Genomic DNA, 113277 nt, shown 5'->3' with positions numbered 1-113277 from the left:
CTTCTTTATCCATCTCCACTCCAGAACACTTGCACCACTTCAAAGACTTGTGTGTGCATGCTAAGTCGCTTCAGTCATGTCAAGTTCTTTGTGACCCTATGGACTGTAGCCCATGAGGCTCCTGTGTCCATGGGATCCTCCAGGCAAGGATACTGGAGTGAGTTGCCATGCCCTCCTCCAGGGGATTTTTGCCCACCCAGGAATTGAACCCCTGTCTCTTAACATCTCCTGCAATGGCAGGCAGGTTCTTTACCACTAATGCCAGCTGGCAAGCTCTGAAATGCTCTCAAAGGAACTAAAAACTGAATCTGAGAAGCAGTTGGTGGAAATGTACCTTTCCTATTGATTGAAGTGGATTACCAAAGTGGCTCCATCTTCTGTGATCACCTAGGAGTTTTCTTCACTTGGTTCTCTGTGTGCTAGGCCTGTGCTGGATGCTGGGAATACAAAGAACAAGATAGAGCTGGCCCCCGCCCTCATGAAGCTTGCATTTCAGTAGGAGACATAAATCAAGCAAAAAGGCAAAAACACTGAAGATGGTGGTGAAAATTTTAGGAAGCACACTGAGGGTGAAATAGCAACATCTGGGGATGAGAAGTCGCTCAGGAAGAGTTTCCTTTGGCAGTGGGGTTTGAGCTGTGCAGCCTGTGAGGATCCTGATCAGGGTCAAACCCATGCCACCTGCAGTGGAAGCACAGAGTCTTGATCACTGGGCCACCAGCAAAGCCCCTGGGAAAGGAGATGGGACCCTGAAGCATGAGAAGGGCAGCGACATGAAGAGTGGGCAGAAGGATGTCTCAGTCAAAAGGAACAACTTGTACACAGATCTCAGGAAGAAAGAGCTTGGAGGCTTTGAGGAAATAAAGGCAGACCAGTGTGAGAGGAACCTCGGGGCTCCTGGGAGGGAGGGCAGACTCAGGATGGTGCAGGTCCTTGGAGGTCACAGTGGGGCCCAGAGAAAACTGACCCTAACCATGGGCCCCGAGGTGTTTTCAGTGGGGGAGCATCTTAAGCGGTATTGTACATTTCTTTGGGCTCTTGTGCAGAGAATAGATTAGAGGGGGCGGGAGTGGAGGCTGTGGTAGATGGGAGGTGATGGGGGTCCTGGCAAAGGTGCCAGCAGCAGAGGTGTTGCTGTTTAGTCGTTAAGTCGTGTCTGACTCTTTGCAACCCTAAGGACTGTAGCCCACCAGGCTCCTCTGTCCATGGGATTCTCCAGACAAGAATACTGGAGTGGGTTGCCATGCTCTCATCCAGGGGATCTTCCCGACCCAGGGATTGAACCTGCGTTTCTTCCATGCCCTGCATTAGGAGGTGCCATCTTTACCACTAGCACCACCTGGGAAGCCCATAGAATAAGATAAAATCTCCTTAATGGGATGTGAGCAGCCCCCTAGGGCCTGGCCCTGCCCCACCTCTCAAGCTTTATCTCTTATCACTTTCTCCACTTTACCCCAGTTTTCTTTCTGTTCTCTGGATGAGCAAGGCTCTGTCCACTTCTGGGCCTTGCTTCCACTCTCTCCCACTACCTGCGTATTGGACACGTTCCCTTTGCCCTTTAAGATCTCTTTCGATCTGCTCCATCCACTCCATGCCTGAATGGCCGAAGCTCTTGTGGGCTGCATCAAGAGTCTTGTGGAATCCATCAAGTCTTCTGGACTCCCTTCATCCCCCTTGCTTTCTGTTGGTCCACTGAGGGAAGCAGGAAGTTGGGGGCAGGAGACAAGTGAAGGTGGGTATCTATCTCACAGCTCCATCCCTCCCAGATCGTGGGAGCCCACCGCTCCTCTTGGCCCTCTCCTATGGCTGGGCTCTCTTTCTCTGTGTTCTAGCAACCATTCCACACCTCACCACCTTAGGTTTGAGGATAGCTGAGGCTCTCTACTGTTTCTAGCCCCAGAGTGCCTCACTGACCCTTGTTGGTTTCCCTTCTCCTTATAAATCACCTCTTGATTAAACTCATTTTGGCCAATCTGTCCAAGTGTCCATGGGTGACCAGTAATATCTCAGTGCCACCTGGAGTTCTTGGTTGCAAACCACAGAAATGGCTCTGAACAATGGGCAAGACCAGAGGGCTCACAAATACTCTCTTGGGGGACTTCCCTGAGGGTCCAGTGGTTAAGACTCCACGCTTCCGACACAGGGGGTGCAAGTTCAGTCCGTGGTCAGGGAACTAAGATCCCATATGGTTCGTGGTCAAGAAATAAAAGCAAAAAACGATTCCTCCCTTTGAATGGTCAATTAGTACTCTTGTTTTATTTATTTTTAATTAAATTGAGCTACAACTTACAGTAAAAGTCATCCCTTTTAGGTGCAGAGTCATGTGAATTTTGACAAACATACACAATCACAGAACCACCCCCACAATCGAAACAAAAAATGCTTTCACAGTCAGTCCCCTCATCCTGCTCCCAGCCCATGGCAATCACTGGCTTGTTTTCTGTTTCTGTGTCTTGTCTTTGCCAGAATGTCATATAAATGATGTAACACAGTACGTTGTCTTCTGTATCTGACCCAGCGCTTTTGAGATCCATCCACATTGTTGCTGCCTGTACCAGTAATTTGTTCCTTTTTATTACTGAGTATGGGCTCCCCAGGTGTCTCAGTGGTAAAGAATCCACCTGCCAATTTGATCCCTGGGTCAGGAAGATCCCCTGGAGAAGGAAATGACAACCCACTCCAGTATTTTCGCCTGGGAAATCTCATGGACAGAGGATCCTAGTAGGCTATAGTCCATGGGGTCGCAAAGAGTCGGACACAACGGAGTGACTAAACAATTGCTGAGTACTAGTCCATTGTAGCGATGAACCACAGATGATGGACATTTGGTTTGTTTCCAGGTTTTGGTGATTATGAATGAAACTGTTACATGAATTACTCAGTCTTTTGTGTGGATCTATGTCTTCATTTCTCCTGAGTAAATTCTAAAAATGGGATTATTGAGTTATACAGTAATTGTATATTTAACTTTATTTTTTTATTTTTTGGCCACACCAGGGATCGAAGCTGTGCCCCTGTATTTGAAATACTGAGTCTTAACCACTGGACCACCAGGGAAATCCCTAGAATTAACTTTATAAGAAAATACAAACGCTCCCCATCTTCACTAGTATTTGGCATCATTACGCTTTTGTTTTTGACCTATCCTAATATGAAAAAGTTGGCTGAAAGCTCAACATTCAGAAAACGAAGATCATGGCATCCCATCACTTCATGGGAAATAGATGGGGAAACAGTGGAAACAGTGTCAGACTTTATTTTGGGGGGCTCCAAAATCACTGCAGATGGTGATTGCAGCCATGAAATTAAAAGACGCTTACTCCTTGGAAGGAAAGTTATGACCAACCTAGACAGCATATTGAAAAGCAGAGACATTACTTTGCCAACAAAGGTCTGTCTAGTCATGGCTATGGTTTTTCCAGTGGTCATGTATGGATGTGAGTGTTGGACTGTGAAGAAAGCTGAGCGCAGAAGAATTGATGCTTTTGAACTGTGGTGTTGGAGAAGACTCTTGAGAGTCCCTTAGACTGCAAGGAGATCCAACCAGTCCATTCTAGAGGAGATCAGTCCTGGGTGTTCATTGGAAGGACTGATGCTGGGGCTGAGACTCCAATACTTTGGCCACCTGATGCAAAGAGTTGACTCATTGGAAAAGACCCTGATGCTGGGAGGGATTGGGGGCAGGAGGAGAAGGGGATGACAGAGGATGAGATGGCTGGATGGTATCACCGACTTGATAGACATGAGTTTGAGTGAACTCCGGGAATTGGTGATGGACAGGGTGGCCTGGCGTGCTGCAATTCATGGGGTCACAAAGAGTCGGACACAACTGAGCGACTGAACTGAACTGAATAGGTACGTAGCAGTAACTGTATTGTGGTTTCAGTTTACATCTCCTTAGTGAATAAGGCAATGGCACCCCACTCCAGCACTCTTGCCTGGAAAATCCCATGGATGGAGGAGCCTGGTAGGCTGCAGTCCATTGGGTCGCTGAGGGTCGGACATGACTGAGCGACTTCACTTTCACTTTTCACTTTCATGCATTGGAGGAGGAAATGGCAACCCCCTCCAGTGTTCTTGCCTGGAGAATCCCAGGGACGGGGGAGCCTGGTGGGCTGCCATCTATGGGGTCGCACAGAGTCGGACACGACTGAAGTGATGCAGCAGCAACAGCAGCAATGAATAAGATTCAGATTTTTAAATGTCACACTGGCCTGGACTGGGAATGGGTGATTTGTAGAGTGGACTGGATTTTTTTTTTTTTAATGCCAAATAAAGGTACTATTCATTTGTTATCTTGAAGTGATTATAAAAGCCATGGAGCCTGTCCAAGATTTCATCCAGAGGAGGGAAAACCCACCTCAGGAGCAAGCACAGAGCTCTCCCGTCCAGTCTGCTCATTCAGTGCTGTGGGGACACCCTTGTCCCCCTCCTTGCTACCCCACCCCTGTCCTACCCTGCCTTTATGCCTAGACAGTGCACCCCACATTTTTTACCCTTGGAATTCCAATTTAAGCTAAATGTCACCTCCTTTTGAAGCAGCTAGGATTTCTAGAAGCTTCCAGACATAGCCTGCAAGGCGATATTGTTGAAAAAATGCGGCCTCTTTTGGGGCCAGAGCTGGATTTACTTTTTTGGCTTTGTTCCTTACCAGTTGTGTGACTTTGGGCAGCTTAACTGCTTTGAGCCTCAGTTTTCCCTAGGGTAAAGTGGGTATAATACCTACTTCAGAGGTAGGTTTTCTGTTGTGTAAGAGGTTGTCACTGTTTATTATTATTATTAATTTGCCTCTATCCTGGTCTCACTGGGCTGAACCATGGCTAATCTGTTCCTTTTTTGTCTTTCTAGCTAACTGCTCTTAAATAGCAGACCCTGTGCCTTAAGCCTCCTCGGCCCCCCGGCCCTGACACCGTGTTGATAAATCCTAGTCCCTAAACGTATCTGTTGAAATGGATGACTCTAAGAGGATTCTCAGGGAAGGCAAGTGGCCAGAAAGGAATGGTGGGACTCAGAAGGGACCCCTCGCTGTCACCAGGCCGCGGAGCCCGATGAGACAGGTCAGAAAAAGGGGAACCAAAGGAGCGGATGCCCAGAATGCCCCAGAAGGCCGGGAGATGGACAAGAAAGATGCTGGAGAGGACCGGCTTTGAAATTGTTGGCCTAGTGATGGAGTGGGGACCGAGGGTGAGGATGGGGGGCAGGGGACGGAGGCTGGGAGGGTTGCGGGCCCGGGGGGTGGGGGTGGCGCTGAGTGTAAATGGGAGAGACCGAGGGGGATAACGCTTCCACGCAGAAGGAACCCGATCCAGCTGAGAAGGGGCTGGGGGTGGATCCGCGGGCCAGACCCCGGGTCGGCGCAGGGAACGCGGCGCGGGAGCAGCAGGTGCGGGGGGCGGGGCTCGGCGGGGCGGGGCCCAGGGGGGCGGGGCCGACGACGGCGGGCGGGCGGGGCGCGCGGCTAGGCTCCTGCGAGAGCCGCGGGGGCAGCGGGGCTGGAGCTGGATACCGAGCCGGAGCCCGGGCGGGAGTCGGGGCCGGGGCCAGGCCGGAACGGGCTCCAACGAAATGGGGTCGGCCGACTCCAAGCTGAACTTCCGAAAGGCGGTGATCCAGCTCACCACCAAGACGCAGGTGCGCCCGGGGCCCCGGCCTTCCCACCCACCTGCCGGGGTGGGGGCAGGGCAGGGCTTTCGGGGTTGGGGGAACGGCTGCAAGAACTTGGCTTTCCGGGGGCTGGGGGGACCAGCTGGCCAGGAGGGTGACGCCGCAGCCAGGAAAGAGCGAGACTCCTGGGCCTGTACCCCAGGGCTCCATCCCTTAGTCCCCCACCCCCAGCCTTCTCTCCCGAGAACATTCCTATTTCCCGCAGCTGCTGCTGCCACCTTAGGCTGACGTGTGCCTACTCCCCAGGCCGGCGTCGCCGCTGTCCGCCCCGCTGTCGGCCCCCTCATCGCCCCTCCAGCCCCGCAATCTCCAGCCTCTCCCCACCCCCACCCCCCCAAACACCTCCTTTTCTCCTCCCTGCCCCTCGGTGTCGACGATCCGGGAGGCACAGACCCGCTTGACTCAGTGCAAACAAAGCCGGCGGTTGCCTTCCCGGATCGGGAAACAGCTGGTGCACGGTGGCGGCCTCGCTGGGCCGGGTCGATGCCCATGGCCAGAGAAGGCCTAGGTGTTGATGGGAACACGCAGAGTAGCAGGCAGCGCTGCAGCCTGGCCAGGGGAGCTGTTCCCAGGCCCATGGAGTCCAGATTCCCAGCTGGGGACCACTGCTCCAGGGGCTCCCCTTTCCAGGCCCTGCGGTGCAGGTGGCTGTGTTTGCCGTAACCCGTGTTCTCTGGGGCAGGGTTAAGAACCGTCCAGGCTGCCCCTGGACTAGGTACTGTGGGGCCTGGGGGTACCTGTCCAGGCTTGCACAGACCCCTGAGCCTACAAGTGGCACCGAGGCCAACTCCTTGCCCCCAGCACAAGGGCTGGCCCCAGCAAGGCTATCTCCCTGCCCACCCCTCTCTTCTCACTCCTTGAGCCAGGCCACTCTGGCCAAAGAGATGCCCATCTCTGCCTCCCCAGGTCCACTTTCGAGGGAGTCAGGACCTGCTGCCAGCCGGGGATTTCCTTCTACCTGCACCCCTAGGGCTCTCTCATGCTCCCGGCAAGTAGAGTAGGTTCAAGGGAGCCATTTCCCCCACAGCCAGCTGGTCGCAGCTCCAGGGGCCAGAACTCTGGTCCCACACTCTCTGGTTCCCACAGGAGACAGGTCAGGAGCCTGGCACACACCCAGGGCCTCTGAAGGGTCCAGCCCCAGCTGAGAGGCATTTGATAGAAACCAGGCCTTGCTAATCACCCCTGCCCCTAAGGCTCCTGGCTGTTTCTGGCATTTGGCATTCTTGGCCTGTGGGGCTTCTAGATCTGAAGGTGGCAGGTGGTCCCGCCTCTCGGTGGGGGGCCACAGGGAGAGGAGGGGAGGGAGGCCTCCGTGTTTACCTGCCTGGGGAGGGAAACGCCTTGTTGGAGGAAACCACCTTGTCGCTATGGGCTCGGCAGCCAGGGTCTCTGCCAGGCCAGTAGGACCGGCTCAGCTGGGTCCCACAGGATTCCTACAGGCTCGGGCCCCCTCCCCAAATTACACTGGGCCTCCATCCTTCCCTGGCTGTGGCCCTATGACAGGGTGGACTGAGCAGCTGGGGACAGTGAGCTGACGTGGGACAGAGCTGGAGCCAGACACCAGCCTGAGTCTCTTTTGGGAGAGCCTTGGGGCCCTGCAGCTGGGAGGGGACCTGGGCTGCCTGGAGGGAGAGACCCTCAGAGCCTGAAGCCACGGACCTTGTGCAGTGACCTGGCTCAGACAGCTCGGGAGTCAGGGCCAAACCCCAGATGGTCCCCAGACACCTTGCCACGGTGTCCCCAAGGAGATTCAGGCCAGTTGTCCCCAGGGTGTCCTCTTGTCCCAGGGCCTCTGTGATCACAGGGTTTTGCAGACAAGCCAACCTAGCACCTTTTCCCCGTGGCCTGGGCCCAAGCTGGTTGGCTTTCCCGGCCTTCCTGCGCTGTATCCTGTTTTCTTCCTGCCTCCGGCTGGGCCCGACCCCAGTCCTGAAGCCGGCAGCTTTGGCTGTGTTTCAAGCCTTTCCCGGTGTGGGTGGAGCCCTCGAGGGGCATATTCCTGGATCTGGGACCCTCTCCTAGATCCTGTCCTTTTGGAGATTCTCTGTCATAGGCCAGAGGATACTTGGTGGGTCCATGTTCACACGTGTGCACACGTATGAGTGTGCGAATGCCGTGGTGATTCAGTACAGGTCACCCTTGGCAGGCTAGACCACTGCTGGTCCTTCCCTTCTCCCCCACAGAGAGGTCCAGCAGCTGCAGCTGGTCCTCCAGGCTGGTGGGCATCTGGCCTGAGCAGGTCCCGGCAAAGCTATGCTAAGAATATCTGGTTTCCCTCCAGGGTAGCTCAGTCCCTGTGCCCTTGGCAGCACGGGCCTGCTCACCTCCACCAAAAATACTCTTTTTAAAGAAACTAGCTTGGATTTTAGAAGCTTCTCTGTGTTAGGTGGGGCTGGAATAACTGAGGCAGGGTCTAAGCTATGTTCCCTCCCCACTCAAAAGTTTCAGCGAACCTGGCCAGTACCTATGGCATCAAGCTAGCCTCCCCTGCTCTGGTAACGGCCACCAAACTGAAGGATCGGAGCCACAGCTGGGACCTGGAGAAGAGGTCCAAGTTGGGGATGGGGGAGGTGAAATCATTAGTCCTGAAGTTCAAGGCCAGGTCCCAGAGCTGGGACTTCCCTCTGCTTCAGAGCTGGGCTGCCCTGGGTCCTCTCAAGTTCCCCACTAAGACTCTCTCCTCATTCTTAATTCAGTCCCCAGGTGACACTTGCCTGATCAACTAGGTCAGAGGTCAAGTGCACTCGATGAGTTTCTGCCCATTTAAGCTTAAAGGGTAGTGGCTACATGGGAGGGGGGGAAAAATGGCTTCCCAGAGGTACTCTCAGATGGGAGGTGGGCAGGGGCCATGCATGTTTTCCGGGAGGCTCCTTCCCCACTTCCACCCGACCACCCACACTGGGGGTGTGCTTCCCTGGACCCCAGAGAGGGTTGGAGGGCATGAGGACAAGCCAGCCGCAGCCCCAGGGCACAGCTTTGGTCTTTGCTCCTCTCCCCCAGCTAACTTGCTCTACCAGTTCTGGGACCCAGGCTGTCCTGGTGCCAGGCCAGCCCTGAAGGCTGTGGCCACAGCCTGCCCTGTTCTTCACTGGGAGGCCTTGTTGGGGAGTGGGCTGGGGTAAACTGGACCCTGGGGAGGCTTGTACCCAGCCTTGTGCTCAGCTCTGCCCGGTGAAGGGGCTGAAGGGAATCTCTGGGACTGATTACAGCTTTTAGCTGGACAAATACTGGCTGAGCATCTGCCATATGCCTCAAGTGCACGGTCCCGGGAGAAGGGCTGGAGGAGGAATGGAGCCTCCAGGCAAGAGTGGAATCAGGCCCGTGATGAGTGACTGTGGCAGGTGGGGAGCAGGTTTTCAAGGTGGGATCGAGCCCACTGGTAGAAACTCTGGGAGACTTCTTGAAAGAAGTGGCTTTAGAGAACAGAATTTTTAAAGTATTTTTTTATTTGGCTTCACTGCACAGCACGTGGGATTTTAGTTCCCTGACTTGATCCCCAGGGATCAAACCTGCCCCCTCTGCATTGGAAGTGTGGAGTTTTAACCACTGGATCTCCAAGGAAGTCCCAACAGAATTTTTTTTTTTTTAAGTAAGATTCACATTGTTTCCTGATAATAAGAGTGATGCGTATTACCTGCCGATTTGTGGTAGAGTAGCCCTTTATCGTGGAGAAGGCAATGGCAACCTACTCCAGTACTCTTGCCTGGAAAATCCCATAGATGGAGGAGCCCGGTAGGCTGCAGTCCATGGGGTCACAAAGAGTCGGACAGTACTGAGTGACTTCACTTTCACTTTTCACTTTAATGCATTGGAGAAGGAAATGGCAACCCACTCCAGTGTTCTTGCCTGGAGAATCCCAGGGACGGGGGAGCCTGGTGGGAGGCCGTCTATGGGGTCGCACAGAGTCGGACACGACTGAAGTCACTTAGTAGCAGTAGCAGTAGTAACCCTTTCTCGGCTCTTTGAGAGAAGGCAAAAGTCTGATTTGATTGGAGCAGCCTGGGTAGGTCTCTTGTAGGAAGTACTATTCAAAAGGCTAAGAGGACCTTGGTTGACCCTCAAACAGATGAACATTCAAAAGAAAAAAATAGCAATACGTCCATGTACAGAAAAAATGTATAAGAAACAAACAAAAAAGCCACCCCGCAAGATAATTGCTACTGCCACTTTTTCATTTTCTTCCAGGCTTTTATTCCTCTATAATTTTACAAAAAATCATGATCATCCTATATTTACTTTATGTCTTCTCTTTTTCACATAACATTGTACCACGAGCATTTTCCATTCATTCGTATTCTTTGAAGACATGATTCTGATGGCTGCATAATATTGTATTGTATGACTATGTCTTAATTATTTTTTTGGCTGAGTGGTATGCAGGATCTTAGTTCCCTGACCAAAGACTGACCCCATCCCCCCTGTAGTGGAAGTACAGAGTCCTAACGACTAGACTTCCAGGTCATTTCCTGAGGAGGACATGATAACACACTCCAGTATTCTTGCTTGGAGAATTCGGTGGACAGAGTAGCCTGGCGGGCTATAGTCCATAGGGCTGTAAAGAGTCAGACATGAGCGAAGTGACTTAGTAGCAGCAGCAGCAACTTTTTAAGCATTCCCCAATTGTTGGCTATTTAGGTTGATTCCAACGTTTCACTTTTCACATCAGCTCTTCAGTAAACATTCTCACACCTGCATGTCTCAGGTCATTGCCTTAGGAAAGACTTCTAGGGTTCATGATTTAAATTGGGTGTTCATATGGCTGACTATATGACTTAAAAGGCATAAGTGTGCTGAAGGCACGTTGCCTCAGTACGTCCGGTCGGGCTTTGGACAGTGTTGGGTGGGGTGGGCATGCGGGGAAGAGGGGCTGGTCTGTGCAAGGGCAACCAGAAAATATGGCCAGGCTGTGTTGCTGGGATCGTGAATACAAGTATTCCTGTGCACACATCCATGTACACGCGTGTGTTTGTTGTGTGTCCGTGTGCGTGTCTGTGTGCCCAGGTGTGTGCTTGTAGGTGTTTAGGTGTGATCTTGGCTGACTGTCCGGCCGAGGTCTGGACTTGGCAGGCAGCGGGGAGCCCTAAGTGTCTTGGTTGAGGGAGCAATGCCTTCGGCGCTGTGCTTTGAAAGCTGGTTGGGGGCAGTGTGGAGGAGGGATTGAGGGGGTAGATTTGGAAGGGGGGCCCTGGCAAGAGTGGCCGTGGTGGGTACCGAGAAGAGCGGATGTGGTCAGAGAGCCGTGGGTGGCTCCTTTAGATTCGGCACTAGTTGGGTGTCCCGGGTGAGGGTGGAGGCTGGGGTTTAGGGGCAGCCTGAGTGACTGGCAGTCAGCGCATGCCCCTTGGCTTCTTCCCAGGGGAGGGGGCACAGCCTGGCTCTGGTTCCTGGGCACGTGACTTAGGGGTGTAGCCTGGGGAGGCCCCCAAGTGGGGAGGATCTACCAAAGGGGGATGGTGAGTTACTGGGGGGTCACAAGTCTCTTAGGGACTGGGTTGGGCTGTGCCTACTGAACTCAGTGCCAGCCGATCCCTGACCATCTGTGTCAAGTGTCCCCAGCCTGCCTGTGTCAACCAGGGCTCATGGCCACTGAAGGATGTCTCCATGGGGGGAAGACTCCTGGGCACCAGCAGGAGTGGAGGAGGGGGCGTCCCTTTCTGGGGCTCCCTTGGTCACAGAGTTGGGCACACTGTGGGCCTGCTGGCAAGAGATCATGCGACTCTGGACACTTGGTCCCCCCACAGCCCGTGGAAGCCACCGATGATGCCTTCTGGGACCAGTTCTGGGCGGACACAGCCACCTCGGTGCAGGATGTCTTTGCGCTGGTGCCAGCAGCGGAGATCCGGGCGGTGCGAGAGGAGTCACCCTCCAACCTAGCCACCCTGTGCTACAAGGTGAGGGGTGCCCAGCCCCTCGCTGTCACCGCCCCCCGAGCCATTTCCCACAATCCCAGGGAGGCTGGAGCTGGCCCAGCCCTGTGGTCCAACAGGGCTGGCACCCAGGACATCCCCACCCAGTCGCGGTGGCCCCAAGGCTTCACCCACTTCTCCCCTGGGGCTGGGCTCTGGGGGGTGGGCACTTGCCGCAAGTCAGCTCGTCTAGCTCACCTTGTGTGGTTGGTGGGCTTCCCTGGTGGCTCAGTGATAAAGAATCCACCTGCCAATGCAGGAGACAATGCAATTTGATCTTCTGGGTCAGGAAGATCCGCTGGAGAAGGAAATGGCAATCCACTCTAATATTCTTGCCTGGGAAGTCCCATGAACAGAGGAGCCTGGCGGGCTACAGTCCATGGGGTTGCAAAGAGTCAGACACGACTGAGCGACCGAGCATGAGAGCAAGTGCGGTTGGTCCTCAATGTTGCCATTTTACAGATGAGAAAACTGAGTCTGGTCACTTAGCAAGGTCTCAGCCAGTGAGTGGTGGGCTGGTCTCACTCCCAGATGCTCCAGGCTGCCCCCTGGCCCATGTCCTGTCCCCCCGGGGTTGGCTGACCCTGTCTGGAGAGGTGGCCCTGCAGGTTGGCTACACTCCCCCTCCCCCTCTGAAGCCCGGGGTGCCCAGCCTGACCCCAGGTGCCAGGGCTTCATCCCCTCGCCCCCCGCCTCTCTGCCCACCTCTGCAGGCAGTCGAGAAGCTGGTGCAGGGAGCCGAGAGCGGCTGCCACTCAGAGAAGGAGAGGCAGATCGTGCTGAACTGCAGCCGCCTGCTCACTCGCGTGCTGCCCTACATCTTCGAGGACCCTGACTGGAGGGGCTTCTTCTGGTCCACAGTGCCTGGGGCCGGTCGAGGAGGGGTCTGTGGGCCTGGACAGGACTTTGGGGGGCGGGGGGAGGTGGGGCTGTGAGGACAGGGGAAGAAAGCTGTAGGGCCGGCCACCTTCCTCCAAACCTCTTCTGGGGTTTGGGAGGGGCCGGGGGAGGGGGTCAACTCCTCCTTGAGTCCTGGGTTTCTCCCCTGTGGGGGTCCCTGCCCCTGCAGCTGGACAGAGATGGGGGCAGGGCAGCTGGGCCCTCCCCCCACTTACCTCACTCCCTCCCTGGGGTTCTGTCCAGGCAACTAGGGGTACACAGTGTTGGGTGGGTGGACCCAGTGATTCTCAGCAGGGCTGAGGCTCTTGAGTTTAGGGGGCTCACCTGGCCCCTCCCAGTCAGGGGGGAGGCCTCCTGACTGCTCCCAGGCCCTGCTCCCCACTGTCCCCCTTCTGCCTTGGGAGGTTTGGGGGTGATTAAGGGTCCACTTCCTGTTCCTCCCCCCCCCACTTCCTCTCTCCCTCCACCATGGGTGCCTGCCTGGGCCAACCCTGTCCTCCACCACTCCCCAAGTCCTGGGACCGCCTCTCCTCGGCAGCCACGACTGAGGGGCCTCTGGGGGCCGTGTCCCAAGCAGGGAGAGGATGACGACGAGAACGCCCGGCCCCTGGCTGAGTCCCTGCTCCTGGCCATCGCTGACCTGCTCTTCTGCCCAGACTTCACGGTGCAGAGCCACCGGAGGAGCACTGTGGTGAGAGCCCCAGCCCCCTCCCCTGGCCCAGGAGGGCCCTGGTCCCAGGTCACGGCCGGTTGAAGTTCCCTGGGGCAGGGACTGCCCTGGGAGGGCCAGGCTGCCTGGCACGCATGGTCCCAGGAGGGGGTGGCGGCTGGCACGGCTGGAGGGGAGCCAGCTGGTGTGGGCCCTGCCCTCTGTATCCGGGAGGCAGGGCACAAGCACCCATTGTCTTGGCCTGGGCCGCGGTGGGGGGTGGGGCTGGCGCACTGGAGGCCTGGCCCCTCACTTCCGGAGGGCAGTGGACTGACCTTGAAGGTTGTCCATCCTGCATGCCCACACACCATCAGGGGCCCCCAATTCTGCTCTGCTCACTCCCTGTCTCTCTTCCTGTCTCACATTGGACTGAGCAAGCACCAGACTGAAGGAAAATGAGCTTTCCTAGCACCTGGTGTGCTTTGAGGGTCTGTCTTTAGGAGAGATGAGGGTCTTTGCCCCCCCCCCCACCAAGGAAAGTAGGGGTCTAATCTCTCCCTAACACTGTCCCCAGGACTCAGCGGAGGACATTCACTCCCTGGACAGCTGTGAATACATCTGGGAGGCTGGCGTGGGCTTTGCTCACTCTCCCCAGCCCAACTACATCCATGACATGAATCGGTAAGCTGGTTCAGGCTGGACCCCAGGCCTGGCCCCTGCACAGCTCAGAGAGGGAGCCATGTGTGGGGGTCTTCCAAGGAGACCCTTGGCTTCTCTGGTGGCTAAGGGGTAAAGAATCCTCCTGCAATGCAGGACACCTGGGTTTGATCCCTGAGTCTGGAAGATCCCCTGGAGAAGCGAATGGCAACCCACTCCAGTATTCTTGCCTGGAGAATCCCATGGACAGAGGAACCTGGAGGGTACAGTCCATGGGATCGCAAAGAGTCAGGCAAGACTTAGGGACTAAGCAGTAACAGAGGACACCCTGCTCGCTCGTGACCCAGCTTCAGCGTCACAAGGATTAGACAGAGTCACTTCTTTTCATGGACCTGAACGAGAGCTGGGCGGGGTGGCATGCGCTCCTTCAGGGGAACTGGGAACCTCAGGGTAGGCTCTCTCCTGTCCTCTTTGCCCAAGGATGGAGCTGCTGAAACTGCTGCTGACTTGCTTCTCCGAGGCCATGTACCTGCCCCCAGCTCCGGACAGCAGCAGCATCAATCCATGGGTGCAGTTTTTTTGTTCCACAGAAAACAGGTGAGGGGCCCCTGGCCTGCCTTTCGATTTCCCCACCTCCCGCTTGTAGGCAGCCCGGCACTGAGGCCATTTGCTGGCGAATGTGTCTTATTTGAGGAGGCACGCTGCCCCCTGGTGGTGATGACCTATAACAACAGCCGCACCTTAACACCAGCGCGGTCCCTGTTGGGGGCCCTGGGTGAAGGGTGCCTGGGTCCTCCATCTAGAAGGTTCTCCGTCTAGAAGAAGGATAATGCAAACCACATATGCAGTTTAGACATTTCTAGTAGCAGCATCTAAAACGTTAAAAAGAAACAGGTGAAGTTAATTTTAATTATGTATTTCTTTTAACCCAGTATGTCTGAAACATCAGTATTTGAGGTGTAATCACTAAACAAAGTTATTGAAATGTTTTGCATTCACTTTTCATCTGGTGTGTAGTTTACATTTATGGCACATCTCCCTTTGGACCAGCCACATGTTAAGCTGTCCGTAGCTACATGTAGCTTGTGTTAGTTTATTTACTTTTGGCCATGCTGTGTGGCCTTGCAGGATCTTAGCTCCTCGACCAGGGCTTGAACCGAGGCCCATGGCAGTGGCCGAGTCCTACCCAGGGACCTTCCTGGGCAGCGCTGTTTACATGGCGGGTGGGCGGGGGTGTGCTGAATACTCTGGAGAATGGGGAAGCTTGGCCCACGTTGGGGCACTTAAGGGCTCTGGGAGCGTATGAGTTCATGGAGGTGCCACATGGCAGGACTGCATTCTTACAGCAGGTCCGAATGCCCCAGCTGTGCAGCTCCTCTTGTGCCCGGGGCTGTACTGGCAACATGGGGTTAGTGCCCCTAAGTGTCGAGGTTCACCCTCTTCCAGACTCTGACTCCCACATGACACGCTCCGTCTTCAGGTTTTGCAGCCCCTCCGCCCAGCCTCACCCCGGCACAACCCCCAGAAGTAGAGAGAGTCCAGGTGGCTCCCCCACCAGGCACAGCGGGAAGCTGGCCAGGGATTTCTTCCTCCCCAGTCTTATCAGGCAAACGGCCACCTTTGCCACTTGATGAACCTCCCTGGGGCTCAGTTTCCTCATCTGTAAGATGAGGAGCTTGACCTCTGACACCTCACAAGCCTCTGAATGGAGGCCTTCTGTGGCCTGGGAGCTGGGGAATGGGGCGGGTGCTTTGCTTCCTGCCTTCCCTGTGGGCCTCCAGCGCTTCTCCGAGGCCCCGAGGGAGGGTACCTGCCCTGCAGAAACCTCAGAGGCATATCCTTTATACATTTATCCAAGCCCATAGATTATACAGCGTCGAGAATTCTCCAGTGGTCCAGAGGTTAGGACTTTACACTTCTACTGCAGAGGGTGCATGTTTGAGCCCTGGTGGAAATAAGATTCCACAGCCCCCCCCCCAAAAAAAGAGAAATGAACCCTGATGTAAACTGTGGACTTTGGTTGACAGTGATGTGTTGATGTCGGCTCATCAGTTGTAACAAATGTGCCACCCTGGTGGGGGATGCAGATGGTGGTGGAGACCGTGTGTGTGTCGGGGTAGGCAATCTATGGAAAATCTCTGCCTTCCCCTCAGTTTTACTATGAACCTAAAACTGCTCTAAAAAAATAAAGTAGTTTTTAGGGACTTCCCGGGAAGTCCAGTGGTTAAGACTCTGCACTTCCAGTGCAGGGGGTTGAAGGCTTATCCCTGGTTGGGGAACTAAGATCCCAGCTGTAGCGTGTGGAGCAGTCACAAAAATATATATTAAAAAACTTTTTGGGGGGAAAAAACCCACAATAGGCTTCAACCCCTGGGGGTGAAAAATCTAAGGGGTGTGGACATGATACTCTACAAAGAGCCCCTCAGGACTGGCCATCCCTGTCTTGGTAATGAACTCCTTCTGGCCCCCAACCATCCCTGCCGGGGTCCCAGATACAGCCAAGGAGGGGAATGAGCTCCTGGGGCTGCTCCCTAGTCCCCAGACCACAGCCTGGCACTGAGACAGTCGGGGATGAGGGTTCTTCTTGGCGGATGTACCCACCTGGCCACAGCCGCGAGTGGACGGTGGGTGGAGTCCCTGAAGCCCCCTCCTCTCCTGCGCAGACATGCCCTGCCCCTGTTCACCTCGCTCCTGAACACCGTGTGTGCCTATGACCCTGTGGGCTACGGGATCCCCTATAACCACCTGCTCTTCTCCGACTACCGGGAACCCCTGGTGGAGGAAGCGGCCCAGGTGCTCATCGTCACCTTGGACCACGACAGTGCCACCAGCGCCAGCCCCACCGTGGATGGCACCACCACGGGCACCGCCATGGACGATGCCGACGTGAGCATGGGAGAGGGCGGGCTGCCGGGTGGCGCCCCCTCCAGCAGCCCGGGCAAGGGATGCCCGGTGGGCACTTCGTGGGGGTGTCTCGGGTCAGAGGGGGCACTGCCATCTAGGCCTGGGGTAGGGCGGGGGTGGGGGGTGAGGGCACCTGCTGAGCCCCGGCTCCACCCTCCGCAGCCTCCAGGGCCCGAGAACCTGTTTGTGAACTACCTGTCCCGCATCCATCGAGAGGAGGTGAGTTGAACGATGCTCTTGCTCTGGCGTTTTTTTTTTTTTTTTTTGTAAGTAACTTTTTGGCTGCGCCGGGCCTCCCTCGCTGTGCTCAGGCTTTCTCTGCTTGCATGAGCAGCGGCCACTGTTTGTTGCGATGCACCGGCTTCTCACTGCCGTGGCTTTTCTTGCTATGGAGAGTGGGCTCTGGGCTCGCCGGGTTCAGCAGCTGCCGCACACAGACCCAGTGGCGGCGGTCCACCGGCTTATTTGCTCCGTGGCTTTTGGGATCTTCCCAGACCAGGGGTCGAACCCATGTTCCCTGATTTGGTAGGTGGATTCCCATCCACTGTACCACCAGGGAAGTCCTCCTGTGGGTTCTTGACGCCCACTCCCCACAAAGGTTATGACCTTGCAGGGGGTGAGAGGATGCAGATAAGATTGGGAGTAGGGAGAGTCCTGACCCCTACCTGAAGGAACCACGGTCCCGGTGGACTTGGGGTTGGACCGCAAGGGTCTTGAGCCTCAGAAAAGGGCTGATGGCCTCAACTCGGGGAGGGTAGCCGGAAAGACTTGCGGGAGGAGGTGGCTCTGATGGTGGGTTTGGTAGGGGAATTACAGTGGATAGAAAGGCCAGTCAGACCCGGGTTTGTGTGTCTTGTGACCTTGGGGGAGGTTGTTGTGCCCCGGGACTCGAAGCTCTGCAGCTGTGACGTGGGGGCAGGAACCGCCTCCTTGCCTTGTAGTGAGGATGGGCTGAGCGCACTGTCCAGGGAACAGGTGCTCAGTGATGGACAGCTTTTCTAGAATAGACTGTTCCTCACGTGTGACAGGGTGCTGGGAAGGGGCAGGAGGATTGCAGCTGTCCACAGGAGTCAAGGTGGGCAGGAGTCCAGTGTATAGATGGGGAGCCTGTCGTCTGGTGGAGGAGTAAGCTCTCTAGACCTGCCCTGGACCCAGCTTCTGAGGGGCTACCCCCAGGGCAGCTGTTGATGATGCTGGAACCTGGGCCCCTCTGGCTCTGACGGCAGGAATCAGGCTCTGGGTGGGGTGGGAGTGGGGGGAGAGGAGGCATTTGTGGGGGGCCTGGCCAGGAAGCCGGGACTGCAGGGAGCCAGACTGGACAGGTCCCTGCCCATACCCCACCCAGGACTTCCAGTTCATCCTCAAGGGCATAGCCCGGCTGCTCTCCAACCCCCTGCTCCAGACCTACCTGCCCAACTCGACCAAGAAGATCCAGTTCCATCAGGAGTTGCTGGTCCTCTTCTGGAAGCTCTGTGACTTCAATAAGGTGGGCCGGCCCCTCTGGCAGTGCAGGGGCACGGGCTGGCCGGCAGCAGTCCACCCCTGGGATGCGGAGGGCATCTAGGGAGACTTCTGGGAGGGGCGGGGCAGAGCTGCCCCTCTCCTGACCTGCCCACCCGTCTCCGCTCCCCCGCCAGAAATTCCTCTTCTTTGTGCTGAAGAGCAGTGATGTCCTAGACATCCTGGTTCCCATCCTCTACTTCCTCAACGATGCTCGAGCGGATCAGTGTAAGGCTGGGGTGGGCTCGGGATCCCTGGGGGGGTGCTCCTGGCCGAGGGGCAGCTGCGGTCAGCCTGTCCTGCCCCCTAGCAGCTCGGGCCCTGTGCCCTGACCTCCTGGGAAGGGCTTCTCCCCCCACCTCCACCCCAAGATGGGTCCCTGCCCTGGACTCCCTTCCTCGCCGCCCCACCCAGCGAGGTGACCCTCCCACGCCTCGCGCCGCAGCTCGGGTGGGCCTGATGCACATCGGTGTCTTCATCCTGCTGCTTCTGAGCGGGGAGCGGAACTTCGGGGTGCGGCTGAACAAGCCCTACTCCGTGCGCGTGCCCATGGACATCCCGGTCTTCACCGGCACCCACGCCGACCTGCTTATAGTGGTAAGTCGGGGGGGACCTGGAAGTCTGGGGTGACGTGCCCTCGGACGAGACTGGAGGCGGCGGGGGCCCCGTGGCTGACCCCCTGCTCCCCGCATAGGTTTTCCACAAGATCATCACCAGCGGGCACCAGCGGCTGCAGCCCCTCTTCGACTGTCTGCTCACCATTGTGGTCAACGGTAGGGCGCGGACCAGGGCGCGCCTTTCCCACGATCACCACCAGGGGGCGCCCGGCCACAGGCTGACCTGCCACGGGCTCCCTGGTTCAAACCTGCTGGGTCCAATAGAAATACTAACATAAGGGCATCTAAGTGCCTACAGGGCTTCCCAGGTGACCCAGAGGTAAAGAGCCCACCTGCCAATGCAGGAAACGCAGGAGACTCGGGTTTGATCCCAGGGTTGGGAAGATCCCCTGCAGAAGGGAATGGCAAGCCACTCCAGTACTCTTGCCTGGAGAATCCCATGGACAAAGGAGCCTGGCGGGCTACAGTCCCTGGGGTCTCAAGGAGTTGGACACAACTGAGCACAAGACACAGAAACAACAGACAAAGTACCTACTGGTCAATTTTCTTTCTTCCCTCCTTCTCTCTCTCTTTCATTTTTACCCCTTTTTTCTTAATTTTTTGACTGCTCTGTGGCATCCTATTTCCTCAACCAGGGCTCAAAACTGGGCCTTCCATCACTGGCTCCATCCCACAGATCTTACCTGAGAATGCATTTGTGAACAAGATAGCCACTGACCCTGCCCCATCCCAATGAGGGAGAAAGATACGAGGCAAGATCGGTCTATGACAGATCGGTCTGTGAAGTCAAGCCGTGTGCAGCCTTGCATCTCTGACTCCCCCTTCACAGGCTGTGCAGAAAATCCGTATATAGTTATATGTGGAATATCAGCTTGATATTCTACAAATTTAAAAAAAAATTTTTTTTGTTTTGGCTGTACTACATGGCTTGCAAGATCTTAGTTTCCCAACCAGGGATGGGACCTAGGCTCCCTGCAGTGGGAGCTCAGAGTCCAAACCATTGGGCCACCAGGGAATTCCCAGCTTGGTATTCTAGAAAGATGTAAAGATCCTGAGTTTGTATCCCTGCCCATCACTTTATAACTGGGCAATTCTTGGCAAGTTTATGAACCTCTCTGAACCTCAGTTTTCTCATCTGCAAAATGGGAATGGTCTCCTTATCTACCTCCCTCTCAGGTTCGAGGAGGAATGGGGGAGATGGAGTGTGTGAGTGGCTTTGTAAACATGGCTGTCCACAGGGGCGGAGCCCAGGTGGACCCCTGGGGCTCTGAGGAGGCATGGCCAGTGCGGCCTTGGCCTCTGGGGCTCAGTCTTCCTGATTTTGGCGGGGACTTCCCAGACAGGGGGCAGGGAGGGTGTGGGAGCGGGAGCACTGTGTCCCTCCCAGGCCCTGGGTGTGCAGGCCTGGTTGGTGGGGCCCTGGAAGTAAGCCGACCGCTCCCCTGTAGTGTCGCCCTACCTCAAGAGCCTGTCCATGGTGGCTGCCAACAAGCTGTTGCACCTGCTGGAGGCCTTCTCCACCACCTGGTTCCTCTTCTCCGCCGCGCAGAACCACCACCTGGTCTTCTTCCTCCTGGAAGTCTTCAACAACATCATTCAGTACCAGTTTGATGGTGAGGCGCCGGCCCAAGCCCCCGGCCCGGCCTTGGTGACGGGGGATCCGGGGTGGGCAGTGGGCGAGGACTCCTTCCCATCTGAGGAGGACACAGCCCTCCGGCCCCCAGTTTGTTTGTCCTGCATGCATTTATTGAGTGCCTGCTGTATACCAAGGCCTGGGCCCGGTGAGGGGATTCAGTGGGAAACCAAGCAGAGTGCCTCCTGCCCCGTGGAGCTCGCAGCTGGGGAGGGAGGCATGGAGGGGGACTCTAAACAGATGGTCACCCAGACAAACAGGTCATCTTAAGTCTGATGGGAGGGAAGTTCAGGGTGTCACGGGCCTGCTGGGTGTCAGAGATGCTGGGCTGCCTGGTGTCAGTTAGGGCTTTGCCACTTAGCTCTTAGGGGAGGAGGAGAAGGGGGTGACAGAGGATGAGATGGCTGGATGGCATCATGACTCAATGAACACGAGTTTGAGCAAACTCCAGATGATGAAGGACAGGGAAGCCTGGCATGCTGCAGTCCATGGGGTCACAAAGAGTTGGACACAACTTAGCAACTGAACAACAACAATGGATACATTTTTGATGATATCTGGTAATCAGACATTTTGTTAAGTGCTAGACTGATGGAGCGGAGAAGGCAATGGCACCCCACTCCAGTACTCTTGGCTGGTGAATCCCATGGACGGAGGAGCCTGGTAGGATGCAGTCCATGGGGTCGCTAAGAGTCGGGCACGACTGAGAAACCTCACTTTCACTTTTCACTTTCATGCATTGGAGAAGGAAATGGCAACCCACTCCAGTGCTCTTGCCTGGAGAATCCCAGGGATAGAGAAGCCTAGTGGGCTGCTGTCTATGGGGTCGCACAGAGTCGGACACGACTGAAGCGACTTAGCAGCAGCAGCAGCAGACTGATGGAGATCAATAGGATGCATTCTCATCCTCAAAAAGCTCTGTGTTTAGAGGAGGCAGACATGTACACATGTAACTAAAATGCAGCCTTTTTTGCTATAATGTGGTGGTTTAGTCGCCAAGTCACATCCAACTCCTGTGACCCCATGGACTGTAGCCTGCCAGGCTCCTCTGTCCATGGGATTCACCAGGCAAGAATACTGGAGTGGGTTGCCATTTCCTTCTCCATTTTCTATAATAAAATTATATGTATTGGGGGTTAATATATGCACACTACTGAATATAAAATAGTTAAGCAGCAAGGACCTATAGTATAGCTTAGGATTGTTGTTTAGTTGCTAACTCGTGTCCCTGATTCTGGGAAAGATTGAGAGCAGGAAGAGAAGGGGGCAACAGAGGATGAGATGGTTGGATGGCATCTCCGACTCAATGGACATGAGTTTGAGCAAGCTCTGGGAGATGGTGAAGGACAGGGAAGCCAGGCGTGCTGCAGTCTACGGGGTCCCAAAGAGTCGGACACGACTGATCGACAACAACGAACACTGAGCTCTGTGACTGTGTGCACATCAGCTCCCTGAGCCTCAGTTTCTTCATCTGTAAGATGATCATAATAATAGTACTAAGAGTCCCTATCTCAGAGGGTGTTGGGAAGACTAAGTGAAATAATCCAAGAAAGTCACTTGCCTGTGACTTAAATATTAACAGTTGTTATCATTTCCAGAATAAGTAATGTTTGCACTAATTGATCGGGGATGAAGGGCTTGCCAGGTGACTCAGATGGTAAAGAATCCACCTGCCAGCGCAGGAAACCTGGGTTTGCTCCCTGGGTCAGGAAGATCCCCTGGAGAAGGGAATGGCAACCCACTCCAGTATTCTTGCCTGGAGAATCCCAGGGACAGAGTCCATGGGGTCACAAGAGAGTCGAACACGACTGAATGACTGACACTAACTCATCAGGGATGAATGGGGTGGGAACAGTAGAAAAACACAGAGGGGCACAGTCTACACACAGACGCTGGGGCGAGATGTGGCCGTAGGAGTGGGGCGGGGCAGTTCGCGTCGGGGGACCCTGGCGGGTGGGAAGCTGCGAGGCCCGGGGCGGGGCGGGGCGGGACCGCAGGGCACTGAAGGCCCGGAAAGTACTCCTGTCTCCCTCAGAGCCAAGGGTGTTCAGCGTGGGCATGCGCCATATGGTCCTTCCTCCCGGTGACCTGGCTTGGGAGACCGTCAAAATATTGAACAGCTGGCTTAGTGGAACCCTGACATGCTGGGCCCACCCAGCTTTGCCAGGTGTTGCCCCTTCATGCTGGGTGGTGAGAGGGTCCCCCGGGTACCAGGGAGGGGCAGGGGTGAACTCAGCCCAGAAGCTCTTTTGCTGACAGGTGGCATCCTGGAGTCACCTCAGCCCATCCCCCACCCCCAGCACCAACCCTGTCCACACTCCCCATCTTCTGTGCTCTTTGCTGTCGCCTCCCCCTCGGGTAGACACCCCTCTCGTCCTCCAAGCTCTCTCCACCCCAGGAAGCCGCTCTGGTGGAGGGTATGGCAAGGGGGCCTCGCTGAGACACCCCCCTCCCCTCCCACAGGCAACTCCAACCTGGTCTACGCCATCATCCGGAAGCGCAGCGTCTTCCACCAGCTGGCCAACCTGCCCACTGACCCGCCGGCCATCCACAAGGCGCTGCAGCGGCGCCGCCGGCCGCCGGAACCCTTGTCCCGCGCGGGCTCGCAGGAAGGCGCTTCCATGGAGGGGTCCCGCCCCGCCGTGCCCGCTGAGCCGGGCACCCTCAAGACCAGCCTGGTGGCCACCCCAGGTCCAGTGCTGACGGCTGGCAGGGGCTGTGGAAAGTGACAGCAAGGGTCGGGGTGGAGGTGTTGGGGGAGCCCGGGAGGGCTAGCTGGGTGAGGGGACCGGGCCTCCCTGCTGGACAGGGTGGGGAGTCAGACACAGCATCTGTAAAGTGGAGGGAAGCTGGGGACTCGTGGGGCGGGGCTGTGCAGAGGTGTTCGAGGAGGGGCACTGGGGCAGGAGTCCTCACTGCCCCCTGTCCCCAATCCCCAGGCATTGACAAGCTGACGGAGAAATCCCAGGTGTCGGAGGATGGCACTCTGCGGTCTCTGGAGTCTGCGCCCCAGCAGAGCTCGGCAGAGGACAGCCCAGCCACGGAGGTGGGCCCCGGGGAACTCCGGGCGGGGGGTGAGGCTGGGCGTTTTCCTTTCCTCCTTGGTCTCTGAAATGCAGGCCAGGCCAGGGCACCCTGGGGTCCCCTGCTGCAGGGGGCTGGGCACCTGGTGCTCAGGGCATCTGGGTTGGCACTCTGACTCTCTGCCGCGGGGGTGGGGGGCTGTCTTTCACAGACCCCTCCCTCGTTTATTGGTCATGGGCTCAAGCCCTTGGCCTTCAGCCTCCTCATCCATCAGCCTTATCAAGGCTGGGCCGGCCTTTACCCCGTCTGCCCAGTCAGCCCCTGGCCCTAAACCTGTCACCAGGCTGGGCTGGGTCGGGCAGGGCCTGGGGCCCAGGGCAAAGGGTGCTGGGCTGGGCCATCCCCTCCTTTGGGAGAGGGTCCCCTCCTCCCAGCATGGGCCAGGGCAGAGACCTCCTTGCCCTCTGGGTCCCAGGCTGTGGGAGGGACGCTTCGAGGACCTGATGGGCTGCCCTCCCCCTGCCATCCATACCCTCTCCCACCATCCCTCACTTTCGTTCCTTCTCGGGGACCAGGAGCCCAGCCAGGCTTGGCGGGAGCAGCGGCGACTCTCCAGTGCATCGGCCAGTGGGCAGTGGAGCCCGACGTCGGAGTGGGTGAGGGTGGGGCAGATGCAATAAGGTGTGTGGGGAGGGGTGCAGTCGGGGGCTCCTGGCTCAGGAAGCCTTGGCTTGGATGGGAATGCGTCCAATTCCAGGAACTGGCCTGGGGTCAGGTTTAGGGTCAGTCCTGTCTCGTGACCTTGGCCTCTCTGGCTTGGTTGCTTCCTCTGTCTACACTGTCCAGAGTTGGTTCCCCAGCAGGGTTAAGGTACGGCTGTCCACAGCCCTTTCTCAATAAATCACCCTTTCCAGTTTCCTTCTTTGCATCACTTGCTTACTCCCTAGCTTGTTTCCTGACCTCACCACTAATTGTGTTTGCACGGGGATACTAAATGTCCCAGCCTCATCACTCTATCATGAGGATCAAAGGCATGGTACGCGCGGTACACACTCCATGAGAGGCCGCAGCCCCCGCACGGATAGCAGTCACTATTCACAGGCCCTGCCCGGTTGCCAGGCCCTTGCTGTGATGAGCCAGGGTGCTTTCTGCCTTGGGGGGCTCCTGGTTCCAGGCCAGGGGTCGAGTCTGTGCCAGAGCCTCTGGGGGACTGCTTTGCCAGCTGGGAACCCTGGTTCCTCCCCCAGATCCTCTCCTGGAAGTCGAAGCTGCCGCTGCAAACCATCATGAGGCTGCTGCAGGTGCTGGTTCCCCAGGTGGAGAAGATCTGCATTGACAAGTGAGGCTGGGGGCATGGCTGGGCGGGTGGGCTCTGGGGGCCAGCCCAGGCCGGGGCTGGGGCTGGGAGCATGGGTGAGCCCCTTGCTCCCCTTGACCTTCAGAGTGGGCACAGTGGAGATTCCCATCTCGCTGGCAGGGGCCTGACGGACGAGTCGGAGATCCTGCGGTTCCTGCAGCATGGCACCCTGGTGGGGCTGCTGCCCGTGCCCCACCCCATCCTCATCCGCAAGTACCAGGCCAACTCGGGCACGGCCATGTGGTTCCGCACCTACATGTGGGGCGTCATCTACCTGAGGTGGGCTCCTCGGGGTTTCTGGGGGTCTGCTGTCCCCCCTGAGGGTCAGCCTCAGCTAGTGGGGTTGATGTCAAGACTGTCCACCAGGGTGGTCTTGTCTGGTGGGGGCGGGCACACACTGCCTGGGGTGGTGGGAGGAGGACAGCCAGTTCCTCCCCAGTCTTTTCCTTGAGGCCGCCCGGCCCCCAGGTGACCGTCGACCCGCTCCGCAGGAATGTGGACCCACCTGTCTGGTACGACACAGACGTGAAGCTGTTTGAGATCCAGCGAGTGTGAAGATGGAAGCCTGCAAGGGGCAGGGGCCAGGGGAGGGCGGGGACCCGGGGTCCCCAGTGCTGACCCCCGATCCCCTGTTCTGAGCTTTAAATGACCCCAATCAGGGCTGGGCGCTTGAGTGGCCGAGTCCTGGGCGGCAGGCCCCAGAGGCCCCCTGTGGCTGGGTTGGTGGGGACCCGCCCTGCCCCTCGCCTGCAGGCTGGACTCGCCGGAACTTTCTCTCTCCAGGGCTGCAGCCCCCGCCCCACGCCCAGAGCTCCCACCTCTCTCTGGCTGCCCTTCAGGACCCGTTTCTAAGCTGACCCTCAGTGCCCGCCTGGCTCCTGGGCTGCCCAGTCCTGGAGGGCACCAGGCTGCTGTGTCCTAATGGGCTGCCCACAAGGAAGTCTTGGGCCATCGTTCCTGGAGGCTCCTGCAAGGGTGGGGGGAGCCTTTCCAGGCCTCCTACCCCGAAACCACCTGGTCCAGGCCCCGCCTGCTGCCAGGAGCCCGGGAAGAAGGGAGGCCAGGATGCTCACGGAGGGGACTGGGGATAGACGGACGCCAGGAGCCAGACTGGAGGACCCCACGCGTGTTAGGGTCTGGAGTGGGGGGTTGAGTGTCTCCTGTTGTATTTTTCCAGGTCAAGGGATGTAGCCTGCCTGGCTCTTACACAGAAATGGGGGTGAGGGGATGGGGGTGGAGAAGCCGCCGTTCAGCCCTCCCTCCCCTTTCCCACTGCCTGGATGTTTCGGGGAGGAGGGACTGGGAGGCCACTCGTCCCTCCTCCTGGTTCTGGCCTCTTGGTCTCCCTCACCCTGCCTGTGTCTGTACAATCTTTGCTCTGTACAATCGGCCTCTTTACATAATAAAACCCCCCTCTCCAGGCCCTGCACCCTTGTGCTTGGAGGGGAGACAGGGGCTTCAGTCCATGGCTCTTGTTTTCAGGGATGCTAGGGCTTCGCCTGCCAGAGTCAGGCCCAGAGGGCCCTTGGCACACGACCAGCATCCTTCATTTTCTTGGGTGAGGAAGTGGAGGGTTGGGCTTCCCTTGCTGTGGTGCCCTCAGAGAAAGAGCTCGCACAGGAGAGGCGAAGGGTCTGCCTCCCAACCTCCTGTATGGCCCCTAGGGGCTTTGCTGGCCACTCTGGGGATCCCTGGGACTCTAGCCCTGTGCTCACCAGCACCCAGCTTTGCGGGGTACAAGCCGGCCGGCAGGGGCGGAGCTGCCCTCCCCAGGCCCCACCCCAGGCCTCACCCTGGGCACAGCTCACTGTTTGCACTGGGCTCAGGGAGATGGATGGTCTAGGAGTGCCCGCCCTCCCCGCCCAAAGACTCAGAGGACCCAGCAGCTGGGGAAAGTCCCCCAGGGCTGTGTTCTGGGGAAGACAGGGTCTGGCGAGGGGTGGGAGGATGTGGAAGCCCCAGCCTCTCTCTTCCCCTCTCCTGCTGTGGATCAGACAAGGGGAGGACCAGACAAAGGGTTTAGACCCCTCCTGGCCCAGAAGTAGGACTGTTCCAGCCCCATAGCCCCGCCCAGGAGGACTATCCCTTCCCACTGTATGTGGGGCAGCAGCTCTGTCCCCAGGAACAAATGCCACGAAGCCCGAATGGAATCGATCAAACAAACAGGGTTTATATGGCAGCGGGAGAGAGGGCTGTTGAACCCTGCCTGGCAGCTAATTAAGAAGCTCATTAGGAGACAGGGCGTGTAGGGAGACAAGGGCAGGGCGGCCTGCCGAGCCACGAGCTTCCAGATGTCCTGGGCTGAGCTTGGGCCAGGCAGGAGGCCGAGCCCCTAAGCCTGGCTGGGGAGGGGCTGCACCTCTGCAAACTCCCAGCACAGGGCTGTCCCAGAGGGTAGCTGTGAGGACTTCCTCCTGGGCTGCGCTGACGCGGTGAGCAGCGGGCAGGCTGTGCTCCGTCCTGGGTGTGGGCTTCAGCAGCTCAGTGTCCAGGCCCCGCTCTTGGTCTGGGCCTGGGGACAGTGACACTACCCCTCAATGAGCTTCCAGGGCAGAGCGGGCTTTGGGGGTGCCAGGCTGGTCTAGGTGCCCCTGGAATGGGGCATCTGGGTGCCATTCTCCCTGGCCCTGGCACTTTGGGGGTCTGCAGGGCGTGGGTTCCTCGGGCACCCTCAGGCCCCCAGGTAGACCTCCACCAAACCCCCCACAGAATGCATGCGGTAGAAGACCCCCAGAGGCAGGCCAAAGTTGACGATGGTGAACCACGTCCGGTAGCCATAGAAGTCCTTTTCCAGCCCGTTCTCAAACTCTGGGTGGATGCCGAAAGCAGGCATCATCCATAGCTGGGAAGGAGAGGAGGGTGCTGAGTGAGGGGCTCTCCCATCCCCCACGGCCCTCGGCTCAGGAGAAGCAGGTCCCCTGAACCTGCGGCTCCTCCACGTCTCCTCCTCCTCAGGATATCACAGCCAGCCCCTCTGCCCTTATATCTCCCTCCCCCTCAAGGCCTTGAGCCCCCTCCTCAGCTTGCCTGGGGCCAGCCAGCCTGAGTTCCAGCTGAGACCCCCGGCTGCCACTCCCACGGGACAACCTGCTCCATCAAGCGGGGATCCCCCTGGCCTCGATCTGCATCCCTCTTTTCTGCTCTGGGTCCATTCTTCCGCTGTCAGGACTCTGCCCACTCCACTCTGACCCTGCCTTCTGTCCAAATTCTGCTCATTTCCCAAGGCCCAGACCAAACTTTCACGAAGCCTTCCTTGGCCACTTGGGTCCACAGTTCCTTCTCTGAGCTCCTACCTCCCTTTCGGGCCAATGTATTATTTATGCTCTGCCTGGAGCAGAGGTTTGGCCGTCGGAGGTGTTGGCAGCACAGCCAGTACCAGCATGGGCTCAAACAACCTGGAGTTGTCCCGGGACTGCGCCTTGCAGACTCTGGGAATATGGGCAGGTCAAACAGCCTAAGCCTCAGTCTGCTCATCTGTTAAATGGGGACAGCAATAGTGCCTGCTTTGTGTGTTAGTGTGACGATTCAGCGAGATGCAGGGAAAGGTGGATGAGACTTGGCAGCCACCAGGCATTGAGTGTTACTGTTAAGGCCTTCCCCTAGAGGTTCTGTAGAAAAACAGGCACTTTCTGATCTCTTCCTTTGACTGAATTCAGTGGATGATTAAATATTTGATAACTCTCTAACTGGTCCCCCTGCATGTCCCCAACTAAGCAGTGAGCTCCCCTGGGGAGAAATCCTACACGCATTTATAAAGAGCACTTAGCTACAGGCTTGGCACCTTTGTCCATGCCAGGTACCTTGCAGGGAGCTGGGGGGCACTCTCAAGCAGCATCAAGCTCATTGGAAAGAGGCCTGTGTCCTTGGCAATCAAAGGACAAGCCAGTCGCCCTGGGGACTGTCAACATGCCATGAATGCACCTTGATCCATTCCTTCCTGAATGAGGCTCGCTGGGGCTGTCTCACCAGCTCCACCCCGCACGTCTCCCGGCCCCCGCACTCACTGTGATATTGCAGAGGATGAGGAAGAGTGAGATCTCCTTGAGGGCTCGCCGCTTCCAGTTGAGGTGGCTGTAAGAGTGGATGTAGGCCAGCGAGGCCTGCCGCAGGTCCTGGCCCAGCTCCAGCAGGGAGCCCCTGCGGGGCAGCTCAGCCTCCCACTTCCCGGCCAGGCTCTCAGGAGTCACCTCCCAGAGCGGGCGGCGGTGCAGGCCCTCGATGATGAACAGGTTCTGGGCCATATGCTGGAGGATGAGTAGCAGCGAGTAGGCCAGGATGAGGCAGTTGAGCAGCTCGTGGGGACGGGTGGCCACAATGGCCACGATGGAGAAGTAGGAGATGCCCATTTGGCCCAGAGCCGCGCCCATCAGTAGCACCACGTCCAGGCTGCGGGTGGGGTTCTTGAGCGTGTCCAGCTCTCGCTCCTCTAGCCCGTGGATGGCCGTGCCCGCCAGGCACGCCAGGCTCATAGCAGGCAGCGCGGCCACGTAGAAGGCGTAGTAGACGGTGAAGTACTGGCGCGCGATGGCCGGGCCACTTGCTTGGATCTGGAAGAGCACAAAGACGCACACGCCTGCCACCAGCACCAGCAGGCCCAGCAGCGGCCCGAAGATGGCCCCGTGCAAGTGGAAGGACGGGGCGCCGGGGGGGGGGGCCTGCGGCGGGTGCCAGGCGGCGGCCCACGTTCCTCCACATGACGAAGAGCACGGTGCAGCAGATGAGGCAGTACTCGGTGCTGAAGGGGTAGAGCATCAGGTAGCCCTTCCGGAAGACCTCGCACATGGTGACATTGAGGCACAGACAGGTGTTGGTGCCGTTGCCTGGGAGGGGGCAGGGCGGGAAGGGACAGAGGCTCAGGTGGGCCTTGCTTGGGGGAAACCAGAGGCACGAATCAATCCCGTTCACCTCCTGGAGTGTGGCCGAGGTGGAAGAGACCCAGCCACCCATTTTGCAGACGTGGAAACTGAGGCCCAGAGAGAGAAATCGGAAATCACAGAATGGGTGGTGGCGCTGCATGTAAGAATCTGCTCGCCAATGCAGGGGACACAGGTTCTGTCCCTGGTACGGGGAGATTCCACGTGCCTCGGAACGACTAAGCTCATGCTCCACAACTACTGAGCCTGTGTGTGCCACAAGAGAAGCCACTGCACGCCACAATGAAGAGTAACCCCCACTCGCAGCAACTAGAGAAAGCCCTCACAAAGCAACAGAGACCCAGCGTGACAAAACACACACACACACACACACACACACACACACAGCAGAAATAACAGGGTGGTCATTTCTATTTTTTTTTTTTTTTTTTTTGTGGAGCCTTAGCTCCCCAGCCAGGGATCGAACCCCTGCAGGGGAAGCGTGGTGTCTTAACCAGTGGACCTCCAGGGGAGTCCCCAGAATGATCATTTCTTGACAAAAGGATTCTAGACCTCAGGGGCCAAGCTTAGATAAAGCATTTGACATGTGATATCTTCAGGGCCAAAGCTCTACGGATGACTTGCTGAGCACGAGGGGAACCCTGTAACTTTACACTGAGAGGCTCTGGCTGCTACACCTGGTCGGTCAACAGCATCCACCGTGCAGTGATCAGACATCTTTCCTGTGATGAGGTGCCCTGCAAAGACACAGCATCCCTGGTGGAATGCTGTTGTCCAGAATGCTCCTCCTGAATCTAATCAACACTTCAGTCCACACTTTCCATTTCTAGGAAAAGCAGGGTAGAGGGGAACAAGTCAAATGCCACCATGAGGGAGCAACCAGACCAATCTCAATGTCATTAGGGAAAAAGAGACGTAACTGAGCCATCAACTGTATTGCATGTTTGAACAAACCATCTGCAAATGACATTTCTTAGGCTGATTGGACAAAGTCAAATATAGATTTATCCATATAAATGGGGATGATGTTAAGGAAGTTAGCAATTATAATAGCATTTTGCTAATGTAGGGAAATATATTATTTTAAAGGCTTGCATACTGAAATGTTTTGAGATGAAATGACAGGATTTCTATAAGATAAGTAAGTCACCAAAAATATTGGAATAAATATGGCAAAGTGTTAAAAATGATTACATCTAGGTTATGGGTATGTCCTGTTGTACTCATCTAGATGTCTGAATTGTTTAATCATAAAAGAATCCATGATGTCACTTGCCAAAAATTCTCTTTGCATAGCTCTTCTGAAGAATGGATCTGGAGCATAAAGAATGCCACAGTATCCAGGCGTGCCAAGATTTATGCAATGGGTGTGTGAGTGCATGAGTGTGCTGAGAAGGCGTGGCTGTACACAAGTCAACATGGCGATGGCACCTGAGGGGGGGTTGTATACACACACACAGGTGTGGCTGAATCCCACAGACAGCAATGCTCCTTCCCATGTAGGTTTATAGGACATGGCCTCTAAGCGCACCCTGTATAGGTGGGGTACTGCGTACATGGGAGAATGCAGGGCGTTCTTTCTGCCCAGAAACATTCTGTTCCTCCTGATAGCTGACATGTCCAGGTGCCTACAAGTTTGTTAGGAAGACATTCCTTTCAGTCGTAAAGGCTTCTCCGTTTCTTGCAAGTAAAATGAAGATACCAGGGGTGGAGGGCACACCTGGACTTATCAGTGGGTTAGTGGTCAGCTCACTGATAGCTAGATGGTGCCCGGAGAGGGCTTGCAGAGCATTAGAACCTGGTGGGGCAGGCCCAGAATGCAGGCAAAAGTCAGTACCCCTGGCAAAAGTCAGTTTTTGTTGAGTCTTGATCTGGGCTCTAGAGTTTGCTCCCAACTGTACAGAGTCACTGAGCCTCACTCGTTTGAGGAAGTGTGATTCATGCATGTGAATGTGTGCACATTCAGAGATGGGGGGTGGTCACGGTCTCCTCTTACCTGAGAGCTTTTTCATGAGGGCGCTGAGCTCGGCCTCGATCTCATGGTGCATGGAATCGTTGGAGACGGCCAGAAGCCACAGCAGCAGATTCGTGCCCAGTGTCAGCATCAGGCCACACCTGGAGGAGGTGCTACACTCTGCCCACACAGCCTGGCCAGCGCCCTGGGTACCGCGCGTTCACCATCACTGCCTTTGGGGGGACCGCTCTCACCCAAAGCCAGATCCCACCTGCCGTTAGAACTTCAGGAGGGGTGGCCCTAGGGGCTCCCCGGGACCCAACCAATCCATAGTCCCAGGGCCACCCTGCCCAGGGAAGCTGTGGGGGGCTGGTGTGGGTGGGGGACGGGGGTGCCCCAGGAGTTGTTGCAAGGAGAGAAGGGGCCCACATCTCACCTAGTGAAGTTGGTCTGGATCTGAACGCAGTCCTTGCAGTGTTTCCAGAGCACCCACGTCTGAAAGAGAACAGGCTTTGAGCCCGGAGAGTTGGGGTGGGGTGGAGGTGGGTGGTGGGTCCATGGTGTGTGTGCACCAGTGGCTCGTGTGTATTTACAATGGAAGAGTGAGGACACCTGGCTTGGATTCCTGGCTCCACTGTTTCCTTGCTGTGTGGTCTTGGACCAGTGGCAAAACATCTCTGAGCCTCAGTCTCCTCGTCTCTAAAATGGGACTAAAGTGGGAACGCCTGGGCCTCTCTGGTGGCTCAGTGGTAAAGAATCTGCCTGCCAGGGCAGGAGACTCTTGTTTTAATCCCCGATCTGGGCAGATCCCACATGCCTTGGAGCAGCTAAGCCGGTGCACCCCAGCTCCTGAGCCTGCGCTCTAGAGCCCAGGAGCCGCAACTACTGAAGCCCACGTGCCCTAGAGTCCGTGCCCCACAACAAGAGAAGCCCACCCACCATAGCCGGAGAGTAGCCCCTGCTCCCTGTAGCTAGAGAAAAGCCCATGCAGTAAGGAAGACCCTCCACAGCCAAAAATAAATAAAATTATTAAAAAAAAAAAAAAAAAAAAAGAAGAGTAGCTCTGCGGACTTCCCTTGTGGTCCGGTGGTTAAGACTCTCTACTTTCACTGCGGTGGGCACCGGTTCCCTCTGTGGTCAGGGAACTAAGATCCCACATGCCACACGACCAAATAAAAAATAAATTGTATTAAAAAAAAAAAAAAAAAAAGCTCTGTATATCCGGGTAGGGGTGTAGATTTAGGTATGTTCTGGCAGATGTATCTATAGGTGTCTGCGTTTCAGTGACTCCGTGCGCAGCGCTGATGCTGACACTCGTGGGTGGCGTGGTTGTGGGCGCAGGGGGCATGTCGGGGCTGGGGGTGGGCGTGGTGTGCGTGTGCACCTCCTCTGGGCCGTGTAGACGTTTGCTGATGCGGTTGTTTCTAGGCATAGGGTGCGGAGTGGGGGTGGGCGAGGCCAGTCACCTGGACGCTGATGAAGACGACCTCGATGGCGGGGAAGACCAGCTCCAGCTGCGACTTGCAGCGGATGTGGCTCACGTCGTAGCCCACGCGGAAGACGTTGAGGCAGACGGTGCAGCTGCCGAAGAGCACCAGGGAACCTGGCCGGGCCGGGGGTGGGGCCATTGGCACCTCCAGGAGCGGGCACCCTTCCGCCCCCGGCCTCTGCACCCACCTCCACTCCCCCACCCCCGCTCCGGGCGCCCAGACACTCACCCCGCACCCACACGGGCCCCGCGTGCGGGTCCCGGTGGAGCACGGCGTGCGGCTGCCGGGTGGTCCCTGCGGTGTAGTAGAGGAGCCAGAGGGCGGACAGGACCTTCAGCGTGGCCAGCAGGATCCACACGTCCCCCAGCGTGACGGCCACGTTGTTGAAGACCATGCTGCAGATGAAGGCTCCGCCCAGGAGCACCACGTTGAGCGCCAGGAGCCCCGAGAAGAGCTGCCCAGCTTTCTGGGCCTGCCGGTCCCGCCGCAGCAGCAGCGAGAAGTGCCGCGCCAGCCAGGACCTCTCGACTGGCGAGGCAGGGGCCCTGGTCTGCTCGAACCCCAAGGCCACTTGGTTCTCCTTAGCCGGAGCCTCTCCAGTCGCCTGAGCCTCTGGAGTGGCCATGGGTGGAGCCTCAGTAGGGGCTGGGGAGGGAGACAGGGTTCTGGTTGGCTGCCGAGCTGTCCTGGGCTCCGTTCCACTCTTGCCTCTCATTGCTGTGTGACCTAGGGTAAGCCAAGCAACCTCTCTGATCGGGACATTGGAAATCATAGCAGCTACCCCATCTACCTTACAGGACCAGAGAAGGTTCAAAGAGACCAGCCCTCTGTGTTCCACATAAAATTAGGGGTTATTTAAAGGGGCTTGAGGACCACTTCTCCCCCACCCCACCCCTGTCTTCCTGCCTCAGTATTTGATCTTAAGGTGGAATAGTGGCATCCAGCAAGGGAGCCAAGGGCATCTGCACAGTGCTTGGCCGCCGGCCATTTCCAAGGCTGTGACTTTCCACCCTGAAAGGCTGTGCGTGCCCTGTCTTCTGGAAAGAGTTTCACTCCTGAAGTCAGGGAGAGCAAAGTTGGTGTCCCCTCTTATTCTGACTCTGATCAGTTAGATCGTGGTTGCCTAGGGTGTTGTGTTGAGAAGGATCCCGCGGCTGAGTGTGTGCTTGGGCTTTCCCATCCTTAGGAAAGAATGCTGTGATCTGAAATACTGCTCTATTATGGGTGCTATATACCCATTCCAGTGTTCTTGCCTGGAGAATCCCAGGGATGGGGGAGCCTGGTGGGCTGCTGTCTATGGGGTCGCAGAGTTGGACATGACTGAAGCGACTTAGCAGCAGCAGCAGCAGCATGGGTGCTATATGGAGAAGGAAATGGCAACCCACTCCGGTATTCTTGCCTGGAGAGCCTCATGGATAGAGGAGCCTGGAGGGTCCGTGGGCTCACAAAGAGTTGGACACGACTTACAACTGAACAGCAACAAAAAAAATGGTTGTATATAAAATTACTTTGAAAAGCTCTAGAAGACACCCATCGAGTTCATGATAGTTGCTTCTGGGGAAAGGAGGAGAACACGGGCACTGGGAGGAGTGGCTAATGTCCTAGTTTTTTGCCTTTTTTTTTTAAACATTACTTTTGTAAAGTTATTTTTATTATTTTGTGATCGCACTGTGCTGCATATGGGACCCTAGTTCCCCAGCCAGGGATCAAACCTGTGCCTCCTGCAGTGAAAGCACGGAGTCCTAACCACTGGACCGCCAGGGAAGTCCTAAAGTTTTTATTATTTCCTAAAATTAATTTTAAAGCACATTAAAGGCTTAAGGAAACAAGTTCCGAGACTAATTTGCAGTGTCTACCATGACCACGGGACATCCTGGGGTCAGCACAAATGCTATGGCCCTTGACTCTTTTTTTTTGGCCTTGCTGTGAGGCTTGTGGGATTTTAGTTCCGCAATCAGGGATTGAACCTGTGCTCTTGGCAGTGAAAGCACAGAGTCCTATCTACTGGATGACCAGGGAATTCTCATGCCCTTGACTTTGATAGAACTGAATTCCATCTGTACCCTCCCTGGACGCCTCAGTGTCTCAGGAGTGCACAGCTCAACGCGGGGAATTCCATCCCTGACTCTTCTCTTTCCCTGAATGTCTCCTGCTACTTTTTCAGCTTCCACAAGCTTTCACTTGGGCCTGCTTCCTTTGTTGGGCTTCCCAGGTAGCTCAGTGGTAAAGAATCCGCCTGCCAATGTAGGAGATACGAGTTCAATCCCTGGGTCGGGAAGATTCACAGAGAAGGAAATGGCAATCCACTCCTGTATTCTTGCCTGGGAAATCCCATGGACAGAGGAGCCTGGAGGGCTACAGTCCACGGGGCTGTGAAAGAGTGACATGACTGAGGGACTAAACAGCAATAACAAACCCCTTTTTCCCCCTTGCTTGGACCCAGATCTTGGGTCACCCCCATACCTGCAGCTCAGGGTCTCTTCCTGAAGTCTAGCACCCTCCCGCCATGGGCCCTTTGGGTTCACGTAGAGCTGCAGGGAGAGCAGGGATGCCCCACTGGTCACAGATGCTGTCCCGGTGAGAAGGTTCCTTCCCCGCCCCTCCCATGCCAGGCGCTCTGCCTGCTGCTACCCTGCACCCCTGGTGCTTTGGGCTCAGGGTCCTAAGCACTCACCATCCCCATTCTCCAGGCTGCCAGAGGCCTGATTTCTAATTCACCGTCTCAGAGCAGCATCACCATCCCTACATCTCCCAGAAGGAACCACGTGTCCACCTCACCTGTCCCCTCACCCCTGTGTATTCCAGCTCACAGACAGCTCTGAGATTTTCTTGACCTCAACCACTACCCTGGTTCATGGCTCCCTCCTAAACTAGTCTCCCTACCCACTGTGTCTCTCCCCTACTGTGATCCCTGCAAAGGCAACCAACTGCCCTCAGTGTAGAGGCCATACTGCCTAGCATGGCCTGCATGGCCTTTCAAAATGAAGCAAGGGGGATGTCTCTGACAGTCCTGGGGCTAAGATTCCGTGCTCACAATGCAGGGAGCTCGGGTTAGATCCCTGGTCAGGGAATTATGAATAGATCCCACATGCTGCAACTAGGAATCTCAGTGCAGCCAAATAAACTAATATTTTAAATTAAAAAGAAAAGAAACGAGGCAGTGTATGTTTAGCATGGGCTTGGACTGTGCAAAGTGGTTAGGGGAGGGCAGCTGCTGTTGCTTCCTGGTCTGGCCTTGACCGCCCTCTCCAGCACTGTTCTCAGACCCTCCCCCTTGCCCATGGGCCATGCCATCCTGCTGCCTAGTTCCTAGAATCTTCTGCTTTTGTTCACCTCCCTGTCTTTCCCACACCCCCCCCCTTTACCCATCATACCCACCCCCTCACCCTTTGGCTAAACTGCAGGGTATTCTTCAGGACTCAGTGGAGTCCCACCACTTCAAGGAATCCTCCCCAGAACCCCCTCACCTAAGGCTGTCCCTCACCTAAGGGTGTCCCTCTAGATACCTGCCCCGCACCCATGCTTGAGGCTGGAGCATCTTTGGCCATACTCTGTTTTAATTAGCTGTACTCTGCTCTGTCTCTCTCTTTGGACTCTGAGCTTTAGACTCTCCCTCTATGGAATCAACAGAAGACCCTCAGCATATTTGGCTTTCATATGCAGCCTCAGTACTTCCCTGGTGGTCCAGTGGTTAAGAACTTACCTTCTAATGCAGGGGATGCAAGGTTGGTTTGTGGTTGGGGAGCTAAGATCCCACAGAGCTAGTAGCTCAGTTATGTCTGACTCTTCGCAATCCCTGGACTATAGCCTGCTAGATTCCACTGTCCATGGAATGACTCCACTGTCCATAGAATTATCCAGGCAAGAACTGTGGAGTGGGTCAACTCAGTTTAGTCACTCAGTCATGTCTGACTCTTTGCAACCCCATGGACTGCAGCACACCAGGCTTCCTTGTCCATCAACAACTGGAGTGGGTAGCCATTCCCTTCTCCAGGGGATCTTCCCAACCGAGGGATTGAACTCAGGTCTCCTGCATTGCAGGCAGATTCTTTACCACCTGAGCCACCAGGGAAGCTCAAGATTCTACAGGCTGAGCGGCAAATAAGCCCATGAGCTAAACTAGAGAAGCCCCCATACACCATAACGAGGAGCCCGCACAGTCAAAATAAAAATAATAAAATGAAATGCAGCCGCTTCAGGCCCCTATTCTCCCCTGTGCAACGTGCCCAATATTTATACCTCCTAAGGTCCTCTTCTGGGGCAGATAGAATAACAAAACTTGGTACTCTTTTAAAGATCCCACCAGTGATTTTGTATCCTTTTCCCAGTCCTTCTTGTCATTCCTGCTCCAATTCACCCTCCTCCTTGTCCAGCCCTCTTATCACACTCCAGGCATATGCCCACCACAGGCCCAGCCAGAGGACTCCCCGTTTCTCTTGCCGTCTCCCCCACCATCACTCCTCCAGCCTGCTGTTCCTTCCATCTCTTGTGCTGTCCTCCCCCAGTCTTGCCCACTGTCACCATCCAGCTTAAACACCTCTCCTGGGAAGACTTCTCCCTTTGCCCAAGCGTCTATCAAGAGTGGGTGTGTACTGCTCTGGGTGTGCCTGGTGGGCAGAGGCCAGGTCCTGCTTATCTCAGACCCCACCCTACCCCTAAATTTGTCACAGGTAGGACATTGAACCAATGTTTGCTGACTGCCTCTGGCATTTTCTTGGGAACTTTCAGCACCAGAGCCGTGGACAGAGACCCTTAGGCATCAAACCCTTGACTTTCCAGAAGATCTTTATCTTTTCCCCCAAGACTCCCCCGCCCAGGTTGAGCAAGCCTGAAGCTCACAGGGACACCTCCTTGCTCCTTTCCTCCCAAACCTGACTGCCCCATCTCGCCTTCCCAGAATCTGCACCAAGGCTGGAGGACCGCCAGAATCCGGAACTTACTACCAGGGTGATTCTTGGACAAGCTCCCTAGAATCTCTGCGCTTCGGTTTCCTCATCTGCACACACACACAATTATGAAATAGTACCTGCTACATAGTAGATGTTCAATAAAGATTTCTTGAATGAGTAAACGAAGGAATTAATGCATGAAACCTACCTGATGGAGTTCTCTCAAAAGTAAACGATTTAACACATGCAAATACCTATAGAGCCATGCCTGGCACACAGAATGATCTGAGTGTTAGGCTATTTACGCACTTCCTCCCTGTTCTGTCCGGTCTGAGAGGAGCCCCAAGGGTCAGGGTTATTGGTGAATTTGGAGGTGGCAGTTTTGATTGGACTGTAGACCTAGACAGGACGCTGGAGGAGGAAGTCCTATCCTCTAGGGTCCTCGCCTTGACTATCTACCCCGCCCCCATCCCCAGGGGCCAACCCTGCATCAGCAGCTAGAGGGAGCCCTCAAAGTGGCGGAGTGGGTCCTTCCCCCGGGAGAGGGTGCCGGGGTGGGCAAGCTGGGGTCGCGGGAAGTGGGTGGGGGCGCCCGGACTGACAAAGAGAAATCCACCACCCTCTGACACGCCCTTCGGCCCGACGCCAGTCCGAGGGAGGGCCCAGACACCAAACTGGTTTGTGGGTCTTGATTAGAGGCAGTGATGAAAGCTGCGGAGCCGTCGGCGCGCGGCGCCCGGCCGGTTCCGAAAGAGGCTGCTGAGCACCGGCGGGGGGAGCTTCGGCATTTCTTTCCGAGCCACTGGAGGGACTGCGAGGCCTCGGACAGCCGCCACACGTCTGCCTTGGACTGGGCGTGCGGGCAACCTCAGCCGTCCGGGCGTTTCTCTTCCTCCCGGCTTCGGCTGTGCGCGCTCGGACGCGGCTATGGCAAGGCGAGCTCTGTGCGCCCCCAGCCAGCGAAAAGGAGATGGGGCGCGGAGCCGAGGTTGGGGTCGCGATCAGAGAGCGGCTGGAGTTCAGGTCCCCAGGGATTGGCTTCCTTCCCGCCCCAGTCCTTGCAGCCGCCGGTCTCTGAACCTCACTTTGGGAGCGCAGTAGGTGTGTGTCGAGGGTGGGCTCGCCTGGAATGCTCCTCCAGGGGTCCGAGGGCGCTCCGGGCCCTAACGGCGCCGCGGGGGAGCCTTACCTGAGGCCTGGGCAGGCATTGCCGCCGGCTGGCTCCCGTCTGTCCAGATGAGGCCCCCGCGCGGGGACCAAGGCCCCCGACGCCCTGCCCCCGCGGGACTGCGCAGCTGCGGCCTCTCGGGCTCCGCGGCCCATTGATTTTTCTGTTGACTTTGGGGCTCTCGTTAATCCTTCATTAATTACCCCGCCGGTGGCTCCCCGGACGGTTCAGCCAATAGCGAGGCGGCTGGACCGGAGGGCGGGGCCGGAGGCGGTGCAGACGCGCGGCGCAGGGGTGGGGTGGGGTGCAATGTCTTTAGGCCAAAGTAGAGGCCTTGCGGGGTTCAGGCCACACTTTCCTCTGGTGGCCCAGCAGGGAATGAGCCGTCCTCCATAGATCTGGGGTCGCTCCCCGCCCCTCACCTCCCTGTACCCCACCTAGCACCAGCCTTGCCACACCCTCTCGCCCCCTAAGTCGAACGTGAACTTGGGGTGGAAAAGACCTGGTTCCGACAGGGCAGGGGGCGCCCCCTCTGGCCCTCCTCAGCTCTCCCTGGAGCCTGGCGTCCTGCCCATCGAGTTCTTCTGGCGGAGTCCTGGCAGGTTTTTCTACAAAGTCCCCTGTGCGTCCGACCCTGTTGCTCCCACTCTCCCCTCTAAATGCCGTCTCCTCCCACCCCAGGCCCCATCCCAACCTCTCCCCCTTCTCCTGACTCCGCTAACTGCTGGCGCCTCCTTTGCCATCTCTCTTTGCACCATCTGACTTTTTCAGTCTCTCCTTCTCTATCTCCCCCTCCCTCCTTTTTGGGATCAAATCATTTTATAGGGGGGCTTCCAGAGAGGGTTGAAGGGCTGGGAGAACAATGAGATTGCATGTCCTCTGCCCCACCCGGGTGTCCCCACTTCACAGTCACCCCCATCTCTATATCTTTCGTAGAGTAGAAGCCAGAGGGCTTTGGAGAGGAGCCTCAGGGACCGCAGGAGGGGCAGGTGGTGGGTGAGGGGAGGCCCTGATGGGGTGGGCTGTGCCACCCAACCCCTGTTAAGCTAGGACAGCCAGGTTATAAACTGGGTGATATCAGCGTGTGTTATAAACGTGAGTTCCTGAAATGTTTTATTTGAGGGAGAAACAAATGCTCTGATGCTTGAAAGAAAAGTTTGAAAATTATTATTCTTAGTAGAAAAGTGCTGGCTTCCTTTTGCTGTGGGACTGTGGGCAAGTCACTATACTTCTGGGCCTCAGGTTTCTTCTTTGTAAAATGGTAGTTGGATTAGTCAGTCCTTCCCAACCTTTCACGTGTCATGGAACACATTAAAAAAATGTCTATGTCACTTGAGGATAAAGAGAAGAGAGAGGTGGAAGCCTGGGGACTCCACCCAGCTGCTCCCAGCCACCCAGGTACTAGTCTGTAACTCAGACTTGGCTTGCCCACAGAGAAGCCTGAGACCTCAACATCTCCAGGGGTCCTTGCGGCTTTGACCCCAAGACCCCCCTCCTGCAATCATCTTAGAGGTGAGCGCTGAGACAAGAAGTGGGGAGCCAGGTGGCCTAGGGCAGCATCAGGTTTATTGTTTCCAGCTCCAGGCGGCAGCATTGGCCAGGACACGGGGCTGGGGTAGGGGTGGAACCAAAGCCAAGGCTGCTTCCAGACCTTGTCTGGTCCTAGAAAGGGGTGCAGCAAGGGTTCCTCCTCCCCCAGCGGCCCCACCCCCAGGCTCATGCTGGGGTGAGTGTGCATGTCCTGATAGTGATCTAAAAACTCATCCTGGAAAAATAACTCTTGTGAAAATGCCACTCTGGGGCCAGTGTGGGGACGGGAATGGAGAGTACGAGGCACAGTGACTGCCAGCCTGGGGTTCATTCCTGGGGGTCTCTGGGTGGGTGCACGAGCCGAGCTCCTCCCCTCGAGGTCCCGAGCGGGGCTTCAGGACATCACGTAGACCTCCAGCAGGCTGGAGACAGCGTGCATGCGGTAGAAGATGCCGAAAGGCAGGCAGATGTTGACGATGGCTGCCCAGAGGGAGTAGCCGTAGAAGTCCACCTCCACGGTGTTGCTGAAGTGAGGGCGGGCCCCAAAGGCAGGCATGATCCACAGCTGTGGGGAGAGAGGAGGGTCAGGACCTGGCCTGGGCAGGGGGCTGCGGGTCACTCTGTGGGCGGGGGGCAGGATGGGGGTCCCAGCCCTCTGGTTTTGTGGCTATCGAGGGCTGGGTGTTGCTGAGCGGGGGGCTGCAGCCCCTTGGGCAGAGCCTGGCACTCATGAGGGAACTCAGTAAATGTGCCCAACTGAGCTTGCCCACCCCCAGGCTGAGGCTCCACCCTCAGGATGGTCCACTTGTGGGATGGGGAGAGAGGAGGAGAGGTTTCAGTAGGTGACATGAGAATTTGGAATAAATGGTTAAACCAGAAGCTGTCTCCTGGAGAGATGCCAGTGGGTGAGGGTGGTAGAAGCAGACAGGCCCCAGGCAGGGGGGCCAGGATCCTGCCAGAAGGCTTCCCCACCCCAGCTCTCTATGAGCTCCGCTCTCCAGTTTCACCCTCCACTCCCCACTCCCTTCCCAGGTGTGGGAGGAGGTTGAAGCTGGAATCCTGCTTCATCTCTTGCTGTGAACCCAGACGGTTCAGGCATGGGGCGTGAGGCAAAGAGAAAAAGCTTCTGAGCTAGGCTGGACCCTCTCCAATCACATCCGTAGGCACATCACAGCCCAAATCCGAGCCTGCCTCTGTCCTGTAAAATGGAGTTGGAGATGACACTCTAAGCGCTGATCCAGACTCAGATACCTGGAGCAAAAGCAGCCTCCCAAGTGACTCTTAACCTGTAGGCTCGGCCTCAGGAGAAAGTGAGGGAGTGGCCAGGGCTGGAGGAGGTTTCGGTCCTTACTGCTTCTACTGTTACGTCAGAGATTGATGACTACTCTTTTTTAAAAACAAAATAAGTTATTTGTGCTTATGTGCATGCTCAGTCATGTCCAACTCTTTGCGACCCCCCATGGACTGTAGCCCGCCAGGCTCCTCTGTCCATGGGACTTCCCAGGCAAGATACTGGACTGGGTTGCCATTTCCTGGTCCAGGGGGTCTTCCCAAACCAGGGATCGAACCTCCTGCATCTCCTGCATTGGTAGGCAGATTCTTCACCACTGCACCACCTGAAAAGCCCTAGGTTACCAGTAGGAGGGGCAATATTCAAAGTGGGGACTTTGCCAAGAATGCACCTCAGTTTTCATGTAGACCCCCACTGGAATGCAATCCCTCTGGAGATGTGTTCTATATTGGGGTATACCCGTATTCCCATCTATTTAAGGCTGTTTTCTATATTAGAGGTATTTTTCTGTTAGAGGTTACAGCTAAAAGGACTATCTTTATATTGAGCAACACTTCACTGAGGTGTGCCCTCTGTTTGGGATGTATTCACAGGGGAACATGTTTCTCTGTTAGAGATTTCCCTTCCAGGGGTTCTTTCTATGCTGGGGCCTTTCTCTATTGGGTTGGAGCTATACACTAGGAGTATTTTTCTATGAGGATGCACCTTCAGGAAGCGTGTTCTCCTACAGAATGCATATTTATATTGGGTGAAGCCTGACTATATACAGAGGAGTTTTCTTTTGGCTCAGATGGTAAAGAATCTGTCTGCAGTGCAGGAGACCGGCGTTCGATCCCTGGGTTGGGAAGATCCTCTGGAGGAAGGCATGGCAACCCACTCCAGTATTCTTGCCTGGAGAATCCCATGGACAGCCTGGCAGATCACAGGAGTTGGACATGACTAAGTGACTAACACTTTCTCTTTCTCTTAGAAAGAGGTTGGCACCTCCCTGGAGGTCCAGTGGTTAAGACTCTGCCCTCCAAGGAAGCGGGTGTGGATTTGATCCCTGGCTGGGGAATGAAGATCCCACATGCTGAGCCAGTGCAGCCAAAAAAAAAAAAAAATTTAAATAAATAAAATAAAAAAATAAGAAAGGGGCTTTGCGGACTCGCTGGGGAGGGGGTGGCTGCTGTGGGTGCTCCTCTCCCGGCCAGCCCGCCACTGCACTCTGCTGACAGACCACTCACACGTACACTGGTCCCTGCCACTTCCTGTTGCTGCTCTGATTATTCTAAGAAGTAGGCTGGTCACAAGTTCCCAGGAGCAGTCACACCTCCCATCTGGGAGCGAGGCCCCCCCCCACCCCGCCCCAGCTCCCTCTCACCTCCTCCCAGCCCCATGTCAGCATTCCCTGGGACCCTACCAGCTCTATCCGCAGCCTCGAGGCCAGAATGCTGCCATCTCATTCTCTCTGTATGCCCTGAGATGCTGTCTGCCCCGGGGCAGCTCTCAACCTTCCCTGAGCCTGCTTCTTTCCTCGAGAGGCATAGGATGCTTCCAAGGAGATGGGAGCAAGACAGAGAAGGCCAGGTGAAGAAACCATAAAAAGAGCATTTTCCCTTGGCTTTCTCCTCCCCAGAGCCCACCCCCGTCCCCGCCTGGGTACTCACGATGATGTTGCAGAGCAGGAGAAACAGGGAAATGTCCTTCAAGCACCGGCGTCTCCAGTGGCTTCTGGGGGCCACTATGACGCTCGCAGCCTCCTGAGGTCCTGCTGGGCTGGGGCCAACCAGCCTGGGGGTGGGTGGGCAGGCGGGCAAGGCGTGGAGGGCATCCAGGTTGGCAAAGGTCAGGCCATGGCAGGGCTCCTTGGGGGGCGTGTCGTGAGGCTCAGCGCCAGGGGGGCCCCGGTGGAGGCTCTCAATGATGAAGACGTTCTGGAAGGTGTGCTGGGCAATCATGAGCAGAGCGTGGGCTAGGTTGAGCCCCGCCAGCAGGTCCCTGGGGGTGCCCGCCACCACAGCCACGATGGAGTAGTAGGAGATGGCATACTGGCCCAGGGCGGCGCCCATCAGCAGGGCCACATCCAGAGTGCGCGTAGGGTTTTTGTGCTGGTCCATGGCCCGGCGGTCGAAGCGGTAGATGACCGAGCCACTCAGGCTGACCAAGGTCATGAGCCCTAGACAGACGATGTTGAAGCTGTAGTAGGTGACCAGGGCCTGCTGGGTGCGGCCCTGCTCCCCGCTCACTTGCACCTCGTAGATGATGAACACGGCCAGCCCCACCACGAAGAGCATCAGGCCCAGGACCGGGCCAGCGAAGAAGGTCTCCCGGAAGAGGCTGACGGGGGACGGGGCGTGGCTGTGGCCGGGGGTGGAGGAGGCGAGCAGCCTGCCCACATTCTTCCACATGACGTAGAGCATGGTGGAGGCGAAGAGGCTGTACTCGATGTTGAAGGGGTACAGGTAGAAGTAGCCCTGCTGGAAGATCTGGCAGAGCGCCGTGTTGCAGGAGCAGTCTCCCCCGACCGCGCTGCTCGCACGCTCCACTGTGGAGAGATGGCATGCGGCGGCACTGCCCTCCTGCCTTCCCGGAGGCGCCCCATCGGAAGAGCCTCACCCTCGGACCGTGACCTTTGGAAGGGCAGGCTTTTGAGCTGCCACCACCGTACCCCAAATACCTACACAGGGCCTGGCACGTTCATTCATGCCACAAGTACTTACTGAGCACCCACTGTGTGCCAGAGACCGTGGGGCACGTCCCTGAACAATATCCAGGGCTCAATCAACAACAACAAAAAATCTGGGGGACTTTCCTGATGCTCTAGCGGTGAAGAAGCTGCCTTCCAATGCAGGTCCAATCCCTGGTCGGAGAATTAAGATCTCACATGCTGCGAGGCAGCTAAGTCCAGAGGGCCACAGCTAGAGAACCCGTGTGCTCTAGAGCCTGTGTGCTGCCGTAAGAAGCCCTGGTGAGCTGCAGCTAGCGAAAGCCTGTGTGCTGGAACAGACCCAGCGCAGGCAAAATAAAAGTAAATAAATATATAAGTAAATAAAGTTAAAACAAAAATCTCAACTGCAGAACTGCCTGCTTCATCCCATCCCATTCCTGCAGAAACACACTCCCAAACCTTCCCCACCAGTCATGACTTGCTCAAGACAGGCAAGGCTCTGGTCCTAACAGAAGGTGGCCCCCTTGGCAACCCCTAAACTCGAAGCTTCCTCGCCTCTCTCTCCAGCATCTGCCTCAGCCAGAAAGCACCTGCTGTGCCCAGGTCTTGACCAGGACCTTCTGTCACTTCTGTTTGTACCGTACTGATGGGAATCTTGTTCCACATCCAGAGTGTACTCTGCTGTGTAGGATACCTCGGGCCTTGGCAGACATCTCTTTTGATCCCCAGAACTATCTCAGCTGGTTTTGCAGAGAAAGGAACCGAGGCTCACTGAGGGCAAGTGGCTTGTGATGGCGGAGTTGATACAAATGCTGTGACTCTCACCCCCGAGGCAGGTACCTCGCCGGGCGCCTCTCTGTACCCCTGCAGTCCCAGCATTTTAGGTCATCCACCTCCCCGGGCTGGTTTCAACCATCCGCAGGAGCCCTCTGTATGTGGAGGGCAGCCCCTGTCTGCCCTGCTGGCCTGGGATCTCCTGGATCCACATTTTCCACTCCGGGACCCTGCCATGCAGGGTGTGCGTGTGACTCCAGGTCCGAGCAGGTTTGGTCATCTAGTCTGATCCTGGCAGTGGGGAGCCCTAAAGAAGTCCAGAGAACCAGGACTGGGGGACTGTGGGCCTGTTCTTCACCATAGCATACTGTGTATTCAGTCGCATCCAACCCTATTGACCGTAGCCCCTCAGTCTCCTGTCCAGGGGATTCTCCAGGCAAGAATACTGGAGTGGGTGGCCATTTCTGTCTCCAGGGGATCCTTCTGATGAATCAAAGCAAAGATGGGTCTTAATGCTAGTTCTCCGTTGTCAAGCTCTGTGACCTTGGGCAAGCTACTTAACCTCTCTATGCCTTAGTCTCTGCATCTGTAAAATGGGAATACTAATAGTACCCATCTCATAGGGAGGTTGCAAGGGTTAAGCAAGATGGTGTTTAAGACACTTAGCACAGCGCCTGACGTATAGCGCTCCATGAATGGTCACCATCATCATTACGGTTATTATTTCTGCCTTCTCCTCCTTGCCAGACACTCTGTTCTGATTCTGCGCTTCCACCACTGAGCCGCCCTGCCTCCCATCTGCTCTCTCCAGCTTGCTCAGCCGTGCCCTTTGTCTCTGGAGCCCGAATCACTCCTCTGGTGGCATGGAGACCTGGACAGTGGGACCAAGGCTGTACCATCCAGGATGAAAAGATGTCCCTTTTGGCCTGGATGGGAGGAGAGTTTGGAGGAGAATGGATACACGTCTATGCATGGCTGCGTCCCTTTGCTGTCCACCTGAAACTGCCACAGCATAGTCTGTTAATCGGCTGTGTGCGTGTGTGCTCAGTGGCTTCAGCTGTGTCAGATTCTTTGCGACCCTAGGGACTGTAGCCCAGGCTCCTCTGTCCATGGGACTCCCCTGGCAAGAGTACTGGAGTGGGTTGCCATGCCCTCCTCCAGGGGATCTTCCCAACCTGGGGATCGATCCCAAGTCTCCTGCATCTTCTGCATTGGCAGGTGGATTCTTTACCCACTGGACCCCCTGGGAAGCCCTAATTGGTTTTACCCCAATACAAAAGAAAAGGTTTTAAAAAAAAGAAAAAAAGATCTCCCCATACTCTTCCTCCTGGGTCACCCACATCTAGACTTCTTCAGAGGCATAGCCTGGAGCAGGAGGGGGCCTCTAGCCTCCTCCTGTGCCTCCATGCCCTCTACAGGTCCACAGAGCACCCAGCCCAAGGCCTGGCCACCAAGGGGCCAGGGTTAATCCGGAGTGGGCACTCACGGTCCAGAGCAAGGCGGGTATGGCTGGTGTTGCTGTGAGAACTGCTGTGGGAGTGAGACTGGTGCACGGATTCATCCACCACGGCTGCCATCCAGATGGCCAGGTTGGTGGTGAGTGTGAACATGAGACCACACCTGTTTGGGAATGGAGAGCAGAAGTTACTGAGAGTCTTTGGCTCATGTTGGGTCCCCAGCAAGGTGGAGAGCTGGGGCTATCCTGGGAGATGGTGCTGAGAAGCAAGAAAGCAGGCAAGCCCCCATGTGAGCAGAGAAGATGAGTTTGGAGGGAAGACAGCCTGGCTGAGATGCCTCCCGAGAGAGCTGGGGGTGTCCAAGGGCCACTCTGCTTCCTCCTCTAAGGGAGAGGACATTTGTCCATGACACACATCATCCTACTGAGTACCCCCCAGCCCCACAGCACAGGCTGGTGGAAGCCGGGCTTACAAAGCGAGAGGGCCTCGACTGAAGACCCATCTGGGGGCAGAAAGAGGACCCATGCCCCAGGCTGGGAAGTGCCCATCTCATGCCAGGTGAGCTGAGCACATGGGCATGGGCACTGGACCACGGGCGTGGAGCAGGCACTCACCGAGTCAGATCCAGGTGGGTGTGAACACAGTCTTTGGCGGAGACCCAGAGAAAGTAAGTCTGTGTTGAGAGAGAGTGGTGGTGTCATCTACTCGGCAGGTGGGCTCACCCTGGGAGCAGCCAGGCCCACGCCTGGCACTATGTCCGCCCTGCTTCAGGAACTCTCCGACTGCATGATCACTTTTATTTCAGCTTTACAGTGTGAGATGCAAGGTTTCTCTCTTTCTATTCTGTGGGGCAATCAGTACCAAATACTTCTCTGGTCTTTAAAAGTTTGCAAAATGTCACCAGTAAATTCTCTGTCTCTGTTTTCTGTTCCTTCGCAGGGTGGAGAGAGTGGAGTTTTGAGCCCAGTTATTTATTCCTGGGTGCAGGGTCAGCCTCAGGTTAGGTCTTGTTCCAGGTAAAAAGAATCTCGGGGCTTCTCCACTCCACTTTAGGCAGCATCCCTCCACCCCATCCTCATCCTGTCGCCCTGCAGGTCCTCCCCGTCACCTTGATGCCCACAAATCCTTGCTCTGGTGTTTATCAGTGTTGTTGCTGTTTAGTTGCCAAGCCATGTCCGACTCTTTGTGACCCCATAGACTGTAGCCTGCCAGGCTCCTCTGTCCATGGGCTTTCCCAAGCAAGAATACTGGCGTGAGTTGCCATTTCCTTCTCCAGGGTTATTGATGTTGGGGTAGCTTTATTTTCCATTTTGCCTGAGTGTTCTTTAAAGTCATAAAATGTAAAATTAAAACTATATAAATGCCAAGGTCATAAGTGTGTTAAAGTGTGGAAGCCTGGGCAGCGTGGACGATGCTTCAAGAGAGGGAACCATGCATGTGGTCATTCTGGGCTGAGGTCTGTGCTCAAACCAGCCCTGCCTCAGCTCGGTCAGATCTCTCCAGGGCTTATTTATGCAACAAATAAAAACTTGAATTTGTTTGAAGAATCCCATGTACAGGATACCCTATTTTCTGAACAAATTCAGAATACAGGGGACATGGCTGAGGCCAAACTGGCCATGCCCACGGCAGGACCCTGAGCTGAGACCTATGTCCTCTATGAGCCGCCAAGGAGGGCAGGGCAGTTCTAGCGACAGAGCAGCAGCCTCAGGTGATGCCTCCTAGGTGTTAACTACCGGCACCACTTAGGTTGAAATGAAATCGCAGGGCCCTGAAGCAGACACTCACATTTGGATATTACTTCATTACCAGGCGCTTCCAGATTTATGGACTCGTGATCTTCACTACCGTCCTATCCCCGCCTTAATTAATTGCTCAGTGTAAAAGAGGAGTGGACCTCAGACCTCCTGACCCCAGGCCTTGGCTCCTTGCCACCACACTCAAGGACACTCCTCCCACCCACCTGGACAATGACAAACACAGCCTGGGTGAGAGGGTACAGGATCTTGATGGCTGACTGGCACTCAAAGAAACTGGAGTAGTAGCCGGTCTTGAAGACATCCATGACGAGAGTGCAGATCCCAAACAGCACCAGCCCGCCTGGGAATGAGGGGTGGGGGTGGATCAGAGAGGCAGGAGAGAGGGATTGTAGATTTGAGGACGGATGGCTAAGTAATGGGATGACGGGGTGGATCCATGGATGAATGGGGTAGGTGAGAGGATGGATGGATGGATGGATGGATAGCTAGGTGGACAGGTCGATGATGAATGAGTGGGTGGAAGGATGAGTATGTGATTGACTGAGTGGATGGATGGATGTCCGATTGAGCCCCCACCTCTGTGTCTGCATGGATAAGAGAAAGGGCCCTAGATAGGCTCTTTCAACTGCAACAATAATCTGTTCTGCGCTCTCCATCAAAGTCTCTTCCGTGATCACCTTCTTTCAATCTTTAGACAGGGCAGTGAAGTTCCTTTCCAGCCCTCTCCGCATCCCTTTTCCAGGACTCTCCCTTCCTCTTCTCCCCTAACCGCAGCCCACCTCATCCTCAGGCACGTCTAGTCCTGGGCAGTGCTGGAGAGGGGGGCGGCGCGGGGAGGCACACTTCTCAACAGTCTACCTCCAAGGGCCCCCAGAGGTTCCTGCGAGAGCTCCCCAGTCTCCCGCTCCCACCCTGGCCCGCCCCGCCGCCCCCCCCCACCCCGCCCCCGCACCTCGGAGCCAGATGGGGCCTGCGTGCGCGTCCCGGTAGGGGACGCCGTCGGGGCAGCGCGCGGTGCCCAGGAGGTAGAAGAGGATCCAGACCATGGCCAGCAGCAGCATGGTGGTGAGCAGCGCGAACACGTCGGTGTCGTACACCGCCACCTTGTTGAAGGCGCCGCCGCTGATGAGCGTGCAGGCGAGCAGCAGCACGTTCACCGCCAGCAGCACCGACAGCAGGCGGCCGCCCTTCTTCCAGACCTCGCGAGGCACCGGCCGCGGTGCCGGCGGGCTCTCCTTGGGGTCCGAGGGCAGCTCCGTGGACATGGCAGGGCCACTGGAGGAGGTTGGAGGGGTCACTGTGGTGGGGAGCAGACAGGACCCAGGTCAGCCTCGAGGGCTCTCCCTGCTGCATCTTATCCCTATATTTGGGGACCGGGGTTGGGGGAGCTCCTCGCCTGCGCAGAGGGTGGGGGCTGCGGGTGGTGAAGGATGCGCGCGCGGAAGCGGGAGAGAGAAGCCGACCCTGCGGGTCTCGCGCTCGAAGGGGAGGGAAGGAGAGGCGGCTGCGGCCCCGTCGGACCCCGTCCAAGGTCCCCCACCCCCCAGGTGCGTCGGCTGGCTAGCCCCCAGGGGCACCCACCTGACTGGGCCGGGAGCCCGCGCTGAGCTGGGGGTCAGGGGGCGGCGAGCGCGTCCTCTCTCTGACGCCGGGCTGGACGGGCGTTTTATACCGGGGAGGGCAGGGTGATTTACAGCCGCGGGAGCTCAGCTCCATAAACCTCTCAGTCTCACTCACATGATCCATCTTTTTTCCGGGCTGAATTTAGGGAAGAGCGTGCGGGAGCCAGATAAGGTGAGATTTATATTTACCTGTTAAGAGGCGCCCCCTCCCCCGCCGCCCTGTCACCTCGGCGCAGCCCGGCTCGGGCGCGGCCCCGCAGTGCGGCACCCAGAGGACACCCCGCCCCCGGCGCCCACCGCGCCCTGGCGTCCCGCGATCCCGACACCCAGAGCCCCGAAAGCCGACGCTCAACAGACGCCCCAAGGGCTCGCGGGCACCCCGACGCGCCCCCTGCCCCGGCGGCCCTTACCTTCGTGCTCCTCTATTGCCTCCCCAAGATCGGGACCCTAATGCCCCTTCCCCTCCCCCCTCTCCCCCCCCACTCCCCCCCCCCTCCCCTGGCACCCTCAGCAGGACTCCAAGTCCGGTCTTCCTCTAGCGCTTCCCGCATCCCTGCTCCGGCGGATGCTGCGAGGGCGCACTTGGGTATCAAGTCCCTGGCCAGTCTTCCAGCGCCCTCTACTGGACAGAGCGGGCAGGGGGCGGCCTGGACAGCTGAGTGCGGATCGCTGACCGTCTGGCGGTCGGTCCTCCTAACCTTCTTGGACCCTCTGTCCAGGGGGCGGGGGGTCAGGACAGCCCTCAGACATCCCTCCCCAGTCCTTGGCCCGTTCCCTCGACGGGTAGCGACATCGGGGGCCGCCGCGCCTGGGCTCTCTTGAGGACAGACCTCGAACTGCCCCCAGACTGGGCCTCCCGGGGCGGGACGCTGGGGTGACCCTCTGGCAGAGGGGCCGGTCCTGTGGGCTCAGGGGCAGGGTCATCTCCGTGCACTCGGCAGCAGGGAGTTTAGGACCCAGGGGCAGCGCGGGGCGGCCTTCCTGGCGGCGGGCGGTCTTCCCCGCACCCTCCACGCCGGGTGCGCGGCTCAGATGTCGGAGTAGCGGCGGCTCTGGAGCGCTCCGTCCTTGGTCTGCGGCGGCAGGGGCTGGCGGCCCCGGCCCCTGCCCGGCCCCCTCCCCTAGCCCCATGCCTCAGCTCTAACCCCGCCTCCCTCCCCCGCGGGGGGCACGTCCCCGTGTCCCCGGCCCGCCCCGTCCAAGTCAGGCGCCATGAACGACCAGTACCACCGAGCGGCTCGGGACGGCTACCTGGAACTCCTCAAGGAGGCCACCAGGAAGGAGCTGAACGCCCCCGACGAGGATGGCATGACCCCCACCCTCTGGGCTGCTTACCACGGCAACCTGGAGTCGCTGCGCCTCATTGTGAGCCGAGGGTGAGTGCCTGCCGCCCAGGCCCCTTAGGGGAGGGCAAGAGCCTCAGGGCCCATCTGGAGCCCCTAAGATCACCTCCCGTCCAATTCTATGGCATATTCCCCCCACCTCGTCTGAGTCACCTTCTTCCCTAGGACAAGGCCCTAAGGTGGGACCTGGGAGACTGGCAGTTGTGGGAGGTGCAGACAAGCCGAGGCCTGTGACATTTGTGACCTGGATGTGGGACTGAGAGAGGAGGGGGCCTGGGGTGGGGGAGGGGGCTTCAGAGTGAGGAGAAAGTGGGAGGGGCCACCTGGGTGGGTAGTGCCAGGACGCCAGAGCAAAGGGCATGAGAGGGTGGGGGAGAAGGAGCAGAAACCTCACAAGTGGGGCTGCCAAAGGAGCCCCTCCCCACTGCCCACCCCCACCCCCCAGCCGGGGGCCCAAGGAGTCTTCCCCACCAGCGCCCACAGCCCCCACACACTGTTCTCACACGGCTCGCTCCCTGCTCACTCTCGGGATTTATGGGCACTGCCCGCAGGACCAAATGCCACTCGGTTCAGCCACCCCATTAACTAGCTCCCTCTGTCCCCCTCCCCCACACGGGCTCCCTCACCCTCCCTTTGGAGTTGTGCGGGGGCAGGGGGGTGGGGGGACACGAGTGGGCATTGCATCCAAGTGTCAGGGCCAGGGAAGGGGTTTGGAAGTAGCAGTTGAGGGATGCGGTGCCCAGGGCTATTTACTTGGGCTCCCTGGGGCTGCCCGACCCTGTGAACCACTTGCCAGCCCCAGTGGTTTAATAAAGAGAAGCCAGGTTGACCCGGACACCAGGGCGGCCTGGATGGGGCAAAGGGAGGCCAGAGATGCCCCTGGAGGGTTAACATGAACATCTCAGGGCCTGGGAAATCATGGTGCAGGCAAAGGGGCCCAGCTGGCTTGGTGCCAGGCCCTGGCGTGCGGTTGGAGCATGGGGTGAGCGGGGAGCCCCCCCTTTGCCCTCCCTCCACGGCTGCTCCCCAGGCCCCAGCAGCAGATGACAGCAGCCCCCAAGACTAGGAGCTGAGCCACGTTCCAAGAGGCCAGGACTGGCCCCTGTCCACGCCAAGAGGGTACAGTGATCCTGCTTGCCCCTTGGAGAAATTCATGGGAAGAGGGGACAAAGGGGGCCCCCTGAGTGCACAAAGCCCTCCAGCTCCTCCGGAGGGCAAGGGCTGGTGCTTGATGGGGTGTGGGCCTGTTGCCCAGCAACTCATTCCCACATGCAGGACCTGAAGACCAGCAGTGGCAATGAGGAGGGGGCTGCCGGGTAGGAGGAGGAGGGTCACACAATGAAGCGATTCTTCCTCCAGCCCTGCGGGGTGGCCTCCTCATTAGCTTGGGGCAGAGGGCCTGAGCTAGGCCCTTGAGGGAGGGGCGAGCATGGAGGAGGGGAAACAGTCTGGCATGGAGGGGCTGCGTGGGTCCCCCTGACAGGCCCAAGCCAGCCTGCCTCCTGGGGCTCGTGAAGATGCGGTGGCCCCAGGACTGGACGGCAGCTGGGCCCAGGTGGCAGGATGCCTGCCCCCTCCCCTCCGGTCCTGGCTGCCCCCACGCTCCCCTCCTGGCCCAGGCCAAGACCCAACACCTGCTCTCACACGCGGGCTTGCCAGGCCTGGCCCTGCTCCCTGCAGACGTGGCCGGTCCTGGGGACACACAGGCACCCAATCACCCACTTCCGGGGGCTCAAGCCCAGCACACCCCACTAGTACACCACTCCTGTACTGGCAGCCGCTTTCCCCACGCCTGCAGAGAGACCCGCACTCGGCCCTGGCCCACCACCTCTCTGGGCCAGCTCCCCGCTGGGCACCATGAATAATTCACTCCTTTCTCTCGGGGCATCAAATATTTATCCCCCGAGATTCCCAGCCCGCGGTGCTCTTGGGGGAAGGCCCGGCCCTGGCCCCGCCTTCTCCGTCGCCCCACCCTCTGCGAGCCTGGGCCACCTTGAACCCCTGGCTCACTCTAGGCGCCTGGAGTGGCTCCGGGCTGCGGGTCTCGGGTGTCCTGGAGTCGGAGAAGTCATCTCAGGCCGTGGAGTCCCTCTGGGGTGCCTCGGGGGGAGCTCAACCAGGCCGGCCGCCTCCCCCGCCTGCAGCTGCTGTCTGCCGACTGTCGGCCTGAGTTTGCGATGGCTCCTCACCCCTCCCCGCGTGTCGTCCCGCAGGGGTGACCCGGACAAGTGCGACATCTGGGGCAACACGCCCCTGCACTTGGCGGCCTCCAATGGCCACCTGCACTGCCTCTCCTTCCTGGTGTCCTTCGGGGCCAACATCTGGTGCCTGGACAACGACTACCACACGCCGCTGGACATGGCCGCCATGAAGGGCCACATGGAGTGCGTGCGCTACCTGGACTCCATCGCGGCCAAGCAGAGCGGCCTCAGCCCCAAGCTGGTGGGCAAGCTGAAGGACAAGGCCTTCCGTGAGGCGGAGCGGCGCATCCGCGAGTGCGCCAAGCTGCAGCGCAAGCACCACGAGCGCATGGAGCGGCGCTACCGGCGCGAGCTGGCCGAGCGCTCCGACTCGCTCAGCTTCTCCAGCCTCACGTCCAGCACCCTGAGCGGCCGGCTGCAGCATCTGGCGCTCGCCGGCCACCTGCCGTACTCGCAGGCCACCCTGCACGGCACCGCCAAGGCGGGCAAGACCAAGATCCAGCGGAAGCTGGAGCGGCGCAAGCAGGGCGGTGAGGGCACCTTCAAGATCTCCGAGGATGGACGCAAAAGCGTGCGCTCGCTCTCTGGCCTGCAGCTGGGCAGCGACGTGATGTTCGTGCGCCAGGGCACCTACGCCAACCCCAAGGAGTGGGGCCGCGCCCCGCTCCGGGACATGTTCCTCTCCGACGAGGACAGCGTCTCCCGTGCCACGCTGGCGGCCGAGCCTGCGCACTCGGAGGTCAGCACCGACTCCGGCCACGACTCCCTGTTTACCCGCCCCGGCCTGGGCACCATGGTGTTCCGCAGGAACTACCTGAGCAGCGGGCTGCACGGCCTGGGCCGCGAGGACGCGGCACTAGACGGCGCGGGCCCGCCGCGGGGGCGGCTGCAGAGCTCCCCCAGCCTCGACGACGACAGCCTGGGCAGTGCCAACAGCCTGCAGGACCGCAGCTGCGGGGAGGAGCTGCCCTGGGACGAGCTGGACTTGGGCCTGGATGAGGACCTGGAGCCCGAGACCAGCCCGCTGGAAACGTTCCTGGCCTCCCTACACATGGAGGACTTCACCTCCCTCCTGCGGCAGGAGAAGATAGACCTGGAGGCGCTCATGCTCTGCTCGGACCTCGACCTCCGCAGCATCAGCGTGCCCCTGGGGCCCCGCAAGAAGATCCTGGGCGCCGTGCGGAGGCGGAGGCAGGCGCTGGAGCGCCCGCCGGCCCTGGAGGACACCGAGCTGTGAGTGCACAGCGCCTCGGCAGGGATGGGAAGAGAGGGCTTGTGTGTAACCCCCTGGGGTGGGTGGATCTGCCGTTTGGGGAGGAGGGGGGGTAGGTAATAACCAGGTGGTATCAATTACAAGAGGCCCCACTTATTTACCGGGGCTTCCCTGGTGGCTCAGATGGTAAAGAATCTGCCTGCAATGCAGGAGACCTGGGTTCAATCCCTTGGAGGGGAGGATCCCCTGGAGAAGGGCATGGCCACCCACTCCAGTATTCTTGCCTGGAGAATTCCATGGACAGAGGAACCCGGCAGACTATAGTCCCTGGGATCCCAAAGAGTCCCACGCGACTGAGCAACTAACACTTTCCACTTGAAGAAGTTGAAGTTGAGTCACTAAGTTGTGTCCGACTCTTGCGACCCCGTGGACTGTAGCCCACCAGGCTCCTCTGTCCTTGGGATTTCCCAGGCAAGAATACTGGAGTGGGTTGCCATTTCCTTCTCCAGAGGATCTTCCCGACCTAAGGATCAAACTCTGGTCTCCTGCGTTGCAGGCAGATTCTTTACCAACTGAGCCATCAGGGAAACCACTTATTTACCCCCAATTCTGACAAAGAAGCTGCCAGTTTACATTGCTGATGTCAAATGCATCTCAATTTTGAAGATGTCAAAATGGAGGAAAATGGGTGTCTTCCTACGGATGACACAGTGGCAATCACAGCCAGGCTGTTTTGAGCGCTGCCATCTCCTGGGTACTAGAGATGCCCTTGTGCAAGTTCTCTCAGTTAATCCTCCCCAGCTCTCACGTGAAGGGGCTGTGTCATCCCCATCTGACAGGTGAGCAAGTGGAGGTTCGGAGGGTTAGAGTAGCTCGCCGGAGGTCCTTTTGCTGCTGAGTGGAGAGTCGGGCTTGATCCCTGTGGCTCTAGAGCCTAGGGACAGGGTGACTCCCATGGGATAGAGGCTATGGCAGTCAGTCACCTCTCCAGATGCCCAAACCCTCAAGGCAGATATTTTACCTGCTGGTCCCTGAACACTGAAACCAGGAACATGAGCAAATGCTCCCATCAGGGCCAACAGCAGCCTTGAGGGCGGAGTTGTCACCTTCAAAAAGCCACAAGGGAGCCGAGGGCCTCCGTCTCACTGGCAGCATCGTCTCACTGGCAGCATCGTTGGCCCGCCTGGCCCTGACTCTCCGTCGTGATGTCCCACAAACCCAGCAAACACTGCCGCCCCCTTTTGGTCTCTCTGGCCTTTACGCTGCACAGCTGGGCACAGCTGGTGGCGGGGTGGGGAAAGGCGTCTGGTTTAGAGTTTAGGGGATGGGAGGGCACCCTGAGGCCACTCTTTGCATCCCTGACCATCAGCCTGCCCAGGGAAGGTAAGTCGGCAAAATAGTTGGTCTTGGCTTAAAATAGTGCCTCCAAAGATTCTTAGCTCAGGTCTGTTTCTGTCTGTTTCTCCACAGGTAACAGGGGGCTCCTCTCCCCAGACCAAAATGAGTTGCAAGTTGCCACAACCCACAGGGGGACCACGAGGTCCTCACAGTTGCCAGCCCTGCAGCTCCCCGGCCCCTTCCCCGGAGCAAGGACTGTGTGGGTCATCTCTCTTGAACTCCTGTCCACACTCTGCAGTGGAGGGTATGGCCTGCAGGCACCTGGAAGGCCAAGAGAGTGACCCAGAACATCAATTCTGAGGGGTTTCAGGGTCCCTAAGCCACATCTATTTGAGTGGCTTTAAAAGACGTGCATTTGTGGAAGGCCATCCCCAGTGCCCTTTAGAGCTGCATGGAAGTGTGTGTGGGGGGATGGGGGCACCTATCTCGGGGACCATGGTCCATCCTCACCCCTCCTCCGAGGGTCCTGTCATCTTGCTCAGTCTGCAGACTCACCTGCTACCTTTTTGTGAAGGAAGGGTTTGGGCTGCCTCCCCTCCCCACATACACCTCAGGGAGGCGGTTTCCAGCTAGACTCTTCAGCCAAATGCCTGAGCTTAGTCCCCTGCCTGTCACTGAGCATGGCTAGCCCCTGTCCTTCTACCGGCCATGCTGGGGGTGGGGGGTTGGAGCGCCAGGCTGGGCTGGGGTGGGGTGACTGGTGCCCTTCTGGCATAGCCCGGTGCGGGGTCCAGCCTGACTTGGCCCTCCCCACCCTGACCTTCTCCACTCACTCTATCCTTGGATGTGCAGCCTGGTTACCCAACCTGTTACCCCCTGCCTAAGACCCCAGAGGGTCAGGGCCATAGATCCAAGGTGCTAGAGCAACTGGCTGCAGTATTATGGCCCGGCGGGGATGCTCTGCACTGGGCAAAGGCATCTGCCAACTGGTTCAGAGTCCCCCAGGCCCAGGAGGGCAGAGACTGGTTGTAGCCAGGTGTCCAGCCAAGTGTGGGCAAGGCCTGCAAGGTGGACCCTGGGAGCCTGGGGATGTGGAGAGTCTAAGCTCTGATTGTCCCCAGACTCCCAGGGCTCTGTGTCAGGAGGTTGGTTGGTGGATGTCGCTCAAGCTCTGGAAGCCGCTGGGGGCCTCTCTGGTTCTGCATGGGTAGCAGGTGAGGGAGAGCTTAGCTAGAGTCCCTGACCTGTCATGCTGGTGAGGTCGGTGGAAAGGCCAGCCTCGGAGGGTCCTCAGACCAGGTCCTGAGTGTGGGAGAGTCACTAAAGCCCACACACAGGGGGCACATATACCCCCATGAGGATGTGTCCTTGCTCTCTGTCGACAATGGTCCCCCCGTCTCTGATCTTCAGCTTGGGATGCGGCTCCTACTGGGGGGGGGCATTGCCACAGCCCCCAGCTGCTCCTTCCTGGGGCCCCTTGGCTGGGGCAGGGGTGAGAGAACCCCCACAGAACACCACAGGCCTCGCTGTGGTGTGTCTGTGTTTGAGGATGGCCCCCAGGCACACACATGCTCCAAGATGGGAGTGTAATGGAGAAGGCCCCTGTTCCTACACTGAAGGCTTGGCTGCCCTGAGCCCACCTCAGTCTTTCTGCCTGGTCTCTGGGTCTGCGGCCACCCTTATGTGCCGATGCAACTTTCCCGGAGTGCTGGGAGCTGCCTTCCTCTCCAGTTCCCTGTCCACGGATGGCTTCAGCGTCCCCCCAGTCCTCCCAGTGCTGGGGTGGGGCAGGTTCCCCAATTCCCATCACTGTATGAAGTGCCCCTCCGGCAGGCTCATTATAATTTTTGTAGAAAACATTCTGCGTTTTTGACTGTGTCTTGTTTTACTCATGTGGGGGTGGGACACGGGTGGGTGAAGAGAGCAAGAGGGTGGAGGCAGAAGAAGGACTTTTTGTATCTATGAGGACTTGGTCCTCTTCCTTGGAGGGGAGGGGGTCCTGGGATAGATGGTAGGGCAGCCCCCACACATCTCTGCAGAGCCTCCCTCATCCCAAGTCTTCATCTTGCTCTCTCTGGACCTAGGATTTAGAGCTGATGGAGAGAGGGGGTTCAGAGAGCCCCCCAACAGCTGAGTGAGGAGGATCTTTAGGCCCAGCCCACCCCAGCCTCCAGTGGGGTCTCCATTTCCCTCATCATCCCCAGGAAACTCGTGGGGCAGTCCTATTTAGGATGTCCTTTCTCCCAGGGGTAAGGCTTGCCCTGAAGCTGCAGGACAATGGGCTCTGTTTTCTCAGTCAAGTCTGGGAAAGGGCCCTGGAGGCATTTTGTTTCTTTCTCTAAGGTTGCTGGGCCCAGTGCTGCTGCCAGGGGCAGTTCAAGACAGCCTCCTCCCTCCAGGATCATCAGAAAGGTTTATAGGACATCAGAGCCACAAGATTGCCTAGCAAGCGTCTAGAGGTTCTAGGCCACCTCCCTCCACTTTACAGATGGGAAACCTGAGGCCTACCGAGGAGACCCAGGCCTCCTGATTGCTGCCAGGCCTTCCTCACCCCCCATCACCCCCATCCCCACCCCCACCTTGGTTGCCAAGGGGACCAATTAAGATGCAGAGACGCGAGATGCCGCCCTCGGGTGCTCCTCGGCGTTCCGCCACCTCGCGACCCCTACTGGCGGTCCTGGTCACTGCACCTACCTCACCAAAGACCCGCCTCCTAGCGCCGCCGGTCCAGGGACGGACATAGGGGTGAGAAAGCCAGAAGACGAGACGGAACAGACCCGAGCTTCGGCGTGGAGACTAGACTAACCGGAAGCAGTGGGGGCTGGGGTCCCCACGGGTGGAAGCCTGCGGTGCAGCAGCTGGTGTGGCTCCAGGAGGCCTAAGGGGACTATAAACACAGTGAAGGGGGGTTTTATACAGTAGGGATTCACCTTTCGCTACTCATTCCCCTTAAAATTTAGATCTAGGTTAGGGAAATTCTAAAATGCTAAACTAATCAATGATTCTTAGCTTTGGGGGATTCGAATCTGGTGCCAGAATGGACACTTGCCCTGGAAAAATGCATATTGAACACGTTTACACTCACACACAACTTTCCTCCTGATTCCAGGCAGCTCCTGTAGCCGGCAGAGGTCCAGGGACCCCAGTTTACGAAACCTTAGGGTTTCCGTGGTGGCTCAGTGGTGAAGAAGTCACCTGCCAATGCTGGAGACATGGGTTCCATCCCTGGGTCAGGAAAATCCCACATGCCTCAGAGCAACTAAGCCCGTGTGCCACGACTACTGAGCCTGTGTTCTGAAGCCTGGGAACCACAACTCCTGAGCCCACACACGCAAAAGCTCGTGCTCAGCAACAAGAGAAGCCACCGCAATGAGAAATCCAGCACCGCAACGAAGAGTGGCCCCCGCTCATCACAACTAGAGAAAAGCCCTTGCAGGGACAAAGACCCAGTGCAGCCAAAAATAAATACATAAATAAATAAATTTTTAAAGAAATAATAAGAAGCTTTGGTTAGACTGCTGTGACTTTACATCATAAATGAGATTGCAGAGTTGCAGTAGGTGGCGGTGGTGGGATAAATCAGAGGCAGGAAGGGCCTCAGGGTATGTGGCACTTTTTTTTTTTTTGCCTGCTCTGTAGCTTGCAGGATCTTAGTTCCCTGACCAGGGATCAAACCTGGGCCCCCTGCATTGGAAGCGCAGGGTCTTCACCCCTGGACTACCAGGGAAGACCCAACAAACTTTTTTTTTACAGATGAAGTAACTGAGGCCACAGGGCAAGGGGGCTAGCCAAAGATCACAGAGCAGCCAAATGGGTTAAGTAACACTAGGTCGCCTGATGCCTCTTGTTTTGCCAGCTGCCTCCTGTCCCCAGGTTAGACAGTCCCGGGAGGCACCATACTCCGTCCTCCCAGGGTGTGTCTGTGTAACCTTCTCTGAGACCAGCCTGGGTTGCTCGGGAGGTGGTCGTACTCCAGAAGGCAGCAGGATCTGGGCGGCAACACTGGCTTTTCCCCTCTCCAGATGATGCCTTAGGCAAGCTACCCAGCCTCTCTGAGTCTGTTCCCTCATTTGTAAAATAGATCTTATATTATGAAAGTGTTACCCGCACAGGTCATTGGGAGGGGGTAATGACTAGGCACGAAAGCACTTAACATGCTGCCCAGTATTTAGTGCGCGCCAGTTAGTAATGATCACAGCTAAGCATGGGGTCTGAAACGGGCCCACGGGGCGCCCCCTGCACCTGTGGCCCCAGTGGCTCAGTGGCTGAGTCCAAGGCAGTTCTAGTGAGCAGTCCTGCTTTTCTGACCCTTATGTGACAAAGAAACAGAGCCCACCCTCATCAAACCAGCAGGGGGCGTTGACAATCCAGCCAGCGGCTGTGGAACTGTCCCCTAGCCAAGGGTGGGGAAGGACTCCTGGAGAAGTCTGAGCTGTTGAGGTGCCCAAGGAGCTGAGCATCTTTTATGGAGGGGCAGTCGCAGACCCACCAGCCTGCCCTCATTTTGCCACCGTCTGAACTTTACCAAAAGCTTTCCCCACTCCTGTGAGGTAGGCAGGTGAGGGGTTTTATCCTTCACAGGTGAAGATACTGAGTATCAGAAAGGTTTTCTGATGTTCCCAAGGTCTCAGAAAGTTAAGGGTAGTTCAGGATCCCTCCCCTGTATCCTTTCTGCCACCCCTTCAAGGGCAGGAGGGCAGGAGGATATACAAGCCCCATTTTACAGATGTGGCAACTGAGGTTCGGGGTGGGAGGCAATGACCTGCTGAGAACTGCATAAGCCAGGATATTTAGTCTGGACCATTCACAGTGCTGCACTTGGTCAGCTGCTGTCTCAGGGCATGTATCTAGCACTTTCTACATAGCGGGCCCAGCAAACCCAGGAAAACGGTGTCACGGCTGTGTCTGACAGGTAAGGAAACCAGGGCTCGGGCAGGTTTAAGTCATTTCTCTAAGCTTCGGGATTCCCCTTGTGGCTTACACCGTAAAAAAACTGCCTGCGATGCAGGAGACCTGCGTTCAATCCCTGGATTGAGGAGATCCCCCTGGAGGAGGAAATGGCTACCCACTCCAGTATTCTTGCCTGGAGAATCCCACTGACAGAGGAGCCTGGTGGGCTACAGTCCATAGGGTCGCAAAGAGTCAGACATGACTGAGCATTGCACAGCACCAAGCTTCCGAGTGCAGAAATGTCAGTGCTGTGGGATTCAAACCCCAAACTCTGGCTCTTTCCATGGCAGTCCCAGACCCATTCACTGAGCTAGATGCTAACTCAGCACAATGGTGATTCAGGGGCTCCTGAGGTCAGAACAGGGGCTCAGTTGGCAGGACTTGTGGAGGTGGGATGGGGGACAGATGGGCCTCTTTGCCCCCTCCTGCTCAGCCTCTAACTATACCACTCATGGCTGTCTGCCTGTGTGTACACGTGTGCCCATGTGTGCCCGTGTGCACCCACGTGTGTGTGGGTATATGTAATGCAGCTGAGGATCCTGATGTGGTGCAGCTGAGGATCCTGATGTGGATCCATGCAAGGATGGGGTGTAATGGACAGAAAGTCCTGTGAAGCTTGTATTTATTTGTGTGCTTCCGTGTGCTCATGTGTCTCTGTGGTTTTGCTCATTTGTCTTTGCCTCGGGGTTTCCAGGTTTTCCAGAGGAGGGAGGTGTGCACATGAGTGAGTGTGTGTGTGTGTGTGTGTGTGTGTGAGCACAGTCACAGAGGGCTTCATGACTTGGTCTAGAGTTTATTTATTTATTTTTAATATTTACTTATTTGGCTGCGTAGAGTCTTAGTCGTGGCACATGGGCTTAGTCGCCCCAAGGCATGTGGGATATTAGTTCTCTGACCAGGAACTGAACCCACGTTCCCTGCCTTGCAAGACAGAGTCTCAGCCACTGACCCACCAGGGACACCCCTAGAGCCTATCTGAGACTCCTCCTCCCATCTATTGTCCGTTGTCAGGGCTCCAGCTCCTTCAGACTGAAAGGCTGAAGCTCCGGCCCCAGCCCTCACCCTGAACAGAGGGCTCCCATGAAGCTTCCTCCAACCCTAACTCAGTGAGCGGCTTGTTGAGGAGTCAGAGCCCCAGTGGCGGGAATGGGCAGTAGCGGGAGAAGGGCCGGTGGTCCAGAAGGCAGCGAACGGGGTAGAGACGAATCAACCTTTCAGGGCCATCCGGGTACCGAGGGGCCTGGTGGGTCCTTCTAGGGGCTGCAGTGTTCAGACTGGCCTGCCAGCCCTGATATTTGCTGGGAAGACTGATTTGCTGTTCCAAGCCTTGGTATTTAAATCTGTAAGTGGGGATAATTATACCCCACGTCACAGGCCAGTCCTGAGGATAAACTACCTAAAGCTCTTAGCTCAGCCTTGATGTCCAGTAGGCAGAAGACCAGCCCAGGGACCTGGGGCAGGGGATCTGGGGATGGGGGAGGGCCCAGTGGGCACCAGCGAGGCCTGGGCATCCCTGAGCTGGTGGCAGAGAGCAGTGCCATGCTGGACTGACCCCCAAATCCCCTCTCCATGTTAGCACACCTTCTGCACAGTCATGAACAATGGAAGTGGGGGGATTATCACACTCCTGAACCCCAGCCCTTCTCTCTCTCTCTCACACACACACACACACACACACACACAACGTGGGCAAGGACGAGGACAACACAGAGGAAGTGAGTGTGTTCAGCCCTTTTCCTCACTGGAAACGGAAACCATTTATGATTATCATTACTGACACCAATATATATTAGATTTAAATCATATCAATAGCCAAAATAACAACATTGCTATCATTACCATAGCCCAAGGAATGGCATTTGTGATGGTCTATCTACCTCAAAGCTTTGCCCTTTTATTACCTTCCTGGTAAAGTGCATATTGATAGTATCACCTTCATCCACTCCGAATCACCGTTTCAGAAAACTGAGGCCCAGAGAAGCCAAGTGACTTATCTAAGGTCACACAGCAAGGACTGGAACCTGTGTACGGGAATCGCAGCCCTTACTCCCCGCTCTGCTCCAGCCCTGGCAACTGGCCCCCTCAGGCCCCCCACACACCCTTCAGACTGCTCCATACCCCAGAGTCACTCACCCACACTGGCTATGGTGTTGTCCTGGTGCAGGTGGGGAGGGACCAGATGACCCTTAGAAAGCCTCACAAGGCGGGAGGCTGGGCTGCTAAGAGCCCCAGCCTTGGGTTTTCAAGGACCTAAGATGCTGAGGAAGCCTCAATGCCTGTGAGGTGGGGACAGACAACGGCCCCAGAGCCTCAGCAGCATCCCCACCGGATCCAGGTCGGGCCCCTTTCCCTCACCGGTCTTGCTTCCTTGATCTGCCTCTGGGCCATCACCAACCTGGCTTTGTCCCTGCGGAATGGCGGGATGGAGGCTGCAGGTAACTGGCACCCCACGGAGGGTCCCTGGAGGCGAGGCTGATGCCGAGACACCCCGTCCCTGTGGTCCTGCCCTGCTGGATCCAGAAGCTTCAGGTGCTGGTCCCACTCTTAGCTGACCAAGGTCTGAGCCAGAGGCGAGGCCACTTCCCCCCAGCGCACTCAGCCCCACCCCTGTGAATAATGCCACTTGCCTCACAGAGCTGGGCCTTTGATGATTTGGGGGGTGGCAGGAATGGGTGGAAGACAAGAAAGGGTTAAAGACCCATTCACCTAGGTTCGGAGCACAGAAAGGGTTGCCCTGCTGGCAGGTGTCTTTCTAGTCCACCCTGTGTCCCCAAGACTCCTGGTTCCAACCCTCCAGGTCTCCAAACCCATCCCTGACTCTCAGGGTTCCCCCTCCAAGCCCTGGGTCCCAGGCAACGCTCCCTGCCACCCTACCCCAACCACAACAGTAATTAACCCCAATGAACCCCAGCAAATAAGGATCTGGATGGCAGAAGGGAGGAATCATCGCTGCCCCAGGGTGGGGAACTCCAGAGTCTCCCAGGAAGACCCAACCCAGCATCATCTAATACCACACCCCTCGTGCTATTATTGATGCCTGGGTAGGTCCACGAGCACCCAGCCCCTTGGAGTCTGGAGTCTTCTCTATCATCTATTTGTTTTATAACTTAAAAAAAAAGCACAAAGTCTCCCTTTTTAAAAAACATATATTTATTTATTTATTTGGGGCTTCCCAGGTGGCGCTAAAGAACCCACCTGCCAATACAGGAGATGTAAGAGACCTGGGTTTGATCCCTGGGTGGGGAAGATCCCCTGGAGGAGGACATGGCAACCCACTCCAGTATTCTTGCCTGGAGAATCCCATGGACAGAGGAGCCTGCCAGGCTACAGTCCATGGGGTCGCAAAGAGTTGGACACGACTGATGTGACTCGGCACACACGCACGCAGGTGTATTTTATTCGGCTGGGCCGGGTCTTAGTTGTCACACACGGGACCTTTGACCTCTGCTGCACCATGCAGGACCTTTGAGTTGTGTCATGCAGGGTCAAACCCTGGCTCCCTGCACTGGGAGCACGGGGTCTTAGCCTCAGGACTACAGGAAAGTCCCTGGGGTTGTTTGTTTCAACAGCTAGTGTTACTTTTCCTGATTAAGGCAGGCAGATGACACAGAGTGCACTGAATCTTATGGCCAGATAGCATGACAGGGGATCACTGCTGGGCAGTATATGATAGCTGACGTCGAAAACAAGCTGTAGGGGGAGGGACTTCCCTGGGGCTCCAGTGCTTAAGACTCCACCCTTCTGCTACAGAGGGCACAGGTTTGATCCCTGGTCAAGGAACTAAGATCCCGCATGCCATGTGGGAAAAAAAAAAAAGAAAAGAAAGAAAGAAAGAAAAATAATGCAACCGGGGAGATGATGATGTCAGAGGAAGGGAAAGACAGAGCTGGAGCCCCTGGCCACTATGGATGCTCAATAAAATTGGTTGAATGGACTTCCCTAGTGGTCCAATTGGAGAAGGCAATGGCAGCTAACTCCAGTACTCTTGCCTGGAAAATCCCATGGATGGAGGAGCCTGGTGGGCTGCAGTCCATGGGGTCTCGAAGAGTTGGACATGACTGAGCGACTTCACTTTCACTTTTCACTTTCATGCATTGGAGACGGAAATGGCAACCCACTCCAGTGTTCTTGCCTGGAGAATCCCAGGGATGGGTGAGCCTGGTGGGCTGCCATCTATGGGGTCGCACAGAGTCGGACACGACTGAAGCAACTTAGCAGCAGCAGGAGCAGTGGTCCAATAGTTGAGAATCTTCCTGCCAATGCAGGGCACGTGGGCTCAATCCCTGATCAGGGAAGATTCCTCATGCTGCAGAGCAACTAAGCCCGTCTACCTCAACTGCTAAAGTCCACGCTTTGCAGTGAGAAGACCAAACACTGCAAATAGAGAGCAGCTCTCTTTCACCACAACTTGAGAAGGCCTGGACGCAGCAACAAAGACCCAGCACAGCCAAAAATTAGATCAATAAATAAATTTTTAAAAAAAGTTGAATGAGTGGAATATATGAAAACCCTGGATAAATTTTGTAGGAGTGGCTGACGTCACCAGAGCCCCAAAGGATGGGTGGGGCTTGGATGGGGCGGGGGCGGTGAGAATAGAAACAATTTCCCTGGGAATAAAGACAGAGAAGTGAGAAAAGGCAATCCCTATCCAGGGGTCAGAGGTCAGGGATATGTCATTCTGCCCCAAGTAGTCAGATGTGGCGCTAGAACTTGGCCGCCCTCAAAGACCAAGCTGAGTAATTTAGACTTTAGGCTGTGGTCTAGTCACCTCTACAGTGGGAGTGTACACACAATCTGTTGGGATATAGGAAGAATATATTCAAACTCCTATTGATATTTATCTCCCTCCTTTGTAGTGTATATGAAGCTACTAAGGCTCAGAGAGGTTGTGCCGGGGTCCAGCCCCGGCTGATCCAGGGTATTCGAAGCGGGGACGGCGTCGGCGACTTATTTATTTATAAATATTTATCAAAGATATAAAGAGTAATAGAATAAGGATAGCTCAGTAGGAAAATTCAGTGGAGAAAAGAAGCTGAAATAAGGATAGCTCAGTGAGGAAATTCAGTGGAGAAAAGCAGCTGAAATAAGGATAGCTCAGTAGGAAAATTCAGTGGAGAAAAGAAGCTGAGTGGCTTGGTTTACGCGGAAAATCAATATAACCCGTGACACCAGGTTAGCTCTGACCACGGAGGCCGCAGGCGCCCTCTCGAATAGCGGAAGGTGCCCCACCTTAGACACCTTCTCGAGTGGGTCTTAGAAGCCCAGGCAAATAAATGGTCGCAGAGGACATCCACGCTCCAGATGGACACTCAGCTGGAATTTGGGAGAGAGAGTGACATGGGGAGACCAAGTTTCAGTGAACAAGGCCCACACTTTATTTTCCAAAGTAGTTTTTATACCTTAAGGTATGCATAGAGGATAATGGGGGAAGGGGTAGAGCCATGCAGCAAGCCAGGCTTTCTTCCTTATCATATGCAAAAGTTCAGGTGATTGACATCATCTTCTGGCCAGGAGGCCTGTTAACATTTTAAGAAACTTATCTTTCTCTAAAGGTGATTATTCCAAAGTCAGGCGCCAGCCTTCCAAAAAGCATTGGACAAAGCTGCATTTTACATTTCTATACACCCATTATATCAATCAATACACTGCCAAGAACACAGTAGGTAAGGAGTATGGAGACTTAGCAGCAAACATTGGCCCAACAAGTGAAAAACCCTTCACCATACAATTTCTAATCAATCTTTTAACTACTCAAAGGAATCTGCGTTTAGGCAGTTTAGAACATCTCCTGCCTCTCACAGTTGGGAGGCTCTGAACAATCACATGTGGCTGGAAAAACCTATTCAGGCAGGCTAGAGGATTTCCAAAGGAGTTTGTAGGTTAAACACTGTCACACCCAAGAATTATTAACTGGAGCTGTAAGCTAACTCTTTTTTCAGAGAGAGGTAGTGGGAGACAGCCCCCCGTAAAGTCAGAGGTGTAGGTGAAAGCACAAAGCAGAAAGTAGGCAGACTCTGGTTTTGGGGGTAGATGCTCGAGAATTTCCAGGGGGACTCCTGAGGCTCGATCCCGCCTTTGCGTATGCCAAGCCTCCTTCCTCATGACCTTTGTCATGGGCGGAGTGCCTCACGCTGGCTCCCGGCAGTGATAGAATTCCAGTTGAGCTATTACAGATCCTCACTCAATATGCAATATGCCGGCTCCCAGCAAGGTTGAGTAACTTACCCAAGGTCACACAGCTAGTAAGCATGCCAGACTGCAAAGCTGTGCTCTTCACATAAACTGAGTCTTGTGCAGACGGTGGGAGGCTGGGTGGGAGCAGAGGTTGGTCTAGAGCAGAGTGGCCAGGAGGCGTAGACGGCCCCCAGCCCTGGCTGTCTCTGCCTAGCATCCTACTGTGGGCAGAGGGTCAGGAGCCTGCCCAGGCCTGCCCCCGCAGGACCTGTTGTGAGAAGCCAAGCAGAGAGCCTCGATGGCTGCAGGGCTGCCTGGGCCAACCACCCAGAGCCTTTCACCCCAAGCTTTGTTCTCAGGTCTTTCTCATCTTTGCTGGGAGCCAGAAGGCAGTGGACCAGGGCTGAGAACCCAGAAGGGGCTCACAGAGAGGACTGAAGAATTTGGTAAATCACCCACTCCGCCACCCCACACACTCAGCTGTCAACCCCATGGCCAAGGGACCTCAGACGCCAGACTCACCCTGCTTCCCCACACTTCAGTGTGCTACGTTTATGGGTGACGTTTACCATCTGAATTATACCTCTTAAACCATCACCGATTTTGAAAATAAAAAAAATTGAAGTATAGTTGATTCAGAATACTGTGTTCGTGTCAGAGGCACAGCACAATGGTTCAGGCATATATATATATATATATATTTTTTTTTTTTTCAGATTATTTTCCACTGTAGGTTATTCTAAGATATTAACCGTAGCTCCCTATTCTATACAGTAAATCCCTTTTGGCTGATCTACTTTATATATAGTATTTTGTATCTGGAAATAATTGCCTTTATTCATGTATCTGGCTGCACTGGGTCTCAGTCGCCGCGTACAGCGTCTTTGGTTGTGGCATGTGGAACCCTAGATTCCCGATTAGTTTCCTGACCAGGGATTGAACCCGGACCCCCTGTATGGGGAGTGCAGAGTCTTAGCCACTGAGCCACCAGGGAAGCCTCACGCTCTTTCCATTTTGAAGCAAAATCTGCTTTGCTGCTTTGGTTTTGCCCTGGTCGACTTTACTGAGGTCTGATTATAATAAAACACACGCCTGTTAGTGACTTTTGACAGATGTATACACACCCACGTAAACACCACCACAATCACCATCTGGATCGTTTCCACCCTCCCAGAAAGGTTCCTCACGTCCCTTTGCAATAAATGCCCCCCACCCACCCCTCCCCAGGGAGGAACGGATGTGATTTCTATCGCTATACATTAGCTCTCCCTGTTCTTGAACTTCACACAAATGGGTCATGCAGTAATTGCGTCTTCTTAGCCTCCACCTAATGTCTGTGAGATTACATCAGTTCATCTACCCTGTTGCCTCTGCCAGTGTCTTTTTATTGCATAGGTTGTGTGAAGGTATCGTATTTAGTGTGTCCATTCTCCTGTTGGCCGACATTTAGGCTGTTTCCAACTTGGCTCTAATGAACAATGCTGCGATGATCGTTCGGGTTCAGGTTTTTATATGGATACGTTTTCATTCCTGTTGGGTGACTATCTGGGAGCTGAATTACTGGGTCACAGGTTAAGCCCATAGAACTTCCCAGGTGGCGCTAGTGGTAAAGAATCCAACGGTTTTAAGCTGAGGTTCCAATGGGCTTCCTTGATGGCTCAGTCTCAGTGGTAAAGAAGTGCTATGCAGGATACACAGGAGACGAGGGTTTGATCCCTGTGTTGGGAAGATCCCCTGGTGGAGAGCATGGCAACCCACTCCAGTATTCTTTTCCGGAGAATCCCATGGACAGAGGAGCCTGGAGGGCTACAACCATAGGATGGCACAGAGTCAGATAAGACTGCAGCCACTTAGCACGCACTGCAGAGTAAGTGTCGGAGAAGGCAATGGCACCCCACTCCAGTACTCTTGCCTGGAAAATCCCATGAACGGAGGAGCCTGGTAGGTTGCAGTCCATGGGGTTGGGAAGAGTCGGACACGGCTGAGCAACTTCCCTTTGACTTTTCACTTTCATGCATTGGAGAGGGAAATGGCAACCCACTCCAGTGTCCTTGCCTGGAGAATCCCAGGGATGGGGGAGCCTGGTGGGCTGCTGTCTATGGGGTGGCACAGAGTCGGACACGACTGAAGTGACTTAGCAGCAGCAGGGTAAGTGTATATTTACAAGAAACTGTCAAACTGTTTTCCAAAGGGTTTGTGCCCCTTTGTACTCTCATCAACAACAAATGAGAGGTCCGTGACTTCCCATCGCCTTGCCAAGGATTAGCACTGCCCGGCTATTTAATTTTAGCTATGCTCTGGATCTGAAGGGCTCTCTTACTGGGATTTTATTTATTTTTTTGATTTAATGAAGTTTTATTTTTCAAAATGTACAGCTGGTGGGACCTGTTCATGCATCTTCACCAGCAGCTGGGGCATCTCCACCCTTGGTGTTTCTGGTGTAAATCACTTGAGCTCTGTGCTTTGAAACCAGTTTAAAAAGTCCTTTACTGAGGAGTTCCTGAAGGGCTGCTCTGGCCAGGGAACCATGAATCTTCAGTCTCTCAGAGACGACAGCTGGAGTTATAAGCTTATAGTTGGGAACTTTACAGAGTTTGTCATATGTTGCTTTGTCAAACAAGACTAGGTTATTGAGTTTGTCCTGGAGTTTGCCTTTGGACCACTTCTTTTTGGCCTTGCCCCCAGATTTGTTCACTGGATCTTTGTCTTTCTTGGCCGACTTTCCGGCATCTTTCTTCTTCTTGTCGTCCTTGGGTGGCATAGCAAAGCCCAGAGAGCAGCTGCAACCACTCCTTTTTGGGATTTTAATGTGCATTTCCCTCGAGACTAATAACATAGCGCATCTTTCCTGTGTTTATTGGTCATTTGTACCTTTTCTTTGGTGAGCTGCCTATTCAAGTCTTTCGGATTTTGTTATTCCCCCATCTCTCCCAACCCACAGCCCCTCCCCCGGCCATCACCACCTGCAGTATACCCTCTTGCTTTAAGTCCGTTCTAAATGAAGGCTGCCTTTCTCCAAGGAGACCACAGTCAGCCCCACCCCACAGGGATTCTTCTCTCTGAGCTCCTTCAATACCCATCTGCCTCTGCGCCTGTTTAACACAGCATCTGCCTCATATAGTACCACTTAGATGTCCAAAGGGTGGACGAGGCTGGACGGGGGGCTTCTTGATACCAGAAAGTTCACAAACAGTGGGATTCCGCCCTTATAGAAGTATAATATTGCACATTAATAGCAACTATGCGTTTTAAAATTATAGGTATCCCCCTCCCTGAAAATGTCAGACTATCTGAGAAAAGAGGAAAGTAAAGGTGGAATAGGGAGTGGGAAGGTCACTCCCCCATCACCACACCATGCCTCTGTCTTAAGAATCTCTGATAAAAGCAAAAGATAATTGGGCTTGGAGGAGATGTCCTGGATTTGAGTTCTAGTTCTGCTGTTTAGTAACTGTGGGGGGTGGGCTGTGGGCAGATCTGGGCCTCCATCAATTAAATGGGGATGACTTCTTCCTCTGGGAGTTGTGGGGGTTACACGAAACCTGTCAAGTATGCAGAGGCAGTTGTAAACTGTAAGGAACCGGGTGTGTGCGTGTGTTTGCTTGGGGGTGTGTGCTTTGGCCTGTTAAATTACAAACTCTTTAGAATAGCTGACCTGGTAAATAAAATCTTGCCTTTATATATATTTAAAAAAAAAAAATTGGACGGATAAACGCACAAGAAATCATGAAGGAAAACGCCAAGGAAGATAAAAGAACCCAAGTCCTAAGCGTTCCGGACTCTGTTTCCGGTTTCTCTTCCGTTTCCTCCCCTCCTCCTCCTCCTCGCCTTCCTCTCCCCCTTCTCCTCCCTCCTCCAAAGGGCTCCTGCCCGCCCCCACCACCCCAGGCCTCATTTTAAAGGGACCTCCATATGAAACCATATGAAAAAACCGTACGAGAAAAGAGAGAGGACCCTCAGAAATGGAGGAGGATGTTTGCACAACACAGCGGCTTTGCTCCCAGGGCCAAGGCCAGACTCCCACAGCGCCGGGTCAGGGCCTGGGCAGATGGGAAGGGCCAGGACGGGTGCTGCTCCAGTCTCCAGGGCCCTTTGCAGTGGCCTTCAGCCCCGGGCACCCCTGAGTGAGCGGTACCTCAGAGGAACCCCACCTGGATGGTCAGCTCTGAATGGGTTTTCTCTACAGCAATCCCTTTTCAGTCCCAAACTCACTGGGCTAGAGAGACAGCTCCCCACGTGCCGCTGCTAAAGCTGGATTCAGAGGGGAGCACCCCACCACCACCACCACCGCCACTACTCAGAGGCTTGAATGAGGCCTTGAACTTTCTGTCCCATGAATTCACACATCTTTCCCAGCATGTTTCAGGTCCTGAAGATAAGACTGGAGAAAAAGCGGCAAAGTGAGGCCTGCTGGTACCAGCGTCCCCTCTGTGGGTAGAGACAGGGGACGAATGTCCGTGTCGGGTGTGGAGCGGCTGCTAAGTGCTACTGGGAAAAAATACTTAAGTTCAGGGATTTAAAAAAAGGTCCCACAAACCCGAGCAGGGTGCGGCGCCGGGATTATATAAAGGAGTTATTTGAGGTCAGGCGATCAGGGAAAGTCCTGGGGGAGGAGGGTCTCTACGGGGGTCCTCGCGCCCCCATCCCGCCCGCGCCCGCGTCCCCTACGCGGCGATTTGCTTCTGGCTCCAGGTGGCCTCCCCACCCCCGCGCATCCTTGCGCTCCTCATGCTCCCGTTCTAGTCCCGCCCGCCAGGAGGGTGGCCCGGGACCGGCCGGGTCGCTCTGGGCGCACACCGTGATACCAGGGGCTGGTGTCCCCAGCCGCGCGCGTGACTCCGCCCCGCCCGCCTCCGCTCGCGCTCGGCGCCTCGGCCGCCCGGCGCCGCAGACGCTCCCGATCCTCCGAGTCCTCGGCGGGTGCCCGGCCCGAGCGCGGAGCCCATGGAGCCGGCGGGGGGCGCGCCCCGGGAGAGCGCCGGGGCCGAGGCGCTGCTGGGCGAGCTGGAGGCGCGGGTGCAGGAGGTGGTGAGGGCGAGCTCGTGGTGGGAGCGCCACGGCGTGGACTGCGCCATCCTCGCGCTCAGCCTCCTCGCTTTGCCACCCGGTGAGGGACACGGGGACTGGGGGCTGCGGGGCCCGCTGGGCGGCGGAGGAGGGTGTCGGGGCGGGCGGCGGGGTGGGGTAGATGGCGCTTGCCCGGGACGCTAGGACAGAGGGTCAGCCCGGGAAGTCTGGTTGGGGTGTCCTGACTTGTGTACCCGGAGATGCCCCGATGGATGAAGGGCAGTGGAGGAGAAAGTTGAGCCGAGTCAGGGAGAAGCGGCGGCGGGGTGGGGTGGTGCGGGTGGTGAGGGGGGAGATGAGATGGCCTGGGGAGGGGGAGGGTGCTCCATAGGGCGCCCGGGGAGGGGGCGAGGGGCGTGTTCCCTGGTCCTCGCCTGGCCAGGACCCCCCTACCGTGCCCTGTCGCCACCGCTCCTCTGGCAGGGGCGCGGAATCAAGATTCCCGGCCTCTCCTCTGTGAGTCAGTGGCTCTCTGTCTTGTCTCAGAGCCTTCAGAGAGAGCCAACCCATCCCACTCGGGCCTTCGTGGAACCTGCCACACCACTATCCGTGGCAGTCCCCAGGGCTGGGCCCTCTTTGGCCGGGGCTTCCAGGGGTGCAGGCTGGGGCATTTGGGCTCAGATCTCCAAGAACCAGAGAAAGACCCACCCTCCCCCCGCAGGTTTCCTGTGCCTGCGCTCTGACAGCCCCCTGGTCTTTGCCCTGGGCATCACCATACTGGGGGTGTGCCACTACACACTGACCGTCAAGGGCAGCCACCTGGCCACTCATGGTGCCCTCACCGAGTCCAGAGGCTGGAGCAAGGTCTGGACGCTTTTCTTTGTGGAGGTGAGCCTGGGACGGGGTGGGAGCCGCTGCGGGGCCTTGGTGTGAGAATCCAGGCATGCACAGCCCTGTGAGCCCTCGAGGGCCAGCAGCTGTGGCGCTTGGCACATGGGCCCAAGCGTGTCGCCTGTCTGCACTACGGTCTGTGTGTGTCTGTGTGTGTGCACGACCCCAACCCCTTGAGAGGGTAGAGGGCTGCATGAGGAATGATCAGTGCTCAACTGAGGCTGGGGATGCAGCCGGAGCACCGGTTTCTCCTGGGGGCGGCTCTCTTCTCCACAACACTGGTTCAGGAGGGTGGACCTTCTTCCTCTCCCCAGGACTCCTGCAGCTGGCAGTCCTGGCTACAACCTTTGGGCTTCCTGGTTTTGCAGTTGGGGTTTGGGATGTGAATGATGGACAGAGGGCAGGGGGAGCAGGGGCCTGGTGTCTGTCCCAGCACCCCAGTTCCATAACAGCCCCCACCTCCTGACACCTGGCAATGGTGGAGCCTCCTAGAAGCCCCCTGCTTCCCCGGGTCTGTACCGGGAGGGCCCCTCCTCTCTCCTGACTCTTGCCCCGCTTCTCCCACCATCTCCCCAGCCTGCCTCAGCCTGTGGGCACGGTCAGGAAGGCAAAGGTGTCTGGCCTGGTTCCCCTTCTGTCTGGACTGGTCTCAGGTCTCCGATGCTCTGACACCCCCTCTTCCCTCCCTTCCAGGTGATCCCCCACCAGGGACCCTGGGTCCCTTATGAACAAATGTGAAAGCTGGTACCAGAAACAGCCCTTTTCTGCCAGGAACTGGTTACTGTGACCAATTAACTCAATTATTAACTTTTCTTTTTTTTAAAAAGAGCTTTTATTTGTTTATTGGCCGCACCAGGAAGCAGGTGGGATCTTAGTTTTCCAACCAGGGATGGAACCCTCACCCCCTGCTTGGAAGCTCAAAGTCTTACCCACTGGACCACCAGGGAAGCCCCTCAATTACTAACTTTTAATAAAGTTATATAACTTTACATAACTGTACATGCACGCACACAGGACGTTTTATAAAAGTATAGTGCATGAGTTAGATGAGAGGAAGCACTGTCTGTCCAGCACCCTCCATCGCCTTCACTGTCCCCAAACCCACCTCTCCCACCTGCGCACGTTTCTATTTTTTTTCTTAAAGGGAGGGAGATTCCTTAATTTTTCATTTTTTATTTTATGTTTTATTTATTTGGCTTCAGGCCTTAGTTGCGGCACTTGGGATCTTTGATCTTCGTTGCGGGATCTTTAGTTGCAGCATGTGGGATCTAGTTCCCCAACTAGGGATTGAACCTGGGCCCCCTGCATTTGGAGCGCCAAGTCCTACCCACTAGACCATCAGGGAAATCCCTGCACACATTTCTAAAATGCAAAGGACAAGGGGGGTCTTCTGGTCCAGTGGGTAAGACGCCAATGCAGGTTTCCCAATGCAGGTTCTTGGGTTTGATCCCCAATCAGCGATCTAGATCCCACATGCTGCACCGAAGACCCAGCATAGCCAAATAAATAAAAGTAAAGAAATATACTTTTTAAAAAGGACAAGGGGAACCAATGGGTCCTCAGGGTCCATTTCAAGACAGTCTTCTTCCCAGGGATCCCTGAGCGTTGGTCTCAGCCAGGCTCTAAGGTACAGACCCAACCCTGGAGCCAGGGTCAGATGCCACCACCCCCCAAGTTTGTAATCACAAGCAGGGGAGGAACCAGGATGTTGTGCTATCACGTGGGCTCTGTCAAAGCTGCACTGAGCCCCAGAGGCCTGGGGGCGGCTGAGAAGCTGGAGTCTTCCCAGCCTCCCCAGATGGAGGGCTCCGGCTGAACCACAGCGCGGGACCCACCCGGAGGGACCCCGGCAGCCTGGTGGCTGCACCTCGTCTCGTCCCCTGGGACCCAGGGCAGTGGCCTCATCTTTGCCTCTTTAGTCCCTGGCGCAGGGCTGAGCTCAATGTTTGTAGAAGATGACCCTGCAGGGGACACGGGGACAAGGTCTGGGGAAGAGCAGGCTGCCGGAAGGTCACAGCCTGGAGGCGGGTGAACCCCACGTAGGGAAGGCTTGGCTTCCATCCCCAGCTGTGACGGCTGGTATGCTGCAGGCAGATTGCAAATTTCTTGAGGGCAACCTGAGTGGGAGGCCTCTGCTTTTCCACCCCCCATGCCTCAAGGCGTGGCCCTGACTCTGGCCAACCTCAGGGAAGATCCAGCTCCCAGTGGGAAGGAGGGGACGGCTCCACCTCCTCGGCCACTGGCATGGGTAGGGTGAGTGAATTCTTTTGTCAACCAGGCAGCGGACAGTGTCGGGGCCACCTTGGACACACTGACTCTGTGACCTTGGACAAGTTACTTAATTTAGCATCTAAGTATTGGTTTCTCCATGTAATAAATGAGAATAATAATGTTACCTCCTTTGTGAAACCAGTGTGAATATTAAACGAGACACCCTAGATCTTCATTAGGGCCTGGGCCTGACTCTTCAATGCCTGCTTCCAAGTAACAAGCTCCCCGACCACCCCCATCACCTTTTTTTTTTCCCTCTGGAGGGAACACACAGTCAGTTGCAAGGAAAAGGTTAGTGGTTTTTCTTACTTGTTTTGTTTGTTAGCGGTTTTTTTTTTTTTTTTAAACTGCTTTAAATGCTTTAGTTTTCTTTTTTTTTTTTTTAACACTTTTGTCTGCGCTGGATCTTTGTTGCTGCACGGGCTTTTCTCAGTAGTGGCGAGCTGGGGTTCCTCTCCAGTTGTGCTCTGGCTTATCACTGCGGTGGCTTCTCCTGTTGTAGAGCAACAGAGCTCTCGCGCGTGAGGGCTTCAGAAATTGCGGCTCCCAGGCTCTGGAGCCTGTGCTCATTAGAGCGGCACATGGGCTGAGTAGCACCACGGCATGTGAGATCTTCTCGGACCAGGGATCGAACCTGTGTCTCCTGTATTGGCAGGCGGATTCTTTACCCAACGTTGAGCCACTAGGGAAGCCCAGCGTTGTTTATTTTTAACTGAAAGGTTGACCGGCTTATACAAAGTTCAATGGAGCTGTGTGGGGGGTGTGTGTGTGTGTACTGAGGGGGCTGTTTGCTGAGGCCCTGAACCATACCTGTCCTTCACATCACACAGAGGACCAGCTCTTGCCACGTAGGATCTCAGCAGACTACCTGGGACCCTCCTGGATCCCCGGCTTCCCCATCTTTCACGTCCCGTTGTCTCTTTCCTCCTCCGCTTGTCGACTGCCTACGCTCTTTCCAAACTGTGACCCTCAGGAGGCAGCATCACCATAGAAGAATCTAGTCCCCTAGTCACAGCCTCAGGTGTCACCTGGAGTGTCACTGGCTTTCCTGGCGCACCCAGCTTTTGCCAGGCCTCTTTCACAATCTGCTGGCACAAGCTGGGGGTGAGAGGTCACCCTCTTTGACCCGTTGGATCTGAGGGGAGGGCAGGCAGGATGGCGGGGGTGGCTGACATCCAGGTTGCTATTGCTTCTCTGCTAAAGTATCCAAAATCATATACCCCACTCACGCCAGGACTGACTTCCCTCCGAACACCCACTTCCCGTCTACACCACAAAGTTCCATTCCATTCAGTGCACCTCTGACCCCCTCCCTTGCCCACGGATTACCCTCGCCTGCCTGCTCCTTGTCCTGGGTTATGTCATGAGGACTTCCAGTTATCTTCTTGGGTACTGCCTGTCAAGGGCCACAGGGATGTAGGGGCAGGCTAGGGTGGGCAGGCCCCTATGGTTCAAGTACCGCAGCTTGGAAAAGTTTACTTTTTAATTTATAGTTGATTTACAATGTTGTGTTAATTTCTATTATACAGCAAGGTGATTCAGTTACACACACACACATATATATATATATATACACACATTCTTCTTCATATTCTTTTCCATTATGGCTTATCGTAGGGTATTCACTCATTCTCTGTGTAATAATTTGCATCTGCTGACCCCAAACTCCCAGTCGCTCCCCCATCCCTCTCCCACTTGGCAACCCCAAGTCTGTCCCCTGTGTGTGTGAGTCTGTCTCCTGTGTCTGCGAGTCCGTCCCCTGTGTCTGTGAGTCCGTCCCCTGTGTCTGTGAGTCCGTCCCCTGTGTCTGTGAGTCCGTCCCATGTCTGTGAGTCCGTCGCCTGTGTCTGCGAGTCCGTCCCCTGTATCTGTGTGTCCGTCCCCTGTGTCTGCGAGTCTGTCCCCTGTGTCTGTGAGTCTGTCCCTGTGTCTGTGAGTCCGTCCCCTGTGTCTGCGAGTCCGTCCCCTGTGTCTGTGAGTCCATCCCCTGTGTCTGCGAGTCCGCTCCCTGTGTCTGCGAGTCCGTCCCCTGTGTCTGTGAGTCTGTCCCCTGTGTCTGTGAGTCTGTCCCCTGTGTCTGTGAGTCTGTTCCTGTTTCGTAGATAAATTTATCACATATAAGTGATATCGATCATACGGTATTTGTCTTTCTCATTCTAACTTACTTAATATGATAATCTCTAGGTCCATCCATGTTGCTGCAAGTAGTAGTATTTCATTCTTTTTTATGATTAATATTCCATATAATATATATATTTTCACATCTTATAATCATGTTATATTCCATATAGTATATATTATCATATAATATATATATGTATGTATATCCCACACCTTCTTTATTCATTCATGTGTTGATGGGCATTTAGTCTGTTTCCATGTCTTGGCTATTATAAATAGCGCTGTAATGAACACAGGGATGCATGTATCTTTTCGAATTATAGTTTTCTCCAGATCCATACCCAGGAGTGGGTCACAGGATCATATGGCAACTCTATTTTCAGTTGGGGAAGATTAACTCCTGCAATCAGGAGGCCTTTAGGGACTCCCTTGCCAGTCACTCACAGTCAAGATGTTCCCCTAAGTGGGAGGGAACAGGCCGTGCCAGTTACTAAGCTCCATTGTGTCTCAACTTCCAACTCTCCTTTTAAAGTCGGCTTTGTGCTATGGGGGTGGTGTCACAGCTGGTCCACGGAGAGCCCCGGCCGGCTCTGCCCTGGGGGAGGGGTGTCACCCGGGGGAAAACTGTCACCTTCTTTCCAGTCCCCTGTGCTGGTGGTGGAAACCAAGCCCGAGCCCAGAACCCCCAGCCTGATTATGATGCTTGAACAATTCCGATTCTCTTCCTACCAGTTCACCGTGGCCTTTACCTTCTGGGTCTTCTCTCACCTTCTTTCTTTTTGGCCCCACCTGAACCCTGAGGGGTGGTCCTCTGAGTATGCGCCACTGTGATTTTTAAATTTTTTAATTAAAAAAATATATTTAGCAGGCAAACTCAGATCTGTAGTACAAAATATACTTCTTTTAAAAAAAAATAAAAACTTTTGTACTTTTGAAATAATTAGAGATTCACAAGACAGTGCAAAAACAGATGAGAGAGGACAGAGCGGTCCAGTGGACCCTTTACCTAGACTCCTCAGTAGTTACATATATTGTCATTCAACATATGACATTCAGGACTTCCCTGGTGGCTCAGTGGTAAAGAATTCACCTGCCAATGCAGGAGACGTGGGTTCGATCCCTGAGGGAGGAAGGTCCCCTGGAGAAGGAAATGGCAACCCACACCAGTATTCTTGCCTGTGAAAGCCCATGGACAGAGGAGCCTGGCGGGCTACAAGTCTGTGGGGTCGCAGAGAGTCAGACACAACTGAGTGACTCAACAGCGATTCAACACACCAGGACATTGACTTTGTGTGTGTGTGTCTGTGCGATTTTATCACATATGCAGATTTGTAAAATGTACTTGCAAGGGGTCGTCTGGCAGTTCCCACACCGGTGGGTCTCTAAAAGCTTGGCCCCTGTGGGCTTGCGCATGGGCCCCCAGAGGCTGAGGATGCTGGAGCAGGATCAGGTGGTCGTCTGTGGGTGGTGGCACTGAGCCTGGTGAGTGTCCTTGGGCGGGTATGGTGGTAGGGGGGCTTGGAGAAAAGGGTGGGGCTGCTCCCAGGGGGCCCGTGGCTGCCCAGTGGGGAGGGGAGACTTGGAGGGAAGCTGGGTTTGCTGGGGAGATCTAGTGTTGGCAGTTGAGGCTCCACATGGGCATTGGCTGAGCAGCTCAAAATCACCAAGCTTTCGCTCCTGGCCCAGCCCTCTGCTGGGTGCTGGGGACACAATGGTGAGCAGAACCCTCTTCCAGTTCCCCAAGGGCTCAGAGTCCAGTGGGTAAACAGGCACACACGAATGACATCAAAATAATAGAAGTCTTAATTATACCAACTGACTATTACTGGGTGCTTACTGTGTAGTTGATGTTAATAATCACGCCTCCCTGTGAGGTCAAACCTATTATCACCCTTACTTTGTGGATGAGGAAACACTGGTCTGGCAGGTTAAGTCACTTGCCCCCAGCTGCTCAGCTACTACACGATGCAGCCCAGGGCCTGGGCAGGCAGACTGTGAAGGCGGCTGTGTGAAGGCCGTGGGAACACAGAGAGGAGAGAGCGTGGCAGGGACATGGTCAGTGTCTGCAGGTGTTTTGGGCTGTGATGACTAGGGTGTGTCTGTACATGCGTGCAAGTGTGTATGCACATGCCTGCAAGTGTTTATGTGTTGCTCCTGGCATCTAGCAGATAGGGGCCAAGGTTGCTGGTAGACAGTCTACTGTGCACAGGATATGGAATGAAAAAGTATGAAAGTGTTAGTCCCTCAGTGGTGTCTGACTCTTTGTAACGCCATGGACTGTAGCCTGACAGGCTCCTCTGTCCATGGGCTTTTCCAGACAGGAATACTGGAGTGGGTTGCAATTCCTTCCTCCAGGGGAATCTTCCCTTCCCAGGGATCGAACCCAGGTCTCCCACATTGCAGGCAGATTCTTTACCATCTGAACCACCAGGGAAGCCCCCAGTCCCCAGGGCAATAGTGGCGAGGCTGAGAACCCCTGGTGAGAGCGTCTGGAGGAGACGCTGTCAGGACAGGCTGGCTGGGCCCAGAAGTGGGAAGGTGGTTGCTGGTTCGACTTTTTGTGACCCCATGGACTATAGCACACCAGTCTCCATAGAGTTCTCCAAGCAAGAATACTGGAGTGGGTTGCCATTTCTGTTTCCACATCCTATACTTAAAAAACAAAACAAAACAAAACATTATTTGGCTGTGCCGGGTCTTAGTTGCAGCATGTGAGATCTTTAGTTGAGACATATGGGATCTAATTCCCTAACCAGGGATGGAACCCAGGCCCCCTGCACTGGGAGCATGAAGACTTAGCCATGGGACCACCAAGTAAGTCCCCAGGTGTCCTATACTTGATTTGACAAACTTAAAGCAGGGAAGACTCCAGCCCACAGTCCCTCCTGCCTGAGGGATGCTGCCTCTGGGACAACCCCCAGCCCCTCCTCCTCACCCTGCCCATCCCGTGGCCCTCTTCTCCTGTCCCCGTCTCCGGAGTGACCCCCGCCCCCCAGGCTTTGAGCTGGAGACTCGGCTCCTGTCTTGATTGCCTCCTCTTCCTCTTCATCCCTTCCTCCAGATCCCTCCTTCTGCCCCTGCCCTCTGGTCCTCACCTCTCTCAGTGGGCACACCTACAGCTTCCGCCCGGCACCTGCCTCATCCTGACCCTCCCCTTCCGATCCAGTAAATGACCTATTTGAAGCCCAACTCTGTGTCCTAATCTTATAATGACGGTTTTCAATCCTGCAAAGTATTGTTTGCTTAAAAATTAAAAGAGGAAAATATTAGAGAACACATAAAGAGATAGAGGACCTCCCTCACCTCCCAGGAGGAAAAAGGGGCAACTGGGGGGTCAGGTAGGAAGAAGACTCCCCTACCCCACTGTATATTTTTTGAATTATGCAAACATATTACCTGCTCAAAAAATAAATTATTTAAAAAAGTACCAAGTTAGAGAACTTCCTTTGGATGCTGGTGGAGGTCTGAGAATGCTTAATGAATAAACAACTAAATGAGTGAGAGATCTGGGGAGGGACCCCGATTTATTTTAATTTTTATTTATTTGTTTTTGGCTGCCCTGGGTCTTCGCTGTTGCTCTTGGGCTTTCTCTAGTCGTGGTGAGCACCTCTCTGTTAAGGTGCTCGGGCTCCTCACTGCGGTGGCTTCTCTTGCTGTGGAGCACCGGCTTTAGGCGCATGGGCTCCAGTAGTTGGCACTCGAGGGCTGCAGAGTGTGGTGGGTCCCCCAACTGTAGCTGAGAGGAGATGTCAAGAGGAATTATACTGACGTCTACCCAACACTCACTTTGGCCACTTGAGGAGCCTGAGTGCGGCTAAGAGATCTAGGTTCTTAAGTCTGCCTGAGGGTTGTAGAAGGTAGTGATATCAAGAAGTTTCTGGAACTTTCTCTGGGTCTGGATGGGAGATCGTCTTGGGCAAGGCCTGTAAATAATCCTTTGCAGCAGGACCGTCTGTAACGTGTGGCCCTGTCCCCCTACACTTTGATGGGTGCATGTAATACACGCCGAACCCTGTGTCCAGTCTCTCTCCTCCTCCCAAGCCCACCGTGTTCCCGCTCATTCTGGAAAGAACATCTAGATGGGAGGGAGAATTCCAGTGTATAGAAATAGCCTCAGATCTGGGTTTCTTTTCTTTTTTAATGTGGACCATTTTTAAAGTCTTTATTGAATTTGTTATAATTCTGCCTCTGTTGGGAAGCAGTGGGGTCTTAGCTCCCAACCAGGGATGGAACACGAACCTGAACCCCCTCATTAGGAGGTGAAGTCTCAGCCCTGGACCACCAGGGAAGTCCCCTCAGATCTATTCTTATTCTTGCAAAAAGGCAGGTCACACAGATTCCGGAAGCTTGTGCTGAGTCACAAACCACGTGTTACACGGTGGCCCCTGCCCCCACCCAGTTCTCTTGTCTGGGCATGTGGCTGAGAACCTGGCCCTGCAGACCCCTGAGGTCAAGCTCGGAAGGGTTCAGGCCCCAGGCTATTTCTGGCTCAAAGCATGATCAGCTGCTAGTCTGAGCAGAGATGTAGAACTCGGGCCAGAAGGAAGGGCAAGAAGGAAGAGCAGATTGCTGAGTGCAGCTAACATTTCTTGAAGCAAAAAGCAATGCAGACAAGCTCGGCCTTTGGAGCAGAAGTGTGAAGAAGGAAAACAGTTAAAAACAGTCACGGACTTCCCTTGTGGTGCCAATGCAGGGGACACGGTTCGATCCCTGGTCTGGGAAGATCCCATATGCCCAGGGTCAACTAAGCCCACGTGTCACAACTACCGAAGCCCGCACACCCTAGAGCCCGTGCTCGGGAACAAGAGAAGCCACCCTCGAGAAAGTCCATGAGCAGCCGAGAAGTAATTAATAATTAAATTAAAAACAAAAAAACCAACAAAAGCCCAGTTGCTTTTTTCCAAATATAGAACTGTGAGGCTCAAAATACACTTCCAAGCCTTGGGCAGAGGCAGACTGGCCTCTGAGGAGGCCTTGGCAGATCCTGGCAACAGCTCCTTTGTGAACCAACTGTTTGGTCCTTTTTTTAAAAATAATCGATTATATTTTACTTTTTAAAAATTTATTTTTTTATTTGACTGTGCCGTGCGGCATTTAGGGATCCCTGACTGAGGACTGCACCCATGGCCCCTGCCCTGGGAGCCTGCAGCCTTAACCACTGGACCACCAGGGAAGTCCCCTGCTCTGCTCTTTGTGGCTCTCACAGTGACTGGCATTGGGTCGCCCTTCACACCCTCCAGGATATAGGCAGGCAGCGTCTTCAATAAAATTAGCAAAGTCTTCTGGCTTTTGGATAAAATATTGGAAGAGACTGAGGTTGGGTGTGTTAATTTGCATACATCTGCATGAGAAACACTTTGGTGCCTCTTTTATATTCAGAATGACTGCTCTTCTTGGAGTCAGGGAGCTGCTGCTGCTGCTGGCTACTAGCTTCAGAGACTCCCTTGTGGGGTCATGCCAAAGAGTCACCCCTAGGAAGAAGTTAACTCTTGGCCGCCACTGGGGCACCCTCACCCTGGGTGCCACCCTCAGGGACGATTCAGAAGATGGCCTTTCTTCTTCTCTAGACTCCCCTCACTGTGGTGGGCTCAGGATGCAAAGCAGTGTCACGAAGGTGCAGATGTTTCCACCATGAACACTCATGAAATAATTGCCATCAGATGCTCGGAGCTTTGCCTTCAATGCGTCCAGTCCTCCAGCAGCCCTCTCAGACTTGCTGGCCTCCCGCCCCCAAATGCTTTGCAGCATCATGCCGAGTGGATACAGTTGCTTTTTTTTTAAAGATTATTTATTTGGTTGCATCAGGTCTTAGGGGCTTCCCAAGTGCCGCTAGTGGTAAAGAACCTGCCTGCCAGTGCAGGAGACAAGAGATGCGTGTTCCATCGCTGAGTCCCCTGGAGGAGGGCATGGCGACCCACTCCAGTATTCTTGCCTGGAGTATCCCATGAACAGAGGAGCTTGGCGGGCGATAGTCCATGGGGTCGCAAAGAGTCGGTATGGACCAACGAATCGACGTAGCATGCACGCACGCGCACGCGCACCAGGTCTTAGCTGTGGCACCCAACCGCAGGATCTTTCTCAGGGCTCACTGGCTCTTCACTGCAGCGCGTAGGCTTCTCCAGTTGTGCTGTGGGACTCTTGAGTGTGCAGACTCAGTAGTTGTGGCACACTGGGCTTACCTGCCTCCAGGCATGTGGGCTCTTAGTTCCCCAACCAGGGATCGAACCCGCGTCCCCTGCATGGGCAGGCAGATTCTTAACCACCGAACCACCAGGGACGTCCCAGGATGGGGTTGCCGTCCTAGATCCCTGAGAGCTGATGGTCAAGGCTGATGAGCTGGGGGTGGAAGGCAGGAAGGCCTTGGAAAGGCAGGGTCTGGGGAAGGAGGGTCTTTTCGAGGCTCCAGAGGGCCAGCTTTGCTCGCCTGTGATGTGGACCCGCCCCGCTTCTGGCTCCCTCCTCCAGGTATGCACGTCCTTCACTGCGGAGTACGCCAGGTATGGGCACGTGAAGATGCACCACGGCTACACCAACGTGCTAGGCCTGGGGGACTCAAGCACGTGGAGGCTGCCTTGCCTCAACCGCTACGTCTACATGTTCCTCGCTCCTCTCTTGATCCCCATCATAACCCCGCTGGTGGCTGTGGGTGAGTAAGCCAGGGCCGTGCCCTGCAAAGACCTGGTCCCTCCCACCCCACTTCCCTTCCTCCCTCTCATGGCTTCGTGGAGGCTTCATGAAGGAAGCGAGGAGCCCTGAGTTGAGACCAGACAGAAGCCTTCTGAGACAGCCAAGCAGGGTGGAAAGAACTGTGGAGCTGGGGCCCAGTCTGACTTTGCTGCTTACTGGTGGGTGATGACTGCAGGCAGGTAACTTAACGTCTCTGAACTTCAGGTTCTCCCCTGCTCCTCAAGGATGGTGGGAAGGCATAATGAGGTCGTAGATGTAAAAGTGCTTTGTAAAGGCCTCACATTGTTGTATGTTATAATGTTTAGTCTCATAGGAGCAATATTGTAAGGTGGAAGGAGCAGGGGCTAAGGGCTCAAGCCCCATGCCACCACTTACTATTAATATCAGACTGACCTCAGGTTGCTTAATGCTCTGTTTTCTATTCTAAAAATGGGCGAAAGAAAAAAAAAAAGGGAATTCCTTGGTGGTCCAGTGGTTAGGACTTGGCACTTTCACTGCTGGGGCCTGGGTTTGATCCCTGGTCAGGGAACTAAGATCTTGCAAGCCACACGGTGCAGCCAAAGGGGGAAAGAAAAGCGAATGAACTGACTTTTCAGGGCTGTAACTACCTTGGTCGCCCGAGTTTGCACCACTCAGCCACCAGGGAGCCTGCTTATGTTGGATCGGAGCCTTGCCAAACCCAACCCCCCCAATCTCTCGCCCCTTCTGGCAGAGCGGCTGAGAGAGGTGGAGCTCAGGACGGCCCTGCGGACACTGGGCCTGATCTCCCTGGGCCTTTATTCTCAATACTGGCTGCTCCTAAATGTGTCTGGCTTCCAGAGCCCCGGCTCGGCCCTGGCCTGCATGCTCATCACCAGGTCCCTGCTGGCCCACCCTTATCTCCACGTCAACATCTTCCAGGTGAGGCCTCCCCTACCCTGCACACAGGGGAGGGGGACATGGGGACCACCTGGCCGAAGGCTGGACTGTAGATTCTAGGGAGAGAGAGGTCACCAGGTGAAGTACCTCCCTACTCTTACCCTCTGCCCTTCTCCCTGTGGGTCATCACGGAGAGTTTTGGTCTCAGGTAAGTTTACTTCCCTTCAACACTGGCTGCCATTCGAGCACGGATGGGATTTATTAAGCAGCTTCTGTGCAAAGGTGGCATGAGTGGTAAAGAACCCACCTGCCAATGCAGGAGACGTAAGAGACCCGGGTTGGGTCCCTGGGTTGGGAAGATCCCCTGGAGGGGGGCATGGCAATCTGTCCCAGTACTCTTGCCTGGAGAATCCCATGGACAGAGGCGCCTGGTGGGCTACAGTCCATAGGGGTGCAGAGTCAGACATGACTGAAGTGACCTTGCATGCACGTGTGCAAAGTTTACTTGATTAAGCTCCTTAGGGACACAGGTGAATAGGACCCCAGCTCCTAGCCTCAGGGCTCTTACTGTGATGAGCCCGAGGGAAGTGAAGCAAAGGCCACCACCGAGGTCCCAGCGGGCGTGTGTCTAGGTAAGACGCTGGAGATGGGAGGTCTTTGTGGGAGTCCGGCAGCTCAGCGCTCAGTTCTGGGGCCACTTCTGTGGGGACGATCACCTCCCTGGTCCCTGGACCAGTGAGGATCCCAGCCTAGCACTTACAACCCGGCCATTAACGACTTAATCCCATGATGTGGTCCCACAGCTGTGTTCCCTCCACTTGTCTGGTGAGACCAGAAGTTCCCACTCACTTCCTCATCCTCTAGACTGAGGACAAGGCCTGGCAGAGGAGGCGTTTCTTGAACCATGAGCAGGATTTTGATTGTTGAAAGGAGAGCAGAGAAGGGTCTCTTCGGGATGAAGCGAAGGCACAGGGATGTGAGGGACAGTGGGGGGCAGTCGTGGACTTAGAGGACCACAGGGCCAGAGGGACACCCAAACTCCATTCATTGCACTGACGGGGGGAGTGGTCAGGGATGGGCGAGGCTCAGCACAGGACACAGAACCTCAGCCTCCTCGTGCCTCTTCCGGGTCCTGCCGGAGCAGGAGATGAGATGGACACAGGACCCACGGGGCCCCCGGGTGCCAGCTGAGGATGCCGGGGCGGGGTGGGGACACACGGGTCTGCCTGGCCCGGCCCCAGGGCCTGACCCTCGTGTCTGTCACAGCACATTGGGCTGCCCATGTTCTCCCCCGACAAGAAGCCCCGACGGATCCACATGATGAGCCTGGGGGTGCTGAACCTGCCCAGGCTGCCGGTGCTGGACTGGGCGTTTGGCCACTCTCTCATCAGCTGCCACGTGGAACACCACCTCTTCCCCAGGCTCTCCGACAACATGTGCCTGAAGGTAGGCGAGGGTGGGGCTGGAGGGGCTTGGATGAGGGACCTGCCTGAGGGTGGAGGGGGAGTCCCCTTCAGGGCCCTCTGACCAACTGACCTGGCCAGAATTTCCCAGGAAGGGGCCGCTCAGGGAACAAGCAGCAGTGTGGCTTTTGATCAGAAACACTTGGGTTTCTGACCAGGCAGTGTGACTCTGGACAAGTTAACTGAATGTCTCTGAGCCTCAGCTTCCTCTTCTGTAAAATGGGACTAAGCCGTGCTTGGGCTTCCCTGGTGGCTCAGACAGTAAAGAACCTGCCTGCAATGCAGAAGACCCTGGTTCAATCCCTGGGTTGGGAAGATCCCCTGGAGAAGGGAATGGCTACTCACTCCAGTATTCTTGTCTGGAGAATTCCATGGACAGAGGAGCCTGGGGGGCTGCAGCCCATGGAGTTGCAAAGACTCAGACACGACCGAGCAACTAACACTTTCAAGCAGTGCTTATGTTGACAGGTTTTGAAGATAATGGAGAAATGGACCTGAAATGTCAGGCACCTGTGTGTGCTTGGTGAAAGGGAGAGATGGCGTTTATCCCCCTATGCTAAGGAGGACTGTCAGATAGTCAGGATCCCCGGAGAAGAATGCTGGGGATAAAACTCCCTTTCCCTTGCCTGCTGGAAATGTGAGAGTTCTCCCAGCCCCTCAGCTCCTCCCCAGCATCATGCAACAAAGCAGACAGGAGTTGGGGGCTGGGGAGAGGAAGGGTCCCCATGAGGATGGCCTATCTGCAGCCTTTCCTCCCGCCCACCTTCTACCAGGTGAAGCCTGTGGTGTCCCAGTTCCTCCACGAGAAGCAGCTGCCATACAACGAGGACTCCTACCTGGCTCGCTTCCGGCTGTTTCTCCAACGCTACGAGGAGTTCATGGTGCAGACCCCTCCCATCACAGAGATGGTGGGGCTGCAGTGAGGGGTGGGCCAGCCCAGCCACCCTGCTGTCCTTCCTGGGGCCTAACCCTGGCTCTCCTGCCTGTGCTGGCCACCCCTGGGGCCGGGAGGGCGCTGGCTCCTGCCCAGGGGCTGTGCTTCGCTCCACCAGAGTGTGGAGGCGCAGGTGGACAGTGAGGCGGGGAGCTCACGCTGGGGGTTCCAGAGATCACCTGCCCTGCTTGCTTTTTTGAGTTTCGAAGAATAAAGGTGGCTGGGCATTCTGCTCAGTCTGGACCTCAGCCGACTTCATCTCAGGACTAAACAGCTGGATCCTTCCTGCTTCTGCTCTGAGCCTCGGGAAGGCTAGAGGACAGGGATAAGGAGAGGCCCTAGGTTGGGGGCAGGCCAGGAGGGGCATGGAAAGAGAAGGGTCCACCTGCCCCCTGGCGAGGGCCTCCCTGATGCCAGGGAGCTCTGAACTTGGCCACTGCTTCTTCCTGTGCCGTTTGAGGTTCCGGCCCCAAAGGAGCCCTCTCCCCAGGGACCACAGGGAGTGGTTACCTTCGGGAGACTTTCCTAGTATCTCAGCCAGGAAGCCTGTGCAAGACCCTGGCAGCAGCTCCCGAGACTCACAGCACCTGTGAGCTCAAAGTGTGTGTTTTGTGGGGAAGGCTTCAGGAAAGATGAAGGTAGCAAGGGGGTAAGTAGCTTTGAGCAGGACCTTGGCTAGCTCCCCAAGTCGGCTTTGTTTGTGATGTTCCCAAGGGGTGGAAGAATTCTCAACTGGGAGAGGGAGAAAATGACGGGGAGGGTAGCTGAGGCTGGAGAGGGGTTATGGGAACAGGCGCTGGAGGTCAGATGGTCTTGGAGAGGAGAGGAAGGAGTGGGAGAAGGATGGGGGTTCAGACACAAGAGCTGGGAGTCAAGGGCCACGCTTAGCTGTGAAAGGAATGTCTGCAGCCTGGGAGTGAGGCGGAGATGTAAGGGAGTGACTGATGCCAGCCAGAGGAAGAGGCTGGGTACTGGGGACGCCACTGAGATCCAGCCCAAAGCCGGTGGCCTGGAGAGAGAGCTGGGAGCAGCGCTGCCTGGAGGCTGGATGAGAAAGTGGGAGGCAGGGCCAGGCTGGAGGCTGAGGGAGGGTCAGAGAAGGAGGCTGGGCCTCTGACACGAGGCCAGAGCGGTTAGTTTAGAACAGGGTTTCTCATTTCGGCACTGTGATGTTTTGGCCAGATAGTTCTTTGTCGTTGGGGGCCTGTGCTGTGCATTGTAGGATGTTCAGTCGCATCGCTAGCTTCTATCCACTAGGTTGCCAAGTTGGGACAATCAAAAACGTTTCCAGACATTGCCAAATGTCTCCTGGTTGGGGGGCGGGTGGCAAAACCCCTTCTCTGGTTGAGGACACGCAAGCCTATCCTGAGTGCACAATCACCTTGTTTTTCAGTGAAGTCCTTGGACGAGGTGGAGGGCATGCTGACCCTGATAAACGGGAGGCCAAATGCCAGCACGTCGGGTATGGGGAGGGGAGAGGGTCAGGCGAAGGTGTTCTCTGAGCCTGGTCCCGTGAGAGCACCCGTCTCTGGTATGGCCTTAGGCAGCTCTGCTGAGTAGCTCCCACTTGCCTGGCCAGGTCCATTCCCCTCTCCTCCACCCTGCCCTTCTCTCTGGAAGCCTACAGCTCCTGGCCGGTGCCCTCTCCTCCTGCTGCAGCTCTTGCTATTTCTGGAACAGCTCCTTCTTTTTGCTCCTTCAGGGCCTAGGGTGAAAGTGGCTTCCAGCTGTTGATCGTCTCCCCCAGCTCCCCGGGGAGGGGGGCGCTTCACCACATCCTTTATCCTGCCACACCTCTGCACAAAGTTCCTTCATTAAACTCTCTTCAATCAGCCCCTCTGAGCACGCCATCTGGTTCCTGCTGGGAGGCTGACTGATAGAGCAGTTTTAGATCCAAGCAGCCCTCTTGGAAGGAGGCAGGCTTGGCAGCCTCCCCCACCTACTGCTCTGCTATATGTTATTGATGCTCTTTTGAAATGCATTAGCAACTCAGAAATGGCCTTAAGGTCTGGGAATGTGATTAATCAAACAGCTAATTCTCCACATGAAAAATGCAACATCAGAAAAGGCCCCCTTGCACACTCCTGGCTAATGATTAAAACCATCCTAATACAACCAGTGACTTAGTATTACTGATCTGGGCCTGAGTGGGGAACAGGCTGAAGTTGGAGGCCCTGGTACCAGACCTGGCTACACAGCAGGCCCCCAAGAACACTCTATCACTTTGAGGCTTGATTTTCTGTTACTCTGGGATTGTGACTGGAATTGAATGGGCCTTGAGAAATGAGGGGAGATGACAGGAGTGAATGAAGCCCTTTGAGGGCTCTGCAGAGACCTAAGGTCTAATTTACAGAGACACACTGGAGGGGATATTTATGATGACGTTAGCCAACATCAATTCAGAACTTATGGCACATTTTTAACCTATGCTATCTTAACTTAAAAATTATTTATTAGACTTTGCCGGGTCTTAGTTGCAGCATATGGGATCTAGTTCCTTGACCAGGGATCAAACCCTGGCCCCTGCATTGGGAGCTCGGAGTCTTAGCCACTGGACCACCAGAGAAGTCCCTATGCTATCTAACTTTAATCTTTACAAGAAATTGGTACTACTTCCCCCTCATATTGTGAAGATAAGCCTTAGATTAAACTTATCAATGTCATATAGCTTGTACGTGGAGGAAGAAAGATTCAAACCTGGTGTGTCCAACTCCAGAATTCCTGTTCTAAACCACCAGATGCTACCTGTGGGTAAGGAGCACTCTAGGGCATTCTAGGGTGTCTATCCAGAATCTCCTCTTCCTCCCATGTGAGAGGGTAATAAATGGAATGTTAAGACAGACTCTTCATGTACATCCATTATGTGCCTGGCAGTGTGCAGACTCCGGGGATGAGAGTGTGATTGGGCCTCAGTCTCCTGGAGCTTATTGTCTAGTGCAGCAATCGAGAAACCTTTTCGGTCAAATGTTAGATGGTAAATATCTGGGACTTTGTGGATGATATGGTTTATGTCACAACTACTCAACTGTGCCATCAAAGTGCAAAAACGGCCAGAGACAATATGCAAAGAAATGATCATCACTGTGTTCTATGTTTTTTGCCATGCTGTGAGACTTGTGGGATCTTAGCTCCCCGACCAGGTATCAAACATGGGTCCTGGCAGTCTTAGCACTGAGTCCTCATCACTGGACCGCCAGGAAAGTCCCTACATTCTTTTTTTTGTAATTTTATGTAATTTTCACATGTCACAGAATATTATTCTATAGTTTTAGAAAAACCGTTTAAGAATGTAAGTCATGAACTTGTAGGTTATACAAAGACAGGTGGTGAGAGGAATCTGTGCTACAAACCGTAGCTTGCCTACTCCTGGTCTGATGGGAGGAGTACAAAACACTATGGCTTATTAGAAATCAGAGCAGCATTTACTTCTCAGTGAAGGGAAGTAAGTGGAGGGGAAGGGAAGTAAGTAAAGGGAAGGGAAGTGTCTGGAAGGGGCAAAAGGAGCTCCTGCAAGTGCTGACCAAGTTCTACTTCGTGATCTAAGTCACGGTTATATGGTTACGACTTGTGATGATTCATCAACCAGTACACTTATGGTCTGTGCAGTTTTCTGTTCATCATACTTTGTAAAGAAAAAAAAAAGTCTGCCATTCCAGTTCTACAAGGATCAAGCTATTAGCTACTGCAGTCACTCATCAACAATGTTCCCTAAGGGGAATTCGTGATGGGGGAAAACAGGAATGTTCTGTGCTCTGTATGTTGCTGTTTTAGTCCCTAAATCATGTCTGACTCTGTTGGGATCCTGTGGACTGTAGCCCTCCAGGCTCCTCTGTCCATGGGATTGCCCAGGCAAGAATACTGAAATGGGTTGCCTTTTCCTGCTCCAGGGGATCTTCCTAACCCAGGGTTCGAACCCATGTCTCCTGCACTGGCAGGTGGATTCTGTACCACTGATCCACCTGGGAAGCCCTGTGCTTTGGATATACTGGCCCCCAGATAGTTGTTATATAACTAACGAAACATTCCAATGCCCCCAGATTCTTGCATCTTCCCATACATGGAAAAGCACTAAAATCATTAACTCAAGATGTCTGTTCTTTGTGGTTAACAGTAATCTTCTTATGCTTGATTACATGTTATTTCCAGCGGGAAAAAAAAGTTTATAAATATCCTGGCTCCTCCCTTACCTCTTTGAAGCAGTGTCTCAGAGTAATCTGAGAGGCTGTCTTCCTGGGCAACAGCCCTCAGTAAGGTGCCAGAATAAAACTGAACTCACAACGTGTACATTGTGCATTATTCTTTCAGCTGACAACGTCAAATAAAAAGATAACTTAAGAATGATAAAGCAGTTTAATAAGTAATGAGTAGCTGGAGTGTTGAGGGGATAAAAACGGGCGCTAACCCCAGCTTGGGAGACGACGGGTCAGGGAAGGCTTCTTCAAGGATGTGCCTGACAGGGCACTTGGGGCGGGGGGTGGGGGAGGCGGCATCACAAGTATTGGGTCAGATGTCACTAGGGCTGTATTTAAAAGTACATTTTGCTCATTATGAATTTTTGCCTTAATTTTCATCTTTTAAAACATTGCATTACAATATTATTACCTCAATTTCTGAGGGTTTTGGCGCCCTCTTAAATTTTGCACTCGGGGCCAGTGCAAAATTCGCCTCCGTCTATTCCAGCTTGTTGGACGAGGGTGGGAGACCTGGCTCTGTCCTTAGTACGGAGGGCAAGACTCTCCTGCTGGTCCCTCATCTTTGTAAAGGGGAGGACCGTTACGCAACAAGATCACCGAGGTTTAAAATTCTTCCTGGCACGACCCGGACTCACCTTGGCGGGGTCGGACCCCGTACAACACGCCGGAGAAAGTGCCACGGGAAGACGCTTTTCCCAGACTTCCGGACTTCGTCTTTATTACCCAATGGGAGGGGAGGCGCGCTTGAACCCGGCTTGTGATTGGCTGGGACCGAAACGAGCCGGGATAGGCTCTCAAAGGGGAACGGCGCCTTGCGTCATCAGCGAGCGACGAGACCCTCTAGAGGGAGCAGGTAAGTAAACTAAGCTCCTTTCTGATTGGCTTGCTCTTTCAGTACGGTTGAAACAGCAGTGGGGATTTGCTCTCCTCTAAGTCTAGGCTCCAGATAATTGGAGAAAGGGTGAAGACGGGGGAGAAGTTTATTGCGTCACTTACTGCCCGGAAGTCCTGGGGGGCGAGCCTTCAGAGGAAGGGGGTGGGTCGGGGGGGCGGGTCTCTCCCTGTGGGGCGGTGGGGATAGAGCCACCACGCCGTTCGGTCCTGAAGCGTGGGAGGCGGGCCTGGGGGCGGGGTCGAACCTGTGGGCGGGGCGCCGGCGGAAGGGCGGGGCGGGGAGGGGCGGGGCCAGGGAAGGCCGGGGGCGGGGCCGGGCCCGGCGCGGGAGTGCGGGGCAACAGGCAGAGTCTGGTCCCTGGGCTGGTTCCTTTTCCCAAGCATGGCTCCACGCTGTTGGCGCTGGTGGCCCTGGTCGTCTTGGACTCGGACTCGGCTGTCTCCTTCCAGGAGCATCCAGAGTAGGAGCAGAGCGCCTCTAGGGCTGGGTGGGAGTTCGGGGAGGCCTGCGAACGATCCCGTGAGAAGTGGGAGCCAAGCCGGGACGGGGCTGGAGAGGGGAGAGGGAGGGGACCAGGGCCGAGACTGGAGGGGTGCACTCATGTAGACGGAGTGGGGGCGGTGTCCAGGGGCAGATGACGGCCTGTGCGGCAAGGTGTGAGGCTGCTGGGGTGAGACAGGGGTCAACAAAGGTGCGAAGGGGAGACCATGATGTCCACAAGCGTGAGAAGGAGTGAATGAGGGGGATAAGGAGGTCTGTGGGGCAGGAGGGAAGTCTGAAACAGAGGTCTGTATGGGTGATAGAGGGCTCTGTGGAAGGAGAGGAGTTAGAAGAGGTAAAACGGGGGATTGTGGGGCGATCCACAGGGGCGAGATTGGGTGATGCCAGGTCTCTTGGAAGATGTGGTATTCTAGCTGAGTGGGTTGGGAAAACCCAGGAAGAAAAATTAAGCAGTGCTGAGCAGTCCTGAGCACCACTTCAGGGGTGATGGGGAGTGTTGGGTAGGCCCTCTAAAGCGGGCTCTGGATGTGGCTGAGATGGGGGCTCTGGATGGACACACAACCTTTGGAGATTCAGATGGAATAAGGGACCCTGGCAAATGTCGAAGCTTCGAAGAATAAGAGGAGGATGCATATGAGGGTGAAGCCTAGGAAACTCCATCTTCTCTTCGACATTTAAGTTGGGATTTGGCACAGGCGAGGGAGTCTTGTTCTGACCTTCTGCCCCCATCCCCCCACCCTAGACTTCGGCCAGCACTTCTCCACACAGGAGCAGACCCCCCAGATCTGTGTGGTGGGCAGTGGCCCAGCTGGCTTTTACACGGCCCAGCACCTGCTAAAGGTAAGCCACTTCCCCCTGGTTCCTTTTCCCAAGATTCACCTGCTGCTCCAGTCCTAAGTGCAAGCCCCACTCCTTTGGGTTTTAAAACCACTCCTGGATTCCTGATGGGGAAGAGGCTCCCAGCCCATCTGGACAGGACACTTGTACATGCTTTGTCACCTGGGGCTCCCCACTCTAGGTCCTCAGCTCGGAGAGAAGTGTGTTTACCTCCTGGGTGGTGGTTCGTGGCAGACAGTTGGCTATGCTTTCCTGGCCAGGTACTCCAGGGTTAGGTTTAGGGTTAGGTTACTCCAGACCTGGAGGATAACTTTGTCCTGCCCCTCATCTTCCCTTCTTTCTCCTCTCTGTTCCCAATATCCTGCATCTTGAGGCCACCCGCTCGTCTCAAGGCCCTCTGTAACGTTAGGCGCCTCATTGCACTCTCCTTGCCAATAGTTCCAGCCCTCCCCACGCCATGCTGTTTTTTCAGCCTGCTCTCCACTCCCCATCCTACCCCTTCCCCCCACCCCATGGCCAGAGTCTCAAGGTTTATAGTAGTAGCCTTGGCGGGCAGGGCCCCAAGGTTGCTGGTTACCCTTGAAACATCGGCAGGCCTTGGTGGGGCGGGAGTCGGGGGTGGGAGAGGGGTGCGGGCGAGTTCAGCTGACTGAGACATAGGACAATGACCTTGCTGTGGAGAGAAAAGAGAAAGGATGAATATATTAATTATACACTCTACTTAAAAAGTAGGGTGATCAACCTTCCCAGTTTGTCTAGGATGTGAGGCTTTCAGTCTTAAAGCTGGGAGGGTCTTGGGGAGGCCAGGATGAGTTGGTCCCCCTGCCAGAAAGTGACCTAAGCTCACCTTCCAAGCAGCACAGATAAAAGAGCTAATTACAGTGAAGTGACCAGTAAGAGCCTGGTAAGTGGGGTCAGTGGGAAAGTGCTTCCTGGAGAAGGTGTGTTTGAGTTGCACTGAAGGAGGCTTCCAGGCTCTGGAGAGGGGCTCCTACATGGGCTTCATTACAGGCCAGTTTCCATGGGTTATGACAGACCTGGGCACCGGGAGGGAGACCAGGGATCTTCCACGGCTTGTATAAGGGGAGCTGTGTGAGCAGAGCCTGAAATCTGGGGAGAGGGGCCTTCCAGGCAGGGTTCTCAGTGCTCCTAGTGTGAGCAGAGACTCTGCCCTGTGCCTACTTTCCCCGTGGGAGGTACTGGGGCTGGGCACCGGGGCCAGTTACAAGCTGGTCCCTGCCCACTGGGAGCTTCAGACTACCAGCTATGGCCCTGCGACAGGAACATGAGGCACGTTTGGGACAGTGACACTTAGCTGAGTCAGGCACTGTCTACACAGCATGTCCTCACAGCATCAAGACAACTTGCGAAGCAGGTGGCATGACTCTTGCTTCAGAGGTGAGAATGCTGAGGCTGAGCGAGGCTGCCCAAGGCCCCACTGCTGAGCAGGGAAGGCCTGGGTTCTGAGCGTGGACTGTCCAATGGCAGAGCCTGCCCTTAAGGTCCACGCTGGGCCGTTCAGTTATCAAGCACTGGACGCTGATATGATCCAGGACAGCTTGGCCCTGGGAACATGGGCATGAGCAGGACAGACGTAGTCGCCACGGTCAAGGACCTGACAGTCTACTTGGGGGGCTGTGGAGTAGAGAAGAGGGTTTACGTGATAGTCTAGGATTCTGACAGGCGAGGAGGCTCTGTGTACAGGTGGGACATCTAACCCAGCCAGAGGGGGTGATGTCCTTGATCTATTTCTAAAGGACAGAAGGAGGGGTCGGGGAGGAGGCCAGAGAGCCCCAGGCTCAGAGAACTAGCTGGCAAACACCCAGAGGAAAGAGAATGCGGGTTTGGGGATGGGCGAGTTGGGGAGGTGGAAGGTGAGAGCAGAGGCTGGAGGAGGTGCGTGGGCCCTGAGCAGGCTGGACTCCGGCAGTTTCTCTTGGTGCTGTCCATCCCCCTCTCTCCATCAGAGTGCCCTGGGGGACTGGTGAAAAGGTACATTTCTGGGCCTCCTTTCCACCTAATCAAGCCGTGACTGGGGCCCAGGAATCAACATTTGAAACAGCATGCCTCCCTCTGTCCTGGGCGTGCAGTTGCCACAGGTGGTTGGCTTCACCAAAGGGTTTTGGGGGAGGGGGTTGAAAGCACCCTGATTTCGATCTGGAGCTCTCTCTGCCTGCAGGGCTGGTGACCAGGAGAGCAGTGGGAGCCAGCCACTGGGGTGGCAGTGGGGAGGATGGGAGTCTGATTGGACGTGGTCGAGGGGAGTCAGAGAGGAAGCCCAGCTTCTGGCTCGAGGTGGAAGGAAGTCCGGGAGCAGAGGGGGAGAGGTTTGGGGGAAGGGGACTGGCTTCCATCCGGATCGGTGTTTGGTGTCTCGGGTGAGCTGTCCAGGGGTCTCAGGCTTGGTAGGAGGGCTGGGCAGAGGAGAGGAGAATGTCATCAGTAAGTCCACAGGAATTTGAGGTCATAGGAGGGAGTGATGACACCTCCCCAGGGAGTGTCCTGGGCAAGGGGAGGGGGTCTCAGATTGGAAGAACCTCCGAGAATATTCTTGTTAGAGAAGGAATAGAGCAAAGAGGACCTGGGAAAGAACAGCCAGAGGGATTGAGGGACGGGGGAGAGCTAGGAGGCACCAGTGGTAAAGAACCCGCCTGCCAAGCAGGAGACACAAGAGATGAGGGTTCGATCCCTGGGTCGGGAAGATCCCCTGGAGGAGGAAATGGCAACCCACTCCACTATTCTTGCCTGGAGAATCCCATGGACAAAGGAGCCTGGTGGGCTACAGGTGGGGTCCCAAAGAGTCACGACTGAAGCGACTTAGCACTCATGTGAGAGCTAGGAAGGAGTGGCTTCCTGGAAGAGGAGTCCAGTCCTGTGGGAGAACCAGTGAACAGGTCCAGTGGGTTTAGTCTTATGGAGGTGGCCTTGGAGAGGGCCCTGTGACCTGGAGGGAAGGCTCCATGCTGGAAAGAAGGAAAGATAAGATGGGAAGGCAGATAGTGTGTGATGCTGACCCGCAGCCTAAGCAGTCTGAACCTTGTCCCGGGGCCGGGCCGCCCGGGGAGGCCCGTGAGCCAGGCGGTGAGACGCAGCCGCCACAGCTGCGGCGACGGCAGCGGCTTCTGATCGACACTCGCCGCGGGTCTCGCCCGGGGCTGAGGCTGCAGGCCTTGCTCATTGCATCTGCAGCATCATGCCAGAAGGACTGTTCCGTGGTCCAGAGAAGTTAAGAATCATTCCAGCAGCACAGAGTCAGATAGTGGTGGCGCTGGGTCAGCTCCCACGGCTGTTGACTCCAAAACTTCAGCTCTTCAAGGGCACAGTGAGGTCGGCGGGGCGGAGGGAGGTGTTTCTAGCGCCGCCTGTGGATGGCACGGATGGGGAGAGTCAGCAGGCACGGTGGGCAGTCGGGGGGCCTGGACTTGGACACAGGCAGTGGGCTTCCCAGGTGGCGCTAGTGGTCAAGAACCTGCCCGTCATGGCAGGAGACGTAAGAGACATGGGTTTGATCCCTGGGTCGGGAAGATCCCCTGGAGGAGGAAATGGCAACCCACTCCAGTATTCTTGCCTGGAGAATTCCATGGACAGAAAAGCCTGGTGGGCTACCGTCCATGGGGTCACAAAGAGTTGGACACAACTAAGCGACTGAGCACACACACAGGTATAAGTTTCCAGGTGTGGGTCTCAGGTCATCCACAGGCTGGGCATTTCTAGAAGTGTCAAAGGGTTCTAGGACAGGGCTGTGTGTCACGCCTGACCAAATAGATGGAGAAGCTCTCCTGATACAGCTCCGGTGGAGGGAAAGCTGCCGCCTTCCTTGGCTGGCTAACAGTCTCGCCGTCTCAGTGGGCTGGTGGTCCTTGAAGTCGGGCCTTGGCTGCCCTGGCTCTGGACTGCCCATCCCTCTAGTCTGGCTCTCTAGGCAGGTGAGGACAGATGGGCCTTTCTCTCCCCTGTGTCCTCAGCCCACTGAGCGGGGCTGTCCTGCTTTGCCCCGGGAAGGGCAGACTTAGCCTCTGCTTCAACCCCACCAGGGCTTCCCAGGAGGCCTGCCCATGCAGGAAATGCAGGCGATGTGGGTTCCATCCTTGGGTCGGGAAGATCCCCTGGAGGAGGAAACGGCAACCCACTCCAGTATTCTTGCCTGAAGAATCCCATGGACAGAGGAGCCTGGCAGGCTGCGGTCCACGGGTTGCAGAGTCAGCCACGGCTAAAGCGACTTAGCACGCAAGACACTTGGCCCCACCAGCTGCTGCCCTCTCCCCCAGCACCACTCCCGGGCCCACGTGGATATCTACGAGAAACAGCTGGTGCCCTTCGGCCTGGTGCGCTTTGGCGTGGCGCCTGACCACCCCGAGGTCAAGGTGGGTGTCTCTGGGTTCAGAGCGGGGGTTAAGAGACTTTGGTCAAGATGCTGGAGGGGGAGGGAGGCTCCTGGACCTCATGGGATGACCCCAGGCTCTCTGGAGGGGGCGACACCCCGGACACTGTGGGGTGAGGGTGGCATTGCCATGGGCCCTGGCTCTGCCCCACCCTCTAACCCCCCACCCTGGGCCTGGCAGAATGTTATCAACACCTTTACCCAGACGGCCCGCTCTGACCGCTGTGCCTTCTACGGCAACGTGGAGGTGGGCAGGGATGTGACTGTGCAGGAGCTGCGGGACGCCTACCACGCCGTGGTGCTGGTAAGTGCAGGCGGGTGGGCGGGGGTGGGGGAGGCTGGGGGGACGCTATGGAGAAGGAGCTGCAAGGAGGCCAGTGGGAGCCTGGGCGCTGGGCTGCTCGGCCCCTTAGCTGCCACTGAGGCCTCTGGTTCTGTCCTCAGAGCTATGGGGCAGAGGACCATCAGGCCCTGGATATCCCCGGTGAGGAGCTGCCCGGCGTGTTCTCGGCCCGGACCTTCGTGGGCTGGTACAATGGGCTTCCTGAGAACCGGGAGGTGAGTTTGGGGAGCCCTCTCCCGCCCTCTTCCTCCCCACTCCTCATCTAGCTCTTGGCTCCCACAGCTGGGGGAAGGGGCAGCCACAGGCCTGGGAGGCGGCTGGTGAGATGAGATGTGAAGCATCAGGCTGGCCGAGGTGGGGAGGCTTCTGGGAAGAGGGGGTGATGGGTGGTGGGGGCGGGACCTGGGTTGAAACTCTGAGCGCAGAGAAGCCTGAGGCTATGCCTGGGGATGGGGCGTGAGGCTGAGGTCAGCCTGACTGAGGCCCAGGCTGGGTGAGCCTCATCCCGACCTCTGTCCCCCAGCTGGCCCCGGACCTGAACTGTGACACAGCCGTGATTCTGGGGCAGGGGAATGTGGCTCTGGACGTGGCCCGGATCCTGCTGACCCCACCCGACCACCTGGAGGTGAGTGGGTAGATCATGGGCTGGAAGGGTGGGAGTTGGGAGAGGAGGCCCCTGTCTGCAGGGTCTGGGCCTCGTCCCTCCAGCCTGAACTCAGTGCCTGCTTCCCCACATGCCGGGGCAGAGGCCTTCTAAAAGGCAGCTTTGCTGCTGCTGCTGCTAAGTCGCTTCTGTCGTGTCCAACTCTGTGTGATACCTGAGACGGCAGCCCACCAGGCTCCCCCGTCCCTGGGATTCTCCAGGCAAGAACACTGGAGTGGGTTGCCATTTCCTTCTCCAATGCATGAAAGTGAAAAGTGAAAGTGAAGTCGCTTAGTCGTGTCCGACTCTTCGCGACCCCATGGACTGCAGCCTACCAGGCTCCTCCGTCCATGGGATTTTCCAGGCAAGAGTACTGGAGTGGGGTGCCATTGCCTTCTCCGAAAAGACAGCTTTACCTCACGCCATCTCCTCATCACTTTCTGCAGCTACATAGGCTTCTTAGAAGGAAGAGTTTTCCGTGTGCACACACCCCTCCCTCGCTCAGAGCCCTCTCAACACACCTCCTGTATGTGCGCATGCGTGCTGCATCGCTAAATCGTGTCCGACTCTTTGCGGCCCGATGACTGTAGCCCACTAGGCAGCTCTGTCCATGGGATTCTCCAGGCGAGAATAACTGGAGTGGGTTGCCATGCCCTCCTCCAGGGGAAGTGAAAGTCGCTCAGTCATGTCTGACTCATTGCGGCTGTATAGTCCATGGAATTCTCCAGGCCAGAACACTGGAGTGGGTAGCCTTTCCCTTCTCCAGGGGATCTTCCAGACCCAGGGATCAAACCCAGGCCTCGCGCATTGCAGGTGGATTCATCTTTAATTAATTTTTAAAAATAATTTCAGTTAGTTTATTTTTGGCTGTGCTGGGTCTTCGTTGCTGGGCAGGCGTTTCTCCAGATGCATTGAGCAGGGCCTACACTCTGGTCGTGGTGCGAGGGTCTCATCGCGGCGGCTTCTCTTGCCACAGAGCACAGGCTGGAGGGTGCGCAGGCTTCGCTGGTCGCAGCTCCCGGGCTCTAGAGCGCAGGCTCAGTAGTTGTGGCGCGCGGGCTTAGTTGCTCCAGGGCACGTGGCATCTTCCCGGATCAGGAATTGAACCCATGTCTCCTGCAGCAGCAGGCGGATTCTTTATTACTGACCACCAGGGAAACTCACCTGTATTCATCTTGTAGCTCTCGGTTCAGTTGTCCCTTCCTCCAGGAAGCCTTCCAGGACCGTCCTGAGTGGGTCTGCCTCCCCTCCTTCCGTGGGCTCGGCTACTGTTTGTTTCAGAGCATGTTGTCACCACCGCAGTGTTACACTTATTAGTGAATATTCGATAAGCCTCTCTCCCCCCAGATCAGAAGCTCTGTGCGGCCGGCACCATGTCTCTTTTGTTCACCATTGACCCTGCCTGCTGTGCCCCTTGCACACTTGGTAAACACTTGTTGAATGAAGATTGTCAGCCTGGTTTGCTACTCAGTTCAGTCACTCAGTCGTGACTGACTCTTTGCAACCCCATGGACTGCAGCATGCCAGGCTTCCCTGTCCATCACCAGCTCCCGGAGCTTGCTCAAACTCATGTCCTTCTAGTTGATGATGCCATCCAATCATCTCATCCTCTGTCGTCCCCTCCTCCTGCCTTCAGTCTTTCCCAGCATCAGGGTCTTTTCCAAGGAGTCAGTTCTTTGCATCAGGTGGCCAAAGTATTGGAGTTTCAGCTTCAGCATCAGTCCTTCCAATGAATATTCAGGACTGATCTCCTTCAGAATGGACTGGGGATCTCCTTGCAATTCAAGGGACTCTGAAGAGTCTTCTCCAATACCACAGTTCAAAAGCATCAATTCTTCCACGCTCAGCGTTCTTTATAGTCTAACTCTCACATCTATATATTACTGCTGGAAAAACCATAGCTTTGACTAGACGGAGCTTTGTTGGCAAAGTAATGTCTCTGCTTTTTAATATGCTGTCTAGGTTTATCATAGCTTTTCTTCCAAGGAGCAAGCATCTTTTAATTTCATGACTGCAGTCACCATCTCCAGTGATTTGGGAGCCCAAGAAAATAAAGTCTGTCACTGTTTCCATTGTTTCCCCATCTGTTTACCACGAAGGGATGGGACGGGTTTGCTGCTAGTTGGAACCATTTGCAGAATTGGCGGCAGTACTCTGTCTGGCCACCAGAGGGGACAGTGTTGCCATTTCAGGCCGCCAACCTTCTCACCGCCCAGGGTCTGGACACCAGCAAATGGAGAGTCCCCTTCCGCTGTCGTTTTCCAGTGACTTTAAGGTCCTCCTTTTGTGCCAGAAAACAGACATCACTGAGGCCGCCCTGGGAGCCCTGAGACAGAGTCGGGTGAAGACGGTGTGGATCGTGGGCCGACGTGGACCCCTGCAAGTGGCCTTCACCATAAAGGTGCTGGGGTCTGAGGGCCAGGGGCCAGGGTCCCTTGGGAGGCGTGGCAGGGCAGAGCTGCCCAGGGTGGACGAGGGGGAGACAGGCAGGGCCCCCTGGGGCCCAGTGCCTTCCGTGGTGGTGGGTGGTGGTGGTGTCTCCCCTGGGCTGGGTTCTGGGGTGGGCTCAGGAGTGGACAGCGCTCTGGACCTGACCCTCTCGCCCACTCCCCACTACCACCCCCAAGGAGCTTCGGGAGATGATTCAGTTACCAGGAACTCGGCCCATGTTGGATCCTGCAGATTTCTTGGGTCTCCAGGACAGAATCAAGGGTGAGGGGCCCTGGCCTGGCTCCCCAGCTCACTAGGAGGGGATGGTCTAGGTCAGAGAGGGCTGGGGGGAGGGCATGTGGGGAGAAGGCTGGAACCCAGACACGCCCTGAGATGTCCTGCGTTGCTAACAGAGGCTGCTCGCCCGAGGAAGCGGCTGATGGAACTGCTGCTTCGAACAGCCACGGAGAAGCCAGGGGTAGAGGAGGCTGCCCGCCAGGCATCAGCCTCCCGCGCCTGGGGCCTCCGCTTCTTCCGAAGCCCGCAGCAGGTCCTGCCCTCGCCAGATGGGCGGCGGGCGGCAGGCATCCGCCTGGCAGTCACGAGACTGGAGGTGAGTCTCCTGTTCCCCAAAGACATCCCCGTTCTCAAGTCTCCCTACCCCCCAGCCTGGTGTTTCTCACACTCTACCCACAGGGCATTGGAGAGGCCACACGGGCAGTGCCCACCGGGGATGTGGAGGACCTCCCCTGTGGGCTGGTGCTGAGCAGCATTGGGTATAAGAGCCGCCCCATCGACCCCAGTGTGCCCTTTGACCCCAAGCTTGGGGTCGTCCCCAATATGGAGGGCCGGGTTGTGGATGTGCCAGGTGAGAGGGCGTGGCGGGGGGACAGGGAGGCTGGTATCTCTCAGGGCTGTTTCACATTCATTCCTTCATCAGGTGACATGTACTAGGAAACTGTTCTGAGTCAGGCTCATGACTCAGCCCCACCCACCTCCTGGCCCTATGAGAAGTCCCCAGTGTAGCTGAGGTGCCCACTCGTATGTCTGGTTATTAAATCGGTCAGGGTGCTGAGACCTGCTCTGGGCTAGGCCAGGGCTGAGACTAGAGATTAAGCAGCAGCTTAATCCTTGTCCTCTGCAAGTTAGCAGTCTGGTTAAGTATACACATGTGTGCTGCGCTCAGTTCTGTCCCACCCTTTGTGACCCCATGGACTGCAGCCCACCAGGCTCCTCTGTCCACGGGGATTCTCTGGGCAAGAATGCTGGAGTGGGTTACCATGTCCTCCTCCAGGGGATCGTCTCAACCCAGGGATCAAACCCAGGTCTCCCACATGGCAGGCGGATTCTTTAATGTCTGAGCCACCAGGGAAGCCCCCAAAATCACATACCTATCTAGTTATTAATTAATTCAGTGTTTACTGAGAGCCTGCTGAAGCAAGGTGACAGGACCCAGCTCCTCCGGGGAGCGCCAAGATGCAGGGACACTAAGGTGTAAGGTGGGGTGCGGTGCGTGGTAAGAACACCTGGGTGTGTTTGGGGGGGAACTGAGGGCAGTGGCGGCAGACGAGTGGGCCCCGCTGATGGGTGCTGGGGGCCATCCTCCCAGCATGTGTGTCCTGGGGCTCAGGCTTGCCAGGGTGCCCAGCCCACTCCCCATGCCTTCGCCCTCTGTCACCCCCACACCCCAGGCCTCTACTGCAGCGGCTGGGTGAAGCGGGGACCCACGGGTGTCATCACCACCACCATGACCGACAGCTTCCTCACCAGCCAGGTTCTGCTGCAGGACCTGAAGGCCGGGCACCTGCCGTCTGGCCCCAGGCCGGGCTCTGCAGCCATCAAGGCCCTGCTGGACAGCCGAGGTCTGGGCCCCGTGTGAGCTCCCAGGAGGTTGGGGGTGGCGGTGTCTGGGGGAGGTCCCTGGGCCTGAAGGGGGCTGCTCCCCACTGGGGCAGGGGAGCAGGTAGAGGCCCTGAGCCATCTTCCCTCTGCCGCAGGGGTCTGGCCCGTGTCTTTCTCGGACTGGGAGAAACTGGATGCTGAGGAGGTGTCCCGGGGTCAGGCCTCGGGGAAGCCCAGAGAGAAGCTGCTGGATCCTCAGGAGATGCTGCGGCTGCTGGGGCACTGAGCCCAGATCCCAGCCCCGCCGGGTGCAGAGAGAAGAGGAGGGTGAGCCCAGATCCCAGCCCTGCTCAGAGAAGAGAGGAGGCACGCTGGGCAGCGGAGAGGCGTTGGGGTCAGCTTGAGCGGGACTCTGCACCCCAGCTGCGTCCTCTGCCCGTCCTGGCATATAGCCCTGGCTGCCTCTTCTCCAGGGGCGTGGGAGCACTTTCTCGAGCCAGAAGGTCGCTCCTGCCTGTGTGGGTACCTTTCAGCAAGGAGATAACCTTAGTTAGGGATGGAGGCAGGTACAGGCTGACCTCCATCCCTCCTGTCTCTCTCCTGCTGGACTGTGGAGGGTCCCCAGGTCAGGAATATGCTGGAAATAAAGCACCTGCCACCTAGGGTCACTGGTCCGTGTGAGCGACTTCTTTCGAGGCCCAGGGTCACCTTCCGGCCGCAGCTCCCCTCCGGTCGCCAGGTGGCGCTGCAGAGCCAGCTCCCTGCCCCCGGGGGGGCCTGTGGGGGGTTTTGGCAGCCCCGCCTGGCGCTCACCAGTCTTCCCAGCTCGGCCCTTCTGCCCGCCCTGCAGGCACCCTGTGACCCCAGCCTGTCCGCTCCGCTCGCCCTCCTGTCGGGTCCCCGTCCCTGGTTGTCTCCAGCATAACCAAGTGCAAGACAAAAAGTGGGAGCGCGTCCCTGTGGCCCCTCGGACTGGCCCGGGTCCCCCGCTCTCTCATTCCCAATGCCTCCCCGCCTTGTTGCTTTCCAGCCGGATAGGTCTTTGAAAAATAGCACCCCGGTGTCCCTAGCGTGTTCATTATCTTTTTACCAGCCCCCCAAGCTGCCGGCCTCACTTTACAGACCGGGGGGGAATCCTCGAAATTAATCAGCCCAAGGTCACACACCCACTGAGCCTGGGGCTCGAACCCAGGGCTGCGGGCAGCCTGTTTTCTCCGAGGCCGTGGGGTCTGGGGACACGGGGAGAAGGGACATGCCGGCGGGGTGGGCCGGCCGGGGCGGGGCGGAGGCGGCGGGCCCCGGTGGGGCGGGCCCGCGCGGGTGGCGGCGGCGGCGGCCAGCACTCCGACACAGCCGGCTGGCGAGCCCCAGGAGCCGGAGGCGCGGCGCGCCGCCCAGCCCGGGACGGAACCCGGCGCCGAGCGGGCCACGGGAGGGGCGCGGGGCGCGGGGGTGGGCCCGGTCCCAGCCCGGCAGGCCGCGCCACGGGCTCCGGCCCCGCAGGCGCCCCTGCCCAGGCGCCCGCCAAGCTAGGACAGAGCGCGCCAGCGCGCGGAGCCGAGTCGCCGGGACTCGCACCGCGCGGGAGGCGGCCGGCGCGGGCTCTGGGCGCGGGCGCAGCGCCCCTTTCCCCCGGTGAGTGGCGGGCGGCGAGCGGGGGGCGCCAACTTCGCCGCCAACTTGGGGCTGGGCTCCGGCGCCTCACGGGCAAGGACGGCGGGGACAGACGCGGGGCACCGGCGAGAGTCTGGAGGGCACTCGGAGCCCGAGCTGGGTGGAGCTGGGGGTCCGGGACCTGGGGCGCCCGACCTGGGGATTCAGACCCAGGCGGGCGGGGACGAGGTGTGGGAGAGAGGCCGAGGTGCCAGGCGCGCGCGGCGGACGCGAGGGAAGGACGCGGGCGAGGCGCCCAAGACGTTCGTCTCCCGGGTCGCCGAGCCCTCCGGGCCCCCTTTTTCGCCAGGCGCCGCGGCACCGCTGGGGAGGGGGCGGTGCGGGGACACAGGAGTCGGGGCTAGGAGCCCCGCAACTGTTGCTGCGGGAAGCCGGGCGGGGCTTGGGGAGCTGGAGCTGTGGCTGAGCTGAGCCAGAGCAAAGGGGGGCTGGAGAGGGCGCGGAGCAGAGAGGACGAAAGGGGCTGTCAGTGGCTCCAGGAGCCGGCCGCCTGCTCCCGGGAGGTCGGCCGAGGATCTGCCCTCGCAGACCCGCCCCTTCACCGGCTGTGAGCACCGCACCCCACCCCCGCCCAGATTCCCCCCTTCCAGCTCTTCCTTCGGTGCAACCTCCCTCCTCTGACCTCAGGGAAGCAGAGTGGGCTTTACGGGGTGGTGGGATCTCCCCAAACTCTGGCCCCGCGCCTGGCGGACCCAGCCAGGCTCGAGGCTGGGAGACGAAGGATGGGCGTCTAAGACCTGGGAGAGGCGAGAGCCCTCCACCCCCGCGCGCCCTGGTGCGCTGGGCCTTGGCGGCCGCACCAGCGCGTTGCTCTGGTTTCTCCGGGCTTCGACCAGGATCCCCGACGGCTGGGAAGGGGAGCCGCAAGCCTCCTGCTGCAGAAAGTGGTTCACGCCTAGGCCTAGGCGGGCAGGGCCAGGGCCATGAGAAGGTAATGTCACACAGCGGCCAGAACATCCCCAAGGGTGCATCCCACGAGCCATGGAAAGGTCCTGCCGGGTGAGCCAAGGGGGAATTCCTGCCGGGCCCTGACGCTCACCCTACTGGTCCTAGCCCTGCTCCCCCGGAGGGACTTCGGACTTGGTAGCCAGCCCTCCGAAGCGCACCGCCCTGGCTTCATCCCCTAAAGTGAGGAAGGGAATTTGCGGGGTGCGGATCGCCTGCTGTGTCTCAGAGCCCGTCTAGTTTCTGGCTGCGCCAGTCAGCTTCCAAGCTGTTCCTAAACTCGGTACGAGGAATTCGAATATTAACGTGAAGGGGACCGAGTAGACTGGGAACCTAACTCCCGGATTTGCCTTAGGGCAGGACTGAGCTGGTACGGCGCCCACACCGGCTCGCCTGGCCCCACTGGCCAGGTGAGCTCGGCGCTCCCCACTCGCGGGGCTTGGGGCACGATCCAGCTTGGGGGCAGCGGGGATGGGGACCTAGGAGCCGGGGAGGTCCGCAGAGGGCAGCGGCGAGGCTGGGGGCGCGGGGTGCGTGGTGCCCAGTTTGGCCGCCAGGAGGCGTGGCGCGGGTCCCGGCGTCCGGAGTCGCCGCCGCCGCATCGCAAGTGTCCTTGAGCCGCGGGTGACGGTGTCTCTCGCCGCTCGCGCCCCCTCCTCCCGCGGGGGGAGCCTGATGCCACGTTCCCTATGAATTATTTATCGCTGGCCTAAAAATACCCCGAACTTCACAGCCCGAGTGTAAGAGATTCCCCTGAGGGTCCGAGTGGAATCAGCGGCGAGGGTGGGGGGCGGGGAGTTAGTCTTACAGGAGGGAGATCTCGGTGTCCGCGACCGTGGGGGCAAGGTGGAGGGGTGGTCTTCTCCCCTGGCGCCCGGGTTCTCCCCCGGCACTCGGCAGAAGGGAGGCAGGGAAACCCGACGGCAGAGCCGAGGTCGCTCACCCGGTGGGCGGCGAATCCAGACGGGCTGCGCGGCTGGGGTCCCTCGGCTCCTCCGGGAAGCGGGAAGCGGCGCGGTTGGTGGGTGGGGCTGACTCCGGGGACACAGACTCCCGGCCTGGGGTGGGGGACGGCCCTCAGATGTCTGGCGTGGGAGAGTGTGTGCACGTCTGTGTGCGGGGAGCCTGCCTGGGATTGGGGGAGCAGGGGAAGAGAGAGAAGAGCTCTAAGCAGGCGGAAGTGTTCGGGCCGTTCAAGGTGATGCTGAGTGTCTCAGAAGACCAACAATTGCCTCCCTCCCCCGGGCTTTCTGGGGGGAGGGGAGTGGGTGGGGTGGTCCGAGCGTTCATTAAATATTAACAGCCCCTTTGCGAAACGTGTGGACCCGCAAGTGGGTTGGCAGAGGTCTGGAAGGCAACAGTCCAGCGCCCGGGGTGGGGTCATCCTGAAGTGGGCACGTTCCTGCCACAGGGCGAAGTGACAGGAGCCATCCCAGAGGCATAGCCGGAGCTCCCCGACCGGAGGTGGTGGTGGGGAAGGGCAACTGGCCTGGGACCAGACCCAGACCCTCTGTGTCCCCACCTGTGCGTCCGCAGCTGCGAGGTACTGAGGCAGGGGCTCTGTGGGAGAGGGATTTACCTGGGGCTCTGAAAGTTCTGGAGTTTGTTGTGGAGACGAGAGAGGCAAAGGGAAGAGGCCATTGCAGCCGGAGAGAGCAGCAGAGCAAGCCTGGAGGTGAGGGCAGTGGGGCCATCCGGCCACCAGACTGGAGGAGGAGGCCCACGAAAGGGAGGGCAGCCAGGGTGTGCTGGGCTCTGTCCGTGGGACCAGGGTGTCCGGGCTTCATGTGCAGGCACCAGGGAGCAGCCGTGCTGCCTGAGGAGGGGTGCAGCGGCCAGAGGGCTCTTTTTGGCCAAGAGGGCAGCAGATGGGGTGTGGCTGGATGGGAGGTGGAGAAGTGGGAGGCCAGGGGGAGACACATGGGAGATGGGGTCAGGCTGGGGCTCAGGTCTGAGCTTCCTGACTTGCTGCGGAGGCTGGATGCCCCGTGGTGCTGAGACTGTGGAGCCTGAGACTTGGAATCTGCCCATTGCTCTTAAAAAAAAAAAGTTTCTTAAATTTATTTTTAATTAGGAGATAATTGCTTTACAATGTTGTGTTAGTTTCTGCTGTACTCCGAAGGGAATCAGCCATTCATGTGCGCTCAATTGCTCCGTCGTGTCTGGCTCTTTGCGACCCCACGGACTGTAGCCCACCAGGCTCCTCTGGCCATGGGATTCTCTAGGCAAGAATACTGGAGTGAGTTGTCATTTCCTCCTCCAGGGGATTTTCCTGACCCAGAGATCAAACCCGTGTCTCTTGTGTCTCCTGCACTGGCAGGCAGATTCTTGACCACTGAGCCAATTGGGAAGCCTTTCCCATTGCTCTTTGAAGCTTGGGGACTGCCTTGACTGGGGTCCCTCCATCCACAGGCATTCTGTGGTCACTCCTAGGGAGAGGCAGGACCTGCCCCAGCTTCCTCTCCTCGCCAATTCCAGCCCTGGAATACTCCTTCCCATCTGAGAGAGTCTCTGGGGGCAATGCCCCCTCGGAGCTGAGGGAGGACCTGGGTCCTTCATCTACAGTCACGTGGCCGGAAAGAAACAAAATGGGAGCCACATGTAGGCACATTAGACAAAAGGAAAAAGAAGTGAAATGAATTCTAACACTATATTGTGTCTGAATCAATGTATCTAAAATATTTCTTCAACATGTGATCAATACAAAAATATTAACGAGATATTTTCGTTTTGTAATGTGGAGTTTTTGTTATTCAGTGTGTATTTTACACCTACGGCGTCCCTCCGTTGGGATGGGCCTCATTTAAGGGCCTGATAATCACACATGACTGGTGGCTGCTATATTTGACAGCACAGGTCCGGCACTCAGAGCTGGGAGGCAGAAGTGGGGGAGGCTTCAGGCTTCCCAGGGATGGGCAGCTGAGCACAGAGAGCTTGCAGGAGGAGAAAGGATTGTGACAGTGTCCTTTGCTGGTGTGATTCGAAATCCCTGATTGAAGGTAGCTGTGGACACCGCGGGCTTATGTCCCTACCCTAGAATCACACTGACATGCTTTTTATTTATTTATTCGGCTGTGCTGGGTCTTAGTTGTGACACCTGGGGTCTTTGATCTTTGTTGCAGCGTTCAGGATCTTTAGTTGTGGCATGAGAACTAGTCGTGGCATGTGGGATCTAGTTCCCCCACCAGGGATTGAACCCGGGCCCCCTACATTGGGAGCGTAGAACCTTAGCTACTGGACCACAAGGGAAGTCCCTCCAGGCTGTGTGGGAAACCCTACACAGGGGGAGATTTCAAGGGCACAAAAGCAAATACAGTATTCCCTCCCCTGCCAAAAATCCTGTTTTCTCATTCTGAAATGAAACCTGGCCCAGCCTGGTCACCCTTTGGCCCTCTCCCATTCAGAAGTTTCATCGGGGAAGTGATGGAAATGGAGTGGGTGGCAAAGCTGTGGCTGACAGCCAGCTGGGAGGGAGAGCTGCCTCCCTGGGCACCACTCACAGTGTGGCTCTTGGTCCCAACCCAAAGCAGTGATGCTTGTTTCACGAGGATACACATCAGGCCCTTGGGGTAGGTTTAAAAAATCCCTCACACCAGCGACGGCCCAGGGAGGCAACTCATGTGTGAGATACCGTGAGGATTGCAGGTGACCCCAAGCCCTGAAAAACTCAGTGGGGTCACACTCCTGCTGTGGAAGAGCTGATACTAATTGAGGCCACGGAGGGAAGGGTAGGGATGCCCAGAGCCCAGGAGGAGGGGGCTTTGTGCCAGGCAGGGTTACACAGAGAAGGGTCCTCAGGGATGTTAGATTCAACTTAGGATGCAAAAGGTCTGTGTGTGTGTATGTGTGTGTTTCAAGAGCTGCCTTCGTTCACCTGGCTATGGGGCTGTCACCTAGAAAATAAGGATGCTGATAACAGTGGGTAGCCCTCTCACTGCTGTGAAGTAGTCCTGTGATTATTGCCGGCAAGAAATCATGGCTCGGAGAGGCCAAGCAACTTCCCCAAGATCACACAGTCAGTGAGTGGCAGAACTGGGACTTGAACTCAGGTCTCCCTGACTCTAATCCATGCACTTGGTACCAGATTAGCATTTGATGTGTACCTCCCTGGGGCAGAGCCCAGATAGATAAGTTTCAAAGGTCGGGCCTTTCTAGCCAAGCATGCTGTTCAACAGCAGAAGGGAAGTCATGAATACCTGTCCAGGCCACATTCTGCCCAGACCCCGGTCTCCAGGCTGCATGTGGACCCTCAGCTAACCTCTCTGCCTCTTTCTCTGTGTCTGTCTGTGTCTGTCCGCCTCTCTCTGTGGAGAGAGGCTCCTCCCTCTTCTCTTTCATCCTCTGGCTGTCTGTCCCTCTGACTCTGGCTTTCGCCTCCTCTCTGTCCTTGTTTTTTCTCCATGCCTCCGTCTCCCTGCCTGTGCCTACCCTGCTCTCTCCGCAGGACTCTCCGGTGGACATGGGGGTGGCCCTGGGCCTGGCCCTGCTGCTTACCTCACTCCTTGGGGCCTGGGCAGGGCTGGGCCCTGGGCAGGGAGAGCAGACTGTGACGGTGGCCGTGGTGTTTGGCAGCTCGGGGTCCCCGCAGGCCCAGGCCCGTACCCGCCTCACCCCCCAGAGCTTCCTGGACTTGCCCCTGGAGATCCAGCCGCTGAGTGTGGGCGTCAACAACTCCAACCCCAGCAGTCTCCTCACCCAGATCTGCGGGCTCCTGGGGGCTGCCCGCGTCCATGGCATCGTCTTTGAGGACAACGTGGGCACTGAGGCCGTGGCCCAGATCCTGGACTTCATCTCCTCCCAGACCCACGTGCCAATCCTCAGCATCAGTGGGGGCTCTGCTGTGGTCCTCACCCCCAAGGTGCCCGTTCAAAGTCATGTCTTCCCATCCCTTGAGCTTGGAGCCAGGCTGGGGCTGGGAGTGTGGGCTGAGTCTGGGCCAAGGAGATGCTTGGGTCCTAGGAAGGTGGAATTGGGGTGGGCCCAGCAAGAATGTTGGGACTGGGAGAGACATGGGTGAGGGAGGGGAAAGCTGTGGGAATGATGATTCTATGTTCTAGAAGATAAACTTTCTGAGCTGCTTTCACATGTGTGACTGGATGAGGGGTAGGCAGGTGGAAAACCCACCTCTGGTTCTGAGACAGCCCTGGCTCGCCTTCTTCCTGTTTTTCTGGACTTCCTTGGTCAGGCTCCAGACCCCAGCTCGAAGGCCAGGCTGGGCATGGGATCTGAAGTAGCTGGCCGGCAGGCTAGAACTTGTGGGGTCTCACTGCCTGAGACCTGGGGGAGGCAAGCCCTCGCTGTCTGTCTTGGGGGGAGAAAGTTCTAAACACGCATTCACCTGTAGTCACAGCTGGGATCAGCGTCTGGAAGAACAAACACGGATGCCACATGGGAGTCCAGTAGGGCCCCTTCTGGGTCTGGGCTGGTCAGAGAAGGTCTCTTAAGAAGTGACACCCAAACTGAGACCTGGAGGGTGAGGGGGGTTGACAAGTTGTGTGTGTTGGGGGGGTGGAGTGGGAGTGAGTGTCCTAGGCCAAGGGAGCAGTTCCAGGCAGTTCACAGTAGTGCGGCTGCTTGGAGGTGAGGAGGAGCAGAGTGTTTAGGAACAGAGAGAAGCCTGGGGAGGGAGGTGAGGTCCCGACCACATGGGAAGACTTTTGGGTTTCACCCTAAGAAAGCGAGGAGCTGAAGGTGTTGAGGGGAGAGACTGATCTATTTGCCCGTCTTTTATGCTTATATTTTTATTATGGGGAATTCTGAGCATACATAAAAATAGAAGAGTTTAATGATCCCAGGTAACCCCTATCCCAGGAGAAGGCAGTGGCACCCAGCTCCAGTACTCTTGCCTGGAAAATCCCATGGACAGAGGAGCCTGGTAGGCTGCAGTCCATGGGGTCGCGAAGAGTCAGACACGACTGAGCGACTTCACTTTCACTTTTCACTTTCATGCATTGGAGAAGGAAATGGCAACCCACTCCAGTGTTCTTGTCTGGAGAATCCCAGGGACGGTGGAGCCTGGTGGGCTGCCATCTATGGGGTCGCACAGAGTCGGACACGACTGAAGCGACTTAGCAGCAGCAGCAGCAGCAACCCCTATCCCACCCAGGCCCACCATGCCTTATCCTTACCCCCACTCACTTTCCCTTCTTCTGTATTATTTTGAAGCAAAACCCAGATGCAATATTTATCTCATCCATAAATACCTCAGTACACAATTCTAGATGATAGGACTTTACAAAATAATAAAACCACCATACATCATCCCATCTAAAAAACAATAAAAATCCCTTAGCAGCAAAACACATCCAGGCAGTGTTCAAATCTTCCCCCGTTGTCTCATAAATGTCATAAATGCTTATGTCAAAATCTGTTGACTTGAAGCAGGAGCCAAACTAGTGTCCCACGTGGCGATTGGTTGGTATGACTTTCGAGTCTCCGTCTCAAGTCTCCTCTTCCATCTCTCTTTTCCTTGTAAAGTTGTTTGTTGAAGGAACTGGTTTGCTTGTCTTATAGGGTTTTCATGGAGTTGCTTTTTAAAAAGATTGGGACTGTCGCAGTGTGGTGAAATCGTGGTGGGGTGGAGTGGCAGCAGGGAACCCACAGCTTGGAGAGGACTGCCCTAGTCCAGGCTAGATTTGGCAGGTCCAGGGCACTTTGTGGTGGCCAACGCAGGGGAGGGGAGGAACTTTCTCATCACCAGGGCTCCGTAGAGGATGGAGCTTTCCCAGTTGCCTCTGGGCCTGACATTATCTCTCAGCACGGGTGACTCTCCACTCTCACAGTGCTGTAGAAAAATACAGACGCCCACTGTACCGTTTCTGAGAGGCCCATTCAGCTGGCCGGGACTGGTGGGCTCGAGTCATCTGAAGCGTTTG

General features: G+C 56.3%; 8 protein-coding genes and 2 non-coding genes across 13 annotated transcripts in view; 6 read left to right on the top strand and 4 right to left on the bottom strand.

Annotated features, from left to right (window-relative positions):
• The first annotated feature begins 5457 nt into the window (after nt 1-5457).
• Nucleotides 5458-26272, top strand: HID1 (HID1 domain containing). Of its 2 annotated transcripts, none has more exons than XM_006045218.4 (19): nt 5458-5631; nt 11406-11555; nt 12284-12454; nt 13048-13161; nt 13694-13800; nt 14257-14373; nt 16440-16662; nt 16843-16899; nt 18026-18166; nt 18318-18408; nt 18626-18777; nt 18875-18953; nt 20246-20410; nt 22894-23121; nt 23370-23476; nt 24030-24110; nt 24702-24793; nt 24932-25090; nt 25303-26272. In XM_006045218.4, exons 1-19 carry the CDS (start codon nt 5566-5568, stop codon nt 25364-25366), a joined length of 2364 nt encoding a protein of 787 aa, XP_006045280.2. In that variant the 5' UTR covers nt 5458-5565; the 3' UTR covers nt 25367-26272. The 2 variants fall into 2 exon arrangements, with proteins under 2 accessions (XP_006045280.2, XP_006045279.2); XM_006045217.4 differs by having other exon boundaries at nt 13045-13161.
• A 494-nt stretch (nt 26273-26766) lies between these two features.
• Nucleotides 26767-39845, bottom strand: OTOP3 (otopetrin 3). Its single transcript, XM_006045216.4, is given in 8 exon segments — nt 26767-27653; nt 28816-29461; nt 29463-29631; nt 31682-31800; nt 32076-32134; nt 33106-33242; nt 33358-33855; nt 39208-39845. Coding segments are annotated over 8 exon segments (1818 nt in total). The 5' UTR covers nt 39227-39845; the 3' UTR covers nt 26767-27482.
• An 887-nt stretch (nt 39846-40732) lies between these two features.
• OTOP2 (otopetrin 2) lies at nt 40733-50389 on the bottom strand. The gene is made up of 7 exons (XM_006045213.4): nt 50230-50389; nt 49601-49945; nt 48852-48988; nt 47503-47561; nt 46918-47051; nt 43657-44534; nt 40733-41281 (listed from the first exon to the last, which is right to left on the bottom strand). Exons 2-7 carry the CDS (start codon nt 49911-49913, stop codon nt 41111-41113), a joined length of 1692 nt encoding a protein of 563 aa, XP_006045275.3. The 5' UTR covers nt 49914-49945; nt 50230-50389; the 3' UTR covers nt 40733-41110.
• Nucleotides 50390-51135: 746 nt separating this feature from the next.
• Nucleotides 51136-58190, top strand: USH1G (USH1 protein network component sans). 3 transcript variants are annotated; one of them, XM_025279477.3, is made up of 3 exons: nt 51136-51646; nt 53827-55047; nt 56498-58190. In XM_025279477.3, exons 1-3 carry the CDS (start codon nt 51483-51485, stop codon nt 56499-56501), a joined length of 1389 nt encoding a protein of 462 aa, XP_025135262.3. In that variant the 5' UTR covers nt 51136-51482; the 3' UTR covers nt 56502-58190. The 3 variants fall into 3 exon arrangements, with proteins under 3 accessions (XP_025135262.3, XP_006045274.3, XP_025135261.3); XM_006045212.4 differs by lacking the exon at nt 56498-58190 and having other exon boundaries at nt 53827-55051; XM_025279476.3 differs by lacking the exon at nt 51136-51646 and having other exon boundaries at nt 52957-55047.
• A 1829-nt stretch (nt 58191-60019) lies between these two features.
• Nucleotides 60020-60092, bottom strand: TRNAG-UCC. The gene has a single exon. It is a non-coding gene; the product is annotated as a tRNA-Gly (tRNA).
• A 9731-nt stretch (nt 60093-69823) lies between these two features.
• LOC102412975 (40S ribosomal protein S25-like) lies at nt 69824-70286 on the bottom strand. The gene has a single exon (XM_044938382.2). It carries the CDS (start codon nt 70248-70250, stop codon nt 69879-69881), a length of 372 nt encoding a protein of 123 aa, XP_044794317.2. The 5' UTR covers nt 70251-70286; the 3' UTR covers nt 69824-69878.
• A 1996-nt stretch (nt 70287-72282) lies between these two features.
• FADS6 (fatty acid desaturase 6) lies at nt 72283-87966 on the top strand. Its single transcript, XM_025279475.3, has 6 exons — nt 72283-72593; nt 73215-73381; nt 84242-84422; nt 85176-85363; nt 86588-86767; nt 87558-87966. Exons 1-6 carry the CDS (start codon nt 72431-72433, stop codon nt 87705-87707), a joined length of 1029 nt encoding a protein of 342 aa, XP_025135260.2. The 5' UTR covers nt 72283-72430; the 3' UTR covers nt 87708-87966.
• On the top strand, nt 84921-84992 carry TRNAE-UUC. Its single transcript has one exon. It is a non-coding gene; the product is annotated as a tRNA-Glu (tRNA).
• A 5140-nt stretch (nt 87967-93106) lies between the features above and the next one.
• Nucleotides 93107-104447, top strand: FDXR (ferredoxin reductase). Its single transcript, XM_025279474.3, has 12 exons — nt 93107-93266; nt 94050-94147; nt 98413-98508; nt 98707-98829; nt 98970-99083; nt 99392-99493; nt 101805-101912; nt 102139-102223; nt 102355-102554; nt 102638-102809; nt 103633-103803; nt 103939-104447. The coding sequence occupies exons 1-12, from the start codon at nt 93188-93190 to the stop codon at nt 104067-104069; spliced, it is 1479 nt and encodes a 492-aa protein (XP_025135259.1). The 5' UTR covers nt 93107-93187; the 3' UTR covers nt 104070-104447.
• Nucleotides 104448-110386: 5939 nt separating this feature from the next.
• The window catches only part of GRIN2C (glutamate ionotropic receptor NMDA type subunit 2C), an 11428-nt gene continuing 8537 nt past the window's right edge, over nt 110387-113277 (top strand). Inside the window, exon 1 of the mRNA XM_044938544.2 lies at nt 110387-111260. Within this exon, the coding sequence (XP_044794479.2) occupies nt 110862-111260 (399 nt within the window). The 5' untranslated portion in view covers nt 110387-110861. The remainder of the gene's footprint in view (nt 111261-113277) is intronic.

Source organism: Bubalus bubalis, chromosome 3 (genome assembly GCF_019923935.1).
Source record: "Bubalus bubalis isolate 160015118507 breed Murrah chromosome 3, NDDB_SH_1, whole genome shotgun sequence".
In the NCBI taxonomy this organism is placed as follows: Eukaryota; Metazoa; Chordata; class Mammalia; order Artiodactyla; family Bovidae; genus Bubalus; species Bubalus bubalis.
Note: the sequence above shows the minus strand (reverse complement) of the source record. Positions and strands in the feature narration are given on the sequence as shown.

Coding starts and splice junctions, on each gene's coding strand:
- HID1 (XM_006045217.4), top strand. CDS start 5,566: ATGGGGTCGGCCGACTCCAAGCTGAACTTCCGAAAGGCGGTGATCCAG. Junction 12,455..13,044: donor CTGGGGCCGGTCGAGGAGGG/GTCTGTGGGCCT, acceptor CCGTGTCCCAAG/CAGGGAGAGGATGACGACGA. Junction 24,111..24,701: donor GGAGCCCGACGTCGGAGTGG/GTGAGGGTGGGG, acceptor TTCCTCCCCCAG/ATCCTCTCCTGGAAGTCGAA.
- OTOP2 (XM_006045213.4), bottom strand. CDS start 49,913: ATGTCCACGGAGCTGCCCTCGGACCCCAAGGAGAGCCCGCCGGCACCG. Junction 47,562..48,851: donor CTGTGTTTGTCATTGTCCAG/GTGGGTGGGAGG, acceptor CTCTCAACACAG/ACTTACTTTCTCTGGGTCTC. Junction 44,535..46,917: donor TACCCGCCTTGCTCTGGACC/GTGAGTGCCCAC, acceptor ATCTCTCCACAG/TGGAGCGTGCGAGCAGCGCG.
- USH1G (XM_025279476.3), top strand. CDS start 53,471: ATGAATAATTCACTCCTTTCTCTCGGGGCATCAAATATTTATCCCCCG.
- LOC102412975 (XM_044938382.2), bottom strand. CDS start 70,250: ATGCCACCCAAGGACGACAAGAAGAAGAAAGATGCCGGAAAGTCGGCC.
- FADS6 (XM_025279475.3), top strand. CDS start 72,431: ATGGAGCCGGCGGGGGGCGCGCCCCGGGAGAGCGCCGGGGCCGAGGCG. Junction 73,382..84,241: donor GGACGCTTTTCTTTGTGGAG/GTGAGCCTGGGA, acceptor TCCCTCCTCCAG/GTATGCACGTCCTTCACTGC. Junction 84,423..85,175: donor AACCCCGCTGGTGGCTGTGG/GTGAGTAAGCCA, acceptor CCCTTCTGGCAG/AGCGGCTGAGAGAGGTGGAG.
- FDXR (XM_025279474.3), top strand. CDS start 93,188: ATGGCTCCACGCTGTTGGCGCTGGTGGCCCTGGTCGTCTTGGACTCGG. Junction 99,084..99,391: donor GGCTTCCTGAGAACCGGGAG/GTGAGTTTGGGG, acceptor TCTGTCCCCCAG/CTGGCCCCGGACCTGAACTG. Junction 102,224..102,354: donor TCTCCAGGACAGAATCAAGG/GTGAGGGGCCCT, acceptor CGTTGCTAACAG/AGGCTGCTCGCCCGAGGAAG.